At 42.3% G+C, this 144,179-nt stretch overlaps 1 protein-coding gene across 1 annotated transcript; it reads right to left on the bottom strand.

The window, feature by feature from the left end:
• Positions 1 to 13,677: 13,677 nt before the first annotated feature.
• On the bottom strand, positions 13,678 to 107,270 carry CEMIP2 (cell migration inducing hyaluronidase 2). The gene is made up of 24 exons (XM_083186091.1): positions 106,828 to 107,270; positions 71,933 to 72,285; positions 64,179 to 64,319; positions 60,040 to 60,610; positions 58,449 to 58,618; positions 57,550 to 57,738; positions 54,196 to 54,365; positions 52,308 to 52,517; positions 50,445 to 50,650; positions 49,032 to 49,101; positions 46,578 to 46,706; positions 44,863 to 44,951; positions 44,196 to 44,327; positions 43,572 to 43,607; positions 38,297 to 38,452; positions 36,284 to 36,461; positions 30,667 to 30,882; positions 30,102 to 30,310; positions 28,791 to 28,964; positions 27,164 to 27,383; positions 25,626 to 25,727; positions 17,708 to 17,856; positions 15,263 to 15,369; positions 13,678 to 14,269 (listed from the first exon to the last, which is right to left on the bottom strand). Exons 2-24 carry the CDS (start codon positions 72,261 to 72,263, stop codon positions 14,073 to 14,075), a joined length of 4,152 nt encoding a protein of 1,383 aa, XP_083042217.1. The 5' UTR covers positions 72,264 to 72,285; positions 106,828 to 107,270; the 3' UTR covers positions 13,678 to 14,072.
• Positions 107,271 to 144,179: the final 36,909 nt, after the last annotated feature.

The following is a 144,179-nucleotide window of genomic DNA, read 5'->3' on the forward strand; positions in this document are numbered from 1 at the left end:
TCTAGGGGCCTTTGAGCAGGGGTTTGCTGGTGTCTTCGGAGTTTCTTGTGAGGCTAGTAGAGATTGCCATCTGGCTGCCTTGATTGTGTATTATGCGAATTCAGAGCTGCTGGGAAACATTTCCTACCAACCTGCAGCCAAACAGTTAATGGCTGTAAACATGCTAATTGTTGGATGGAAATACACCACAGGAAGTTGTGATTTTTTTAAACTTACAGTAAGCAGGGGCCCCAGTGTTGGCAGAGTATATAGCGGTGCTTGTGGTGTTGTTAGACGACACACATTTCTGAAAGCTTAACCAGGAATGTAGTTTATTGTAGTAATATGCACAGAGTTAACAGGGTAGTCAAGGGTTAACTTGCAGATATGTAGAATAGCAGATATAATATCACAGGCAGGTGTACAGAGATATATTGGTACAGGTACTTATCGTTACTTGTAGCAGGGTTTTAGCAAAATATAGGTCTCGCTTTATAGTAGAAGTCTGCACAGCCATAGGAAACTTGTAGCTGGAGGTCTGCGAGGCAGTCAACGGAGCTATCACTGTGGTGCTATGCAGGGAACTGTTGGCACTGATTGACAGCTCTCCCCACTGGGTTAAAATGCAGGGCTCTCAGGATGCGCTGGTAGTAATGGTGCAGTCCCGTAACTATACTGCGGGGCTCTGACTGGAAGGCGCACTGGTAATGGACACACAGTGCGTGGGTACACTCTCACCATCCGGCGGGTATCGCTGCTGGGGCTGAAGATGTACTACGGGGGATCTCATGTCCCTCACTGCCAGGGAGCACAGCACGGGACACAGACTATGAAGGTTATTCTGATTCACTCAGAAAGGCACAATCACTCTCTAATGGACAAAACCATATGCACTGCAGGTGGGGCTGATGTAACATGTGCAGAGAAAGTTAGATTTGGGTGTTTTATGGTTTCTGTGCAGGGTAAATACTGGATGCTTTATTTTTACACTGCAATATAGATATCAGTTTGAAGTACACCCCCCCCCCCCACCCAAGTCTAACTATCTCTGCACGTTACATCAGCCCCACCTGCAGTGTATATGGTTTTGTCCATTAGAGTGATTGTGCCTTTCCGAGTGAATCAGAATAACTCCCTAGGAGGCGCACTGACAGTCTCCTCACAGAGAGCAGTCTCACTATCCTCACTAACAGGAAGACTCGATAATGGCTGACAAGGCACAGATACACTGGGGACGTGGAGCTCAAGGGACCACACATACCACCACCACTGCACAATGGAGATGGTTGCAGTGCACACCTCTCCAACACCCAGTGCGTTGCTTTGTTTAGGGTACACAAATTCCATTAAAATGGTCCAAAATGTCTTGTCTCGACAAGCACCACAACAGAAATATGTGGGCTATCACTGTTTTTTTATAAGCAGGTATGAAAGGAGAAACAAAATATGGTTTATTTTGTGCCAATATTCTATTGATAAAGGGATATTACAAATTAAACGTACTTTGAATTTATATATTTAAAAAAATATATATTTGTATTTATACAGTGCGTGTTCTCCAATCTGTAAATTAGTATTTTTTCACATTGTAGTATGGCGATATCTTTGAAAGAAAAATTAAACAGAAAAGGGAAAAGACCAGAGAATGGTTCTTCCATCTGGTTTTATACAAATATATTCTACACTCATTACAGAGACAGCTAGAGACAATCAGATAATTCAAATTACATTTTCTTATACCCTTGCCATAAATTAAACTCTTGTGTTTTTTAAAGAGGAAATCCCTCAACATAAAAATGTACAAGAGACAGTGGTTCTTCTTTGTTTCAGACCAGAGAGATAGTAAAAAATTTACCATGTGTAATAATAAAATTCCTTTACATAGCCTCATGGTAATAAACAAGATACATTCAGGAATGTACTCTCAATTTACTGGATCGATGTTGTGCAACACAATCAATAGGGACAGTAAGAATACTGTTAAAAAGACCTGTGTTCCCAGGTTTCCCCTCTTAATTATGGGTGTGGTATGGGGCTTCGACAGGTGGGATCCTGACGGTCAGAATTCTGACTGCTGGTGCTCCGTCATTGGGGCGAGTGCAAAGAAGCCCCTTGCGGGCTCATTGCGCTCGCCTCACTGCGGACACAGTGGCTCTCTACAGGTTCTATTCTCCCTCTATGTGGGTCGTGGACCCCCACAAGAGAATAGCACCGGTGAGTCGGGATTCCCACCTGTCGGTGCTCCAACAGTAGGGATTCCGATGTCGGGATACTGACTGTCAGGATCCCTCGTGTCGGAGCCTCATTCGGCACCCATTAATTATCTTTGCATACAGATCCCAATATGCCTTGTTGCTGTACTTCTCTGTGTCATATTTTCAAGGACTAGCCCAAGATGGACATCCAATTGCAAGAGCCAATGGGAGATTACAGAAGCAACAGAAAACCAAACTGGTAGCAGTTCCATGACATGGGTTGCAGCAGGGTTATGCCTGGGTAAAACCCATGTCAGTTGCAGTGTGAAAAGCAGACGTAAGTCATGCCTGGGAGAATGGCGATTGGCTGGCTCAGGAGCGCTTACAGGTGATTTCATTTTCAAGCATCCTGTGTGAGCAGCGGCGACATGGGTCCCCCAACTGCAGTGTTAAAGGGGTATAGCTGAAGTCCAGCTTCCAAATGTGTTTAGGATACCGGGTTGTACATGGGTCAGAACCGGGGCTTCAGTGTGAAATAGTTATGTCTGGGTAAATAATTTGTCCTGCTAAGTGAAGATGTTTAAGCTCAGGAAATTGCATTTTGTACAGCAGTAGACAACAATTTAAGAGACTTGTGGGTCTAATAACTAAGCCTTGCATGGAGATAAGATGGATGGAGATAAATGTACCAGCCAATATGCTTCTAAGTACCATTTCACAGGCTGTGTCTGAAAATGACAACAAGGGGCCGATTAGCTGGATCTATTTACTAAGAGTTGACAAGAGATAAAGTGATCTCTCCAAGGCTTAGTAAATAGACCCCAAAGTATGCCATCTTGATCAATGAGACCACCATTATTGTATCCCTTGGTTTGTGGTCGTCTCAAATGTCACAGATCTAGTGATAAATAAATTGGACCATATTAAGTGACAAAAGGCAGATTTTTATTTTGTTTAAAAACACATCTACACTGTCATACACTACTATGGCAGTTCCTTACTTGTATAGGCAAGTGGAGTTTGAGAATGGTCAAGAAAATCTTATTTCAAAGAGCATGTATTGGAGGTATAATGACTGTAATTTCATTCATAAGCAGATGGTATGTAGTTTACAGTGCAGTTGTGCCTATTTTCTGGAAACTTCCCAGGTTTCTTCCAAGACAGTTTACCGCTACCAGCTCTGACTGGCTCACCAATCTAGCTTCCAATTGCACAGTGTGACCTTGCAAATAAAGAGTAAGTTGTAACATTCCTCTTTCTCATCCTGTACCAATAACATATTCCCTAACCCCTTTAGCAATACATAATATCCATATATCAACATTATTACCATTATAATCCATAGGAAGCAAAACAGAGTAAAACAGCGGTTCTCAAACTGTGGGTCATAACCCCAAAGTGGGTCCCAACCTTCTCAGCATGGGGTCGCAACTCCATGTTGCTGACCATCAGGCTGATGACTTTTCTAATCTCAGTCAGTGATTCAAGGAGTCTGAAATATTTGTTGGATTGTGTTGTTAGACTCCTACCATCATTTTGTGCATCCACAATGCTGCCATGTCAGTGCCATCACATGTCATGTGATGACCTTCTGCAGGAATTTGCTGGGGTCCTGTCATTTTTATTGTCTGATGGGATCCCAGAGCTAAATAGTTTAAGGACCCCTGGAGCAAAAGAATGTCATATTATGGTTTTATCAAGTAACAGTATCATTGTTAACCAGATCTAGAACACAGAACATGCTCATACAATTTTTTGAGTTCCATATGCTTGGAAGAAATTTAATGTAATTAAATACTCATATACCAAATAACCATTGATGAATTTAATTAGAGGCATGTATATTGTCATAATGATCCTATAAAGAAATTCCAATAAACTACAGTTCCACAGTTCAACAAACAGGTTTGATAAACTATTTGTTGCCAGTTCAAGCCAATATTTTAGCCACATTACTTTGGGCTAACTTATAAATTGGTACTTAGTTTTCCCCAAGAATGCAATAAGTCTTCATAGCATAGAACATTCTTAGTACAGTGCCATGATAATAGTGGTACTGTATCTATACAAGTATTAACATTTTATTAAATATTCAGTCAAACCCAGTACTTTAAATACTAAGAAGTTCCATATTAGAACATCTTAGATTTTAGAAATTGGGAGACAAAAATCTCCATTTGACGGTCTAAGAAGGTTTTGTTGAGATAACTAATCTGTACAAGAAAAAGCAATAAAGTATAGAGTATAAAACAGTTTCACAGAATTCATCCTGCTGTGAGGCTCTAAAATCTTGACCTAAAATTTCTACTACCGTTACAAATAATGAGCAAAACAAATATACACCCCTACTGTGTACCTATGAGCAGATGGTACGAAAGCTCTAGGTACTCCCTGGGGTGCTTTACTCATTTAAAGGGCATGTGAAAGCCAGAACATTGAAATATTCAGTAGCCATAAAACAGGACCACAAACCATTTTAGATATCAAGGTTATGGTGATAAAGCTGCAGTTCAAAAAAAGGTCACATTGTATACTTAAGAAATTCCACTGCACTTACTAATATTTTAGCAATGGACTTGAATTACAAATAAATGTTTTGTTATATACATGTGATTCATAAAGAAACAAACCGCTTTCTAACATCACAGAAATTAGTTTAACATTTTCCATTTACTATAATAGTTAAAAACCATAAATAAAACACCACTTTTTTTTATTAGCGATGTACATTAGGATTACCACCTTAAGCAGTTACTTATAAACATCCCAATAAAATAAATAAAATAATTGGAACCCACACACACACATAAACCAATCTTACACTGCAATTAAAAATTAGAATGTATATATCTACTAAGGAAATGGCTTCTTTTAATTTAAAAAGTTTTGTATTGTATTGGGTTACATTGTGGGTGTTAATTTAAGAAAATGCAGACCAATTCATTGCTTACAGTTTACACTTACATACTGTATTTTGTGTGCAATGCAGCTATTTAAACAGATAGGTCACTCAAAATTATTGGATGAAATGGTGAAATGTTTTAGCAATACTGTTATATACACACCACAAGGTACAGATGGAGCTGGCCTCTTCCATCCGGGGGCTGGCGGTTGCTTGCCCAAACCTCCCCACTAACCCTGCCCGTCTCCCTGAAGCAGAGACGGGCAGGCTTCGTGTCCCCCGCCGCCCGGTAACTGGGACGCGTGTCCCAGTCAGATGGAGCGCCAGCAGGGGCAATCTGTCAAGCCCCGACGCGGGCTGAGAGGCGCTCCATTTGTAGTTCATATTCAATACTATACTGGTGTTTGCTCACAACTACAAGTCAACAAACATGATTTCAATTTGTAAGGTAAAATTACTAGTTCCTGTACTATACTCATTACCAAAGGTCCACATTACCAAAGGTCCACAAGGATGCTCTTCATCCTCCAGGACGACCTATTATAGCTGCCCGTGACTCTTTATACCAGCCTGTGGCCAAGCTACTGGACTTTTTACTACAACCGTTGTTACCGCTGAAAGATACTTTTCTAAAAGACACCACCAGTTTTCTTAAACTATTAGATGGTGTAGGACCGGTACCTGAGGGAACCCTCATGGTATGCTTGGACGTTTGCAGCCTGTATACCTCCATCCCTCATGATGGGGGTATCGAGGCTGTGAGGGCATTTATTTCTGAATACCTAGATCCATCTTTGCTGGACCATGACTTGTTCATGGAGTTAATTGTACTTACCCTTAAGCGCAATTATTTTTTATTTGATGGGGCATACTATCTACAACTTAGGGGTTGTGCCATGGGGTCCGCTGTGGCCCCTTCTTTTGCCAATATTTTTATGTTTTGTCAAGAACAAACCACTTTTTTTGATAGACCTGAAATCAGGCGTCATTTACGTCTATTCACCCGTTACATAGACGACATTTTCGTCTTATGGACGGGCGGAGAGGATCTACTAGCAGAGCTATTGCTTGAGATTAATGCGGGTGATCCTTCAATTAAATACACAGCGTTGTGGAGTGCCACCACAGCCCATTATTTAGACGTTAATGTGACGATCTGTGACCATAAGATCTGTACAGATGTATATCTTAAAGATGTGGAACGAAACAGTTTTTTGTTGGCATCTAGTCATCACCCCCCTGCCCTCAAGAGAGGGTTACCATTATCGCAAATGATTAGGGTTAAGAGAATCATTAGTGACCCTGACATTGTTGAAGAGAGATTAGATGCCCTGATCACTAAATTTTTAGCTAGAGGCTATGACCGTACGGTGTTGCTGAAGCAAAAACAGCAAGTTCTTAATATGCCCAGATCACAATTGCTAAAACCCAAGCAAAGAGATGAGAAAGCGGTATTACCATGGTCCAGTTCTTTTTCAGTAGCCAGTCCCATCATTAGGCATGCAACTAATGCTTTGTGGCCCATTGTGAAAACCGATCCTGACCTTCCTGCTCTAAGAAATATTAGACCTTTGGCAGCCTTTCGCAGAGGCCCCAACCTTAGGGACAGGTTGGTTAAAACTGATGTCACGGGTATTGGTGTCCCTAGGCCACCCAATACATATGTTAAACCCCCTGGCTGCTATAGTTGTTGGTCCTGTGAGACCTGTAAACACATGGTGAGTTGTAAAGACTTTAAACATCCTCATACGGAAAAGAGATTCAAAATTAGATCTGTCTTTACATGTAAAACCTCCCATGTTGTTTACATTATTTTTTGTCCGTGTGGCCTTTATTATATTGGTCAAACTATTCGCTGTTTTCGTGACAGAATGGCACTCCACCGGTCGGCAATCAACCTCTCCTTAAAGGGGAGGGAGATTGACCAGCCGGTGGCGCGCCACTTCAGAACCATGGGACATTCGATTGGTGATTTGAAACATTTCATCATCGATGGGGTTCCAGAGTCACTCAGAGGTGGCAATAGAGCTAAAAAATTATTGATTAAGGAATCAGAGTGGATATTCCGCCTCAACACCATTTCCCCCAAGGGATTAAATGAGAAAATTAATTGGAATTCCCTAATGTAGAATTGTTCTATAATGCCTTAAAATGCTTAAAATATTAATTATGCTGTGTTGTATCACATGCTTCATTTTTTGAAGTGAGATCTATTCTCTGTCAGTTTTGATTGTGGTTCTGTCTGGGAGTAACTGCGGGATGTGCGCCAGGGTCATATGTTACATGTGGCCGGCGCTCTCTCTGCATGCTCTCACCCAGTACCAGATCTAAATACTGTCAGCGTGATCTCATTTTTCTTGTTGTATATATTGTAATGTATGTTGTTTATTCATGTTTTTGTTTGATGTCTTCACAGCTCCGTGTACCCGTCGCGATGATGTCACAGAACGGCCTGGCACGCATTCTGAGCGGCAGCGTACTTCCTGGGTCCTGGCACGCAAGCTGTGCGTTGCCTAGCAACGTCAGCCGGGCGCCCTGGGACGGAAGTGCTGCGTGACGTCTTCCGGGCGGCGACTCCGTGAATCCAGCGGCGTGGACGGCACCGGAGGTCTGTGAGTATAAAAGTTTTTTTCTTTGTATGTATTCTGTGCTGTAGGAGTGGGCTGAGGAAGGGGCTTATACCCCGAAACGTCCCCATCTCAATACATTTTTATTTGCATCTGAACAACGTCTCCTGAGTGCCTGTTTTGTCCTTTGGGATTTGGATCAGTATATATATATATAGATATATATATATATATATATATCTATATATATATATCCAAGAGAATGGGGCGGCACTCAGAATAGTGCAAAACAACAAAACACGTTACTGGAAGCAATGTCCGGTGCCCTCCATATGCTTGCAGCTGGGTGTGCTGGGCATGTATGTATAGGATGTAGGACGGCGGCACTCGGTAATAACGACAGGAGGCTCCTTTGATGCCAACGTTTCCGAGCCACACAGGCTCCTTTATCAAGGTGCAGGAGATTCTCCTGCACCTTGATAAAGGAGCCTGTGTGGCTCGGAAACGTTGGCATCAAAGGAGCCTCCTGTCGTTATTACCGAGTGCCGCCGTCCTACATCCTATATATATATATATCTATATATATATATATCTATCAAGGTTGGATACTCCAATACGGACACTCACAAAAATTATGAAGAGTTTATTCAGGGTACATTACCAATCAGAAATTGTAGGTCTACGATTCGGCCACCAGGTGGCCTTTGTCAAGACAGGTCAGCATTGACGTCCTCACAGTACAAGAGTCAGGATACACTGACACTAGTTCAACTTGCTCCTTATAAAGCACTTCAATTCTAATTACATAGTGCACAGCTGTGTCAAGCAGTACGGATACCTAATGTGGTCATTATACAGCGTACCATGTGACCAAAACGGGTCATCCGATAGGCTGTTTCTTACTGCTCTCAGGGAATCAAAGATGGCCGTGCGTTCCACCGGCTCATCCGGTGTTTAAAGGCATGTAGCGCTAATATTATGCGGCGGTTTGGATATTTAGGCGTTAGTTAAGGCTCCTGTAAGGTGTATATCACCTCAGTTGCCCTCAAAACGTTACTATAAATTGTAACCCCACGTTTGGGTATGATTTCAAGATGGCCGTGCGTGTCACCTAGTTAAGGATGCGTTCCAATGGTGTTACATTTATTCCCTGTCAGTGTCTTACGCATAAGGAGTAATTATGCTAGTGTCAGTTCACAGTCGGATTAGTGCTATCAAATAAGTACCAATAGCATCATTCATAATCATGTTATATATAAAAAAAATCAAAAGATAAAGATAGAAAGAATAAGAAAAAGCATATTACAGAAATATGGACATGGGTATATCTATTCTCGATATTCACAACATATTCTATAAATTATATGTAGGCACAATATTTATATTCAAATTATATATGCACATCAATTAATCTCTCTCGTGTACCTCCATTTAAATCATTAATCAGGCTGGAGCCTATAGCCACCTTATAGAGAGTATTTGTCATATACCGAAACCAAAAGGTATGTGAGGATAGAATATATTATCCTCTATCGGATCAAAAAAAAAAAAATATTAAAGACGAGATGTACTTCAGGTTAGTGCCATCCTTTTCATCACATCACCACCGGTCACCAATACCACCACATGTTCAAAGAAAGCTATTTAGTGGATTATTTTCATTCAAGCCCCTAGGGGCCACAGTGTCCAGGTCAAAAATCCATTGGGCCTCTCGTTGTCTTAGAGTCTTCACACGATCGCCACCCCTCGGGGGTATAGGGACATGGTCTATTAACATTGATTTAATGGACGCCACCTGATGTCCAAATTCCATACAATGTTTGGCCACTGGCTTTTCGGTTTCGCCTGTGTCAAGGGCATTCAAGATTAAACATCGCCTAACATGTACGTCGGCATTCGTAATATATATCCTGATGTGCCCTTGTGGAGCCTACTACGTAGGCATGACGACACGATCCTTTCGAGAGCGGATGGTGAACCACCGCTACACCATTCGACTAGCCCTTGACACAGCGTGACTGATAAGCCAGTGGCCAAACATTGTATGGAATTTGGACATCATGTGGCGTCCATTAAATCAATGTTAATAGACCATATCCCTATACCCCCGAGGGGTGGCGATCGTGTGAAGACTCTAAGACAACGAGAGGCCCAATGGATTTTTGACCTGGACACTGTGGCCCCTAGGGGCTTGAATGAAAATAATCCACTAAATAGCTTTCTTTGAACATGTGGTGGTATTGGTGACCGGTGGTGATGTGATGAAAAGGATGGCACTAACCTGAAGTACATCTAGTCTTTAATTTTTTATTTTTTTTGATCCGATAGAGGATAATATATTCTATCCTCACATACCTTTTGGTTTCGGTATATGACAAATACTCTCTATAAGGTGGCTATAGGCTCCAGCCTGATTAATGATTTAAATGGAGGTACACGAGAGAGATTGATGTGCATATATAATTTGAATATAAATATTGTGCCTACATATAACCTATAGAATATGTTGTGAATATCGAGAATAGATATACCCATGTCCATATTTCTGTAATATGCTTTTTCTTATTCTTTCTATCTTTATCTTTTTTTTTTTTTTTTTTATATATAACATGATTATGAATGATGCTATTGGTACTTATTTGATAGCACTAATCCGACTGTGAACTGACACTAGCATAATTACTCCTTATGCGTAAGACACTGACAGGGAATAAATGTAACACCACTGGAACGCATCCTTAACTAGGTGACACGCACGGCCATCTTGAAATCATACCCAAACGTGGGGTTACACTTTATAGTAACGTTTTGAGGGCAACTGAGGTGATATACACCTTACAGGAGCCTTAACTAACACCTAAATATGCAAACCGCCGCATATTATTAGCGCTACATGCCTTTAAACACCGGATGAGCCGGTGGAACGCACCGCAAACCGTGTGGAACGCACGGCCATCTTTGATTCCCTGAGAGCAGTAAGAAACAGCCTATCGGATGACCCGTTTTGGTCACATGGTACGCTGTATAATGACCACATTAGGTATCCGTACTGCTTGACACAGCTGTGCACTATGTAATTAGAATTGAAGTGCTTTATAAGGAGCAAGTTTAACTAGTGTCAGTGTATCCTGACTCTTGTACTGTGAGGACGTCAATGCTGACCTGTCTTGACAAAGGCCACCTGGTGGCCGAAACGTAGACCTACAATTTCTGACTGGTAATGTACCCTGATATATATATTTATATAGACATTGTAGGGGCTCTGCACACACTAGATTAACTGATATTAATAAATAGTGTAGATTTAGTTCATGAATTGATCAATGAATTTAAGCCTGCAGCCCCCTTCACGGGACCCCACTTTTCTGCAGGTCCTAACACGATCACTCAAAATGGCTACAATACACATAGGTATGTGCATTGTAGCCATTTTGAGCGAGTGTTAGGACCTGCAGAAAAGTGGGGTCCCGTGAAGGGGGCTGCAGGCTTAAATTCATTGATCAATTCATGAACTAAATCTCCACTATTTATTAATATCAGTTAATTTAGTGTGTGCAGAGCCCCTACAATGTCTGTTTAAACAATGTGGTCACAAGCCATAGAGCACCCCAAAACTAGGATATATATATATATATATATATATATATGTCTAGTGTGTGTGTGCATGTGTGGGTATCACTGAAACACTGCCATCTGTTGGCAGCAAGTGAAACTACATAATTTCTCTCACAGGGGCATTCATGTACAATTACTGTAGTTGCCTTACTAGCTTTCAAAGCATTTTGCTTTGAGCAGGCTTACTAGTATTTCGATAAGCTAGAAGAGGAGTGGATATGTTGCAACTGAAAGGGTGGATATGTTGCCTTTATTTGGGTGGTGTTTAGATATAGCAGATGTCCCAATACTTTGTTTTTTTCTATAAAGACATTAAAAGCCAAAACAAAAACCCTTTATTTTTAAAAGATCACTTTCCAATTCACCTAAAAAAAAAAAAAATATGTCGAATGCAAAACTGTGAATCATGGGAAAAATCATGCTGATTCCTAGCATTGAATACACTCTCGGTGAATCCCAGTGAAAACCCCATTGAAATACTCCAGCGACTTGCAGCAAACATGAAATTGAGAACTGGCCGGCATTCACTGTTCGCTTTCGGTGAACAGTGAACATTGAATAGGGTGAATCAGATTTTCAGTGAAAAAGATTCACTGCAAGGAGTGAAAATAGCCAGATTCGCCAAAAAAAAAAAAAAGGTAAATCGGGAGCATGGAATACTGACCTATATTTAATGGATGTCATGCCTATCCTAGGTATATTTTAGGTACTCTTTACCTAGAACGGCGCCCACGATTGAAATCGCGGGCGTCGGGGGTAAAAATCGTGGTGATCGCGGTCATCGCGGGTAAATCGGGATGGCCGCGATGGCCGCGATTACCGCGATTTTCCCATAGGGAACAATGTTAAAACGGCAGATTGGCCGCGATTTTACTGTTAAATGCCTCAATGGACCCGATTTGGGGCCAAATAGGCCAAATTAACCCTTAAATGTCCCCCCAAATTTTTACCGCCAACCCACGATTAACGCCAACCCGAAGCGTGGCGAGCGCAGCGAGCCCGCGAGGGGCGGCGGTACGCGTCCTCCGACCTTTTCATGCCCTACTATCCACTACGGCGTGGTGTGAGAATATAATAGTGTGGCGAGCGCAGCGAGCCACCGAGCCCGAAGCGTGGCGAGGGGACGCGGATACCTTCACAGGTAGACGCGTCCCCTCGCGGGCTTCACAGGTGTCCGCGTCGCCACGGACACCTGTGAAGCCCGCGAGGGGTCGCGCATAACTGTGAAGGTATCCGCGTCCCCTCGCCACGCTTCGGGCTCGGTGGCTCGCTGCGCTCGCCACACTATTATATTCTCACACCACGCCGTAGTGGATAGTAGGGCATGAAAAGGTCGGAGGACGCGTACCGCCGCCCCTCGCGGGCTCGCTGCGCTCGCCACGCTTTGGGTTGGCGTGGATCGTGGGGTGGCGTTAAAAATTTGGGGGGACATTTAAGGGTTAATGGGCTCTGTGGCCCATTTAACATTGATTCCTATGGCCAAATCGGGTGGATTGAGGCATTTAACAGTAAAATCGGGTCCATCGCGCCTTTTAACATTGATTCCTATGGGAAATCGGGAGCATCGCGTCGCGGGCATCGCGGGTACATTTATGGCCGGCCGCGACGCGACCGACACGATTTCCATGTTTAACATTGGTTTCAATGGGAAATCGCGGGCATCGCGTCGGTCGCGTCCACACATAAATGTACCCGCGATGCCCGCGACGGGCGCCGTACTAGGTAAAGAGTACCATATTTTATACCATACAAACAAATGTGATAAAGCCATACAGTGTAAGTTCTGACCTCTGCTGATAATAAAGACAGCCCCCAGTATTCAGCTTCATAACATAAATGTGGGTCAGACAAGAAGGACTTGAATGAGGGCTCAATATTAAAGCAACATTTTTTTGAGATTTTTGTTTCCCCAGATTTGATAAGTGAACCAAAAATGTTTATTTAAAAACGATATGATATGTGAAATAAAAATGAATATCTTTAATACTTGGTGCAAAAATACATATTTAAAAAATAAGAGAAAATTATTATTTTTATGCACCTATGAATTACCCTGAGTACTTGTATATACCATAAAATATAGCTCATTTTGTGCACAGCATAAAATGAATAGTACAAATAAATAATGAAGTCAAACAATGTTTAATATTCTGCTTCTGACCTTAAAATGTAGCAATTTGTCATACAACAATTTATCTAAGACAGGTGGCATGACCAGTGCAAGCATAATGCTCCTCCTTTAATTAAAGTGGGCCTTCCACCTGCACATTGGGAGCATCCCATACCCTCTGCCTGTCAAATGATTGGCATATTCACCAAGCACTGGTTGCTAGCACATTAGAAAGGTGGAATTACCATATATGTTCATTCAAACCACAAAATGGCTGCTCCGCCCAAGTTCAGTGAGTAACACAACAAGTAATGTGTAGAAAGAATTTAATGATAAAATATCTTTCAAGTAACCCACGGGACAAAGAAACACACACTTAGAAACACTTCCAGTCAAATCCATAAAATAAAAACCATAAAATATCAGTTATATAAAAGTATAAAAATACAGTTTACACCACATACAAAACCACCAAATGAAAAAAATCATAACATCTGCAAAATCTATCTTTACAAAACCAGTCAAAAAATACTTAATGATTATATACAACTAGAAGGTGCATTGGCATTGGGGCTTAGATTTCAGGCCCACCGCTGTAATAATACAGTAAAATGATTTAGGCTGGATAACAGTGTACTTGCCATAAATTAAATAAGTTAGTTCACATTTTCTGTTTGACCTGCCCCTTAAGGCATATATTAAATTTAATGTGTCTTTAAAGCTTTCTTCAAAAGATCCACGTCTTTTCTTTTATTTGTGTTGGTTCTTCGACATTCGTATGCTTCTTGCTGTAAAGGGATATATCTCTCCAGTAGTCCTAAGCCCTGCCCAGCAGGACTTGTGAATAGTCTTGACCAGGATGGTTTAAACTTTCCATTGAATCCTATAAAGGCAATGCTACCTGAAAAAAAACAGAAAATATGCAGAAAAATACTTTATTAAACCACCTTAAAACCAGGTCAGCTGTATTTTGCATCACAGGGACTAGACTCTGTTTTACCATGTGCCAAACAGCCTGCTCACAGCGCACCAGGTCCTGCGAGACTTTGCGTATATCTGTATGCGACTGAGTCTTTGAATTTGTATAGCAAGTGCTAAGATGTAGAGGCTGCAGGATTTTTTTTTATGCCAAGTTCCATCGTGATATAGATAGGATAGAATCAGTCGCATATAGACATTAACATTCTGCATATCAAATGAATTTGCGCAGTCTCATAGTAACACAGTTTGTGAGGTTAAAAAAAAAGACACAAGTCCATTAAGTTCAACCTATTTATAAAATTATGCTGTAGGACATCCTTTCTCCAGCATTACGTGAGCCCTTGGCTGATATTTACCACAGGTATCTCCAGCCTCATGAACTCCAGTATCACGTCTACCTCATGTATCTCCAGTGGGAGATGGGGAAGGAGAGACTGCAAGTGTGTAAGGTGGGTCCACAGGTGCCATAAATTAAGGAAGCAAGTGTGCATGGGCTGTGGGTGTCAAAAATGGGTGGGTCCACCAGTGCTATATGCGGACAGGATACCCAGCCGGCAATGCTAGCGGTGTCTAATGGGTTAGGGCTGTATATCTGTATAGCTGCCAATGATAGGTCTGAGGAGGAGAGGAGGCCTCCTCTCATCTACGCTGCGCAACCATATAGACAAAATAGAGCCTGCTTATATTACAAGTCTACAAAACTTGATCATTTTATTTAAAAATCCTTATCCATGTGCTTAATGCCTTTCCATAGGGGTATATCTGTGTAGAAACAAGTGACACGAGACTTAAAGCTGGTGAAAAAATGCTTAGTGCTATAAGGCTCGTGTGTGCTGCCTGTTTCTACACACTGGTGCTTCAGACACACGGAAGGTTTTTAGTGACTGCAGGGGAGATTTACAGTAGTTCTTACCTTTGTTTTTAAGAGAGGCAGGTTTGGCTGTTCCAAGAGTGTGTAATGGCTGTGCAACGTTACCATAATCCACAATGTTTCCCCGTGACGCTAAGATGACTATTGATCTAGCAAGTGAAAGGAGCAGAAACAAAATGTTGAATGTCAAACAAAACCATCAAACATGATTACTATATAGCAGAATGTATGGTGTTCTATATGGTAATTATCACATTTATATGTACTATGGCCTGATTCCGAGATGTAGGCTAACAGTTGCAGCTGAGAATGTAGGAAAAATTATGCAAATGCCACAGATTTTTGGATTTGTATTGTGAAGCCAATGAGCAGCTTTAAGAGGGCACCCTGGGTCAACACCTAAAAATGGTCGACATACCACAAGTTGACACAGGCTTAAGGTTAACATTGACTTGGTGGACACGAGTTTTTCAGGTTTTTTTTGTTTAGACCTACTTGGTTCATACTTTAATAAGCATAGAGTTAGACTATAGTAATGTGCAGAGGGCAGTGAGGCACCGTGCTCGAAGCAGGACGAGCACAGCGAGCCCTGCAAGGGGACGCCGCACACTTATACGGTGTCGACGTAGACACAAAAAAGTGAAAAATGGGTGCCTACCATTTTGACATCCTGTAAGTTTCGACCTATGGCATGTCGACCCTTTTCAGGTGTCCATTAGTGGACGATCTAGTGACTGTCAACCTAGACATTGTCAACCCCCTATACCGTAACATTTGTGAGACCCATCTGCTGCGTACTAAACTGCAGGTTTTTGTGGTGATGAAGTTGAACTGAATGTCCTCCTGCGCACCCAGGATCTCTCAGGGTGTTCCCAACACCTGTTTGTGAATATGGAAAGAATAGATCGAGAGGACCCTTGGCACACTGGGTTGTATTACCGGATACTGGAAGTGACAGATCGATGCCTTCCGCCCGGACTACAATAATGGACATTGGGGGAACCATTTGCTATACACACAGGAAATACCGGTTTCTGGGGAGGTCCCCAGCTTTTGCCGCCCTTTTCTAGTATAAATAAGAGGAACTCACATGCAATCAGCAGCCTTGAAAAAGAGTCCTGGAGAGGTGAAATGCTTTGGCCTAGATTGCATCCAGAAGAACCCAACCCAGTGAAACTTTTGGAGCCTTGTAGGGTGTGTGTCCTGAGAACACTCTGCAATACCATCCCAGGCTCCATCATCACCACTGGGTAAGGGAGCATCCTGCTTCTCAACTTTGTTTGTACGCTGTTTTTATTCATGTGTTTTAAATTGATGTTTTTTAAGCAATAAGCCTTTACTGTGAAATACAACCCAGTGCGCCAAGGGTCCTCTCGCTCTATTCCTTCCATAAACAGCAGGATTGTCAAGGTCAGAAAAGTTCTGAGTAGCACTATGGTTGCTCAGCATGGCCACAGCAAATAATAAGTAGGAGCCAATGCAGCTGCATGTAGGGTCAGAGGCAAAAAACACACCCCAAAACATTTATGCCACATCTACGCTTTGTATCTGCTCCCCCAAACCACCCTGTCAATCACTTTGCAAGTAAATCCTTACAGTGCTACCATCACAAGTGGCACATGTGCAGTGCACCTCAGATGTATGCACGGTCCGTACATAATCGCTCTGCTGCATGAAAGTCTTATTTGCATACCTCATTGACGGGTAGATTTATTAAGCTCGGTGAAGTGATAAAGTGTCTGGTTTTTATCACCGGCCAATCAGCTCCTACCTGTCATTTTTCAAACCAAGCCTGTAACTTCACAGTTAGGAGCTGATTGGCCGGTTATAAAGTACTAGCCACATTATCACTTCACCAAGCTTAATAAATCTGCCCCTCAGTTAGGCCACACTTTTTTTTTTTTTCAAACAAGAAAACTAAACACCCACCCACACAGTATAGATCTATCTATCTGCATGCTTGCTTGCTTTAAGAAAACATCTTTAACCCAATAACATTTTTAGAAGTTTATTTTGTGGGATCAAGGTATATCATAAGAATTCATAAGTATTGTTTTTTTTGTAAATATGTCATATGTAAACTTGATGATCCGTTAATATTTGAATCATACTTCTGCTTCATAAAAATTAAGTTCACAATAAAGATCAGAATAAAAGCATAGTAATGTTTAAGTGCAAGTTTAAAATAGACAGGCTCAGTCTGCAGACAGCTTAACATCTTAGTTATGATGAACATCCACGTTTTTTCATATTTGTCACAGATCCGCTACTTTTCTACATATTAATATGATTTACTATAACTATAATGCCTACTCCATTTATGTATTGAAAATGTAGTTCTATATACAAAGTTCTGCAATATTTCCTAATGAGGAATAGTTTATAATTGTTTGACATTACTTTCATAAAGCTATTTTATCATTTTAATATTTACTATACAAAAAATAAAAAGTTTTAAAGAAAAAAAAATAAAGGGAAGAAAAATACCTTTGCGGAATCTTATTTTCTAAATACTTTTCCAGTCGCTTAAAGTCATCTTGTGGGTAGAACACATGTTCTTTTACTGCTCCAGTGCAAGAGTCAATGACAACAAGGAATAAACCAACTTCTTGGAATGAATACTTCTTGCCATTAACCTGAAAATACATAAGAGCAGTATAAAAGATTGCCAATGGTAACAAGGATTTGTCAGAACCATACAGGCCATTTTCATTAACAACCTGAATCTATGGCATTTCTTATAAGAAGATCATTTTAGTCTTTCTCTATAAGGATAAGAAAAACCCAGCATTAAAAACGCATTGAAATTTCTTCACCGGGAGAAGAGCCTAAAATAGACAAATTGCTAGACAGAATGACAGCCAAAAAGTTTAAGTCAACAAACAGCAGGTTCGCAAACATTTGACTTTAATCTGCTTAAAAGTAAAATATTGTACTACTATTGCAAGAATTTTTTTTACGTATTCTGCAAGGCTTCTTTCTCTGACTAACATTATTTCTTATTTTTAGGGGCGTATGCCTCCCGACAGCCATGAGCCAGGTCAGTTTGCGTTTTGGCTGAAAGCAATGTCATGTCTGCCGATCTCCGAAAAGTGGGCATGTCCGCATAAACGTCCGCGGACTGTCGATCTGCAGCCGGGATAGCGACAATCCCTATTTCCCCTGCCGGGAATAGTGTACCCCACCCGTAGTCTATAAATGAATGTAAAGTTACAGTACTTTTTGCAAACACCATGATTTTACATTTAGATTAGGATTGCTTGCATATATTATACACTGGAGATTATTCCTTCCGTAGAGGATCAGTTTAGCATTATACCACGTGTCTATGTTGTCAGTGGGATCTCAGGAAATGTATATATAAAAAATAATAATAAAGACTGTGCTGCATTAATGAAGGGGGCAGGGGGGGGGGATAAGTGTCTGCTACACTATCTTTGCTGGTAACCCAGGTTACTGTTTTTCTTTTAGGAAAGGCAATGTGTTACTACTGCCAGGGAGTATGAGTAAAAGCCAATAAAATGGACCTGCCAAACCCCAATACATGCTGGATCCCAAGTGAGTAAACATTTTCTGCAAATCTTGAAAAAAAAGTAGAATGAGTAAATAATATAAATGCTCAGTACTGCAAACAACTTTTGGTGAAATTGCACAAGGAGCTTCTATTCTACCTTTGGTTGCTTTAGATTTCACTTTTCAGAACCAGTGTTGTTCTTTAAGCATTTTCCTTATAAGTAAATTGAAAGTTATTTTATTCAAAATGATAAACATGCATTCCCCATCCTTGTACTATTTATATATTTATGAATATTGGGGTCAAAACGGAAGTGTGTGATGCTCCTGGGCATTGCTGTAACATTAGGAGAAGCATCAGGCTCATGTCACGGTGTAGAAGCCAGCACTGCAGTCTCTGGGGCAGTCCTCATCACCCAGTCCTCATCACCCAGAATCCCGGAGTGACAGAAATGGATGTCAGGATGCTTAGCAATGCCCCCTCCCATGAAGTCTTGTTTCTGTCCTACAAAGTCATGCCCCTTTCTTTTTTAATTATAGCACAACACATGAACTACGCTGTGTGCGAAATGGGCAAGTGGCGCAATGGTTTATGAACGTAGTTGACAAAGAAAATCAGCCCATAGTAGTCCATTATGATACTACAATCAGTATGTGGGTAGGGAATGCTACCACTAACAACTAACATGGTCCAACACAGAGAAGAATAGAAAGAAGTTTTGCCCAATGTGATGCACAAAGAGTGATCCCACCTATAGGTATCAGATAAAAAGGAATACGGAATGGACTTACATTGTGCGTTCGGCATGCACTTGAAAACAGACAACCAGCATTCCATTGTATGCATGTCAGGGACCCTTAACATTAGGGGGAGGGGGTTAGGTTGCATGGAGGGAGGGTTAGGCCTAAAACAGGGAGGGGGGAACGGACTACATGTTAGGCACTAACAGGGTGAGAGTTCGGTTACGTTGCAGTGGTTTAAGGGTTAGGGGGTAGGAGGAGAGTGTAAGTATACTTATCCAGCCCCTGTCAAGTTTACCCAAATCGGGAGACCGTTGCCAGTCTTCTGACTAACGGCATTCCAACTGCCCGCCATCCATAAATATTCCCATAGTGCAGTCATTTTCAATCACATCTCTTAACTATCTAACACACTTTACTTTATTTTATATTGAAAGTTTAACCAGATTTATATTACAGTAAATTTAAAAGTTGTATTTCATTCAAATTCATCTTTGTGAATCACGTTGGGCAAATCTTTTTTTCTATCCTTTCTCAGTGCATGGTTTCCTATCCTTTCCAGTATTTAAGACTCAGAAATTTTGGGAGAGCTTTCCTGGACTTCTAGAAACCATCTACTTTGCTAGTCAAGCCGGTCAATCTGTAGGCCTGATTGTGCAACATTATGGTGGCCCAACCCTCAATTAACACAATAATAAAAAATGTGGCATTGTATAGCAGAGCAGAAATTATTAAATACTCAGCTATATTACTTCTTATATAGAGCTCTGGTAGGTGCCAGAAGGGCAATGAAAAGTATCATAAATGTATAAGGTTTACAATACAACTATATTTATACAACGATTATTATTTGAAAATATTAGCATAACTAAGGGGCCAAACCCAGTCCTTGAGATATACCAACAGTTCGATTTTCCAGACCACCAAGCCTATGCACAGGTGTAGTCATTACTAAAGGCCCTTACACACTAGAAGATTTTCATTTCAAAAGACTTCGCCAAAATCTGTGATAGATTTATCTATCGCCAAAGTAGTGCATACACACTGAGCTATTTTCCCCAAAGAGCAAGAGATTTTCAGGAGGTGAAAGACTTTGCTGAAAATCTTTCATTATAAAAGGCTATTTACATAATGGGCTGGGTTTGAATTCCATTGGTTCCATATCTACATTACTGGCAGCAACACAGGGGGGGGATGCAGCCACCAGCGAGTCGCTCCACGGGGGTGGGGAAGGGGAGATGTGTGTGCAGCCACACCACTCCGGCAGCATGGCATGGTGCATGGTCCACGGGTGGGGGGGTGCGGGCGCTGGAGCAAGTCAGCGGTGGTGCAGTGTGGCTCAACTGGCTTTAGGGGGGATGGGGTGCGGGTGCCAGTCACCTTGCTCCACGCCACTGACCTGCTCCCAAGTGCCGCCCTCCAGTGGGCTGGCCCTGATTGCTTATTATATTTACATGCTCACTGCCACCAATGTATATTAATGCAAACGGTCTAATATATATATATATATATATATATATATATATATATATATATATATATATATATATATATATATATATATATATATATATATATATATATATATATATATATATATATATATATATATATATAGAAATGGAAGATCCGGCACTCCACTCGCATTAGCGATGCAGCTTGCTCCGGTGCCTTCCCTGAACCAATAAGGCACGACAGATAGAAGACAGGCCCTTCACAGCCTGCCCCACGTGACCGCCGGCCAGGCACCGCTCTGATGCGCCTGAGGGAACACACTGAGAGACGCGGTGACGTCATCACAGCGCGATCAGACCCGGAAGTCAGCCCAGCGGTCTCCGTGCGCGAGTGCAAGCTGCAGGAGGGGGTAAGTACTTGAGCCTATATATGTCACTGTTTCTGTACCACTTATTGTTACACCATTAACTTGTCCTGACGAAGGGGGAGACCCCGAAACGTAGGCGACTATTGACTGAATAAAACAGTCCACTTTTCACTGCTAACAAGTCCCTGAGTGCCCTTTCTTCGCATTGCTATCTACAAAGGGCTGAATAAGCCATTATCGCTGGCACCTGGGCACCATACCCTCTTTTGGCTACACTGAAGACCTGCTGTGCCGGTTCTCTCGTTTGGCTATATATATATATATATATATATATATATATATATATATATATATATATATATATATATATATATATATATATATATATATATATATATATATATATATATATATATATATTTCACTGCATTGGTGGCAGTGGGCATAAAATATAATAATAATATAAACATTGGTGGGCAGTGGTGCCAATAATATATACATTGCTGGTCTGTGCATTCTACTATCCTTCCTTGCAAGAGATAGAGGTCCCTGAGAGAGACTAACAGGCCGAGCTCTTTTCAGAACAAACTAATCTCTACCAGTGCAATTGGTTAGCCTCATAGGGCTTACAAGAGAAGGACAGGAGACATATCATATATTCTTTTTGGTGTAATAATTGTTCACCGACATCGCATCTCCTAGTCGTTTCAATAAGAAATTTAATATTCGGACTGTATACAATCCCCTGATGAAGTCTTAGGACGAAACGCGTTGGGATTCTGTTGTACGGCCAGACGGTCAATCAAACTTTGAAGATTTTAATAAATTGTTATCTTGGAGAAATGACGTATGGACTATCAATTGAGTAAAGGGCGCTGAACCACATTTGGGAAGTGTATGTATATATATATATATATATATATATGCAAAGAAGAGAAAAAATGAAGCGCACAAATCAGCAATAAATTTATAAATATTTACTTCTGTATATGCTGACATACATTGGGTTAAAATCTGAAAGCTTGCCGTATAAGCAGGGCCAAACAGCCGGACCAGGCGCCGATGTAACAGCCGCAGGCAGTGATCAATTGCAGGCGGAGCGCATCAAAGTCAGGCAGTCAGCTGGGAGCCTTCAGGATACAACACGGACCAGACCAGGACGTCACCACGTCGGGAACAGGTAACCACGCCCAACGCGTTTCGTCACAGCTACGGACTTCGTCAGGGGGTCGTCAAAGTCCGTAGCTGTGACGAAACGCGTTGGGCGTGGTTACCTGTTCCCGACGTGGTGACGTCCTGGTCTGGTCCGTGTTGTATCCTGAAGGCTCCCAGCTGACTGCCTGACTTTGATGCGCTCCGCCTGCAATTGATCACTGCCTGCGGCTGTTACATCGGCGCCTGGTCCGGCTGTTTGGCCCTGCTTATACGGCAAGCTTTCAGATTTTAACCCAATGTATGTCAGCATATACAGAAGTAAATATTTATAAATTTATTGCTGATTTGTGCGCTTCATTTTTTCTCTTCTTTGCAAGCATACCCCTGTTTGGATTCGTGGTTGGATCCTGCTAGTGAAGCTGCACACATTATATGGGACATTGGACCTACCCTATAACGAGACTGTGGACTTTTTTGCGCTGGGTATTTTCTTTCCATATATATATATATATATATATATATATATATATATATATTTCACTGCATTGGTGGCAGTGGGCATAAAATAATATAAACATTGGTGGGCAGTGGTGCCAATAATATATACATTGCTGGTCTGTGCCAGCAATGAATATATGTACTGGCTTAAATATATTACAATATATATATATATTGGTGCCCAGTGGAGTTTTATATGCTCCACACTATGGAGCAGAGCAGGCAGCCAGGGGAGGGGCATTCTGTTGGGGGCGGGCGCTCCGCCGGGCTGTGTGGCCTGGGCGGGGAGACGCAGCAGAGCAGATGAGTGGCAGCGGGGTGAGTATATGCACCGGTGGGGGCGACGGGGGGGGGGAAATGGGGGCGGTCAGCTGGGCTGAAAGTTTCTGATCTTTCAGCCCGGCTGCCATACACACCTGGCGATGATGGCTCAAATATGAGCCATCATCGCCAGACATGCTAGTAAAACCAGCAGACAGCCCTCTTTGCTAGCGATGATGCGGGAGCGCGCACCATACACACTTGCAGACTTTGAGCTGAAAACAGCTGTTTTGAGCGATTTTCAGCTCAAAGTCTGCAAGTGTGTATGGGCCTTAAGCCGCATTATGCTGCATTCATTCCTAGCGGACACAATCTAGAGCCACATGTGGCCTGGAAAACATGAATTGTTGGTAGACCTGGGAGGACCCCTGGCATAATTACAATATAAGATAAATTTATATAGCTACATGTTCAGTACTTAGTGCATCAAACCACCTACAAAAAAAAAAAACAGGTGAAAAAAAAAAATCATGAAAAACTTAAACTAATAGAATATCCCCCCGAGTGTACAAAATACATTAAAATGTTGTCTCTATGTCTACTTATAACATATCTAAAAAGCTTGCCGGCATGGAGGATGAAGCAATTGTTTTTCTTTTCCCATGTGTATATACTCGGTAAGAACTTAATTAGACCAGCACTTGTTACAAGATGTGACTAGCCGTTTTTCAGCAGTCATTGATCATCTGTAAATGATATAGTAGATTGTAGACAGCAGTAGAAAACTATAATATATTATTATAACAGCTGATCATAAAATCTATGCCAGTGTTTCTCAAATGTAGTCCTCAGGGGCAGTCGACAGTGTATGTTTCCTTGTAGAATCACAAACTAAATAATTAATACAACATGTGTCAGTAATTAATCTGGAATATCAGATTACAGAAACACTGATGTATGCTATGCCCTTTATAAAAGAGCAGATTTTGTGTTGTATTCATTGCTTTGAAAGATCACTTTCAGCTGGTGTAAATCCTTGTGGGTATAACAACTAACGCTCAGTTTTCTTTTTTAAAACAATTGGAAACAATTCCCTGTCTGCTGCTTATAGGATTTATTACAGAAGGCCAGTTTTTGTCACTGTGCAACTGTCAAAAACTCTGGCAGATCACAGTTTGGGGGAAAAAAATAGAAATGTATTCTTAAGTAAATAATTCAAAGACCTATCTGCAGTGGTTGCCTAAAATGTCTTTGGCCAAGCAATCTTTGATTATGGGAATTCCGCAGAAATCAGAACAATGGATGGTAGGGCTGTATGCTACTCCTTGTGAGCAGTAAGGTGTTTTTGTAACTTTATTAGTGTTAGTATTGGAAGATCATAGAAAACTCCTGTTACATTCATTTATATCTGTAGTTTTGTAAAGGTTTTTTGGACAGCCATACCGTATGTTATGTTTTTTTCCACTCCATATAACATACAGCTGTGGGCTGCTAAAACCCCTTTCACACTCGCAGAGCCAGGTCATACCCGGGAATGTGTTCCCAGGACTCTACCCTTTCACACTACACTCAGACCTGGGATCGACCCGGGACAGCCCCATTCACACTGATCCCGGGAAATCCCTGCAAATGCATATGCAGGTCATTAGAAATGGACTCCAGGGCTCTGAAAGATGACATCAGCATTTGTGAGCCCAAGAAAGCTCCAAATCAACAGCTTTTTTAAAGTCCTGTGTACGGGACCATTTACGCTGACCGCATCCCGGGTCGATTCCGGAATCTCCCCAGGTCAGGACCTGGGTAGAAATCCCGGGATTTTCATCCCAGTATATTCTTTAAAGACCCTTTCACACTGATCTAAATCCCAGGCTGATGAGCAAAAACCCGGGATATTTTTGCAAGTGTGAAAGAGGTATTAGTGTGTCACATTGTGATGCACTCCATAGGAGCATTATAATTCAGTAGACTGGCTCCCAGGGCAGTATCCAGGCATTATATGTACAGTTTTTAGGTAGACAATATAAATATCAACAACTATTGGTCGACATAAAAATGTCAACATGGGTTTAAAAAAAAAAAAAAAAGACTTCTTCAAAAACTTTACCATCTGCGTGGGCATAAACTTAGACTATAATAGTGTACTGAACACAGCAAGCCATGTGAGGGGACTTACACGGTGTCCATGCCAATTGCCAACCTATGTCAACATAGATACCATGAAAACCATGAAAAATTAATTTTGACCGAAACCCCCCCCCCCCATCAATCTCATGTGGACCATTTCGATGTCAACCTCTTGACTGTCAACGACCCCTTTGACCATTAGTTATAATTTTATTTATCTTTCAAACAAATATTTTCAAACAATAAACAACTTATGAAAGTGGTTCTATTAGGAGATAAGTTTTTACTTACTGAAATAAAAGATTCTACAGCCCTTTGTTTGATTTCTTCTTTGCTAAGCGACTGAATTTCCACATGGAGGTAGATATTATGAGGATCACTGGTATACACCACCTAATAAACAAAAACAATACAATTAAAATGCTAAATACACACACACACACACACACACACACAAACTATATCCCAAATGCAATACATATTTTGCTTATCTACAGAGCAATACAGCTTGTGAAATTGGCAAAAATAAACTTTCAAGTGTTTAATTTAATGAAGCTAAAATGGTAAATGAATTGTGTAATATTAACCTCTCTCTTCAGAGCAACATTTATAAAAAGTAAAACTTTATTGGGTATTTTTCTTTCTATTGCAAGGTGGCAGGCCAATACCTTCCCTACACATACCTCTTAAAAACAAAGCTGGAACATACTGTATTTGTGTATTTTGGAAAGCATTATGAATAAATCATAGAGAATTCTAAAAACAGGGAGCTTTTTAATTACCTATGCGGCCAGCAAGCCAAGCATGAATATGCTCACTGATGATCGGACACTTAAAGTTGCAAGAAAAAGAAGCACCACCATCTTAACAAAGTATGTGCACAGTACAAGCGGCAGGTAAGCTTAAGGCCAGTTGCATGCAGACAGGAGGTGCCAAACAGGATATCTGAGACAGAGGTATAGAATAGACCGTAAATCATCCAGGGCAAAATGTAATAGGGTGCAATTTTCTTAGATCGCAAAAAAAAAAAAATCGCACATCACATTTTCGATTTAACGCTGTTATTTGCAAACTTAATAGAGAGTGTTTAGACAAAATCTGAATTCGCTTGCAATTCCTGGCGATTTTTAGTAACAGCAGTGTGCGATTATTTTTCTATTATACAATTATACATATAAACTAAGAAGATCTCTTCCGAAAAATTCTGAGTAGAAATTGACATCTGTGAACTTTTTCTTTTTTTTCCCCCCTTTTACCGTGCAAATGTACAATTTTCCATTCAGTCTTTACAAGACATCCATTTCTAAGAAAACATCTGGAAGGTCAAACTTATAAAAGCCAAAGGTTAGAGCAGCAGGTTTTAATAAATGTTAGGATATGTCATTGCTCAAGTTTTGCTGAGAACCTCTGTTTGCGAAACATGGTTAGTGGTGTCTATGCTGCTATATCACAGCAACCAATGACATCCTGTTGGAAGATGCTAGAATTGCAGATAACCTCTATTTTGTTATTATGCCTTCCAATAATATAAGCAAATTAATGGTTAACCCTTTGAGTACCAAAGGATTTTGTCAAAATAGGTGCGAAAATTGGCAAGCAAACATTTGTATTCATCATAATGACCTGTAATGTTTACTTTATATAGGAAATCTTTTTTTACACAACATTTTTTAGTTGACTTGATATAACAAGTATAAGTGATATAAGTAGAAGTATATAAGTGAGTGACACAGGCATTTATAGCGGATATTTTGTGCATCTCTCACAGAGTTATTGGTACTCAAAGGGTTATATAAATAAATAATAAAAAAAGCCAACATTATCAGTACCTGGGATGCTCCACATGTGGTGCATGTGGCCGTAGATTTAATTGGCATTGGTTTTGTTGCGGCTGGTGCTTTGGTGTATTTGGGGTATGCCTTGGCCATACAGTTGCTTGTTGCTTTGGAGCGTAATGTAGCATTGATCATCACTCTTTCGCATCCCTGAGAAGAGCAATAGCTGTGACTGTCACGGTTGTCTTTTGCTTGGAGGTAGAGAAAGAGTAATCTAAAGTGTATAAGTAGAAGAACTAGAATTATAAATACAATATCAAACTTTCTATAGTGGTCTGATTTTATCATCAATACAAATATAGACATAGAAAGTAACAAAATTCTTATGTTACAAATGTCCGTAGAACGTCACTTTACTAGTAGGCCTGAAGGATAAGAATGACTAACCTGTATCTCACATAAAGAGTAAATAGTTATGAAAGCAAGACAATTTATACTGTATCATGATATATAAACAAAATGCAACATTTAAATTCCACTGGAATGTTTTATTAATCAATGTACTCAACCAATATCACTTATTGTAGGAGGTCCAAATTAAACATGACATTTAGCAAGATCCTCCGGTCTCCCTTGACATTATTCAGCATTAGTACCTTAAGTTTGTATTTGAGATTGCTCATTATGGAAGTACTGGTGTGGGGGTGGGCCTAGACCCGGCACGCTATGATATATGTATTTGTCTCTTCCCCTTTGATTTACTATGTCTTTTTGCTCAAAGACCTGTGCCCTATTATTGCATTGGTAGAATATTCTTTGGCCACCTACAGGAGAACTTGGGTTGAAGCTTGTAGACTTTAGCTTACCTACAGTTCATAAAGTCTTTAACAAATGTAGGTCATGTGATGCAAAGTAAGAATCCAGCATTATCTTCTATATAATTTTCATTTGAAAAGTTGTTTTTTTTTTAATCTCCCCTCTAAGAACACCCCAAAGTCATATCAGATGTGTGGGATCCACCTGGTTTAGCAGTTACTATTCCCCCCCCCCCCCCCCCCCATGACTTTTGTAAAGCGCAAAGCCCTGATAAAGGTAAATTCCAGTGCCTGGAAAGAATGGCAGGTTGATTATAGTGCTGTTGGCAAGGTGGTCCCATTTATAGGTCCCCGGTTATTCCATATAGGGAATAGGGGAAGGGCACAATATTTATACAACTTTTTTTCATGGACTTATAAAAAAGTGGTTCCCCATTTTATTTAAATCATGACGCCCTACAGTACAACAATTTTTTTCTCAGCACCCCTAAACCTAATTTTTATTGATAAATATAGGTTATGTTATGCGGTGATTGATCAGATTCGCTTCAGTTTGTCCACATATATATGACCAGTAGCCAGCAGCACTGGTTTTGCCTATTACATGGACCATACATAATGTGAATTGATCCTGGACAGCCAACTTAAAAGGTATCCTTGAAGTGCTTCAAGACACCCCGGGACACCACAGCACATCTGATCACTTTTTAAAGGTGGTTTTCAAACTATCAATAGCTGTTACAGAAAATCACTGCAAGCCTTTAAAAAGTAAAAGATTTTCCTGGAACTGTTTAACTTCGTCATGAATTGGATGGGTGTTGACAAATTGTATCCTGTTAGGAATGCATATGAGATATGATTATTACCCTGTGTCATTATCAAAGAAAAACTTCCTCTCTGATCTCTTCTTTTGCAGTTCCTCTATAGAGGACACCGGCTGATATTCTTCCACAGGAATTGTTAAGCTTTTAACAATCTGTGACATCACTTGAAAGCTAGTGTCCGGTGGGTAACAAAGACCAACTCTGATCCAATCATCTCTGCGATAAAGACAAATGCACAGCTTTAAAACATCAGGAAATGGAAGTACAGTAAATGTGACAAATCACTGTATAAACTAAATACAATGCTATGCTCATATACAAGTTCAATAGACCCCAAATGTCAATTACAGATTTGTTTTTATCCAGCCTTGTCACAATGTGAAGGTAACTGGTGACTTTCTCAGCTGTGTTTGTATGCAGCCTAGCAGGGCTTAATGTTGCAGCTAAGCATGGACCCAGGAATAGCCATCACAACAATGCTGGGAGAAGACAAATCTGTACAGACCAAATTTTTTTTTTTCATTCCATGCAAACATTTCTATAGGAGTCAAAAAAATCTTCAACAATAAAAAATGACATTTTCTTTAAAACACATTCATTATTTAAATGCAGTAGCGTTCTGCAGATAATACCACTTACACCTTTTCTAATTACCTGTAACAAAACACAAACCCTAAGCACCTGGTATACTAATAAAAATTGAGGAGAAAAAAAATGCAGGCAAAAGTAGAAAAAATAAATGGAGGAAAAAAAAGTAGTAGAAAATATACACAATCCCGGATCAAAACACAAAAAAAAAAACGGTCTGGTATAAGACGTGCTATCTTTATGCTTTATCCGAAAATGTATACGAACTCAACTGCTTCAAAAAGAATATTCCTTAAAACATAGTACACTATGAGGGGTATCCAATTACCCCTGATAAAGCATCAGGAGTGTACTGTAAATGTTTTATTTAAAAATCAGGCCATTCAATTAGATCGAATGATAAAAATAAAAATTCTTCCGAAATACACACAGGTTCAGTAAAACCTGTATGTTTTTTGACTGCTGCAGCACTGCTTTCAAGGATACACCGGCTAATTTGATAGCCCCCCACCCCAGCCTATTCATGAAATAAGCATATATGCAAAATTGAGAAATTAAAATACCAAAATTGTGTTTAAAATTGTACAGTACAGTAATCATGCATTGTGGCACAAAAATGAAAGGTATAGGAGCACACAGCTGTAGATTTGAAGAAAAAAAAAAGTTTTAGAAACAAGGCCTTCACACTGCATAAATTTTATTAGATATGCAGATGATAGAGGTACAGTAGATCACAGAGTTGATTCTACATAAAAGATGGCTTACTTGTCAAAGTTAATAAGATAAAGGTGAATGGTTTGTGGGGACTGTGCATTCCAGTGTATGGTGTATCCTTTCTGCAACATCACCACCGGCTGATATTGCTGGTAAGGTGCTTTCTGATTGATTCCCCGAAGAGACATGGGTTTTAAAGGGTATTCATCTCTTGCCATAGTCATGGTGAGATTCTGTGGATTTCGTGCTTGAATGTAGACCTTGGGGGAGAAGAAATGTGTTTAAATCAGAAGATTAACAAAAAATAAACAAAACCACACCTAAAATTAAATCTGGAATCACAAAATCGGTTCAAGATAATTGGTCCATACGAGTGTGTAGCCCACACACAGTTTACGACATGAGCAAAAAGGTCATAATGCACAAGGTCGACATTGACAAAATGTCAACACAAGCAAAATGCAGACAAATGACAAGGTCGAGCATAGCATTTATCATACACTGCATAAAATGATAGGTAAAAACTGAAGAACAGCTTTTAATAAACTTCTCTAAGCTTGAAACATCTCCGCCGACGTTGCTAAACAATAAATTAGAAAACCAATACGGTTCTGACCTGTGCATATGTTCCACTACATATGACTCCATTCCACTCTGTAACATTGACACACGAGGGGTGTCTAATCAAATAATTGTCCATCCGCGCCACATAGGTATTATTATAATTTGTTACAGATCCATCTACATCATGGAAAATACTATTTTTATCTCCATCCAAATCACCGGATTCAAACCATGGTCCAGGTTGACCAAAGAAAGCCCTCAACGATACCTGTGTGTGTAAAAAAAAAAAAAAAACACACAAGTTACATATTGTAATAATAATAATAGACAAAAAAAAATCATAATACAAAGGAATGGGAGGGGAGGGAGGGAAGCAATTGAAAGTGATATTTAAAACTGTCTTGATTTATTTTTTTAACCCATATAACTTACACATTACTGAAAACAAAAACATTAGTTCTAACATTAACATGGTTTTCATTTTAAGTGAAGACATATGTTATCAAGCCCCGTAGTATTTAATATGTGAAAGCTTGCCCAGATGGATACTTAAATACACAAAGGAAGCAACACAATAATCAAGAGACCCGTTTTTTCTTTAAAAAGGGCCATTTTCTATATGGGGAGTGTTCCATTTGTGTAAAAGAGCCTCTAGCTTCATCTGTACAGCCTACTCCTCCCCCACAATACAGTACAAGAACATTTGGTAGGAAGCCAGCACAGCACACTAATGTTACATTTCTGCTACTTTTAGCAATACAGAGAGGCAGGCATGTTTATATGTGTGTGTTTTTTTTTAACACAATGAACAGAGAAGTTAGGAACAGTTTACTGGAAACACATTCAAATATGAAAGCTAAAAGATCACTATGAAAAAGGCAGGTGGTCACAGATATATGGGGGATTTCATCTGTCGGCAGAGGGGGAGAGTTACTATTGCTCCAACACCGGCAACAGCTAACTTACTAGCACCCTTCACCCATCTGATTTGCTCCCCTATTCGTTTAAAAGTGCAGTAATGAAGTAATGAATCTTTGAGCAAGATCCTACAACCAGTTGTGTGGGTTTGGCTGATTGAATCCATACAGCATTAATTGAATTCCACCCTAATGTCTTAAACTTGTAGGTTTTTCTTCACTTGGATTGTCATCTACATAAAACTCCCTTACAAATCACCCCTATAAGAACTTCAAAACATAGGTTGTCAAAATGAGGGATTTTCCATATCATTCATTACATACATAAAAGCCAATTCAATTAGTAATTGTTCGCTATGCAATTAGAGATAAATTTCCCACGTGTTTCAATGGGAGCAATCATGACCTTAGTTTGCACATCCACCCTGGGGGTAGATATACAATGTGTAGGGCTCAAACTCAGTGCTTCCATTTGTACTTCTGCACAATATTTATAATATAAACTGAAATGCATTTATTAGTTGCACCTTAATAGTAAAAGCATTGCTCTTTAAAATTTTGGGCAAAATATTGGGATCAGAAGCATGGATTTTATAACACAACTCTTAATAAATAAATGCTGAAAATACCCCTATATGAATATAAAAATTCCAGCCACCGCGGGTCTCTCTCTTTGGGGCACTACTAGCTGCCGACTGTAGCACAGGAGGTTTGAGAGCGGGAGCACCAGCACGACAGTGCAAGCAGCGGCAAGGGTAAGATTTAATGTTAACTAGCTACTTCTATTTTCATCCCCACTGCTTTAATATCATTCATTAGGCTCCGCTCCATCTCACAGCCTCATCTGTACAGGGGGAAAACAGGGCTGAGGAGTCAGGACACCACAGGCTTCTCCCAGAGAACTTCTCTGAGAGAAGCCTGTGGTGTCCTGATTTCTCAGTCCTGTTTTTGTGCAGGGGAAGCAGGCTTTGGTGTCCAGTTATTGTGCAGGCGGAGCAGCCTGTGGTGTAGTTACTGTGCATGGGGAGCAGGCTTTGGAGTCCAGTTATTGTGCAGGGGGAGCAGCCTGTGGTGTTCTGTTATTGTGCAGGGGTGCAGCATGTGGTTTCCTGTTATTATACAGGGGAGCAGCCTGTGGGGTCCAGATTGTGTCATATTCTGTAATGTGCATGACGGTGTGTTCCATAATGTGTAATGACTCCGTTTTCTGATGCCACGCCTCCTTTCCACGAGACCATGCCCATTTCGCTGAGCGGCTTCGCCACGCAACGGTCCCACCTACTGCAGGTGGGCCTGTGTGCTCAAAATGCCAGGGCCGATTTCTGGTCTCAGTCCGGCCCTGCTTACTTAGTATTTAAAATGTAACCCCAAATACTGTAAACAATATATTTTGCTGAATACTGGTTATCATTTTTCACTCATTATTATAAAAACCTAAAAATCACCCCTGTGACCAATTTAACAGCCACTAACTTTCCTAGTTGCTGTCTTATTTGACACCTCTTGGGTGTAAAGGGAGATTTCTACTCTCTTATTTTTCACTTTTCATAGTGTGCGCACAGACACACACACACACAAGCCCTTATTCTGGTTCACTCGCAAAGGCTAATTCTTTCTCAAATGGACAAAACCATGTGAACTGCAGGGGGAGGGCAAATTTAACATGTGCAGAGATTTAGATTTCGTGAATTATTTTATTTTTGTGCAGGAAAAATACTGACTGCCTTATTTTTACACTGCAATATAGATCTCACTTTGAAGTAAAACCCCACTTAAATCTAATTCTCTCTGCACACGTTACATCTGCCCCACCTGTAGTGCACATGGTTTGGTCGATTTGAGAAGGAATTCGCCTTTGCGAATGAACCAGAATGAGGGCCATAGTACAATTAATGCAATACCTGCAACTTTAGATTTTTTATATGATTTGTACAAGCTGTATCAATTTTTTGAGGGTAAAAATGTCCTGGAATATGCACTAAACATTAACATGGTGTTTCACGGTATGGTATGGGACTGTTGGCTAATTGAATCTGCCTCATCGAATTTATAAAGCTTTTAAAAATATTTACATGAGTGTTAAGCAAAGTTTATAACTTTATAGGAAAGTAATTTTAGCATTTGAAGGCGGTTTGACATCTCACTTGGAACAAGTTAGTTTGGGGATTTCACGTTAAAGACTTTTTCCTACTGAATACAGGAATGGTTGGGCCAAAACAATTTTGAAATCTGAAGCAGTACAAAAAAAGAGACTCCTAACTCACTCATTCCAGTAGGCAAACAATAGTGAATAGTGATTGTAAAATGTAATTTTTTTGTACATAAAAATAAATAATAATAATAATAAATACATTAATAAATAAATAAATAATAATGCACAAGTCTTTATTTTGTTTAGGGGGGTGGGGGTGGAAGAATGTTCTGCCACCTCAAACCAGCCAAGTGGCAAACACGTGCTTCAGAAATGGCATGGCAGCTTATTAGTAATTTATTAACTGTGGAAAAACAGCATTTTATCCTGTGAAAAATGTCGAAAATTACTTCACTACCCATGCTTTGGTGAACTTAAATGGCTTAAATGGTTGTATGCAATTCCCCCCCCCCCCCCCCCAAAAAAAAAAACGTTAAAATATTGTTTTTGCAAAGCAAATGATCTCAAATGCATCCAAGAGTGTTACTGAATTGCCAGTTACAGTAGTATTCACAGCTAAACAAAGGTCTTAAACATTCACTACAAAATAGTATAATATACTGTATATTTTTAAGCTGAATATACAAAATCTTACACATCTATAACTGTGCGAAGTACTCATTAAATCTACCATGGCTTCCTCTAGCAGACATTAACTTCAGCGAGTATATGGCTAATCCCCTCTAGGTTTCAAACATTTGCAGATTCAATGTTTTAACTTATGGAAAGAATTACTAAACTTAAAACCAAAAGCTCTTTTCATGCTGATAAAGTCTGTTTTGCTAAATGAAGACCACTGCATTTTGGATACATTTAACGGTCAAGGAGTTAATGATGAGAAGTATGAAGATTGGAGACAAGTTTATGAAGCAGATTTGTTTTATAGCTTTCTGTTTTCTCAGAATGCGCATAGATGCAATCAACAAACAATAGTGCATTCATAGCTATGCAAAAAGCATGAAAATCGATACCACATTTTACACGTGTATCTCCTTACTGATTACTATGACAAGATGCAGAAAGGCCTCTGTAACCTGTGCAGCTGCTGCAGATGTGAACAAGTTTGTGAAAAAAAGAAGAAAAAAAATCTAAATAAAAATAGTATATTTACCTGTTTTTATCCCAGGCTTACTGAGATACAGGTCATAAGCACAAGTTAGTTGTTTTTGTATTTTTTTTTTTTTTTTGCATTTGCTTTACCTTCTTCTGCAAAAATGAAAGACTCTTTGAAATCTTGCTTCAAATATGTATATAATGGATAAAAACCTGCATATTGCTGGAAGAATCGCATCGAGAGACCAATCACCAATTAGTAATAGGATAATGGGTGACACTGGTATTGGGATGTCAGGTCAGTCACATCACTACTAGCAAATCCCCATACACACTATGGGCCAGATGTATCAAGCTTCAAAAAGTGATAAAGTGGAGAGTGATAAGCAGCCAGCCAATCAGCTCCTTCCTGTCATGTTACAGGCTGGGTTTAAAAAACAGGTAGGAGCCGATTGGCTGGTTGTTTATCACTCTCCACTTGATCACTGTTTGAAGCTTGATACATCTGGCTCTGAGTGATACAGGCAGACTATATGCACGATAATGACAGAATTAAAAATATCATGCATATATTTCAGTGTGTACAAATGAAGGGCTCGGGCAGCTCAAAGAGCATAGAGTGTGACTTCTCTGAGGTGAGAAGTCACCAGGACATACAGTTTGCTAAGTATTTCTTCTATGGATATAAATTGCAGAATGTTACCACATAACCTCTGCCACAAAGCAATAAGATACATTTAAGCACACAAGACAAGCAGAAATTGGGAAACTATGTGGTTTGTGAATGTGTTTAAGTAAATAATGGTCTAGAGTAGTGGAGGCACCCTCAAGGCTGTAACATTTGTGGGATAGTGCTTTTATATAAATTTCAAAATAATCTTTAAATATTTCATATTTTCATATGCTCATGTGCCGACACCGCGTGCGAATGGGAATGGCAAACTGCAAGTTTGCAGTCCCATTCGCACCCACCAGTGCAAATGGGTGTTCCCATGAACTAGCTGGGTGTTCCCATGGAAATGAGGCAGTGGGGGGGGGCGCAGTGGACATCACCGGATGTCAGCTGCCCGCCCTATTTCCGTACAGGGTACAGGCAAAGCTAAGGCCTCTGAGAGTGCCTTAGTTTTGCATGTGCACTCCAAATCATTCAATGGTCGGGCTGCATAGAAAGCTCATGCAGTGATGTGTGTGAACTAGACTAACCTTTCATACACACAGCAGTGAATATCAGATCATATGGGGATATCAGCTGAGACAGACACATGGGAGTGACATTTTACTCCCAACATACATAAAAGCTATAAGAAATCAGTCACATGGCTTTTTTCATGGAAGGGAGGATAATAGGGGAAAATTTAATTAAAAAGAAAAAAATCTTTTCAGTAATTTACAGTAGGTTGTGTCATTAACCAGCTATCTGCACAAATATTTTAAACATTTGCACATACTGATGACAATTGAAGAACAAAAAGCATAAAAAACAAAATATAAAAAATGTCAATACTTACATTAGCTCCAAATTTAAGAAATGAAACACTATTCCTTGGGGTAAGTTGCCAGGGGTTTTTCATTAGAAAGCCAATGGCACTTGTGAACCGATCAGGTGTTGGCACAAAGTTTTTAAAAGTGCTTTTTGTAAGACGAACTGGCCCATCATAAATCTGAAAACCTCTGATTGGAAAAGTCCTGAGACAAAAAATATTAAAATAACAAATTTACAGTCTATTTACACACAGCATACCTCCCAACTATCCTGATGTTAGCAACAGTTTAGGGACTATCCCACTGTCCATCCACAGGGTAGCAGTGTTCTACAGTGGGGGAGGGTGGGGGAGGGTGGGGGTGGGTGGGTGGGTGTGTGACTAATGGGCAAATCATGCCACAAAGCCATGCCCCATTTTCAGGAGTGTGCAACTTTTCCGGGTTATGGGGTCCCAAATGAGACGCTTTGGATGTTGGGAGGTATGCATTCAGGCAGTAGAACTAATGTAAATATTTACCATACAAACATAACATTTTACACGTTCTCTGTGTGTGTATTTTAGGTCAAAATCACCTTATATCTTTGCCCAAGAAGCAAAAAAAAACAACAACTTTAAAGCAACACATAGAATAAGGGCCCCCTCATACATTGATGCATTGACATAATTTCCAGTACCCTGATGCCTGAACAAAAAGTCAGGAATGTTAAAAAAGTTTAAAAATCTTGATTCCCTGACTCTGAATAAGAATCAGTCAGGATCAGCAGATCAGAGATTTTTTACCTTAGAAATTTCCCCAATGGATCGCTAACCATTGATAGCTGCCGGTCAGGGAAACAGCAGGAAGGTATAGGATGGCCTTAAGTTAGTGATTTCAGCCTAAAATAGGACAATTATTTGGACCCACTAATAATGCTAGCCATGTGCTTATTAAGCAAACATATTAAAACATCCCCACCCCATAGACAGCCATCAAAGAATGGATTTCAATGTAACCACAATGTTTTCTAATCTATTCACAATGTACTTCAAATAAAATGAAACTTCAAAAGCATTGAAGTCAATATTTAACAAATAAAAGTATTCAGTTTTCTTCTTTTTTTTTTTTTTAATGGTTCGATACTGAAAAATACTTTGCAATTAAAAAAAAAACCTTTCAAATGATGGCAATAAGCAACAATATTATTCACACGGTGAAATATAAGGAATTAGAAGTAAAATAGGTGAGTATTACAAAATAACTTTTATCATTTATTTAGATACAGTAAGCAATTAAAAGCACATGGACACAGGTATGGGTTGACCAACCCAAGGTCGCTATGCATTGAGTCGACATGGATGGAAGGTCGTAACAAGAATTAGGTTGACAATGGCTAAAATCGCCAGTCAAAAGGACGACATGGGTTTTTTTTTCACTTTTTTTGTCCTGAATGCTGTCATGGATGCCGTATCAGTGCACCGCTGCACTCGCCATGCTATTCTATTCTCCCTCCACGCCGTAGTGGATGGTAGGGCATGAAATACTGCCTGTCTGTGCAAAAAAAAAGTGAAAAAGCCATGTGGACCTTTTGACCGTCGACCTCCCATGTAGATCGTCAGTGGTCAACCCAATGCATGTCGACCTTAGGTGTGTCAGCCTAACGACCGTATACCATGGACACAACCCTAGAGCATCAGAGTGCCACAGGGGCAGCCACCTTACCTTACTTTTCTGACATTTTAACTGACACTAGCCTTTTAATATGAATATATATTAGACTGGGAATGATGGGTAGAAGATGGGGATGCCCAATCTGCCCAGAATATATGGTCTCCTTGAAGGTTATAGGGATACCCACCAGGACTTATCTGATTCATTGTAAAAACCTTTAATGCTACAAAATTAAACAAACCCTTAGAATTAAAATGGACACTTACATATATATGTATGCTATTCTAAAAAACAATTAACAAATACAAGCACAGTAAATGGTAAACATTTGGTTTTGACACCATATAAATTATTAACATGTATATATATATTCATGCTGCTGGATGTACCTGTTTCTAGGAAGTGTGCGATTTTTATTATAAACTCCTCCTGTCCCCCAGTATTTGTTTTGGCCTCCTTGAAATCCAAAATTTCTACTTTCCCCAATAAACAGAGATTCAGAGACTTCCTGACTGGAACCTTCATCTTTAGGAAAACTGCCGTCACTGGAAAATGGGAAAGTAAGAATTTTTGCCTGAAAAGTTTGACTTCTTCCTGGCTCACTTTACTAACAAGAACAGCAATGCTTACTATGAACCAATAAAAAAAAAAAAATTATGCATTTTAAGAAATATGGTGAAGGTGGGGGAAAAAACTGTATACAAAAATTTAAAAAAGGACATAATAATTGGTTTCAATTGGGTTTATATTAAAATACATTGGCAAGAGAAGATAAAATCGAGAAAGTACTAAACAGCTTCTTATTTAAATTTTACAGGCGGCGTTAGAAAAATAAAAGTTGATTGCTTAGCACTTTATCTCTCACAATTGTATCTCTTTACAAGGTTTGATAAATGCCTTTAAATGTTTACAAATAAACAATTTATATGGTAGCTTTAAAAATGTGTATAATTTCATTGGTACTTGTTTCCTAGCACGGCGCCAGCGCTAAAGATTGTATCCATCGGGACCCCAAAAATCGCGTCGATTGCATCGCATGCAACCAAATCGCATGCGATGGATGCAATCAACACGATTTTTACATTGGAATCAATGTAAAATGGTCCCTGAGACCCGATTTTACATTGGCCCCAATGTTAAATGCCCCCCAGACCCCAATTTTTATTGTTTCCCAACCCTGATGGTTCAAATGCCCCCCCCCATTGTTAACGCCACCCCGAAGCGTTGCGAGCGCAGCAAGCCCGCGAGGGGCGGTAGTACGCGTCCTCCAACCTTTCATACCCCCACTATCCACGTCGGCGTGGAGTTGATTTTATATAGTGTGGCGAGCGCAGCGAGCCACAGAGCCCAAAGCGTGGCGAGCCCTGCGAAGGGACGCACACTACTTCACAGATATTACGCGTCTGCTCGCCACACTATATAAAATCAACTCCCCGCCGACGTGGATAGTGGGGGTATGAAAAGGTCGGAGGACGCGTACCGCCACCCCTCGAGGGCTCACTGCGCTCGCCACGCTTCGGGTTGGCGTTCATCGTGGGGTGGCGTTAACAATGGGGGGGGGGGGCATTTGTCATGTAAAATACCCATAAGGGTGGGTATACAATGAAAAATCGGGTCCATTGACCAATTTAACATTGTTCCCTATGTGAAACCGTGTCCATCGCATCGCATGCCTTAACTTAAGGCATGCGATGGACACGATTTTTTCATTGTCGGGGAAAAGGCTAAAAATAGCCCTAAAATCGCGTCGGTCGCGTCCATCGCATACCTTAACTTAAGGTATGCGATCACCTACGACGGGCACCGTGCTAGGAAACAAGTACCATTTCATTACTTACAGAATTAAATAATTGTTACATTAAAAAAATAGTATTTGCAGATACATATATTTACATCTGTGGAAATATTTACTCTTCTGGGTAGGCATTGAGCAATGCGCTCAGCTGTGTAATAACTTATGACATAAGAGCAAAACTCTATGCAGAAATCATTGGTTATTCCACTGTAGGAGGTGATGAAGGAAGAGCAGGCTAATCACAAACCTACAGCCAAGTTTCCACAGGTTGTAAACAAGCCCAGGACACCCGGTTGCAAAAATTTGCTTCCTAATGAGACTTGTCAAATGCAGAGCTGTGGCCAAGGCTGTAAAAGCTTAAGCTTAGTGCAGTATTTCGGAATGCCAAAATACCACAGGGTTCATTGAGGACATAGAAGTACAGATATAGATTTAATGCATTATATATATATAGATGTATGTTTATTCTTTAACCCCACAAAATATTAGCTATTTTTCTTCCTATATAGTTACAACTAGTATAGTACACACCAAAGCTGCACTGGTACTGTCACATTACACTCAGAGTATGTAATTTAATATTAAACTGAAAGGGTGTGATGTAAATGGGAATCAGTAAATCATCTGTCAATGTTATTTGAACCATTTCCAGAATGTACATTAAATGGAATTACACCACATACAAGAACACAACATTAAAGTAATTGGCACAGAAGACTTACATATAAAAATATAAATAAAAACAAGAACTTTCAAATCCCAGTACCAAATCCACTTTTACTAAAGCAGACCATAAGGATTCCATAGTACATTTTATATCTGAAGGCATCCCTCTTCTAGATTACTGGCATAATGAATGAAAAGTTGTTTATAGGACATTAACCTCCTTTATTGTATGTGCTAAAGCTGGATGTTAGTTACACACATTCAACCTGGTAAAATTTAGGAGACATCTATTCATACTTCTACAATAAGATGAACAAACAGCATCTATTCTTATAATAGGCTTCTCCTGTAATTTGGATCATTCATGGACAAATAGCGGAGTAACTACCCATACCCAACATAATATTTATATCAGTTATTGTGGATTCACACAACCATTGGCTCCAAAAATGACTTGTTTCTAACAATCATATTCTATATTCTTGCCAAAACAGGTATAGATAATATTGACAACAATTTTGTAATAAAGCACGAGAATAAACTCACAAGTTGGTTCTCATTTTCAAGTGGACTCTGAATGCAAATCACTCTTGACATGAATGAGACTTGTAGAGCTCTGAATTCTCCCAGTAATACACAAACTCCTCATTTTTGATGGTGCTCATGAGAAGGCACCATAAGACTATTAGACTATATGCAAAAAACAGATATAGGATAAGACCTTTCTATGGCGCAGTGCTGCCTTCAGTTCCTACTAATCTCCGGTTATCACCCAATAACCAAAAACACAGAGAAATACAAGAAGTGGATTTTCCAAACTTTCTATGGCGCAACCAGTCCAGAAGTTCTCCGACCGTCAAGAATTTTTGTTCAATCTTTCTATCCGATGGTTTCTCAAAAATAAATCAAAGAAAGCCACTGATTAGATGCAAACTTAAAAAAGTGATTCAGTTTCTACTGTTTGGAGTGAAGCTGGAGGGTATAGATGAGCGTACCCTACTCACAGTGTGGCTGGCAACGTATGTACACGTAGCGGGTACTTGTTCTGCTTGTAGGTCCTCGATAGCCTCCCTCTTGATGTCTTGATAAAGGTGTCTACACCGAAACGCGTCGACAGTCAGTGTGGAGAGTGAGCAGCCATCACATCTTTATACCCAACATTGGATGTACGTATTAGATTCTTCAATTTTTAACCTTTTTAAGGAATTTTTTTGTCGTTGTTCTGGATTTGTTTATATTCCGTGTTTGACCATTGTGGGTCTTGGGAACTGTTTTTATTGTGGTATTCGACCATCATGGGGATGGAAGATTTTTATAAGTGTCAATAAAATTTTTATGGAGAAGAAAAAGTCTATATTGGAATTGTTGAGAAAACTTCAGGTTACGGGACATTTTTTTGAGACCCATTTTCTTTTCACTCTGTATGTGCCGGTTATACATCTGGGAGAAAAAAACCTTAAACAGATGACCAGCAATACAGAGCCAAAGAAACCGTTATAGGAGTATAAAGATTTGCCTAACCGTAAGTCCGGGTACGCCATCTTTCTAACCCAAGATTATTCCATCACCTCGGGGCACAAACTTCCCACCAGGGACCCACAAAAAAATTGGGAGCACCTAAAACGATACCTTTACGCACCTATAACAACACCACTTAGTGTGAGTCTCGGTACGAAAATACACTAAGCCCACTGCTATTTCTCTTACCGAGAAATTATTCCCCTATGAGTCTATAACAGACACATGGGATCTTATCTGTTATAAGACTACACATTGTTGTTTTTTATTTATTTTGTATATATACACTCTGGACGGAGAAATTTTGGAAAATCACGAATATTTGAATATAAATCCTAAAGGCAAAAGAAACCACTACGGGCTTAGAGTTCTTCATACCAACCGTGAGTGGGGTACGCCTACTTTTTCTCTTCACTATCACAGCACCAAGGAAAAGAAACCTTTATATATGTGCCTCACCCTTGATATAATATTTTTCACGGTATACATCACACCGGGAGTCAAGTGGGGGACCATAGAGGATCCATCAGTAGAACAAGTACCCGCTACGTGCTTTTACGTCGCCAGTTATACTGTGAGTAGGGTACGCTCATCTATGCCCTCCTACTTCACTCCAAACATACTGTGAGATCTGATTATCAGTAAAGAAGTCACACACTGCTATTTATTTTTATTTTCACGGTATATATGATACCTGGGAGTCAAGAGGAGGGCCATTGAGAACCTGTTGGCAGGACAAGTACCCGCTACGTGCATATACGCCGCCAGCCACATTGTGAGTAGGGTACGCTCATTTATGCCCTCCACTTTACCTCCAAGTACACCTTAAAGATTTGGTCACCAGTAAAGAGTCACACATTGCCGTTTAACTTTATTTTTCACGGTTTTCACTATACTGGGAGTCAAGAGGGAGGCTATCGAGGACCTACAAGCATAACAAGTACCCGCTACGTGTACATACGTTGCCAGCCACACTGTGAGTAGGGTACGCTCATCTATACCCTCCAGCTTCACTCCAAACAGTAGAAACTGAATCACTTTTTTAAGTTTGCATCTAATCAGTGGCTTTCTTTGATTTATTTTTGAGAAACCATCGGATAGAAAGATTGAACAAAAATTCTTGACGGTCGGAGAACTACTGGACTGGTTGCGCCATAGAAAGTTATGTATTAGACTGTCTAGTGCAGGACAGACCAAATCGGTCTTAAGGTGCCCACACACGCACCGATCCCGGCGGTGCGATGCTATACGATGGGGTGTGTGCTCCCATCGCACAGTACAAAAAGTATGTGCTGCACATACTTTTTGTACTAGCTTTTTCTAGCATAGCATCGCATCGCATGCACATCGTATGCACAAGGCATACGATGCGATGCTATGTGTGCTAGTTAAGCCCATAACGCACGCCGGGATCGGTGCGTGTGTGGGCACCTTTAGAGATCTACCAACAGTTCACATTTTCCAGACCGCCTACTTGGTGCACAAGTGAAGTCATTACTAATTAACTATCACATTTTCAAACATGTGCTGCATTTGTCTCTAACTGACACATTCTACAGATCCATGGGTGGTCTGGAAAACATGAACTGTAAGTAAATTTCATGGACTTATTTGATCACTCCTGGTTAAAATATTTTAATTTATCTACATAAAGTGGAAAATAAATACGTTAAACATGTACTAACCTTGCAAATGTGAGTCCAATTCCATTATCAGAAAACCTAGGAAGATATAAAAATAAATGCAATGAGAAAGCTACAATTAAATTCCATGAACACAATCAAAAACATGCAACAACTTCCAAAATATGTTTGGAATTTTTTTTATCTGAAATAAATTACTGTACTACATAAAAATTTCTGTTGCAGAGTAATCTGCAGCTTATCATAGACATTACATTAATAACTTGATTTCTCCTACACGTAAAAGATGCCAGAGAATCACTTCCAAGCAGAACTATTCAAAAAGCTACAACAAAAGACAAACGGATCATATTTTTATTAATATAGGTATTAGAATCTTCATCAATTTGCAGTGTGCATCAAAAATCTACAACACCACGAACTGGGGAGGTAGAGCATGTCAACATTCTATTACTATAAAAATAATAAATGCAAGAATAATAGAAAATTGTGTACAATGCTTTAATAATGGGTAAGGTACATAACAAATAGAGCGATAATACAAGGTGGTCTAAGTTAGGATAAGCAAAGTCAGGAGAAGAGAAGGAACTGCCTGTTAGACAATTTAGAATTTAACAGATAAATGTATGAGTATGGTATTCCTGCTGTGAATAATGACATACCTACCCAGAATTCTGTATAATAATGTCTCCTCCTCTCACCCAAGCTCCATGGTCATTATTTTTAAAAGCAACAAGGCCATCAATTACTGCTGCAACCCTGGGTTTTAATGGATCAGCATCAACATGAGGTCGAAATCTAGATAGAAAGTAAAGAAAACTTATAGCCGAATGCAATTACTATAAAACGTACAGTCCACATTTCAGCAAATTTCTTTAGCGCTATTTAAGTACATTTCTCACATTTATTTATAACCAACTACTTAAGCCTTATACACAATAGAGGATATGGTTTACGAACTATACAGTCAACTATTTCCCTTGATATCCAAGGCGAAATATATAGTGCATACACACTAAATATAGTTAATTATAGCATTCAGTATCTTCTTTGGGTCCCAGCTCTGTACATGTAGTCGTTGACGGTATTGTCAAAATTGAGCTGCAAATACAGACAGATGACGGAGGACTTTGTTACCGAGGCACACTCCCATGGAATGTTACTATGTTTAGTACTACTTGGACGATATTATGAATGCTGTCGTTAAAGTCCAAAATAAGGAGAATAATTTGTAATATCATTTGGTGTGTATGGGGCTTCATATTCCATATACATTATTATTCTAAAACTTTGAACATGGTTTGGTTTACGGTTATTCCATAATAAACTCTACCTGGCATTATTGTCCAAACAGAGATACTCTCTTGGGTCTTCAGCACTTGCATTTGTCGTCTTCACACCTTTATCGATAAATAATCCAGCCTACATAAACAAGAGGGTTATGAAATTAACACAAATTAAATTACCAATTTTTGAGGCCTATATAATTAAAAATAAAAGTAAAAACAACAAAATAGAATGTATGACAATATTACAATTAGGCCTAGAATGAAGTAAATAAAATGCCACACATTATATAGAATATATATACGCCTCATTACCCAGAGATAATATAATGCATTCCTTTCTCAATATAAAAAGCAAATACAAAAAATATAAATACAAAAAATGTATGTCATTGTAATACCACCAGGAATGCCATATGTTGGGGAGCTTCAATGCTTGCAGCTAGGAGGTATCCATCAGCTAAATGTACAAAATTGTTTGGGGGGGGCACAATTGGTGGCGCAAAGATACCAGATGCTGGCGCCACAACTCTCACCCTGAACTACTCAGAATTTGCACAATTTTGTATGATCATTATGAGACTGTGAACAAATATGTGCAAGTTTAAGCTGCTGCAAACTGGGGCTATTGGCACAATAAATCATGTGGGCAGAAATCTAGTTTGCATTTGGTTTGACCAGAGTTCAATCATAAAGTGGCAGATGAACATGCATCCCGTTTTTGAGCCTGTCATGCCTGGCTATATAAAATTTAATTGAAGACTCTCCTACAGGCATGTCCAAACTGTGGCCCTCCGGCTGTTGTGAAACTACACATTCCGGCAAGCCTTGCCCTAGTTTTAGCATTCCCTAATAGCAAAACTGTGGCAAACAATGATGGGACTTGTAGTTTCACAACAGCTGGAGGGTCATAGTTTGGACATGCCTGCTGTACTATCGAGTAGGTTATAAATCGACTTGATAGTAGAAACATGCAAACATGCTCTGTTTACATGTTTATGTTTGTCTGTCTCATAAAGACCTCAAATCCAGGCATACCAAATATTAGTCCAAGATTGAGACTAAACGTGATTTTTGTGTGATTACAGAATCAGTCGCATGATTCTGTACTCATAAAACAATTATATAATGGATTCTATGATGCATTTTTAGTTGAAACCACATCGCTTGTAATTCAAATAGCACCTTGTTTCTTTTGGCTTGTGATGCTCCCGCATAGTTCATAATGCAAGCCAAAAAAAAGTATGTGCAGGCAGTGCTTTATGTACTAGATCGCAGTTAAGGTGCCCACACACACACACACCGATCCCGGCGTGCGTTGTGGGCTTAACTAGCACACATAGCATCGCATCGTATGCCTTGTGCATACGATGTGCAGGCGATGCGATGCTATGCTAGAAAAAGCTAGTACAAAAAGTATGTGCAGCACATACTTTTTGTACTGTGCGAGGAGATGCCGCGGGAGCGCGCACCCCATCGTACAGCATTGCACCGCCGGGATCGGTGCGTGTGTGGGCACCATTAGTTTAAATTGCCATCCATGCTATTTAAACTAAATGCAATGTGATCTAGTACAAAGTTCATCTAGCACAAATAGCACCGTGTGTGGGCACCTTAAGAGAAACAAGAAACTAAAGCTTGGCTATGACTCCCCTAATAACAATAAAAATACCATGTGCTGTTGAATTTGGTCATCTACATTTCTAAAAAGAATAAAATAAATAACAATCAATAGTAATTTATGCTGTGACGTGAGAGTTACCTTAAAATTGGAATGGACTCTGTTGTTGTAGAATATGCCGAGGGGTGTAAGCTCAGATTTGGTATCTGGAAAGAGCCCACTGGATTCGCCAGTTGAAGATTTATGGAACACATACCAGATGCCCGCATCCTTTAAAGAAAGAAAAAAGTTATAGTGTTAAGATTTATCCAGCACTGATTTCAGGTATTGTGGGTAGACATCAGGTTGCAATGCAGCACAAAAAGTTGTCCACTCACAATAAAAAAACAGTACCTAAGAATTTACTCAAGCAGCCAGGAAGATCAGAGCAATATTGAGAAAGGTGGGAGCTTGCAAGAGCAATTCAACTTTTTTTTTAAAGAAATGTAATGGAAGTCTACAATGTGTTTAAAAAAAACAATATTTTGAATTGCAATTATGGGTTTTGTTATTGTGTTGATCAACATTATGACTTAAAACATTGCAATAACAAACAGAAAGCTCAACACAGCATTTTAAAAAATGTGCAATTTTATACATTTTAATAGGTTTTAGCATAAAAAATATTTTGAATTTGAAGGAAACAGGCAATATAAGGGAAAGGCAATTTGTCCAGTCAATATTTGCCATATAATGCTTCTTTCTGCACTCATAATGGATTACCACATTTTAAGGGGGCAATTCGTAGGGAAAATATTCCACACTTATGGTAGATCCATACTTGCTGATTTTAGAGGGGAGGTGCCGTTATCGGCATACCACACCATTTCAATGGCAATTCGCCCCCTCACAACTAATTGAACTAATCCCTTAGACTCCTATTCTTACCAATTTTGTCCATTTATAGTAGGTGTAACATGATGGATATAAATATTTGTGAAAAGGCTATTTTTAATTATTATCATAAATTTACTACTCACTATTTTGGATTTCCATTTTTAGGATACACATTTTAGAAGATAAAAATTACAAGTAAATATGAAAAGCAAAATATAGCAATGAACCTAATTTTAAAGCCAACATTGACATTTATCAGTACTACATTTAAAATACTACTATTATTAGGAATAGCTTTGTTACAAATGTAAAAGATAAAAAATTACGCACGCAATGACTGATGTATACAGAATAGTGACTGACATTCTTAAAATTGTATTTATCAGACTGACATTCCTAAGCTATTTTGGACATAAAACTACTATTGAATTTACAATGGCCTCTTTATGTCTATGCTGTACATTTAAAGTCTTTACTGTCCAGTGTAAGATAAAAGCTCTTTCAAGTCATCGAGTGAAGCACAATAAGATTGCAAAGAAGCTATTTTGTGCTTAATACTCTTAATGAATAGCTGAAAACCTATACAGTAAATATAATATGAAAGGCATTGTGGGAAGCTGCATAAAGCCGTTGTTTCTGGTCTCTACAATAAAAATACAAAAAAAAAAACACACTATTGACTACAGTATTTTACCTATATATGAATTTCAATTATAACAAAGGTCAAAATGTCCAACTTAATAGCATAATGGAAAAATATGCTACTATAATAAAATAACCAAACTTACTAATACAAGTTAAACAATATAAAAAAAAACAAAAAAACAAAAAAAAAACAAAGACACAACAACATCAATCATGCACTCTTCTATGTATCCTAGGCTCAGTCAACTGGCCATTGACCAGACAGGCAATTAGGTAAGTTATACACACTTGCCAATCAGCCAGATATCACAACTGAAGGGCATTTAAATGTTCCTGCCCAGTTGTGATGTCAGTGTCAGCCGTCCCTGCAGACAGCATATGGGTGCTTGGTGAGTTGCCCATACAGATGCAGATGTATAACCATAACAGCTGTGTGGCAGGGCTGATTCTAATACATCTGTGAACGACATTGTTCACAGGTATAGAGTATACGCCCTCCAATAAATTGCTCACCGCTCAAACGAATGACCTATGTTTGTAGTGTGTACCCAGCATAACAGAAGCTAATCCTTGGGCACAAACCAAATTCTTAATCTGGAAACAAATCACTATAAGCCAACATGTGCAAACAATAATAAAATAACCTTTTAACACCTGTTTATAAAAGTACAAAAAATAAAAGTGCATAGCAATATTAAAGATTAACTCAGGCACCCAAAATATAGTCCCCGATACCCTACGGATCCACAATAACACGAGTGCGGGAAATAATGATCTGAAAACTGGACTTTTTCACCTAAAAAAAGTCTCTAATTTGATAGCCCAGTAATGAGCGGTCATACTGTATATCAGCTCTTCTTTTTTTTCCTGGAAAGCATATACCTATAAGAGTTAGGTATAGTGCCTAAAAGGTTCATCTTCTGTTTTTTCTTACCAAGTGCTGTCAAGTGCCCTATTCCAAAGCTACAGCAGATGACACTTCCGCAAACTCTGAAACTTGCATCCATTTAAAAAAAGGAAGGGAGAAGTGGGACCAGGGGGTGGGGGGGGGGGTGAACATTTCCTATAACTTACCTGAGAACCAGCCGCTGCATTGCTTATAAGATTATTGTTGGGATTTGCGATCCAGAAGGTTGATGCAGCCCTAAAATGTAGGACACATTAAAATAACCATACACAAAATGATCTAAACCAAATAAAATTAGCTACTTGTTTCCAGATCTAACCCGATTGTGCATTAAACTGTAAAACTCTTGATAGACATGGGGAGGATTCTAGACAAGTAACTAGGCTATAGAATAGTAAAAAGGGAGAAGTAGTAGAGACCACACAGATAATGGAAAGCAGTAAATTACTCATGGCTTGCATCCTTTACTTCACAATGGAAAGTGGTCTAGACTAAAGAGACCAGAGCACAGCTTCAGGACCCCACACAAGGCATTTTTTGCAGGTCTCCTGACAGAATCACAAGCTAAATAATTAGCGCCACCTGTGGATCTTTTTTTTTTTCATTTTGCTCGACCGCATATCACCAGGAGGGATTCAATGTACCACCTGGTGATCACCGGAAAGGGGGCGTATCCGCGTAAACGGCCGTGACTACCAGCTTGCTAAAAGTCTTCATCTGCAGGCTCAACTGCCTTTCTGTTTTAGGTTGTGATCCCAGTCCCTTATTTTCTACTTTATGACCCACTGACATTTACACGTGGCCCCTAAGTGTGTGGGTGGATATAATGTTTGGGGAAGTAGTACAACAGATAGCCTTTATGGAGTAATGTCGAATCAGGCCATTTTTAGCCACTGGGGGCTGTCACATACTTTTTTGTTGATTAAACGTGTTACTATACTACGTGTGTCCCTCCACTGATCCCCATAACCCAAGGGCATGCACTGGTTACCACTGCATGCCAAATACAATTTCTAGATTGTCAGTTAGTAGCCATTTGTAGGGCTTCTACTCCTTACAACCAAAACAATAGTAGCAAGCTATAAGAGAAAGTGACACACATGAAGTCTTTAAGCCTGTTTATAATATGGTTTGGACACACCTCTAGAAGGGATATGCAAGTTGCATAATAATCACAACCATGGGGGGGGGGGGGGGGGAATGAAACTTTCTATAGTAAGAAATACAAACAAATAATTGACCGTTTTTAATTAAAACCTAAAAAGATAAAAAAACTATAGAATGTTGCAGTGTGTTTAAGCTTTTCTGTATTATAACTGTACTAGATTTAGGCAGTATCATCCAACATTGGGGGAGGGCGAGGAGTTAAAGCAGAATTCCAAGTATAACATACAGTAAGCTTTCATCTGAACATACAGTTCTAATTATCATCAGTAAAAGAACCATTCATACATTAATCTAGTAACTGAATAGAAATTTACAATGTAATTCAATCATTATTTTATTATACAATGGCTACTCCTGCCCTAAACTTTTACACATCCAGAAAATATTCTCTTGTAGCACTGCCAAATACTCACATGCAGTCAGTGGCTGGATTAGGGACGTAACTTCCATAAACTTTATCCCGCATGGTCATACATATACTGTTATTTCGGTCTGTGGGTAATAAAGTGCCTGGCTTAGTCACAAGCCCCAGGTTGTGAAACAGAGTGTTTCTTTGTTCTATGCCATCCTCTAGGAAGAAACAATGCCCCAGTGTGTCGTAGCCAATTGTGTCCTTTATCTGTGGAAAATAGAAAATGTGACCACAGTGGCAATTACAGATAATTATTTAGCGTTTAAGCCATGTTAGCGGCACGCGGAGGCTTTACTCACCATTATAAAAAAAATAAAAAAAACGACAGTCACGCAGCCTAATCTATCAAGAAAACAAATGCACCTATATAAATTACACCTCAGAAAGGGAAAGACCGCAACGCTCATGCTGTGACATCAGATTAAAAATGTTCCAACATACATATATGTGGTAACCACAAATAAATCTAATTTTAAACAGCTGTCTAAGAAGTTGTGCTGGCAAAGGAACACTATGAGCTCTGTTTATTGCACTTTAAATATTGCAACCGTATGGCCATAATAGGTTGGTTTCAACAATCAACTCCTGGCACTGACAATACTGCCTCACTGCCAACCAATTGGCCGGCCTGTAAGATCTATAGCGCTCAAACTAGTATGTCAACACCATTTGATTTATTATTTTAAAATATCAAGCAATTTTCATATTTAGATGACTAACAGAGATGGGAAAGTTATTCTACTTGAAGCTACTATGTACACAGCTATGCTTTTGGGACTGTAATATTTTTATTTCCTCTATAGGGGTCAAAAAGTAGTAAAGTGGAGAGTGATGAACAACCAGCTACTAACTGTCATTTTTCAAACCCAGCCTATAGCACGATTGGCTGGTGGTTTATTACTCTCCACTTTATCATTTTATGAAACCGTACACCTGGCCCTAGGTATTATATCTTTTTGTTTATAAATTTTGGTGTCAGCACAAGTTGTCCGTAGACTATGAATATAGAATTTTTTTCATGGCTCATCACCTCTGATGGAAAAATATGTAAAATATGTAAAAACTAGCGCTGGGAAACTTCCCCATCTATTTTGTATCATCCCTTTACTTATGACTATTATTTTTGGCAATCCTTTATACCACTTCCTGCCTTGTGAAACAATTGTGTGCCTTCCTAATACAGAGCATGACATGCTGATTATGCTAATATATGTAAATTGAGTAAAAAGACATCCACTGCATTTTTTGTGACTGCTTTCGACGTCATCAATCATTTAAGTTATCAGGTTACTCAGGGTGGTCATGTAATTCACACTTCTGAAGTCAGTGAAATTGGGCCGACACACTCCTTTATTCTGCAACACTGTCTGGGTGTGGATTAATAGACAATGTCTAGAGAGTCAATATATGTCGTCCACAAAAGGTCAAAATGCAATAGGGTCGACAGGGTCAAAGGTAGATACATGAAGAGGTCTGCATGGACCCCCAATTAGTGTGACAGGTCTGCAGTCTGACAGGCCGTCAATCACCAGAGACGTATGGCTTTGTGTACTTCCCTGAATTAGGCCATATATCATTATCTTTATCTTTTTTAAAGATTCCCATGTCAAATAAGTGGTTTAAAAATGTAAGTTGTTTGGGTCACTCTCCTGGTATGTCTTCCTATGTTCTCTTGAGATTAGATAGATGTGCAGTGCTTTTCCCTGGACTTGCAAACTTTATTACGTCAATAGGGTGAAAAAAAACGCATGTACAGCCAAGTGAGGGTAGGTGCGCAAATCTGTTACTCTAACACTGAGGTAATGTTATATGCAATCCCTTAACAATAAAGAGAAAGGAGACCCCAGAGACACACTATACATACCAATAAGCCATTTGTTGCATGGACAGTGACACATCTGGAAAAGCTGTGATGAATAGCTAGGCCTTCCACATAAGTGCCTGCACGGTAGCCACCCACTTCATCAACATCACCACACAGGTGAAAGTGGACAGGGTAACTTCCCATTAACTGTTGCCCCATGTGTTTCATTTCAACATTGGACAGATGTACAGATGAGAAATTCCGGAGTATCTACCAAACAAAGCATATATTGTTTAGTTCATCAAACATAAGAGTATACATCAAAGCAGCTTCTACTGCCAAGGAAGAATAATTTTAAGCTGAAAAAAATGTGAATTTCTATATATAGAATTTTTCATTATGACTTCAGATCCTCCAATTATATTCACAAAGCATTTATGGCCGCTGCTCTTTTCTGTGGGACCCTACATCGCACGCATTTTACCTGACGTAATACACTGCATAGAAAAGAGCACTGTGATCCATCTTCCAGAGGTAGGAAATGTAAGCGCAAAGTAGAAAAAAAAATATTTCTGGTAAATTAATAAGTACATATATTGCCCTCAGCAATTATTTAATGTGCTGCAGAGTACAGTAACATATAAAAATAACTATAGGAAAACCAGCATTTGGGTTTTTAACTCTTTCATAGACAACCAAGAAGCTATCCTCGATTAGCTTGGCATCATGAGAAACTGCTTCTGACTGGCTGCCCAGCTATTTTCTAGTTAACTTCACCCCATTCATTCTAGTCAGCATTACAAAGTGGTTTGCTTTCTATTTACAGAGAAGTTGGGTTTTTTTCTTTCGTTTGTGGCAACTGTGGAATCTCCAACTGGTGACTAGGTGCACACTGGTGTATGAGTCAAAAGTTTTAGAATTTTTTTTTTTTTTACAGTTTTGAATTTTGGGGGCAGATGTATTAAGCCGTAACAAGAGATAAATGCAAGAGTGATAAGGAGAGATAAATGTCCAGCCAATCAGCTCCTTACTGACTTTTTTCAAACACTGCCTGTAATATGGCAGTTAGAATGTGATTGGCTGGCCATTTATCTCTCTTTATCACCCTTGCATTTATCTCTTGTTAAGGCTTAATACATTTGCCCCTTGGTGCCTAAGGAGCATTAGCATCTGACAGGGATCCATGCATTTCAGTTTTGGGATGCCACACTGTATGTGCGAGGTCTCATCATTTATACCATGACACTGCTTGATGACAGTCCAGCCTGTTTCCCTCTGCCATCAGTAAAGATTCCAGAAGGCTGTTGGTCCACCTGTTTCAGTGGCAAGCTGCATATGAATGTCACTGTTAGAGGAGTTAGTGTAACAGGGGCATACTTAAGGTACCCATACACTGCTGCGACGTCTCGCAGCAGTGTTCAGACACTCAATACCCTTCCCGGCGGCAGGGACGCATGCAATCCGTTGTGATGGATCCCATGCGTTCCTGCTTCCCGCCCGCCTCACCGCCTGGAGGGAGATCCCAGAACGGGTGGTCGGACGGCCAGCCAATCCGCGCACCGGCCCCGACTGCATGTCAGGGAGAGGCGATTTGGTCTGATTTAACGGGCAGATTGGAAACCAGTAGTAACATCACAGGATTTCCAGTTTGTGAAACATTGTACAGAGATCATGAGCCAAGAGCCACACATGGCAGGACAAGTCTCACTGATAGTAAGAGTAAGTGCATGGCCTCCATGTTTACAAATGTCTGGTTTCTATTATGCACTTCAGACAGATGGGATTAATAAAAAAATTGAAGTGTAAGACATAAATTACTAGCAGAGAACCAAGCCTAGTAAATGTTATGCATATTTGTACTCATGTGATGCCTCAATATACAATAGCATTGTGCAGTTTTATAAGCAAACCATCCTGTTTTGCCAACAAGGTGAAAAATTATAAAAACCTTAATATGTCCTCCAAAGGTGTCATAGCTGAAGAACTGGCACTGGTTGTCCCCATAACAGGTCTTCTCCATTTCTCCTTGGATTACAATGTTCCTTGTAAGGTCTCCCACTTCTGCTCGCATGTCCAAACCATCTGAGATTTCTCCCATATGGAAATAGGTGGGTGTTTCTAAAATCAGAGGGGAAAAAAAGGTACTTCAGATGATCCAAAAATGTAAATAAAAAGATAATAGTAAGCTGGTACAGGCATGTGTACATGCAGGTACTACCTAGCTTAGGGCTGGGCAACACCGGCCCTCCAGATGTTGATGAACTATACATCCCAGGATGCTTTGCATTAGTTTTGCTATGTGGCCATGCTGAAACTGATGCAAGGCATGCTGGGATGTGTAGTTCATCAACATCTGGAGGGCCGGTGTTGCCCAGCCCTGACCTAGCTAATGGGGGAACTCAGGTGATAAAATTTTATTTTTGCAGTGTTAACTTATCGCCCATTAATTTCATTCATCATCTGTTAGAGCAGGGGTGTCAAACTCAAATTCACCGGGGGCCGCATCAGCAGTTTGGTCACCCTCAAAGGGCCAGTTGTATCTGTAGGACTATGTGTCCACACTTTATTATCATAAATTATTGTCACTGCATTCAATTATTACTGTTTTTTGTAATAATGTAAGTAATAACTAGCAGGGAGATTGGCTGGGGGCCTGGGACAGGGCACAGTGACGTGACGTCAGATCACCCAGCAGGTGACCTGGGCCTCTGGGTTCTCAGGACTCTCGCTAGAGTTCTGGACTGGTGGTGACAGTGGGACAGATAATGAAAATGACCCTGGACACAGGCAGCCGCACTGCAGATTTGTGGGCTCAGGCTGCGGCTGTGTGCTGCTGGCCTGGCTCTCTGCCTGCCCGGCCACGGACTCTGGACTGGACAGACTGGTCTGGACAACAAGAGACAACACAACTGTGCCCACCCCACTGCCGAACTTACAGTAAATATACTGAACCAACTGATGCCACTGCTGTGCAGCGTGGCACCACAGGCAGGAGGCAGCTCACCGCCGGGCCGGCGTCCAAGTCCGACAGGCAGCCACAGCAACATGCAGGTCACGGTGTCACTGGCACTGCTGTCAGGCGGGCGCGTGTCACACATGGCTGCGCCGTAGCCGCTGCCCGCAGGAGGAGCCGGGGAGGAGTCGGGCACGTCACACAGTGACACTAACAAGTCTGTGTCCACTGTCCTGCCTCCCTCCTCCTCCCAGCGAGCGCTGCGGCGGAGTGACTGTCACCCGGCTTCCTCACGTTGTTATGTTTGTCTCTCAGTCTCGAGTCGTCATGTGAGTGTCAATGAATGTGATGTGACACTCACACTGTGATGGCTTCCCGCAGTAATGTAATCTGCGCCAGGCGGGGGTGGGTGGCGGCGGCTGCGCGGGCCACATGACGAGGTCTGGCGGGCCGGATTTGGCCCGCGGGCCTTGTGTTTGACACCCGTGTGTTAGAGGGTGTTAAATTATTGTGCAAACCAAATGAAAGTAGGTGTTAAGTTTTTAACCCGATAAATCTTGCTGGGTTTTTCACATGTTAAGCATAGGTGAAAAAAACTGTATGTTAAGGGATACTCAACCTGTACTCAAAAAGAGAAACTAAGATGATAATAGGAGTCTATTAGTGGCTATAGCTGGTATGTTCATTGTCATCTTCCTGCATTGTTGCATTTGTGGTTTTGGGTATAGTGTTAGTCCCAGGTTCTATCTGTGCATTGTTGCACCCATAGGGTCTATAACCCCATATAGGTAGATTGTGTGTTCGCATTATTGCCCTCTTCTTGCAGTGTTTCCAAACTCCTGCGGGCAGCCTTTTCCCCCTTAAAGTTCTGGCGGCACTGGTCTGAGGCCGGAACTAATCTTACCTCACAAACGTGGCTGTCATAGGCGAAGCCTTAAGCTGCCCATACACGCTGCTAAGCGTGCTGTCCCGATGTGTGCTTTGAGGTGCGCGCTCCCGCGCACCTCATCGCACAGTACAAAAAGTATGTGCTTGCACATACTTTTTATACTTAGGTTTCATCACATTGAATCGCATTGCATGCACAACGGATGCACATGCAATGCAATGCAATGCAATGCAATGTGATCCGTGCTAGTACAGCATGGAAAGCACGCCCACAAAGCAGCATGTATTGCTGCCCATACACGCTGCTTTGTCAGCGTGCGTTCCGTGCTGTACTAGCACGGATCAAATCGCATTGCATTGTATGTGCACACGTTGTGCATGCAATGCGATGCGATTTGATGAGAACTAGGTACAAAAAGTATGTGCAAGCACATACGTTTTGTACTGTGCGATGAGGTGCGCGGGAGCGCGCACCTCAAAGCACACATCGGGTCAGCCCTTACAGCAGCGTGTATGGGCTGCTTATGGGCTGCTTTAGTCCGCAGGAGGCAAGCAAGACTGTTGGATAACTGCAATGGGTACCGCAGACTCAGTATGTCCTAACAACACTCAATACCCGAACCATATCAATTAACACATTTTCTTGCATTTGGAACATTTTCACCATACAAATGACGTCATTACTGGTCATGTTAAGAAGAAAATGTGTTAAAACCTATGGAGAATTATATGGTTTTAACTTTACCTAAAATGGAATTGGGTGCAAACCACTTTTCAACAGAAAAACAGGTGATCACCTATAATTGAATTCCCTACTAAAAAGGCTCATTTAACATTAAAGCTCTTCAGCTTCTACAAGTTTCAAACCATGTAAAGAAGTAGAGAATTTGCCCATAGAACCTAAGCAGCTTTTAGCCAACATTTGTCAAGTACGTTTTATACAATGATAGTTTGAAGCTGCGTGGTTGTCATAGGCAGCGTCTCTACTTGAATGCTTTAGAAGGATTCATACATCTCCGCATTAGTCAATTAAATCAACTATAGCATTCACTATGGAATGCATAATTTCTTAAAATCAGACTGTTACACCTGGATTAACAGGAGGATTATGGGAATAGATTAAGGCAATTGCTTAACAGGACTCCGCCGAGAGAAATAGCAGCCGCTGCCTATTCAATGCTGCCCTATCAGACAGCATTGAAGGCAGATTCCGACAAAACAGATCAAACTTTAAAAAAAGTCGGATCTGTTTTGTCAGTTTTCACAGACACGCCCACTTTCTAACAAACGACAACCTTAACATTGAATTACAGCTGTCGAGTGGAGCGAAAAGCAGCCTGGGATTTTGACTGTCGGGACGTTCCCACAGTCAGAATCACGGATTGAATACATTTCCCCCTAAATCTGAAAAGGATTTATGATCTACAAGTGATCCATAAATGTAATGTTAATTTGATTTACCTTTTACTTTAACCTGAAATTCATTACATTCTGGACAAGGGAGCAGAGTAAACTCTTCAGCTTGATACATGGAATAATCAGTGCTTGAAACAACAATTTGGTCCCCAGGCTGCCAACTACGAGCATTGTCCATGAGATCTAACACAACACCATCAACAGCCTCCACCCTGAAGCCAGAAAAGGATTTACCTGAATAAAATAAATAACTACATGAGAAAAAGAGAAAGCGTTGAAAACAAAAAAAAAAAAAGGCAAAAATGACACATTGGAAAATCGTATTATAAAGATAAGTAAAAAGCCCTGAAGGGTTCAATTACTTAAGAAAAGGGATGTTGCTGCAGACTAGAAAATGTCATAAAGAGTGATAGTACTCTAAGCTAGTCATATATCCTTATCTACATCTGGACACGTGTTTTATCATAGAACACAATACATGACAGCTGAAGGGGTTACATTTCAAAGTAATGTAAATAGAAGGAAACTGCTCTTAAGAAATGACAGAAGTACACTGGATTATTTATGTGCAATCTGGGCCTCTGTACAAAAGGAAGCGGCCTATTGACTTCCTGTATAACTTACATTAAGGAACACACTATTAAATTAGTAACTTGAACACTGTATATATATATATATATATATATATATATAAAATAAAATGCAATCTGGAATAAATAAGAGTTCCTGAGCGCAGTGACCATGTTTGTGCTTTCATCATAAAAGAAGTCGATATTAAAAACAAGCATCTTGCAAAATATGACCACCACAAGACTATGTCCTTAATGTGTAGCTTAGGCAAGCAGAACTTAAAGTTGACATCACCATTATTGGTCTGTTCTGATGCTCATAATTACTTTCAGATGGACATTAGTCTACAATGCTGGCACAGCGAATATACTTGCCATCTTTCCATTCACTATATGCAACTACAGCAAATCTCTGTCCGTCCAAAGTGGAGAAAATTTTGACAGCTTCTGCCTTCCCTCCAGTGCTGTGGTTTTCATAGACTCTAATATTCTCAGCACATGACGAATTACCCCCACCAATAACACTGACAAGGGCCCAGGCATCTCTGTACAAAGAAAGAAACAAAATGTCAGCCAAACAAACATGCAGAAGCAAGGTCATTTCTAAATACTTCTAGGCAACCCAACCTTTTCGCTTTATATACACATAGCTCTACATTATATCCCATCTGGCTAAGATTATCTGAAACCAGTCTCGGGGCCAGATGCAATAAGCTTTAAAAGTGATAAAATTATAAACAGCCAGCCAATCAGCTCCTGTCTGAAATTTTTAAAACACAGTCTGTGACATGGCAGGTTGTCTGGCTGTTTATCACTCTCCATTTTATCACTTTTGAAGCTTAGTGCATCTGGCCCTCTGTATACAAATTAGGGGGAAAGTTACTAAGATGGGAGTTTATTTCACATGGGATGTTGCTATGGGCAACCAATCGGATATTATTTAATAGGTGGTAAAAAAATAAGAAGCAGATTCTGATTGGTTGCCCATAGCAACATCCTATGTGATATAGAACTCCCATATTAGTAAATTTCCTCCTTAGAGGGTCTAATGGACTTCAATCTGCAGAAACAACTATTCTAAATTTGGCAGGTTTTTAGAAATTAAGTATATATTAATATACTGTGGCTTAATGGTTTGCATCACTTCCTCACAGCGCTCTGTCACAAGTTCAATCCCCAGCCATGGCCACATCTGTGTGACATTTCACAATATTCTGTGTATAGTGCTGTATAAATTGGTGTTGCTAGATAAATAAAATATTAATACTATACTACAATGTAAGGTAGAGACACTAAGCTGGGCATCGCTAGGGTGACTTTTCCCCTCTGAGAAGTCACCCATGAACCCCCCCTTATATTGCATGTGATCCCAGCCAAGTCTGCTCGGAAGCAATCCCAACAGATTAGGGACCAGATGCACTAAACTTCATAAGTGATAAAATGGAGAGTGATAAACAGCCAGCCAATCAGCTCCTATCTGGTATGTCACATACTGTGTTTGAAAAATATCAGGCAGGAGCTGATTGGCTGGCTGTTTATCACTGTCCATTTTATCACTTTTGAAGCTTAGTGCATCTGGCCCTGTTTCTGCAGCTGGTGTGACTCACAGGCTCCGGTCCGATACACAAAGGACCATGAATCTCATCGGACCTGCTGTCAAATCACATGCAATTTACACACTTCATGTGACGGATCGCTGCAATCATATCAAAACAGCCCAAATTGCATGTGAAATGCCTTAGTGTATGGTGGTTTAAGGTAATCTCCCAGATTAGCAGAGGATTGCTAGAAAGACGTAAATGTGAACACACTTGCAAGGGAGTTTGAGCTCTTCTTTACAGACGGACCCTAAAAATAACTATTGTCTATATGATTACTTTATGAAAAACCACAGTTGCCGAAATCTGAATACCATAGAAATAAAATGTGAACATTTTCAATAATATCAGGAATATATGAGTATTACCTATAGCCCAAGTCGTTGATACGGCTGCTACCGAGAAGTTGCTGAATAGCTTGCCGAGTGTTAGAGAGCAGGCTTTTATCTGCCGAGTCACCAGCTGCCATGGCAACGATAGAGCCAGGCAACGATCGAGACAGCGTAATGAGGAATTCCTGAAGCCGCTTACTTTCATCTTCAGAATGAAAAGTGTCAAACTTTTCGGTTACTAAAACTTGAGCAGTTTCTTGATCCACAACTCTTAAGTTCAGACCTCTGTAGTAAACCCGTTCAAAGCTGTAAGACCCAGGCACAAGACCTGACGATGTCAGGGATTTTGTCAACAGGGTCCAAGATAATTTTGGAGATCCGTGCAATTCCAGTGTTCCACCGGCTGACACGCCAATGAACTTCTTCCCAAATATTGGTACACTGTCTCCTTCAACTGATTTGCCATAAAGGATAATATTTGCTTTGGATTTATAGCGGCATTTCTCTGCTCCAATATGAAGCGCTCCACCATCCTTTATCAGGATGAAACGAGTCCTCAGTGTAATATTTTTAGAACCATTTGCATTGTCTTCAAAGACCAGTTTACCTGAAGAACATAAAAAGAAGACTTTTATGTTTTCACTGAACTTAATAAGGCATTAAAATAAATAAATAATATGGGAAAGCACAAAGTAATTAAAAGTTTTGCAGCAACACAAAAGTATCTAAAACATGACAACTTATTTTGGCTAATTGATTGATAAAGCCCTAAATTTGTTTTAGTGTCCTTAATGCTAATTGGTGGATCTCTGTTGCAAACAAAGTTATACATGGATTCTCTTGCTGAGAGCGATGCTGCCATTTTTTAACGGATATTTTGAGGATCGGTCACACGAACATTGACACTAAAAAAAGGTATCCATGCATGCGTATTTCATTGATAGTAGAAAAGAAGCTAACATTATGAGCCTGACACAGCTGAAGTGAAGAAGAGCCACTAAGTGAACCAGGCTATGTGCATGCTGAAGACAAGATGAGAGGAGTATGTTTTTTTGTATCTAGGTCACACTTTCACACATTTATTTTTTTACTTTATTGAACGCTTCTAAACACTAAAGCCGCCATTTTCACTTACTTAACCCTCGCATACTATTATTCCCTTATTTATTTTTTTACCAACACTCCACCCTCACTGCCTTCTCTCTTTTCTTTAATACGAACACTCTGATACTTGAAGTCATCTTTTTATTTGTGTGGTGACCTGGAGTGTTTTGGATGGGTGGTTAGGGGGTGCCCTGCATGGCGGAGGCGAACCCCTACAATGTCAGCGACCTGTTTGATGAGGTTACCTTGACGAGTGGTGCTGAGGCTCAATTATTGGACAAAACTATGCCAAAAAGCATATTATTATTATTATTATTTTTTATATCAATTTTTAATGGTGTATGGTGTTTCTGTGTATCCGTACAAAGTCTCAGCTATGTAACACATCCCATTATAAAAGTAGCTAGGGTGTGCAGTCCAGGCCCCCTCCCTTTGACATAGAGAATATTTATAAAGTTATAGCCTTTTCCACAGATTTGAAAGTCTAGTGTTATTACACATGAACGCACAACAACCTGCGATTTTTGGCAGTGGAAATATCTCCTGGGTTGGGTGACCTGGGTCCAGAGAAGGGTTTTACATGGGAAGTACCTGAGTTAGTTGCAGTGTTAACGGGTAACCCAACACAGGTCCCCTTTAAAATGAGGGTAGAATTGTATTGTTGCACAAAGAGGAAATGTTTTCTCCATCGCCGGTACCTGCAGTGTAAAAGGCTCAGGTTTGGGAATAGCCTGGATTGGCGCTGTGGTGAAAAAGGTCTCTAAGAACGGTGCTCCAAATGCCAGGTCAGACTCGAGACTTTGGTTAAAAAGGAGTTTTACTTAAAGAGCCAGTTTACCTTCTCATATGCTAGATCAGGGCTGGGCAACACCGGCCCTCCAGATGTTGATGAACTACACATCCCAGCATGCCTTGCATCAGTTTCAGCATGGCCACATAGCAAAACTAATGCAAAGCATCCTGGGATGTGTAGTTCACTAACATCTGGAGGGCTGGTGTTGCCCAGCCCTGTGCTATATTGTGCAACTTTGTAAGGTCAAAAATCTGTGTTTTACTTAACAGCACAAAATGTATTACGAGATTACAAAGTTATACGCAACTTCTTCATAGTTAGCTTTCTGCTAAACTGTAAAAAAACAAAGATAAAAATTCTGAGTTTGCTTAGAAGAGTATAATGCCTCAAAGAGCAAGGTGAAGCTTAAAAAGGACAATGGTAATACAGGTTGAGTATCCTGTATCCGGACATCCCTTATCCGAATTATTCCAAAAACCGTGGTTTTTGGAATCATTCGAATATTTTTTATTTATTTTTTTTAACCCCCCTAACCCTCTTTTCATACTTACCAAGTCCCCGGGTGTTCCACAGCAGGCCTCCGGCATCTTCTCCAGCGGTCCCAGGAATGCATTGCGCGAGTGTGCGCGCGCGCCGGTGACGTCACCGGTGCGCGCGCGCACTCGCGCAATGCATTCCTGGGACCGCTGGAGACCTGGAGAAGATGCCTAAGGCCTGCTGTGGACGCCCGGGGACTGCGTGGACCCTGAGGGACCACCGGACACCATCAGGGGACAGGTAAGTATGCTTTAAAAAAAATATTCCAAAAACCGAAAAATTCCCCTATCTGGAATGCTCGTGGTCCCGAGCATTTCAGATAGGGAATACTCAACCTGTATACAATACACAGAATACTGTACGAGAGCAGCACTGAAATGATTAGCAGCACTGCTCCAGAATCTCAATGAGAAGAGGAGGTGAGGCTTCCTCACTCAGAGCCCCTGTCCCCTGACAGCCCTGCAGTCCGTCCAGCTCTTCAACCCCCCCCCGATCTTCTGGCTTACACTATGGATGGATGCCTCTTTTATAGGTGAGAGGGGGGCAGTTGTAGTGTTTGTTAAACTGAATGTAATATATATATATATATAGTAGCAGTTTCTCCTAACACTGTGAGCCAAGGCTGGCTGGTTGTGATGGGAAAAAAATGAGGCAGCACTCTGCGGTCTTTGTCAATCACAATCAAAGTGTATTAAAGCATAAGAAAACGGACAACGTTTCAAAACCCGAAGGTTTTTTCCTCAGGTCCTCAAATAACAATAGTAACAGGTTTGTCAACCTGTTACTATTGTTATTTGAGGACCTGAGGAAAAAACCTTCGGGTTTTGAAACGTTGTCCGTTTTCTTATGCTTTAATACACTTTGATTGTGATTGACAAAGACCGCAGAGTGCTGCCTCATTTTTTTCCCATCACAACCAGCCAGCCTTGGCTCACAGTGTTAGGAGAAACTGCTACTATATTATCTGATTGGAAGGCACCGCGGCAATCAACCTTTTCCTGTCATCCAGAGTGCCAATCCTTTGCACTATATATATATATATACACACACACACACACACACATACACATACATACATGCATATACACATACACACACACACGTGTTGCTTTGTGTGCATATATATGCTGATTGTGCATATGTGGCTGTGGGTATACAGAGGTGTATGTGTGCGTGCTTATGTAACTGTGTATACATGTGTTTGTTGTGTGTATACTTGTGGGTGTATGTGCATATGTAGCTACTGTATGTGTATACATGTTAGTGTGTGTGTGTGTGTCTTTGTAGACGTGTGGGTATATGTGCATACTGTATGTACCTGTGTGTATACGTGTGTGTGTGGCCGTGTGTATAATTGTGGGTGTATGTGCATATGGAGCTACTGCATGTGTATACATATGTGCGTATGTGGCTGTGTATATATCTATGTGCCTGTGTGTGTGTGTGTTGTGTGTATGTAGCTGTGTGTAGACATGTGTTTGTTGTGTGTATCTGGCAGTGTGTATACTTGTGGGTGTATGTGCATATGTAAGCTACTGTATGTGTATACATATGTGGCTATATATACTTTCCCCTCCAGGCCTCTGCTATAAACTTATGCCACTGATACAATATATAGAAAATTGTTACTGTATGTGTAAAGAGGAAGTATATGATACTTCACATGCTTCTGCAACAAATTTGTAACAAAGATAATGTATAAATAACCACAGAATGTGACAGATAAGAGATTTGCACACACCTCCATCCTGTATGGTTATAGAATGGACAGTGGCATCCGACTGCAAACGGAAAAGGTCTCCTTTCTTAATGACAACTCTCTTCAAAGTATCAAATCCAGGATTCCAGTTACTTAGAAAGTAATTCTGATCTGGACAGTTTTCTGTCAGATGTAAAGAGAAAAATGATTACTACATTATTACATTTTATTTATATAAAAGGCACCACAAGTGGTTTGCTCTGCCATACATAGGGCATATATTAGAACAATACAATAGTTTTCATTCTAGTACCCGCCATCTTTGAAAACCCATGCAGTTCCTCTTCCCTGCCTGGGGTGTCGCCGTCTGCTGTAGTGCTTCTAACACAGTGTGGTCTGTATATCAGCTCTGATATGCAAACCAGACCTGTGCTAGAAACACCACAGCAGGCAGCGACACCCCAGGCAGGGAAGAGGAACTGCATGGGTTTTTAAAGATGGCTGGTGCTAGAATGAACACTAATACAGGGTACACAGGACTAAATAGAACAGTAACTGAAGAACAAAAACAGCACAGGTATGTAAGGAAGAAGAGGAGCAGTCTGCATGTTACTAGGGACATCCCGCAGCATCCACAGGTTGGGCAGGGGGTGTACAAAGCCTCCGCTGCTGTCTGCTGTACTCTGCAGACAGCAGCAGAGGCAGAGGGTGGAGGTGAATGGATGCCTGTGTGCGGTTGAGTGTCATCTCCAAGCGGTGGCTTAGGAACCGCTTGGAGTCGCATCCGGGTTGAAGCTAGGTCTAAAAACCTGGGTGCGACCCGGAGTTTTGGTGTAAAAGGGGAATAACCTAAACAGTTTTACAGTGAGGACTCTGAGATATTTCTGGCACTCATATGCCAGAAAAACAATGTAGCAAAAAATATAAAACGTGATCTAGGGCATAATATTAAGAAGAAACTTTTCTTCATTTTTGCTACAGAGTGAATAATTAACTTTAGCATCAAAGAAACACAATGTTAGCTTAGATTAGGGCAGAGCTTTTGTGCTCATCATTTCCAAACATTACTGGTGGTTTGTGATGATCCAATGGCCTGTGCAGTAATAGCAGGGGCCAGATGCACCAAGCTTCAAAAAGAGAAAGAGGCCAGTGATAAAGCACCAACCAAATCAGCTGCTGACATTTTTCAAACCTAGCCTGAAACATGACAGTTAGGAACTGTTTTGGCTGGTTGTTTATCACCTTTTGAAACTTTTTGCATCTTGCCCCTTATCTTCTGTGGGGTCAGGGGCCATGCAGTCCAATTATGTCGTCATTTCATTGGTTAACATGATAAATGCTGACTTGCATAATAAAACACGGAAAGTAACAGCAAATTGGTCAATACAAGCTAAATATTTATTAAAAGCACAACAAAAAATTACACTTGGTTCCCATAGATTGCGTTCAAAAAGAGCAAGGGCTGCATAGCGAGAAGTGATAATAAATGCCCCTAGTGTATGGTTTTTACATTTCCTTTTACTGAAGGATGTCATTGACAGGTACATTTTTTGTTGATGTTTTTAAGGTTTAGGGTCAGATACTAGGTATTTACTTATAGGTAGATACTTATATTGGCTCTGACAGGAAGGGATCATCTTTCCAGGCAGGAATCCCTCACCCAGCCACCCTTCGTCTTGTCAATGGCAAGAAGGGCATAAGAGTGACTTACAAGGTTTTATACTTTGAGATTGCTGAGAATGTTATTAGATGAGGGATGGGGCCAGTACTTGCCAAGTAGGGGTGAAATGGTACAAGGATGGTCCAGGTTGTGTTGGGGGTGGAAATTTGACAGGTCCTGTTTAGTAACTCATTAATTATATCCTGGCTGTTGCCAGCAGGCTTGGCTTATTGCCACACTGCAATTGAAGAATTTAATTAGGTTATAAATAAAAGTTGTAACCGGATTCATTACAAAAAATTGATGCCTGGTATGTTATTTAAGTGGTCTAATTGGGAACTCAGTTTCTGCTATTTTAAATACTCCAATATAGGAGTGTTACTGGCATTCTACTGTACTTTGTTTTAAAAGCTACTGAACCAGCTCGTTTAGAATAACAAAAAAAGCAAGATTTGGAGGCTTGGGCTCATTTTCTACACTCATTCGAGCATGCGTTACGAATTACTTGTGACCTACATTTCTGTGGATTGACAGCTGCAGATTCTGGAATAAAGTCTGTATTTTCTAATGTTAAACAAATACATAGCTAAACCATGATTTTTTTTTTATACCTAACTATAGGTGTATTATATGATGTTCAACATTTAGAATGTACAGATGGTTGTACAGCCCGCCAGAGCCATTTGTCTTGGCGCGCCGCACCTCCATGTTCACGCGCTTGTACGTCAATTGCCATGAATGGGGTGCAGGAGCTTCTGCGAACGGCATGGCGAGATGAGACATAGGCGAGCTGGATAAGCACAGCTCCATCTGTATACATGACATAGCAAGATGTGGCTGACCATTTAACTTTTAAGCATTAATGCAGTAAAGGAACATACAATGCAATGTCACCATGTTTACTGTATTACAGTAGTAACATGTACGAACAAACATCTGATTATTGTAATAAATCTTCCCAGCTCGATAACACTGCCCCTGCCTTGTGAGCACGCAGGAAGCAGAGGAACTGTGTCAGGGAAGCTGATCAGGAGTACAGCACATCATATCATGTGGTCCGACCTCTGGAGCCATGTCAGGTCATTTGGGGGCCAAAGTAGAGATGAATGTACTGTATGCTTGTTTCCAGAGTGAATTTTTAATGTTTTTGCACAAGAGCACAGGAATACAGGCTATGGGGAGTTTCGTGAACATTGTGAAAAGTGCGCACAACTTTAATGGGAGAGTTTAGCTTCATGCTCGGAACGTCGAAAGCAATTACAGTCAACTTGAATTCAACTCTCCATCACCCAGGATTGAGGATCAGAAGCTGAAAATGTTCCAATGGCCCACTGCAGAAGCATAGGAGCTGTGGACAGTGCTGTGTGAGTGGAACCAGTCATGTGGTTATGAAACAGCTCCAGCTTCCCATTACAACCCACACAGGCTTAGAGGTCAGCCGTGGCACTCCAAAATAACAAGACAGCTATGAAATAAGTCACGGAAAGTAGAACGCTAATTGCGTAAATCTCGTAATCTGATTGATTTCCTCACATATACTGTAAGATATCTACCATTCCTACTGCAATGCTTTGGACACTGCCAAAGAAACATACTTCCAATCTCTTATCTCTTCTCATGCCACCAACCCCAAGTGACTATTTAAACACATTTAAATCTCTTCTGTACCCTCCCCCTCCTCCCTCACTGGCTACCATCAGTGCACAAGAATTTGCATTATACTTTAAGGACTAGAGTTTGAGAACAGATGAAATGGTATGCTCTTCTGCAGCCTCTAATGCCCCTTTCAGACCGCACTTTTAAAACGGTAAATTGCCGTTTTTTTACCGTTTTAAAACGGTAATGTGTGCGGTCTGAAAGGTCCAGTCCCACTTAACCGGTTAGAAAATGCCGTTTTTTCTAACCGGTTAAAATGCAGGGTCCTACCCGTTTCTGAACCGGTATTTTAGCGCAAAAATCGGCTCAGAAACGGTATTTAGGACCCAGCCAATGAGCTGGGTCCTAAATTCAGCACAGTGAATACTTAATGAGCGCTCATTAAGTATTCACAGCACTGGAGCCCCCCCCGCGCGTGTCGACACCCCCCGTGCGCGTGTCGACGCCCCCCCGCGCGTGTCGACGGCCCCCCCGCGTGTCGACCCCCCCCCCGCGCGTGTCGGCGCCCCCCCGTGTCGACTTACCCCGTGCCGGTATCTCCGTTGTGGTTCCCGGCACTGCAGCTCAGTATGCTCGGAAAGCACTTATGAAAAAAGTGTCTTTCAGAAAATGGCTGCCCCCCATACGGAAGACAGTTTTTAAACAGGGTTTCCTATGGGGCAGCCATTTTCTGGAAGACACTTTTTTCATAAGTGCTTTCCGAGCATACTGAGCTGCAGTCCACAACGGAGGTACCGGCACGGGGTAAGTCGACACGGGGGGGGGGCGCCGACACGCGGGGTGGGGTGGGGGGGGCGTCGACACGCGCGGGGGGCGTCGACATGCGCGGGGGGCGTCGACATGCTCTCGGTCGACACGCGAGGGGGGGGGGGGGGAGCTGCATGGAGGGCTGAAGGCTGCACTGGCTTTGACCCTGTATTTGGAAAGTTTCCAAAAACGGGTCTGCCAGTGTCAAAAAATCGGCACTTAAACGGTAATATACCGTTTAAGTGCTGCGGTGTGAAAGGGGTTTTATCTGGCAGACCCGTTTTTGGAAACGTTTCCAAATACAGGGTCAAAGCCAGTTATGCGGTCTGAAAGCAGCATAACCTACTTACTTCCCCACCTGAACCCTCTGGCACTTTCTCTTCATTTGTGCCTGCAACTAAAAAATAAGTATCCACACTCTTCTTATCCTCCTACTCTACTACCTCTCCCCTTGATCCTATACCTGCACAAGTCATTAAAAAACTCTATATCCTGTACTTATACCAACCTTAACTAAAATCTGCAATTTCTCTCTTGTTACTGGCACTTTTCCTTCTCTGTTCAAACATGCAGTGATTACTCCCATTATGAAAAAAATAAAAATAAAAAACACAATTCTGACCCTAAGTCTAACTACTGTCCTATCTCTCAGATTCTATGCCTCTCCAAGCTACTCGAGAGACATGTCTACTAACGCCTCACACACTCTCTAATAGAGACAGCACTGACTAAATGAATGAATGAATGAATGAATGAATGAATGAATGATCTGGTCACTGCCAAGTCTAAAGGCCATTACTCATTAATTATTCTTCTAGATCTTTCTGCCGCATTTGACACTGTTGATCACACTCTTCTCATACAAACACTACACTCCCTAGGTCTTAATGATACAGCACTTACCTGGTTCGCATCATACCTATCTGATCGCTCTTTCAGTATTCGTTCTCTGATCCCACCTCCTCTTAACTACCTGTCAGTCTGAGTTCCGCAAGACTCAGTTTTAGGTCCTCTGCTTTTCTCAATCTACACCTCATCTCTTGGCAAACTAATCAGCTCTTTCGGATTTCAGTATCGCTTGTATGCAGACAATACTCAAATCTACCGATCAACACCAGAGTTGTCACCAGTGGTTTTGGGCAGAGTTTCTGAATGTCTCTCATCTTGGATGTCTTCTCGCCACTTCAAACTCAATATTTCCAAAATGGAAATTAAATAATTATATTCCTACCAGCCACCCAAAAACAGCTACAATCCTGATATCTCCATAACGGTTGAGAACTTGACAATCTATCCTACACGACAAGCTTGTTGCCTAGAGGTTATCCTTGATTCTGAGCTGTCCTTTGTTCTCCACATTCAATCAGTCTTCAAATCATGTTTCATGCATCTAAAAAACATATCCAAAATACAATCCTATCTTACATAAGACACTACTAAATCTGTTATATATGCACTCATTATATCCCGCATTGACTAATGCAACAGTCTCGTAACTTGTCTTCCCAAGAGCAGACTCTTGCCACTGCAGTCCATTGTAAATGCTGCTGCTGCTAAGCTGATCTTCGTAGCAAGGCGATCTTTATCTGCTGATCCGCTTATTCTATATAATATACTTCTACTCACATATAAAGCTGTTAACAATACTACACCACCATATATCTCTTTACTTATCTCAAAATATCTCCCAACTCGACCATGGATTACTAGCTCCCATTCACTATTACAGGACTTTCATAGGGCGGCTCCTACCCTATGGAATGCCCTTCCATGCACCATAAGACTACCACTAGTCTCCAAACCTTCGAGCGTTCCTTGAAAACTCACCTCTTCAGGCAAGCCTATCATACTTAAGTTCGACATTCATAACCCACTAAAGCACATATGTTTTATATAGCTTTTCTTCTTGACTTGCAACTTGGTGGGACTGCTATGCTATTACTGGTACCTGTCCTTGTATTTCCCTCCTATGTCCCTATAATTGTAAGCTTGCAGCAGGGCCCTCTTATCTCAAAGTCTATCTGTTGTTACCCAGTTTGTTTTATCACGGTCTACAATTGTAAAGCGCAACGGAATCCGCGGCGCTATATAAGAAACTGTAAATAAATAGTAAGTAACTCTCCTTACCCCCTACACCATCAGTTCCACTGCTACCCCAAGTACATACAAAAGTTACATATTTTTTTTAGAAAAACAGAACAATATAATCCTTATAGCTGACTGCTACCAGATGGGTGGCTGATCATAATCATGCTGTCAGAATAATGGGCCCATTTTTATATGGATGCCTGGAGCCATAGCTCCATCCATGTCCCTATGTGTGCATCAATGTGTTATGCTCTGAGGAGGAAAACACGAAGATTGCATAATTCCTTGTATGAACAATGCATAGTGCATAAGGTCCATTTAAAATAAAATAAAAATCACTTGCAATTAATGGTTTTAGGGAGAAACCATTAGTCCCTGACCCCCCCCCTCCCCCTTGGTGTGACATCATGATGTCATGTACTTAAGAGGCGAGGCAGGGCAAAGCGACCCCCCCCCCCGTTATGGCACTGGCTGTACTGTGGAGTCATATGATACAGATAAAGCCTGATCAGATAAGGCTGACAATCTAATAACTCCACATGTGTAGAAGCACTTACATTGGGTTTTAATTAGAACAAAGCTAAAAATGTTGATTCCCATAGAATACCTACATTTATACTTTTAGAGGTTATGTAAATGCATCATTTCCAAACTTGTATTACTTATCTTATGTAACATTGCAGACAATGTATAGTGTATGTAAAAATTAACTGTATATTATGTGTTCCTACCTATGCAGTATGCCCATTACTCAGCGAGCAGCCCCGACCCCCCCCCCCCCCCCCCCCCCCCCCAAAAAAAAAAAATTGCGCACACGGTGGCTGCACAGAACAGCAGCTTCTGGAGAAAGTAAAGTCACAGTGGTCATGAAAGTCCTAATGTTCTGATGGGGGTGGTTTCAATGGTCTGATGTTTGAAAAAGCAATATTTTACAGCAAATATTAAAATTTTAAATTGCCATTTAAGTGGTAAAAAAAAAAAAAGAAAAGGTCACCAGCAGGACTTATAGTCATCAGTATATGTGCAATCAACAGCTGGCAATAAGGTTTAAATACCTACATGATTTTTGTTTTTTTTCCTCCACAACAATTTTTGTTTTGTAAGTTTATCACTCATACATAAAGCATGCATTGTTAAGGTCTTGTACAAAAGTTTAATTGTTCATTCAAAAAAAATATTTCACAAAGAAATCATGTATTTGGTAATCTCAAGAGTGTTATCCTTAGATACCATGTTGACCTGATGCTGTATAATCCCCTAAAGGTGCCCATACACTAGGACATAAAAGTGCCCAAATCGCATGTTGTTGACATCAGGTCCAATGTGATGCACGGTCCCATGCACATTCCATTGGAGCCTGAGGGTTGCACTGGCTGCATGTTTAAGAAGTTACATCTCCAAGTATTTAGACAGGCATGGCTGGTATTGTATGCAAAATGACTGCATATGGTGTATTGTATGTAGTCCTGCTGGAGGTGCCCGGGCGGCTCAAGAAGGGATTGCAGGTAACGTGTTCCCTCTGTGAAGTCACCCTAATGTATGGTCACCTTTATACTGTCAACAGAAAGTCTCCACAATCAGATGAACAGATTATTAAGGTACAAAATATATTTAGAAAAACATTAAAATAAAAAACATTACTTACCATCTGGAGAATACTTTGATGATATTCCTAGAACAATTGCTAGTATAATAAAAAAGGACAGGCTGGAAATGGCAAAGCATATTAACGTGTTTTTGTGTCTTCTCCTGTGAATGATGTGTGTGTCATTGTGTTGTCCATCTCCTGAAAACCCAAATGCTGCATTTGCTTCCTGTCCTGCAGAATTGAATTTGGCTGATGCTTGAGTCTTTGGAGGCGGTGGTGGGCGTAGCGGAACAATTCTACCAGGCACATAGCCTGGCGACCGCATCTTGCTGCCGTTCTGGGGTTGGAGGAACAGCCGCGATGCCCCTCGGTAGTCATTTGACTGCATGATTATGTGAGGCTAAAAATCCCTGAAAAATAGGATCAGAAAAAGGAAGATAATGGTTAAACCTAGGAGGGACTGTCAAACAATGTAAGATCAGCACACTAATCGTTTTGAGATATTTATCAGTAAGAAATTCTTCCATTTCAAAGTTTATACAATCGGGAGCAGCACAATTTCCTACTGTATATCTGGCAGACACACATGTAAAGATGATTGATTTGGAATGCTTTGAGATAAAGGGGCAATCCATGAAAAACAAGCCTCGGCATTTGAATTGCCGAACTTCTCCACACAGACCATTCCAACGTGAACATTTCTTACAGAGGGTAATTATGGTTGGCCTATGGAAATCCTAGTGGTATAGGTGTAAAGAACATGAACCAATAAGAATGTTTCTTCTAACAACAACTAACAAGCAGCAGCACGTAAAAGTACAATAATGCTCATTGTGGAGTACAGAGGAAACACCACTGGAAAAAGGTTATCTACAGCATTTCCTCCATTAAAGGGAAATACGGCAAAGGAATATGGCCTAGATGACCAAGAGATAAAAAAAAAACACATGAAAATGACACAGGAAGGGTGGTACAAATCATCTGCTCTACATACATGTAAAAATAATAAATATATCCCTCTCTCTTATGCAATATATATGAGAACACAAGATTCAGAGCATGTCAAGTGTAGGCAGAAAGTCACAATGTCTAGGATGATCATTATTATTTCGACACCAATAGGTTAAAATTAGTCTATTGTGGATTTTTGTCATTTTTTTTTTTTTTTTTTAACTTTCATACATTAACATCCCCAGTTGGCTGAAAGCAGGACACTAATGGGGGCCTGCATGCTCTGGTGTTGATATAGACATGAAAAAGTGAAAGAAAAAAAAACACATAACTGTTTCATGCAACAACACTTTCTATGTCGACATTTTGACAATGACAACCTAATCAAGTTAATCCACAGCAATATAATATTATATATATATATATATATATATATATATATATATATATATATATATATAATATATGCATGTATAATATATATATATATATATATATATATATATATATATATATATATATATATATATATATATATATATATATATATATATATATATATATATATATATATATATATATACAAATATAGGTTTCCACACCAGGAGGTATGGAAGCAGAGCACTCTCCTTAAATCACAGATCAGCAATGTGATAAAATGAAAAGAAGTATTTAATTCCAGCTGGGTCAACACAGCGTATGGTAATCAAAGTATACAAGCCCCGACGTTTCGGTCCCAGTATGGACCTTTATCAAGGAGCCTACAAGTATACAGAAACAATACAGATAGTCAGTAACATGTACTGCTGAATCACATAACAAGTACATAATACATAGACAAAAGCATAGTTACGTTTTTCAATAAAGCATCATGTAATCAGCGGCGCAGGAACAGCCTGGGTATGGACAGGGTCAGCCAGCTGATCTGACTGCCCCCCCGTCCGGCTATTTATACCTTATGAGGGGTATGGAGCTGGGCGGCGCAACAGACTCACGTCTGACAAGCGCTATCGTACTTCCTGTATAGGAGGAAGTGCGTCGGCCGGTGGCCGGCGCTGGACCGCAGCTCTGGAGCGCACAGCTTCCGGATTAGAGCCGGGGCTGTGCGTAACTAGGGCAACGATTTGTTTACAAGCACGGAGTGTACGGAGTATCAGGCGGTACATGGGCTGTAACTAATGACATCACTGTAGTAATGCGTATATCGGTAAAACCGTGCTGTTGGCATTAAAGCTAGGTATAAAGCCGGGGTTTTTTTTTTGTAGAGACCAGGATAGGTGACAGGAGTGTATCGCAAGTAGTTGCTGGTGAGTGCGCTAGAGTTGGAGTGCTACAGTATGTCACCAGAGGGTGTGCTAAGGTTGGAGAGAAGCAGTATGTCACCAGAGAGTGCGCTAAGGTTGGAGAGAAATAGTATGTCACCAAAGTGATTATTTAGAGAAGCACCACGCGACGTGAGTAGTGGTATAGTGCTTGCAGGAAATTATAGACTACCCATCCCGGGGTAGTAGATCACAGTGTCTAGTCCGTGTAAGGGGAAGCATAAACCATGGGTGAAGAGATGATCAGAGGTAAAGGTGATTTAGGGGAAAGGAAGGTGTGGATAACTAGGATTCGTACAGGATTTTTGAAGTTAGTGCTAATTGTGTGTAAGGGTACACCGGATAGTATAGGAGAACAGTTTATGATAGGGATTAGCCATTGGTGCAGCAAAGTGCTAGACATGAAAACAGGGAGTTGCATATAGACATATCACAGGAACAATGTACATAGTAGGACTGTGTGGAGGGAACAAGGTTATGAGCCATCAGTCATGGTGCTTTCACTGGTATCCAAACACGAAATACATCAATCACAATCAATTTGTACAGAAAATAATTTAAACATGGACAAAGAGCTTTATGTAGTGAGTCTTATAGGGTTCACTTCAAAAAGATAGAGAGGGGATTGTTCTCGTTGAGACCTTTGGGGGCAAGTGTGTCCAACCGATAGATCCACCTGCTCTCTAGTTTTCTGAGGGCAAGTCCACGGTCACCTCCGCGGGGGGGTGGGGGTACCCAGTCGATAATACGACATCGGAGGCTGGAGTTCTGGTGTCCCGCAGCCAGTAAGTGGCGGGGGACAGGCAGTTCTGCTTTGTTAGTCTCGATTGCAGCTCTGATAGAGTTGCGGTGATTAGCCATCCTTTCTCTGAATTTGCGTGTCGTCATGCCGACATAGGCCAGTCCACAGGGGCAATGGAGGAGGTAGATCACATGATCCATCTGGCAATGTAGCCGGTACCTGATTTTTATGGGTTTCCCTGTATGGGGGTGTGGGAAAGTGGGTCCTGGGGTGATGCTATTGCAAGTTGTGCAGCCGGCACAACGGAAGCAACCTGGTCTTTTTGAATGGAGCCATGTTGTGTTCGTGTCAACCTGCGGACAGGTAGTCGGTCGCATGAGAAGTTCCTTGAGGTTTGGTCCTTTCTTGTAGGCCACCATGGGTGGACCATATTGTTGTAGTTTAAGCGACTGATCAGAGGCCAAGATGGGCCAGTGTTTCCTAAGGCTGGTCTGGACTTCAGAGGAAGTGTGATCATATTTGTTGACAAAGACCATCCTAGGGGGTTTATTTGTCGTCTTGGTCCCAGTGTCGGAGGGATTCATCTTTTTCTTGGCCTTTGTTAGGCAACGTTTGAGGGTAGATTCGGAGTATCCCCGCTGTTTGAAACGGTCCGTCATTTCGTCCAACTGGAGGTCCATTGTTACATCATCAGTGTTATTACGCATAACTCTCATATACTGTGAGATAGGCAGGTGTTCTTTCAGGGATGGTGGATGCTGGCTTGAAGTGAGGAGGAGGGTGTTCCTGTCGGTGGATTTACGGTAGAGGCTGGTCTGGAGTTTACCATCCTTTATGTGGACGTTGATATCCAGGAAGTTTATCGAGTCATCTTTGATGAGGTGTGTAAACTTGATTGGGTGATCTTTGGCATTGAGAGTCCCCACCATCTCGGAGAATTCTTCTGACGATCCTGCCCAAATAAGGAACACATCGTCGATGTACCTCTTGTAGAATTTAATTTTGTCCTTGTAGAGTGGGAGGATATACCTATGCTCATAGTCGAGCATGTAGGTGCACGCATAGGAGGGTGCCAGGTTTGACCCCATTGCGGTCCCTGACACCTGAACATAATATTTCTTCTGGTACATAAAATGATTGTAGCGAAGTATTACCTCTGCCAATTCCACCAAGAAGTCTGTGGGTGGGGTCAGTGTAGGACGTTCATCGAGTCTTTTACGGAGTGTCCGTAGGCCATCGGAATGGGGAATTACCGTGTATAATGAGTTCACGTCCATTGTGGCCAGTAGCACTTGTTGTGAGGAGATGTCCACTTCTTTTAGTTGATCGATAAAGTCTGCCGTGTCTCTGATATAGGTATCACTGGAGGTGACAAGAGGCTGGAGGTGGTTGTCGACATAGATGGCCAAAGGCTGTAGTAGAGACCCACGGGCCGAGATGATAGGCCTGCCAGGTGGGTGAGAGTGGGATTTATGGACCTTGGGCAAGGTATATATGATGGGGCAAATTGGGAATTCCACCGTGAGGAATTCTAATGTATCCTTGGAGATACAGTTATTGGTAAATCCTGTATGTAGGATCTTATCAATAGTACGCTTAAATTCAGGTATGGGGTTGTGCTGTACGGGTTTATAGGTCTTGGTGTCTTCTAACTGTCGGACAATTTCTGAGTGATAGTCGGTCCAGTTTTGCACCACCACCGCACCCCCTTTATCAGCAGGTCTGATCACTAGGTTACGGTTCCCTTTTAACTCTCTGAGTGCCTCCCGCTCAGTCTTGGTAAGATTGTCAAATCTAGGTTTGGCGGGTGATTGTCGGGTGTCTCTTTCAATGAGTCTGGTAAACGTTTTGATGCTGGGATTGTTAGACATGGGGTCATACATTGAGGGTTTATGGAATTTGGGTCTGGGGGTTCCTGGGTTGCTGTCAGCAAATTGTTCTTGGAGTCTCAGTTTACGCCCAAATTTGTAGATGTCGATAGAGGTATCGAAGCCGTCATGAGGGTGGGTGGGGACGAATGACAGTCCTTTAGAGAGTAGTGAGGTCATGGCAGGTGTCAGTTCGGAGTCAGAAAGGTTGAACACTAGTTCTGAACCTGCTTGCGTATTCTTTTGCCGGAGACGACCGCAGCGGGGGTGTGGGCGCCGCCCCTGCCTCTGGGGGGTTTTCCCGTTTTTACTGAGCTGCTTGGGCCTACGTCTAAAAAATCAGACTGGGGTTCAGACTGTTCGGTTTCAGACGCTGAAGTCGAGGAACCGGTATTGAATTGGTATGGGTTTCTTTGTCGTCTCTGGCGGAATGGGCGCTGTGGGCGGGTCGAGCCTGATTCGCCCACTAACCACCTATATACGGTATGATTACGGTAGTCTGAGGTGACAACAGCTAGTTTGTTGTGCTTAAAGGACAGGAGGTCCTGTTTATAGGCTTCAATCTGAGTTTTGATTTTCTCAACCAAGTTGGTGTTTTTATCAGTTTTAATGGTAGCCAGATGGGCGTTACCAAATTCCTCTATGTCCTGTCTGACTTTCTTAAGCTCAACCCCTACTTCTTCGACCACAAGGAGCATAAGGTCAAAAGAGCACTTATTGAGAACCCCACACCAGCGGCTGCAGAATGTGGGGTTCCGTCTCCCAATAGTGGGTACGTTAGAGACCCTGAAGCCCCTGGGTATGAATTTTTTGCGATAATATTCCGACAGAAAGTGTCCGTGTAGGGACAGGTCAACTTCTCGTTTTTTAATTTTTAGAAGCCTCTGGTAGAGGTCAGTCGGTGACTCATTAGGTAGTGCTTCAAAGTCAGTGGCGTCGAATAAGACTTTGTCGGCGTCATCGTCGGTTAGTGATACTATGCCTTGTTCGGCCTGTGACTGTCACAGGCCGAACAAGGCATAGTATCACTAACCGACGATGACGCCGACAAAGTCTTATTCGACGCCACTGACTTTGAAGCACTACCTAATGAGTCACCGACTGACCTCTACCAGAGGCTTCTAAAAATTAAAAAACGAGAAGTTGACCTGTCCCTACACGGACACTTTCTGTCGGAATATTATCGCAAAAAATTCATACCCAGGGGCTTCAGGGTCTCTAACGTACCCACTATTGGGAGACGGAACCCCACATTCTGCAGCCGCTGGTGTGGGGTTCTCAATAAGTGCTCTTTTGACCTTATGCTCCTTGTGGTCGAAGAAGTAGGGGTTGAGCTTAAGAAAGTCAGACAGGACATAGAGGAATTTGGTAACGCCCATCTGGCTACCATTAAAACTGATAAAAACACCAACTTGGTTGAGAAAATCAAAACTCAGATTGAAGCCTATAAACAGGACCTCCTGTCCTTTAAGCACAACAAACTAGCTGTTGTCACCTCAGACTACCGTAATCATACCGTATATAGGTGGTTAGTGGGCGAATCAGGCTCGACCCGCCCACAGCGCCCATTCCGCCAGAGACGACAAAGAAACCCATACCAATTCAATACCGGTTCCTCGACTTCAGCGTCTGAAACCGAACAGTCTGAACCCCAGTCTGATTTTTTAGACGTAGGCCCAAGCAGCTCAGTAAAAACGGGAAAACCCCCCAGAGGCAGGGGCGGCGCCCACACCCCCGCTGCGGTCGTCTCCGGCAAAAGAATACGCAAGCAGGTTCAGAACTAGTGTTCAACCTTTCTGACTCCGAACTGACACCTGCCATGACCTCACTACTCTCTAAAGGACTGTCATTCGTCCCCACCCACCCTCATGACGGCTTCGATACCTCTATCGACATCTACAAATTTGGGCGTAAACTGAGACTCCAAGAACAATTTGCTGACAGCAACCCAGGAACCCCCAGACCCAAATTCCATAAACCCTCAATGTATGACCCCATGTCTAACAATCCCAGCATCAAAACGTTTACCAGACTCATTGAAAGAGACACCCGACAATCACCCGCCAAACCTAGATTTGACAATCTTACCAAGACTGAGCGGGAGGCACTCAGAGAGTTAAAAGGGAACCGTAACCTAGTGATCAGACCTGCTGATAAAGGGGGTGCGGTGGTGGTGCAAAACTGGACCGACTATCACTCAGAAATTGTCCGACAGTTAGAAGACACCAAGACCTATAAACCCGTACAGCACAACCCCATACCTGAATTTAAGCGTACTATTGATAAGATCCTACATACAGGATTTACCAATAACTGTATCTCCAAGGATACATTAGAATTCCTCACGGTGGAATTCCCAATTTGCCCCATCATATATACCTTGCCCAAGGTCCATAAATCCCACTCTCACCCACCTGGCAGGCCTATCATCTCGGCCCGTGGGTCTCTACTACAGCCTTTGGCCATCTATGTCGACAACCACCTCCAGCCTCTTGTCACCTCCAGTGATACCTATATCAGAGACACGGCAGACTTTATCGATCAACTAAAAGAAGTGGACATCTCCTCACAACAAGTGCTACTGGCCACAATGGACGTGAACTCATTATACACGGTAATTCCCCATTCCGATGGCCTACGGACACTCCGTAAAAGACTCGATGAACGTCCTACACTGACCCCACCCACAGACTTCTTGGTGGAATTGGCAGAGGTAATACTTCGCTACAATCATTTTATGTACCAGAAGAAATATTATGTTCAGGTGTCAGGGACCGCAATGGGGTCAAACCTGGCACCCTCCTATGCGTGCACCTACATGCTCGACTATGAGCATAGGTATATCCTCCCACTCTACAAGGACAAAATTAAATTCTACAAGAGGTACATCGACGATGTGTTCCTTATTTGGGCAGGATCGTCAGAAGAATTCTCCGAGATGGTGGGGACTCTCAATGCCAAAGATCACCCAATCAAGTTTACACACCTCATCAAAGATGACTCGATAAACTTCCTGGATATCAACGTCCACATAAAGGATGGTAAACTCCAGACCAGCCTCTACCGTAAATCCACCGACAGGAACACCCTCCTCCTCACTTCAAGCCAGCATCCACCATCCCTGAAAGAACACCTGCCTATCTCACAGTATATGAGAGTTATGCGTAATAACACTGATGATGTAACAATGGACCTCCAGTTGGACGAAATGACGGACCGTTTCAAACAGCGGGGATACTCCGAATCTACCCTCAAACGTTGCCTAACAAAGGCCAAGAAAAAGATGAATCCCTCCGACACTGGGACCAAGACGACAAATAAACCCCCTAGGATGGTCTTTGTCAACAAATATGATCACACTTCCTCTGAAGTCCAGACCAGCCTTAGGAAACACTGGCCCATCTTGGCCTCTGATCAGTCGCTTAAACTACAACAATATGGTCCACCCATGGTGGCCTACAAGAAAGGACCAAACCTCAAGGAACTTCTCATGCGACCGACTACCTGTCCGCAGGTTGACACGAACACAACATGGCTCCATTCAAAAAGACCAGGTTGCTTCCGTTGTGCCGGCTGCACAACTTGCAATAGCATCACCCCAGGACCCACTTTCCCACACCCCCATACAGGGAAACCCATAAAAATCAGGTACCGGCTACATTGCCAGATGGATCATGTGATCTACCTCCTCCATTGCCCCTGTGGACTGGCCTATGTCGGCATGACGACACGCAAATTCAGAGAAAGGATGGCTAATCACCGCAACTCTATCAGAGCTGCAATCGAGACTAACAAAGCAGAACTGCCTGTCCCCCGCCACTTCCTGGCTGCGGGACACCAGAACTCCAGCCTCCGATGTCGTATTATCGACTGGGTACCCCCACCCCCCCGCGGAGGTGACCGTGGACTTGCCCTCAGAAAACTAGAGAGCAGGTGGATCTATCGGTTGGACACACTTGCCCCCAAAGGTCTCAACGAGAACAATCCCCTCTCTATCTTTTTGAAGTGAACCCTATAAGACTCACTACATAAAGCTCTTTGTCCATGTTTAAATTATTTTCTGTACAAATTGATTGTGATTGATGTATTTCGTGTTTGGATACCAGTGAAAGCACCATGACTGATGGCTCATAACCTTGTTCCCTCCACACAGTCCTACTATGTACATTGTTCCTGTGATATGTCTATATGCAACTCCCTGTTTTCATGTCTAGCACTTTGCTGCACCAATGGCTAATCCCTATCATAAACTGTTCTCCTATACTATCCGGTGTACCCTTACACACAATTAGCACTAACTTCAAAAATCCTGTACGAATCCTAGTTATCCACACCTTCCTTTCCCCTAAATCACCTTTACCTCTGATCATCTCTTCACCCATGGTTTATGCTTCCCCTTACACGGACTAGACACTGTGATCTACTACCCCGGGATGGGTAGCCTATAATTTCCTGCAAGCACTATACCACTACTCACGTCGCGTGGTGCTTCTCTAAATAATCACTTTGGTGACATACTATTTCTCTCCAACCTTAGCGCACTCTCTGGTGACATACTGCTTCTCTCCAACCTTAGCACACCCTCTGGTGACATACTGTAGCACTCCAACTCTAGCGCACTCACCAGCAACTACTTGCGATACACTCCTGTCACCTATCCTGGTCTCTACAAAAAAAAACCCCCGGCTTTATACCTAGCTTTAATGCCAACAGCACGGTTTTACCGATATACGCATTACTACAGTGATGTCATTAGTTACAGCCCATGTACCGCCTGATACTCCGTACACTCCGTGCTTGTAAACAAATCGTTGCCCTAGTTACGCACAGCCCCGGCTCTAATCCGGAAGCTGTGCGCTCCAGAGCTGCGGTCCAGCGCCGGCCACCGGCCGACGCACTTCCTCCTATACAGGAAGTACGATAGCGCTTGTCAGACGTGAGTCTGTTGCGCCGCCCAGCTCCATACCCCTCATAAGGTATAAATAGCCGGACGGGGGGGCAGTCAGATCAGCTGGCTGACCCTGTCCATACCCAGGCTGTTCCTGCGCCGCTGATTACATGATGCTTTATTGAAAAACGTAACTATGCTTTTGTCTATGTATTATGTACTTGTTATGTGATTCAGCAGTACATGTTACTGACTATCTGTATTGTTTCTGTATACTTGTAGGCTCCTTGATAAAGGTCCATACTGGGACCGAAACGTCGGGGCTTGTATACTTTGATTACCATACGCTGTGTTGACCCAGCTGGAATTAAATACTTCTTTTCATTTTATCACATTGCTGATCTGTGATTTAAGGAGAGTGCTCTGCTTCCATACCTCCTGGTGTGGAAACCTATATTTGTCTATTAGGGGCGTGCTTCTGCATGTTCCCTTGCCGGGCACCCCTCTGTTGTCTCCATTTGGGTGAGAGTGCGGTCATTCCACTGTTTATATATATATATATATTATACATGCATGCATAAATTAAAAGGACATGGCTAGTGCTGGTACAGGTCTTGGATGTAAGCCTGGAAGTAGTACACAGAAGTGATTCATCACTACTAAAGGTTTTAAATTAGAAACAGCAGAGATGTGATGACTGGTAAATCGGACACATACCTAATTTGTAATTCACCTAATTGATTGCATTGCTAAAGCTTTGCTGACCAAAACAGAAGTTAAACTGGGTACACACTACACTGTATGTATCCATTGTGGTCTATGGTAACTGGACCCAAGGTCGGCAACAATGAGTGGACACAAAGAGCATGTGCCACATTGCTAACATTATAGAGAACACACTATTTTTAAATCCTTCACAATAATAATTTTTGTTTCATCCTCTACTAAATAGTCAGAACTCTGCTCCTATGTAGTTCCAGCTGTCTGGTAGAATGATGTTGAAAGAGTTCACAACTAAAAACAGACAGATATTTACAATTTCATGTCCAAAAACACAGTTTTAGTTACACAACTTTTTTCAGTTTAAGCAACATGTTGTCGTATCTAGACTGGACAACATCTCATGCTTTTAGATGCCCAACACAAAGTAAAGAGGGGAAAAAATTCAATTAGCCACAGTAACTTTTTCTGCAAAAACTTTTCCCCAATTGTTTCTTCTGGCAATTCACTTTTTTTGTGGACAAAATGTATCAGTTTCCTTGCGGGGGGGGGGGGGGGAGCCTTCTGCAGAGAGAAGTGTGCAAAGTGGAGACGCTGCCATCTGTAACATATTAGCTTTGAGATAGCATTAATCAAGTAATTTGATAAAAATTAAAAAAAAAGGCAGAAGTGGATTGGTTGTGATCAGTAACATATCTATAATGGGCGCATTGTGCGGGGATAACACATGCCCGAGTCCCACGGGAGCCCACACTACATCCATTTTCAAAATGCTTATCTTCTGTAGTAAAAGAGGCAGCAAAGCTGCAGAAATCACCGGAAAATGGTGCAGGGACCATTTATCCAGCGATCTGCGCATGTGCAGTGGAGTCTGAGCTCTCTAATGCAAAGATTTTACAGCGCAGTGGAGGTTCGCACATGCACAGTAGGGTCTGAGCACTAGAGCGTTCAGACCCTATTGCTCCCAGTGCTGCTTCCGGCAGAGAATGAGGGGGCCTGGCCGAAGAGGCTGCACCTGGGTCTCCTCTTCTCTAAAGATGCCCCTGGTTGCGATTAAGAACTTCTCCACTTGTCTACGCTTTAGAAGGCTTGAAAACATTTCACTAACACTACTGCGCAAACGGTTTTAGAGCTCCATTAAGGAGGCTTTCATCTTTACCCAACAGGGTCACGCTCTGTAGTTCTGCAAATGTGCAGCACAAATACTGCCCCCAACTGCTGTCCACACCTTATCTTAGTCCCCCCATACCCAGCATAAAACCCAATTTCTCCCTGCCTCTAAACAATCTGCTAATTGCCATTAACCACCTCTAGCCCAACTGCTACCTGCCCCTAGCACTGTCCCAACTGCTGCTTAACCTCTACCCCCACAAATGGTGATGCAATACTGAAACCATTTCTTTTAAATGATGGGTCACTGGGATCCGCATTCTTTTTGCCCTGCAGGATCGCGGTGTACAGCGATATATATAACGATCCCAAAGTAACCTTTCTTTTAATTCAACGTAGCAAATCATGGTATGCAGTCATTAGGTCGTCAGTCAAAAGGTTGGTATGAGTTTTTTATGATTCCTTATTTAAACTGACTTGTTCATACTTGACCAGTCAAGAGGGCATAGAGGTATAATAAATGTGTGCCGAGTGCAGCGAGTACACTATAAAAACTCAGGTCTGCATTTTGCTTAAGTCAACATAATGCATGTCCAACTTTTTAATGCTTCGACCTTTTGATCCACACCATCAAATTCTAGAGCAAATGCATGGGTTTGTTTGGGGTTTTTTTTGTTCTTACCGCTAAAGCTCGTGCATTTCAAATTTTTTATGTGATTATTTGCCTGGATGCACCGAGTACAGGGTTAGGTGTGGTATGTGCAGCTCTATCTTAAAGAATCAAAATGTATAGGTCATTTTTCATACATTAAAGTCCCTTTTCTTTAACATGTAGTGACATTGATCTGAATTTAATGCAAACTTATTTTGGTATAGGTCCAGAATCTAACGTCTCTATATAAAATGCGAGAGCGTGAATATGGTTAAAAAGGTCGTTGCCAATAACACAAGTATAGCAAAACAGGTTCAGGGCATCTTTGTTTATTTCTTCAAGAATGTACATTAGCCCTAAATGTGATTAAATCCTCCAGTTCATGTACAAGGTTTTTAACGATGTACAAAATATGTAAGATGCTCATTCTGAAGCAGCTGGTGAGTTGAAATAGAAGACGTCATGGTTATGCAGAGATGAGCAAATTAAAATGAAATGGCCGCCACCCTGTGATGGCCAATCCTATGGAATAAGTCCAGCAATAGCACTTACCTCTATCTGCATTATTCTAGTCTTCGTTAAGTCTACCAAACCCACTCCCTGATTGGTCGTAACTTTGTACTGACAAATTCTATATAATATTTTAATAAGAAAAAAAAAAAGCAACAGCATTAAGTCATACTGTCTGGAATGGTGTCAGATATGGCAAGTACAATTACCACACCCTTTCATAGTTGCCTCAATATCTGACGCTTGCAGTCTGATTGATAGATTGACATTAATGACAGGATGATCATTTTCCACTATACTGGATTTTGCTGCTTTTGTTAGAATTAGGACATCCAATTATTATGCCAACCTACAGTAGGAAGGTATTCGTCCTGGTGTTTAACCAGCACTTACTTAACATCAGTGATCACCCCTAATAATGTTACAGGGATATTTCAAATAACGAAATGTGTATCAATGTTGAACTCCCTAGACCGTGGCATTGAATACCATTATTTATCTTGAGTTTGCAGGTATTAAACAAATATGAGCATTATGTCGGATTAGAGCATCAATGTAGAAACAGTGTTTATTGCCCAAGTAGCCATTGAAAGTGCTGTTACACACAAGTACAGAATGATTTACTCTCCTAAAATGTGAACTAGACTTTATTCTTCTCCACTGTATTCAGTTGTTAGAGCTGTCCATGTCCTGGCATTGTAAGGAGATGACTCAGCCTATTTTCCATAAAGTCTGGGAAAGGCGATTCCCATCTCTCAGAAAAAAGTAAACTTCCAGAATACCTTCTTTATGGCACCCCTACAAGCAAAAATAGTTCAGAAGCCTCCAGAGCTCCTGAGCATCTCTTTGCCCCACATTAAACACATTTGGGGCAGTTGTACTATGCATTGATAAAGAGAAGGATGAAGTACCAACCACTCAGATCCTGTCATATTTCAAACACAGCCTATAACATGACAGTTAGGGGCTGGCTGGCTGGTACTGTATCTCTCTACAAGGCTTAGTACATCTGCCTCCCCTGGATCCAGGAGGTACTATTGTTAGGCTACTGGAAGAAGGGGTTCAGCTACACTTAATAAATTCTCATATACCTTCTACTAAATGCTATTTATTGAGTGCATTTGAAGAGTATTATGAGCCTGCATCTATGCCAACATTCTTAAAAAGACAAAATGTACTTGTCCAGTGATGGGAATGCAGATTATTGGTTAGTCCTCCTGTGGTAAAAAAAAAAAAAGGGACAAAGGATGTTCAGGTATAGCATACCTGCCTACCTCTCTAGCTCCAGTCCCTTGCTACTGGGTAGTATGGAAAGAAGGAGTGTGGCTTGATGAGGTAATTTGCATGAAAGTGATAAACGGGCTGGGTTTGAAAAACGACAGATAAAGCGGATTGGCTGGTTGTTTTTCACTCTCCAGGTTATCTCTTTATGAAGCTTGCTACATCTTGCCCTTAAGGGGTGTACAAATGGCCTGAAGCAGGTCGATTTTGACCAAGCAATTTTTGCTTAGTCAAAATCACCCAGTCGTTCCCGGATATAAGCCGGCGGTCATGCCCAGCAGCAGCCAAAAAAAATGTAATTGTAAGCCCTCTTCTGAGAGGACCGCTATCCTCCCAGTAGGTCTAACCCTAAGATGGAGAGATTGCAATGATCATGCAAAAATGAGAGGTAGGGTGGGCAGTATAATGTACAAGAGGTTGAACTGCTTTGGGTGCCCAGTATAGTAGAGGCATACTGTAAAAACACTTCCTTAGTTATGCAGCTACTGCTAAGGACACAGGGAAAAAGATGGCCAATTGATCATACCAAATTCTATTACTCATTCCTAACTGATCTGTTGGCAGCCCTGATAAATTCTAATCAATGCTCATCTTAAAATATACAGACTATAAATTCCAAACAATATTTATGTTTTGCATATTAGGGCTAAATTAAAATAAACTGATGTAAAACAAACTTGCCATGATAGCTGCATAAAAATATGCAGAAAATTACAAATCCTAATTATGAGCGGTTAAGGCTCCCATCCACTAGTGCAATATGGCCACTTTTTATGCAATTCCGACACTTTGCTGCAAAAGGATTGCATAAAAATGGACACATTGTATGGCATTTACCTGAAACAGCAATGTAAGGCACACTTTCGTGCGCCTCGCATTGCAGTAGCAGATCCTACGAGCTGTCTTGAATATTTGTTGCAGCCCGAAGCCCCGGCTAGGATCCCATAAGATACATTGTATGCGAAATGACTGCATACAATGTATCTTAAGCGATTCTGCCTCCCGGCAGCTGCCGGCTGAGTTCGCGGGTCGCATGCGATACCTCACCCTAGTGGATGGGGGCCTTTAGAGACAAAGCATAAATGTAGGGGAAGAAACATATAGATATATTTACCAAACGTAGATGCAAAGTTTAAAAATACATACAAAAATCAGAAATATCAAAAAAGCTTCTGAACAGATGTTTAAAATGAAACTAAACTAGTTTTGTTCAAGTGTATCTGAATAAAATATACAAACAGTATGCAACATGACACAAACAGAATGGAATAAATCCTACAACAATAGCCGCACAGAAATACTGGTGAATACAATTTATAGTTCAAGTCCAAAAACAATCTGCATAGATCAGCCTGCAAAATAGTAGGGTTGTTATTACCACCATAAGACAGTCTGCACAAACATTGATGTGATCAGGCATTGTTCCCTCTTTGTTAACATAGGTGTGTCTGGAATGGACAGAGGTGGGTCATCTGCATCCTGCCCTGAAAATCTATATACTACATCTAATATATCTAACTGCACTAATGATCCTGGAATATGAGCAACCACTCTGTAGGGGTCCAGACTAAATACTTCACCATTTCCATACATCATGTGTACATTTCTTTGAAGTGCAAAATTTATTGCTGCAAATAATTTATAAGAATGGTTTACATTGACGTAGATTGTAAGAGAAAAAAAAACTAATCTGGACATACTGAAAAAAAAAAATCCTATTTATTACAGTGCAATCAAGAAACAATAGTCACTACAGGAAAATTCATGACAAATGCAGGGATGTGGTCTCTTAAAGCTGTGCACACACAGGGTGATATTAAGCACATATTGCTGGCAATATGGTCGCTCAGCCAGTGATTTGTATGTGCTGTGGGCGATAAATCGCCAGGTACTCGCTTCCGTGTTCAGCCCCTAATGACAATGGCCGCAGGAACCATTTCCTCTTGCAGCTCCCCCGGCAGAGTCTCCTTTTCATCAGTGGCCATCTCTGGTCGCTGATGAAAACGGGACAGTGAGCAATATATTGCACCGTGTGTACACAGCTTTGAGGTCCCCTGTACATTTATGCCCAATTTCGGTGAATTGGGCCGAGAAATCGAGTAAAATCGTATGTGCATGACATCCAATTGGAGCCAGAGATCAGCACGTATGATCTCTAGATCGGATTTGATGTGCAAAGGACCACGCATTGGATCCAGAGATCACTCTAGCTCGGATTAGATGCGCACAGGACCACGCATCGGATTGGAGCCAGAGATATGTGCTGTACATATGTGCAGCCATCAGCGGTACATCGCGGGTACTTTATAGCACCCGCAATGTATCGCATCCGACGCGAGGGGGAGAAAAACAAAAACAAATGAATAGGCGGGTGCTGATTGGCTGAGAGCTCTCAGCCAATCAGTGGCTACCCACTCATCTGTATATGATTTTTTGTATGCTGCAGCAAGGCTCCCTCTACATGCAATTTATCACAGGTAAAAAATGCCACATCAAGTGCCAAATCATATAGGACAAGTCGGCCAAGTGTATGGTGAAATAGGCAGGTGAAATCAAATCCCAGATAAGCTGCTGCATGTGTCAGTTTATCAGGGCTAATTGGATAGCTCCATAGGAAAACAATTACCAGAAGCCGTAAAGGTCTGGCAAAGCACAACAAAGGAGGACACTCAGCATGGCCATGGGTTTCAGACTTCAGATCATTGGAGCTAATTCACCATGGCTAGCTACATAGAAAAAATGCAGTGGACTGCGAGCAAATAGCTACCACACAAAAGGAAAGAATAAATGGCCACTGCAAAATGACAAATGCATCGCTAATCGACATGCATTTGGAACTCCATTTGAAATTTCCAAACAAAATGCACTTGCCATCTATTTTACAGGCTGGAAGTGGTCAGCACTGATGTCACAGACCTACCCCCAAAATGACCAGGAATGCCTGCATTTGTTCATTGCCCCCAAACGCCAGCTTCCTGTCAGTCAAACTTTGACTGAATTGGGAAGGGTTTGCATTTTTATACAGGTTTGAGGTCGCACACCAGCAAGTAAACGCTGCATATGTGCAGTTGGCCAATAACCGCTCAATTTGCATTTTATCAAATTATCATTTTATATACAACGATCTTAAATTTGTCCTATTAAATTTGAGCCCCTGAAATAAAAAAAATTTCAAACCACAAATTTGATGAATATCTTAAATTGAAGCTTAAAGTATGTACTTCAATTGAACGGGAGGGAGAGAGGGAGAAGGAGATCATAACTATTAAATGCATATGCTACCCAACCGCTCTGCCGTCAGTTAAAAATGTTTTCAACCAGAAAAACATACTTAAAACACTGTGGGGGGTATCCAATTACTCTTGGTCACCGATGCCCGATTAGGTTTTGCATGCCTCAGGCACATCTCCCTATATCTAAACTAATTGCAAGGATAGCATATTGTACTATAACCCCTATACATGCTCCACATTGAGAATATTACATGCTACATGCCAGCTTTTAAGTTAGTTATGGGATATAAAAACCAGGACTATTACCATTTATTTCATTTGGGCAACAAAGGTTTTGCCAAACTTGTATTTCATTATTGTGTATCATATAAAATAGCATAATCATTTTTATATACAATCTGCAAGAGTTATTGTTTCGATAGATGTTCATAAACAGATGTAGCAAGTGAAACACATGTATCCTAGATCCTTCCCCCCGGGGCTCACATTACCAGGCTGCATCAACAGCAACATTGGCAGCTGGGAGAGACGAGAGCTTGTATTGCCACAGGGCCAACCCCATTACAGCTTTCTAGGAAGAAAGAAAGATATCAGCTGCTTCCAGAGCTACATTTAGGCCCTTATTCTGGTCCGTTCGCACAGACCAAAATATTTGCAAGGGCATCGATGGTTGTGTATGCATATGCGCTTTTGAGACAAACCTATTCCCAATGCTATATTAAATAGCGTGGAAATATATGCAATTACTATAACATAGTAAAAAGACATAGAAAGGGACTGTACAGATGTAGCCAAGCTCATCTGTCCTACCTATGGTGGTTGGCCAACGGACATGGAATCTCTCAGCATTGCGCAACCTTGTTAGTATGGTGCAGCCAGTGTTATGCTCATGTTCATGCACCAGATGTCACTTTTGAAAATAACTAATGCGCATGCGTGAGCTGTCCAATGAAATACAGTCTCTGGGGCTGGATAATTACTGTACAACGCGGTGGTGTGCCAAGACTATAAGCCACAAGGGAGCCCACTCTTATGAAGCTACAGTAAGCTCTGCATACTGTAAACTACTGTTAACATTGAAGCAAAGGCAGACAGTAAATGGCTATGGAGCTTCACATATCCATCCAAGGCACTGTACTGCAGTTTTCATTATTGGAGTAGTCGCCACCCAGCTGCAAAGCAGTGCAATTACATAGTACACCATAACAGAATATTTCTCAACAAAGTCATGATGGCGTGCCAACAGGATAGAGAAGCGTGGCTACATCTGTATTAACAGTTAAGGCAGAGGTGTGGGGCAGTATTTACGGTAAATGTTCTAAAAGGTGGCCATACACTACTCTGATTTTGTCCGATTTCACCTGATTCAGAGACATTAAGCTGATAGGATCGCATGTGATCCTGACTCCCAGGAATATCCCGGGCACTTCAAGGGGGATCTCGTGCATTCTTTCCCCTCAGGAAAAGTCGAACAAGTGTATTGGGGCCATAACCCATTTTGCTTCCTTCACTAATTGCAGCACCTGCGTATGAAATCATTAATGAACCTTTTATTCATTGAGTAACTGCAAATTGTAAATGCACTGTTCAATTATATATAATCTTCCTGCCATTGCTTACTGGATACCACAAGGGGACAGTATCATTGCAGATGTTTAATGATAACATGAAGTAGCTTTATTAACGTGGGGTTTGTCAGCACCACCAATCAGCTGCAGCTTTAACTGACAAGGTACGTACATACTAGACAAGGGGCAGACAAGATGGGCCAAGTGGTTCTTATCTGCTGTCAAATTATGTTTCTATGTAACTATATACAAGATAACAAAGTTAATGTTTTTTTCATGCGTATCGTCTAATGCAGGGGTAGCCAACTCCAGTCCTTAGAGAGCTACAAACAGTTCAAGTTTTCCTGCTCACCTCACAGCTACACAATTGCATTAATTACACATTTTAAAATATCCACAGGTGGAGCTAAATTCTTCACTTGTGATTCTGTGAGGAGACATGGAAAACATGTTGGTAGCTCTGGGGGGACTGGAGTTGGCTACCCCTGGTCTAGTGTGTATGCACTAGATCATTAACGATGCACGCTCCCGTGGGTCATTAGCAATGTCCTTTGTCAACTATACAAACAGGACGACAGAGGATATCACTAGAGAGCCAAACTGCAGAATGCACCTGGTCCACCCCACCATCATCATTAAGTTTGTATGCACTGTCACTGCGGACATCGTTTGGTACACTTATTGTGTAATATATACCCAGCTAGTGTCTAAAAAAAAAAAAAAAACAGTATGTATTGGTCAAAGCCACCAAAGATTAGCAGCTTAAACCTGTTTAAACTGACTTGTGATTAAAACAATTGGTCTGGTGGCCACAGATCAACATTGTGTTGGGAACCATTCCTCTAAGGCAAATTGACCACCTTGTCACTAACTATTTTTCCTACTACAGTAGAATATTTTCCTTACTAAAAGTTAGTCACTTTGGCTAGGAAATGTACTGAACATAAATAGATTTTAAAGCAACTTAGGCATTGAAAATGCTGAAACTGGATACACTTTACTATGATTACTCACTACTATTTCTGCAAAGTTTTTATCTTACTTATTTGCCTGTTGAAACTTCCGCCAACATTAGGAAAGTGTTTGGAAATTCCACAAGGCCTGGGATCCTATTAGCCCAGTTCATTTTATGGTCAATGAAAAAAATTTAAAATATGCACTAATCGCAATTTTAGCCCGACGATGAGGATCAGGTTACTCTATTAAAGCCCCTTTCGTCTGCAAAAAAGGTCTTGTTTTGAGGGCAATAACACATGGGATCCAGGAAAAAAGTTCTCAGACCCATGTGTTGTCATGGGCACGCAAAGCATAATCCCTTATAACTGCCAGCATGGGGGGGGGGGGGGGGGGGGGGGGAGAGAATCAGCACACTACTGCTGCTTTCACATCGCAAAATGAAGGGTTACACCGGTACTTTGAAACGGGACAGTCGGGACAATCCCGTCGCGAACCTTCATCTTGAGATGGTCACATCCCCACAGCGAACCGGTTCGCTGATGTCATCAGGAGGGGCACGGTGGGAGTTGACGCGTCATTGGGGGTGGGGGAGGAGGCAGCCCCTAGAGCTGGTGCTGCTCCAAGTGCTGTGTCCTCCATAGCGTGAACTGGTAACTGGTCAGTCGACCCGTTTAACTCTTTCACACCGCCAAGCAACACTGCAATGAACAGGTAAGAACTCTGATTTTTTTTACCAGTTTGATTTGCCGTGTTGCTACTCTTTTTCAGGAAACGGTAACCCCTTTCACATTGCACTAATTACGGGGTCAAAACGGGTTGTATCCGGTAATTAGGTTCTGAAAGGGGTATACATCAGGACAGCCCCTGGGGAATTGATGAACAGTGTTAAAATAGTATATGGCCCATGGCCCGGATTTATTAAGCCTGAACGATTGATAAAGTGGAGGGTGATAAAGACTGATAATCAGATCACAACTTGTAACAGCCTTTGTTCGAAAAAATTACATTTAGAAGCTGGTCCTTTATTGCTCATCACCCTCCACTTTATCACTTGTTAAGGCTTAATACATCTGGCCCATGGTCTTTAGTCACCTAGCTATTACACAACACCCAACAATTATGTTCTTTTGACAAACATGACAGTTTAAGGAATTTGATTTGTGACAGATATATGTATTATAAATACTTCCGGTTCTTTTATATGTACTTCTGTAATCATTTATTTTGTTTATTTTTGGCAAATGCATTTGTTACTTTGGATACTTTTCTGAAAACAGGCTTGTATGCAATTAAAAAAATATATCTGGACTAGCTAATAAACCCTATCAGTGATGCTCATGCTCTCCAAGTAAAAAATGTGGAAGAGGTTACACATTTTCCATAAAAATCTAAGGAAAACAACCTACTGGCAGCTGTAGATGGAAACAACTCTGAGCAACATAAATGAAACGAGAGATCAGAATAAATAAATATCTACTGTATTGCTTGCTATCCCACAATCATAACATATATTCGAATTACACTGTACTCTGCAAGCTATTTCATATTAAAACCAATGTTCATTCCCATTGCAAGTACTGTAGACATCTGGCAATGTACTCATGTACTCTGTTTAAAGCAGTGAGCCCTCTTACCAGATTTACACACTATATACATTAAACACATGGCAAGCCACATATGCGCCCTTCCCCAACAACTGTAACCAGTTATACAGGGGAAAAGAAATGCTCAGCACTATCAAAATATTTCATTCTCTAGTCCAGGGATGGGGAACCTTCAGCCCTCCAGCTGTTGTTGAACTACACATCCCAGAATGCTTTGCTACAGTTTAAAGGCCCCCATACATTAGGTCGACTTGTCCTTAGGACAAGTCGGACCCAATACTCCTGTGAGCCGCCCGGGAGGCTCACATACAATTTGGCACTTGATGAGCCAAATTTTACATGTGATAAATCGCTTGCAATTTATCACATGTACGGGGAGCTGCATCGGGCGGTGAGGGGCAGGGGGCCGGTGGTGATCAGGGGCAGCAGTGGGGCGGGCAGTGGGGGTACTGAGTGCTGACCTGGGGGCGGTGTGGTCAGCAGCAGGGCTCAGCAGGGCTCATCAGGGGGACGCCGGAGCGGGCAGCGGGTCCTGACGCTGTAACTAGCCGGTGGCGCCTGTGTGTGATGATCTGGCCGGGCGCTGTAATCATTCACATATATCATTCAGCAGCGCTGCGGGACGGACGGGGCCGGGCAGTGGCGGGTATTATATTTTTAAAACACCTGTCAAATGACTAGCCGTTCTCTGATTGGCTGAGGGGTATTATATTTTTAAAACACCTGTCAAATGACTAGCCGTTCTCTGATTGGCTGAGAGCTCTCAGCCAATCAGAGAACGGCTAGTCATTTGACAGGTGTTTTAAAAATATAATACCCGCCACTGCCCGGCCCCGTCCGTCCCGCACGCAGCGCTGCTGAATGATATATGTGAATGATCACAGGCGCCGCCGGCTAGTTACAGCGTCAGGACCCGCTGCCCGCTCCGGCGTCCCCCTGATGAGCCCTGCTGCTGACCACACCGCCCCCAGGTCAGCACTCACCGGTGCCGCCAGCTAACAGGGAGGTCGGACGTGATCGTATGTACTGACCGTCCGACCTCCCTGATCCGATCCGATGCGCACGGGACCGCGCATCGGATCAGATGTCACAGTCCTGCGATTTTGGGCCGATTTCACCCGGTTTTCGGCACAAAGTGCCGAAATCGGATGAAATCGGCCAAAAATCGCATAGTGTATGGGGGCCTTAAGCATGGTCAAATAGCAAAACTGTAGCAGTGCATGCTGGGATGTGTAGTTCAGCAACAGCTGGAGTGCCAAAGGTTCCCCATCCCTGTTCTAGTCCAAGCCAGGCTAACCTGTGGCTTTTCTGTATGCCAAAACTCATACAGGGCATGCTGGGATTTGTAGTTTTACAGCAGCTGGGGAGCCACATGTTGGCCGGGCAGGCCTGCTCTACTCAAAGATCTAATCTCCATCTATTACTAGAACACATTTATTATAAGGCAAGTGTCCAAAGATTATTTATAGGATACATGATACATTTTCCAACTGCATAGAAAATGAAAATAATTGATCAATAATGCAAACTTTTAAATTATGTAGGTATAATGAAGAAATGAGACCTCATTCCACTGACTTTTAAATAGGTATATTAATATATACTGAAAGTGACTGTCGTTTCAAGCCCTCTTGTCTTTTGCAGGTTCTTCGGCAGGTACTGCAGAGCTTGATAGACCTAGCTGGAAGTGTTTTTTTAATTTAAGTTGCCTGGTTCTGTCACCTATGACTTGGTTAGTATGTATCATACAGCAAGAAAAGATGTTGGCAACTGCTTCTTCCAGTATATACCGGCATACAGATCTTATGTTGCATTGTTTGGTATACTTACATCATGCTACAGATACTGGATCGTGCTGTACAGCTGAAGCAGAGGCACGTACACACTCAAGTCTCACACCAGTGGCTACATTTCATGATTAGAAAAGAACATTCGCTGGTTTTTCCTGCATTCATCTAAGCAGCAAGACAACCCCTATCCATTTGCTTGAGAATGATGCTTCATCAGTATCAGGGATGCAATCAGCATTTTGCTGTGTTGATGACATGGTTAACATTCAGAATGTCAAAACAGTTTTGGTGTTGACAGATAACATGATGACAACTGCAAAATATCAACATCAAACGTTGATAAGTGAAATGCTAACAAATGTAGCTGTCTCCTACCTAGAATAGCTACAATATAAAATCATTGCTCTATGAGAAACATTTCCAGTTTAGTAAATTTAGGTGTATATTTCAATGCCTGAAAAACCATCTCGGACCTCTATAAAGACCCACCCAATACACAACCCTGTATAGAACAAACATCAGGGGTGAAATGTAATAGGATGAGAGATTCAGAAAGTGAGAGATTTGGTAAGAAATCTCCAGGTTTTCTTAAAGCGGCAATCATTTACACTGCAACACCAAACTGGTTTTACATTTCACCCCAGGTATCAGTAGAGGATTGGGAAGTTATATATTTTTGTAAAACACAAATTGCATAAAATATCTAGATATACGAAACAATGTATTTGACTTCACGGGTCACATGAGAAAACTTCAATTTTGGGGTTTAGTAATCGCTTTATTAACCGGCACATGGCTGTAGACATATTAATCAACATTATAGAAATGAAGCATTACAGAAGAGCTGTGGAAAGAGTTAGCATGAGGAGAGTATAGCCACTAGACAGGAATGTACAATGTGGTTGTAACATACACCAGCACTGGCCTTCCAAGTAACAACTAATATTTCACCATCATTTTGATTGTGCTTGTATTTCCATGTCATTATTACACGGAGCTCAATGTGGTTGAGTCAGGGCAGCAGTAGTTTGTACTAATCTTTCAATGTAATAACCTGTTGAGTGCCTGAGAGGACATCAAAGTCTCACAGAGAAACAATTGCGTATAGTGGGCAAAGCAGGTTTCCACCTCGGATTGTAACCAGAAGTGATACTTTCAACACACCTCACACACCGCAGACACACAACATCAGGAGATGCTGCTTAGGAAAACCTGTCCATTTGAAATGTTTTCAATTGAAGATCATTTGCTTACCAAGCCGGCTCAAGCCACTACTCATCTATCACAGTGACTAGTACGGAGTTGATGCAAAATGTATCATTTCTAGCAGTTCAGAGGGAACAGCGAAATCGAGGCCTCAGTTGCACAAGTGAGAAACCAAAAAGTCAAGTTGTGTGTAACAGGAAACTGTAGATTTCATATTTCATTCACTTGCAAAAAGTTTGTGGAAAAGGCTTTAAAATGCATCACTTAACTTAAGTGGCTAAAACCCATGTTTATTTCCATGAATTTTACCAGTACGTATATTGTAACAATCTAAATTAAAAAAATAAGTAAAATAAGCAATTTTCAGGTGCTCGTCTCCAGCATAGTGAACTATGGCCTAATTCAGAGATTTCCTTAGAAGATATTTACATACATCTCCGATGTTTGTAGAAGCTACATTCTACTTTGCAATGTCTCCTGCAGTGCCTTAAATGCTGCATCATACTGTAAATGACATTAGGGATCTGGTGGGATCCTGGGATTTTGGCCTAAAGATAAGAACCAAGGAGGAAGCGGAAGGGAGAGATAAGGATCGAGGGGGGGGGGGGGGGTGGATGAAGAGATGAGGACTGAGAGGGGATTGTCAAAGTATAGCATTAATATACGCTGTATATCAAAGTAATTACTAATGGAGGTGAAAATATACATACAACAATAGTTTAAAAAAAAAGTGCTTGTGTAGCATCGCCAAATTGCAAAACTGTAGCAGTGCAAGATGGGATGTGTAGTTCAGCAACAGCTGGGGTACCAAAGGTTGGGTGTGGATCGTATTGTCGACCCGACTTAGGTCAACACCGTTGGGTCGACAAGCAACTAGGTCGACATGGGTTTTTTTCACTGTTTTTTTTTACCCGAATTTCAACACAGTTGGAAGTCAACCGTGCCGCTCGCTATGCTCCGGGCACAGTGCCTCGTTGCACTCGTCACACTATTTTATTCTCCCACCACGCCCTAGTGGATGGTAGGGCATGAAATACCGCCTGTCGGCACAGGTCAGCTCGAAAAAAAAAAAAAAAAAACATGTCGACCTCGCGACCTGTCATCTCTCAGTGGAAGAGGGTCCCAGAAAAATAACCAGGGACCTGTTAACCTGCATGGGTGCAGTGTGCAATGTGAATGGGTTCCAAGCCACTTTGATATGAATTGCAACCCATGTCCAAGGGTTTTAGGTGAAAAATGGCTATTACTTGCTTATCTCCAACCTCACAAACAGGCCCTATTTCTTTTATATGTTTATACATTGAAGTCTTACACCCTTTGACCGGCCGATGCATTTTGCTCACTCTAGCATCCTTCACCTGTCACAACATGTGCGGTTCAGGTACAAACTATAGTGGGCGCCCAACTTACATATAAGTACCGCGGTTCCTCTTTCCTGTCTGTGGTGTCGCTCTTTGCTCTGGTGCTTCTAGAACACTCTGACACTATCGACCACTCAGGCAGGAAAGAGGAACTGCATGGGCTGCAGTAGGTGCAGGGTGCAAGAACACACACTAACTTGCATCTTGGTTCACAACAAAGTGCTTTGTAGCAAAAATGTGTGCAAGATCCCATTGCAATGTACAGCACAGCTTCAGCAAGGTGAACAATTCGCTGCCAATTAAATTCATTGTATGTATCCTTATATCCTGTTAAGTTGACATTTACAAAATTTGTATAAATAAAACAATTATATTTCAAAATAGATAGGACTTGTATGTTCAAATGTGAAACATGTGAATATGTAACTTTATTCTGTAACAAATGTAAATCTAAAAATGATTCTAGAAAGATTTTGTTAAAAGTTAGGGTTACTGGAATTGCAAGCAACATATCTTATTTGGGGTACACAATTGTCAAATGCAAAAAGTACCCTGAGGAAAAAGAACAAAATAGCATCATAAAAGAAATTGTACAATAAATGATGCATACTTTCATATCCTCCATGCTAATCTGAGCCAATAGTTCCATGTGTGCAGTGTAACTGTCTAGTTCTAGTTAGTTGTAAGTTAGATTTGCAGCAGGGTATCAGATGTGACTTCAGTATTGGTCTTAGACCAATCTCAATTTACTGCCAAGATACACTTGCTACTAAAATGAGTTATACAGCTATCACTTTACACTGCACTTCCTTCATTTCCACAGGAAACTGAGAGGAGCAGTTACGCAGGCTTTAAAAACAAAATATGCACCCTGAACTGCAGATACAGCACGAGGCAGTAGGATTTATATTATATGCATCTCATGGTGCAAAGCTTTAGAAGACAAATAACTAAACTAAAGCATTCTGCCTTTTTTTCTAATTAAAAATGTGGTATACAAGAAGAACCTGGCCTTAATGTGGTGGTTCCCAAACTGTGCGCCTAGGCACCCTGGGGTGCCGCAAGACTCTTCCAGGGGTGCCCTGGGTTGGTGGTCTAAGACCAATTTGAATTATTTAGGGTTAAAGTGATGAGCAAAACACATTCTAGTGGCTTCTAATCATAAGACATGTGGATAATCAGAAGCATAAATATGTACACCAGCACATAACTGAACCCAAAGATGACAGAAAAGGCACAGCTCACTTCATTTAAAAATGTATTTGAAATGTATCAATAAATAATTTTATGCTAGGGGCGCCCTGATAACATCTGATATGCTAGGGTGCCGCAAATCAAAAATGTTTGGGAACCACTGCCTTAATGAATGTTAACAGGCTCCAAATATCGACATCAACATTAAGTCAGCAATCAATATTTCAACATTCACAAATGCCAGAATTTAATGTCAGCAGGGGTTGTTGTTTTTTTTTTTGTTGTTTTTTTTAAGATTTTAGCCAAATCCTTAATATATCACAAAAATTGTACTGTAAACTTTGTCAACATAGGAGTGTCAGCAAATTACATTCTGACAAGATCGCAAGTATGGAACCAATAAGGTCTGCCGCATCCAGGAGTCCATCCCTCCTCAACCTTTCCGGTGGGGCCGGGGATGGTCGCATGCAGGAGAGCTCCGGGGTGAAATGTAATAGGATGAGAGATTCAGAAAGTGAGAGATTTGGTAAGAAATCTCCAGGTTTTTTTTAAACCGGCAATCATTTACTCTGCACAGCCAGTTTGATTTTGAAGTGTAATCATTTACACTTCAAAATCAAACTGGCTGTGCAGAGTAAATGATTGCCGCTTTAAAAAACACCTGGAGATTTCTTACCAAATCTCTCACTTTCTGAATATCTCACCCTATTACATTTCACCCCCGATGTTCCATCCTCTGAGCTCCCATCCCCAGCCCCCGGAGAAAGCGTGGATGGCGAGGGGGAATGGCGGGGGGACGGAAAGAGATTGAGAGCGCAGAGGAGCGATGTGTTCCCCCAGCGCTGGTCACGGCGTCCCCAGGCTGGAGAGTATGGAGGGGGAGACAGGCAGCACCACAGCCGCGGTACCCGGGATGACCCTCTGATGCAGCGATACCACCAGCTTGAGGACCCGCTGCCGGTCCCTGGGAACACCTCGTGCCAGCAGGACCCCAGGCCGCTACACCGTCGAAGCAGAGAGGAGAATCCTGGCCTACAGTGCATGATCCCAGCCCAGCACTACAGTAGAGACTCCCGGCATCCAGGCTCTGGCTGAAAGCCCTAACATGGACTGGAAAGCCCGATCTCTGGGTGAACTCAGCTGCTCGGAAGGACCCCCATGGAGAAGGTATGGCTCCAGAAAGCTGGCTAACTTCAGCCACAGGACTCATTGACTCTCCCAACCCCCCAGCCTCATTGATTCTCCCTCCCTTGCCCAAACCCCGCTTGCTCTCTCTACAGGAGAATGGCCTGGTCAGGCCTTCAAGATGGCACCACAACTGGCTGTCTAGGAAGTGTGCACTCAGCCATATGTATCCCGCGTCTCCTGTGTGATAACTGTACTGTCTCTACTACAACTGTGCTGTCTTTGCTCATCGTGTTACCTACCTGGCTGCAACAACCAGTGACACCATGGGTATGTGTTCTCTGTGTGATAACTGTACTGTCCCTGCTTATATTGCTACCTACCTGGCTGCTGCAACGACCAGTGGTGCCTCTGATGCTGCCTAGGCTCTGTGCAGCTCACGGGCATGTGTTCCCCACATTTAATGTTTGTCTTAATGCTCTCAATGTAATTTCTTAATGAAATGTATGTAATGTCTGTGCTCTTAATGTAATGTCTTCTTTCCCCCCACCCCCCCTTCATCCCTGCTTGATGCTGCACTGTAATCCACAAAAAAAATTCCTAGTGTGAGCAAGCATACATGGCCAATAAAGTTGATTATATTCTATTTATGCACTAAAATTCAGTCATCAATGCACCTTATCATTACTAGAAGTCCCACCATAAAATCAGTCTCCGCCTACTATTGAGTTTTTCTAGGTCCTGTGTGAAGTGCATACAATAGACTTTAGGAACACTCATTTCTATTAACATAGCAACTTTTTCATTAAAAAGCATGGCACTGTTGACCAAAGCATTAACTACTCAATTGTGACTAGAAGATGGTGTACCAGATTTCCTTATTGTCCCAAAACAGCTCTATTTTTTAACTAAACATTGCTTGTCCACTATATGTGAAAATATATAAAAACATAAAGATTCTGCCTGAATGTAAAATGCCCCAATCTGCACTCTTTCGCCCCACTAATACCCCTTTCACACATACATACATATCCTGGTTCCATGATCCTGCTCCAGATCAGTGTCACAGAGCTGAGACCCAGGAATTTTTTGGATTCTAGACCCGGCAAATTCCCGGGTCACAGGTCTGAAAGCAGAATAATAGGCCTGGGAAATGGGAAGGGGAAGCTGTTGTTGAGGTTCACATTTGGGCGTAATCTCATTCAGACACCATGCGCAAATCATTTGCAAGTAGTGTCTGTTGCCTATAAAACCCCTAACTAGCATTTATAAAGCCAGTCTCAGAATTAAATAAGTTGCAGGTGTGGCACCAATAATAATAATAATACTTGGCTATGTAAGGGAAATAAAGTCTCTGCAATACCTGGAGCAGGGGCTGATTAAGTCATAAGGGTGGCTCTTGGCACTACAAAAAAAAAAGAACACACAGCAATTTATACACGGGTACCCCTTACATTAGGCAGGAGAGTAGGTGATCTAAATGTTCACATTAGGGGGATGGGTCCTAAAAGAAAATTAAAAATACCAAGCAGTCCAGTCTGGTTTATGTTTCATAGTCAGTAAGGATGCACAGTCAGTATCTTTCATATTCAACAAAATCCCTTGGTGCTATTTTCATTTCACTTTCCCTTTAAAATATGCTGTCATAGAATGCGTATATATCATTAACTCAGTAATAGTGCATACTAGTATAGTGGAATGGAAAATTCCCAACTACAGGGAATGGTACAAACTCTGCTGACTAAGGCATGTTAATGGTTGTTTTGATGCTATTATGCCTGATGCCTTCTACTTGCAGCGAGTGCCTCAGTAATTCCCAAATTACTACTTTACGCCCTAAACTAAAACATTGAATTATTAAGGGAAATGGAAAGAATTCCTTTTTCTGAGATATGTAATATTCCAAATCACAAATGTATTTTCATTCTATTCATCAGTGCTTTATATAGAACAGGGGTGGGGAACCTCAGGCCCAGGGGCCGTATGCGGCCCCCGTAGCCGTCTGAGTGGCCCTCCCACCCACCCGCCCAGCGGCTTTGCTGGGAGTCAACTACAGGGGAATTCTCACGAGAGGTCAGTAGTTCTCGCGAGATTCCTCTTAATCAACAGCAGCCGGAGACTGTCAGTCATATTCAGCGGCAGCCGCCGGAGCGTGGGACGGCTGCAGCAGGACAATTTGAAAGAGAAATTTTTACATATGGCCCCCGAAGGATTTTTTCCCCATCCAAATGGCCCTTGGCACAAAAAAGGCTCCCCACCCCTGATATAGAAAATATACATGTACATGGGGCATAGCAACTGACTGGCATACATTAGATCATTATAATGCTATTTCCTTAGGACAATAGCTATTACAAAGCTCAAATATCAATGCGATGTTGACGTTCACATAATTTAGTAAATTTTTTTTCCCCAACCATATGTTGACGCATGTGTCCCTTGGTGTCCGTTTACTGGGTCACACTTATTGTTCCAGAGCAGTGGCTAAACAGATGCACAAAGATATTCCCTCCGGTGGGTGTAGCAGGCGTTTCACAGGAGTGTTTGGGAACTCCGATGCTTAATCGCATTCACTGGAGGCCATACTATATCTGAGGTTATGCACCTAGCATGGGACCTCCGATAGTGGAGACTGCAGCTGCTCAATGTGGGCATCCCGGTGCCTGAACATTCAGACAAACGCTTGTAGACCAGGGTTAAGGCTTATACAGTACTTGCATTTGCAATAGGTGCCAGTCGTGACTATCAACAAAGAAGCTAATGCAGCTGCAGCAGTTTCTGACTCAAGAACCAGCCCAAATGAATACTAAATAGAAAGTATACACTATGGGGCAGATGTACTAAGTGGAAAGAGAGATAAACTTCCAACTGAACACTACTACAGCAAGCCTGGCCAATCATGGTTTTTCCAAATAGCGCAAAACTGGCATCATTATTGTATAGACATTATTAATAATTTTCTTTTGATTACTACTTTAACAAGCACGGAACATGCATACATATTTGAATTTCATTATAAACCTGTTCTAATAATTTGTTCACTCGATTTTTGTATGCTACACAACTGGGGAATTGTATGCACTTAAGATTCCTTGCACTGACAGGTGGAATTCAGTTTGGAGGGATTGGGTAAATAAAGGAAAGAATTAGGTATCATGTTGATAAAAACAAAGACGCACGTGTGCCCCAGGAGATGGACCACTTGCAGCTGCTCGATCCAAGGTGGAAAGGGATGTTGACTTTTAGAACTATTCCTGACATGCTGAGTATAACTAGTGCTATTAAATGTATTCCTGTGGTCTACTAGTATTATTACACTGAAATCTGCAAGTAATCCACAGCAAGGAAACAAATTCCAAATTGTTCTTTAAAATTTGAAGTCAATGGATAATTATTATTATTTTTTTTTTTTTATAACGGTGTCCGTTTTAATTGGCCTTTCCATGGTAACTGCAAATGTATGGTTGACCAATAACATTGTCCATGCATAGACAGACTATGTAAGACATATGCCAGGCGTGTATACCAATGTTGTCTGCAGGAGTAAAGCAGCATTATATTTTATTTCATTTATTAACAGATTCTTATGTAGCGCACACATATTACACAGCGCTTTACAGAAAATATTTGACATTCACATCAGTCCCTGCCCCAGTGGAGGAGAAAGGAGAAGAAAGTATGTCCTTGATGTGGTGCACCTAAATAATTAAAATGTAACTTTTATTAAGTAATTGTTAAGATGGCTGCGAAATATAACACAACACAAATATTAACACAAAGTGATAAGAAGATGCAACAAAGACAATTGAGTGTTTAAAAGAAGGTGGCGAGCAGGTGGCGTCCAGTGGTCGCACACCTTCATAATATAGACAAATATTATTTGTCATATTCAAATAGAGGGTCCTGTTTGTTTCGTTTCAATTCTTTGTCCTGTGCGATTGGCACACCACCCTTTGTTTCTTTTGCCCCAGTGGAGCTTACAATCTATATTCCATACCACATGTACGCGCACACATAGATATTCTAGGTTTAAAATGTTGAAAGCCTATTAGCCTACCAGTATATTTTTGGATTGTGGGAGGAAACTAGAGTACCCAGAGGAAACCCACGCAAGTACAGGGAGAATATACAAACTCTACACAGTTAGAGCCATGGTGGGAATCGAACTCATGACCTCAGTGCTGTGAGGCATTAAGGATAACCATTACACCATCCGTACTGCTCCTATCCTTTTGAGCTGGATGTAGTTTGAATACTTTTCAGGCTCTACAAACAAAGTAATTTGCTTTTGGAAGGGTGGCATATGTTGAACCTGCGATTTTGATGCACATTCTGTTCAACTGTACATGAGACCCTGAGAGTAGATTTCCCTACAATGCAGGCACGTACCATATACTATTAAAACTACTGTGCCAGTTACCACATTACAATAACTACTTTGCCAGTTACTACACTGCGGCCCTGGGATGGGCATCTCATGTAGGGATGCCCATCCCAGGGCATTTTTTTTCAATCCCAGGATTGGCCTCCCTAATATTTAGTTACTCAGGTGGAGTGTCGGGAGCAGGGCGGGTGCAGCGAGAGGGTCCAGGAATCGGCAATGTGCCGGGAGTAGAGAGTGGTGGTGCGGGGCATGGCAGACGGGCTGCAACGTGTGACCCCTGACCGTGTCACGCTTGTGCAGAGCTGTACAGCCGGGACAGGCGCAGCCAAGCAGTGTTTGAGCGCTCAGATGCTGTCCTGTATTAGACTGCACATGCACATTCTGATCCCAAACTCCCGGTATTGTTCAAATCCAGCAATTTTGGAGCCAAATCGCCCACCATAACTTAATGGAAGGGTGGCACAACATTAACATGCAACTCTAGAATAAGAACAAGTCTTCAGCATTCCTGGTTTACTTTAAAAGGCGACCTCTTTTTAAGTCACTCATTTAACAGATTCTTATATACTGTACGCTTTACAGAGAATATTTGAACATTCACATCAGTCCCTTCCCCAGTGGAGCTTACAATCTATATTCCCTAACATATGCACACACACACATTTATTCTAGGGATAATTTGTATTGGGAGCCAGTAAACCACCAGCATATTTTTGAAGAGTGGAACATGACACTGAAGTACCCATAGGAAACACATGGGGAGAATATACAAACTCTACACAGTTAGGGCAATGGTGGGAATTGTGGCCTCTTTTACACTGTCCCCTAACAAAAATACTTCTATTAAAAAAAATGTCAGTGGTTGCACCACCTCTATAGCCGTGTACACACGGCAGCGATATGGGCTGAAATCACTGGCGACCATATTGCCAGTGATGGGAGTGTGCCCCAGCGATAAATCGCCGGGTGCGCACTCCCGTTTTCAGCCCCGTTATAATTGCTGTTCGCAGGAGCTTGCTCCCGCGACCAGCTGATTACCTCTGCAGCACCGCCGGCAGAGGTTCCCTTTCATCAGCGACCATCTCTGGTCGCCGATGAAAAGGAGACATTGAGCGATATATCACCCCGTGTGTACACACCTTTAGACAGACCAAAAAAAAAAAAAAAAAGCCGATCCCTGTGAGCAACATTTACATTTTTAGCGGATATTTGAGGATCTTTCACAGTAACGTTGGCACTCAAAGGGTTAAATGCCTTCATAACAACATAAGAAACCAGGAATGTTTGTAGAGAGAAATGAAGGTAATACTTTTTCTTTAGCAATATTTGCTCTTAGGATTTGTCCAATTTTTTATTAATCATGAACAAACACACACATCTGCAAATCATTTTGTATAAAGCGTTCCATTGCAGATGGCATCGCTGTAATACTTGTGGTAAGTTAACCAGAGCCTGCACTGCCAAATATTGAGAACAGGAAGAGATACATTCTATGTGTGGCATATTACACATAGCCTACTGCTTACGGAAATCAATTGGCAGATCAGTAGAGAAATTATAGTGAGGGTTCAAAAAATAAATCAATAAAACAGTATAATATACTGTAAGCATCATAAAGAAAGAATATAAGAAACTGTTGAAACTGGCTTTATGTAAAAAGGTACATATAACCAATAAATATAAAAAGCATGCACACAACAAAAATATACAGGCCATGAAACAAGTAATGAATGAGTGACAGGAAGAGTCACTGCCATGCTAGGCTCATGGTGGACATGACAGACAGCAAATGGTTAAGAACAGGGAACACAATGAGCCGACTCCCAGCTGCTACCTCTATCACAGGCATCATAGCCCAGCATCAGCCACTGTGTACTGTACTTCCATGTGTCTACCTCTACCACAGGCATCCACTGTATAGTCCCATGTGTCTACCTCTACCACAGGCATTATAGCCCAGCAGCAGGCACTGTATACATGCTATATACTCCCATGTGTCTACCTTTACCACAGGCATCAAAGCCCAGCAGCAGCAGCCACTGTATACATGCTATATACTCTCATGTGTCTACCTCTACCAAAGGCATCAAAGCCCAACAGCAGCCACTGTATACATGCTATATAGTCCCATGTGTCTACCTCTACCACAGGCATCATAGCCCAGCAGCAGCCACTGTATACATGCTATATAGTCCCATGTGTCTACCTCTACCACAGGCATCAAAGCCCAGCAGCAGCCACTGTATACATGCTATTTAGTCCTATGTGACTACCTACACACAATGCAGGCAGACCACATTGAATCAGAGCCCAGGGACAGAAGCCACAGCGGAAGTAAGTGCTGACAGCAGACACACAGAAGAGGCAGAGCTGCTGTTGCTGATTAGTTTAGACTTTAGAACCACTAGAATGAAGAAGCAGAATGTTCTCCTTAGCCCAGTGAGGACTGCCTTCACTACAAGACCACATAAGGGGATGGTACTTACCGGGTGTGGGGGGTAGCCGGCTACACGTGCAGAGAGTCCCTGCCCATGGCACATACAGAGGCCACTGCTCTCCCTCTCTGCCGCTGCTGCTGCTGCTACTGCACAGGGCACCGGTTGCTTAATAGGTGGAAGAAGTTTTCCTCCCAGAAATGACGTCCCCTCTGTATTCTCCACCCCAGCCCGGAGCTTGATTCAGGCACAACAAAGGAGGTGCTGCTGGCAGCCCGTGGTCATTCCTCTTTGTCTTATTAGCGGAGTTTATGCTGTGTGTATGTGGCTGTGATTTCTCCTGTGCATGATCCACCCACCAGTCTGCGATCGCGGCTGCGGCTGATACAAAGTATCAGTCCCGACAGTAGGAAGTGAGAGAGACAGTGAGAGGGCTGCAGGCTGGGGGGTTCTGCTCCCTATCCGGCACTCTGCATTCACTGAGGAGGACTTTTCACTTTAGCAGGCACTTACCATATATATGTCTGAGCACACAGGGAGGAGTCTGTACCGATCCACACTAGCGCTGCTCTAGGGCGCACCCTGCTGGGATCACAGGCGTTTTACACCGGATTACACTACTTGTATCATATTTATATGTTACCTTTCTGATAATGATATATTGCCCAGTAAAATAAAAGTAAATTATCCTGTGTATATGCCAAGCCTGGCCAACCTGTGTCTCGCCAGCCGTTGTAAAACTACACGTATCAGCATGCCGTGCCACATTTTTATTATTTGGGAATGTCACAACTGTATCAGGGGGGTGTGAATTATTACATAGGCAATAACTAGGTAACTATTGGTCGACAGTGAAAATGTTAACACTGCAAAAAAGGTCAACATGGACGAATGTCAACACAAAAGAACAACAGGGAAATGTTGAACACATGAAAAGGTTGATACGAGTTTTCCAGGATATGTAACGTGTACCTTCGCAAGGCTTGCTGCGGGCCAGCACAAACAGTACAATTTACCATTCCTAATTGTAGTCCACATGGATTAAAAAAGTATGAGCAAGTTATCTGAGTGAAAAAAATTGTGAAAAACGCATATCAACATTTTCTGGTGTTGACCATTGTCATGTCAGACTTTTTGTCAATGTCGACCTAATGTATGTTGACCTTTTGACAATGTCGACATGTTGCCTGTCGACCAATAGTAGTCAACCTATTGACTGTCGACCTCATTACCATCAACCTATCAACATGAACCAGTATGGGGACATGATTGGATGTGCAGTTTCACAACAGCTGGGGACCCACAGGTTGGCCAGGCCTGATAAATGCCATATAAGTGCATGGGCTGGCAAAGGACTTTCTGAAGCCAAGGTAAGCTACATGTGTGCTCTCTGAAACAGTGTTATGTACATGACTCTTTAGCTCCCCATCCCAGGCCATTATTATTATTATTATCAATATTATTCCAAATACTGATACAATGAGGTTTATTTTCAAACTTCAAACTTTTCAAATTTCATTTAAGTCTATTAAAACATATCAACAAATCAGAAATTTTCTTTCATTTTCTAATTTGTACTAAAAAGATGACAGATAATTACTGATTGGTTGCTATATTACATGTATACACTAAACTAAGTGGACATGCCGGCCCCATTTTCATAACATGCTAAGGCACAGCTTTATTAGCCCTGGCTGCAGAAAAATAAACACCAGCCATCCTGAGGTACTCAGATGGCTCATGGTCACACAGAGTGATCCAATGCTTCTTCAGATGAAGCGCAAATGACACAAAACGGCAATACCCCCCGCGTTTGCCAGTGACAGAGATAGCATCTATCTTTGAACCAGGCCACAGTTCTCTGCTAGTTTTGCCTATCTGGATCCTGGAATATGCATATGCACTGTTGACAATTTCTGTAGTTACACAACATTTCTCTTCATCTAAGGAAAGTATTATGACCGACATCAATGTAAAAATTGTATAGTTCCATTACTATATAGGTTGCCTTTGTTTTCCATTGTATATATGTTAAAACATAATTAAAGATCTGCAAAACAAGGCCTGGTTTGCCGTGTACCTTATAATGTAGAGGCAGCAGATCAGATCATGCAAGTGAGTCACTGGAGCACTGAGTGCTTTCAAATAAACATTCCCTAATAATCAGGCATTAGTCACAGTGTATGTAGATGCCACATGGAGTTCATAAATCATTTCATGAAATATCAGGATAATGCTGCCTCCTCACTTTACTATGAGCTATGTCACATTGTGCAAATCAATACTTTTATTCGTTTGCATTATACTTTAAAATGTATTGCAGAGAACTTAAGCAAGAACATAACAGAATAAATAACTTTATCTTCCCTTAGTTTCTTAAAACCATGTTTTTAGTGTTTTTTTAAAACAACTTTATTAATAAAAACATTACCGTAAAGCATTAGCCTCCTTTTTCATAGGCCAATATAGGATATGATAATTCCAGCCCAGAATAATTTCTTTCAAGCATCCCTCTGCACCAGCAAGCAGAACTGTTGTTTTGTAATGTTACCAACCAGGAGCAAAAATGAAGATTTCATAATGAACTTCACAGCCTCCACACATAAATATTACTGAGTATCCATGGGGAGTTCAGAGCACTCAGCGCATCCGAGAAGGTCTAAGAATAGTTCTGAGATAGAAGAGTGCTGTTGGAAGAGTGGAAAATATTCCAAAAGCTTGAATACAAAGACCCATAGCTGGGTAGCTTTTGTGCGTAGATTCTGCGGGAGGGTACACAGCTGGGGTGGGGGGGGGGGGCTACCTTGTCTGTACTGAATTGACAAGGGAGGGGGTCATCTATTGAGTGTACACACTAGACGAGAAAGTAAAATATATCATTTCTGAGTGATATCTTTTACTTTATCTTCTAGTGTGTATGGATTTTTAGAGAATCACTGAAACAGGATTTAAAGAGATGTTCATTTAGTGCTGGCAAGCAGAGCAGTAGTAACCAGATGGGACATGTACATGCCAAAGGTGCCACTTATCATATAAGGAGGATGAGAGACAGATAACAGGCAGTCTATGGCTTTTCAGCCATAAGTACGCTGCTGCACATGTTATGGCCACAACGCCTGCATGATGCAGAGATGCCTTCTCCATGAAGTGGCTACACCCCTTGTGAGGGCCGGTGCAAGGTTTTTCGGCACCCTAGTCGAAACTTCAGCTTACTGCTCCCACCAACACCCACACACCAATACCAACTTTACAAAACCTCAGATGAAGGCTTGGAGGTGGCGTCTTAGAAGTTCAACACCTGCCATTTGCATTAGGTTCAGCAAGGATGCCTCTCTCAAAGACATACTTAATTTGTGACTCCAGATTCTGGGGCCTGTAGGTAGCTGAATAAAGCTGCCAAGTAGTCAAGGGCGTAGCTACCATAGGTGCAAGGGGTGCAGCTGCTATGGGGCCCAGAGTTTGAAAAAATTCCGCCGTGCGGGAAGTGCCCCTCCCCCAGCTGTGCCTGCAGTGTCTGTTATGTGAACCGGCGCTGGGGATCAAGTGCCGAGCACCCAGCACTGGAAAGAGGCAGCTCTGTCATGTCAGTGACATGACAGAAGCGTAACGCTTCCGGCGCTGGGGAGTGAGTGCTGCTGCTGAACACCTGGCGCCGCGAAGATGCTGCAGAGGGGGCTGAACACCCGGGAACTGCAGCCCTGCGCTGCTGAAGGTATCTCTCTCTCTCGCTCTCTTTCTTTTTCTCTCTCGTTTGGTGGGGGGGCGGCAAAAAATTTGGTGCCTATGGGTGGTATGGCACTGAAATATGGCCCTGGTTACGCCCCTGCAAGAAGTAGAGCTGGCCTTGCTGTTTGCCCTGATCTACTCATCTCCAATGTTGGATGTACTTGAAAACAAGACCTAATCTAATATAAATGTTAGTAAATGACTGGTCAATATGCAGATTATTTGTCCATTATAGTCAAAGATATATAGGGTAAGTAGAGCTTAATGTTGTATTTGATTTGTCAGAAGCAAGACAAATATTTTCTAATTGCACAATCCAAACAATAACTCCTAACTCATGACACATGTTCAGATTATGTTTTTTTATGTTGATCTTTACAAAATACTGTCTTTATTCTGTAATTTAACAAAAACATATGGCATAACGGCTCTTTACGGTTTATTTTTCACTCAAAGAATTTTCATGTTATCCAAGCAGCACATATGTTAATATTCCTGAGTAAAAAGAACCAAGTGTAACCACTCCTATTAAATAAATACTAAGTGTTATAGTATACTGAAAGAAAAGAGATATGGAAAAAATATATAGATTCCAGTTCAATAGTGTGATATTCTTAAAACTTACAAAGTAGGGCCATCAACAGGGAAAAAATGTAATGGCCAACCATTAAACATTGTTTAATGACATACATAGTCGATATATTTTCATACCTCCAAAGTGCCTTATGCAGAGTAGACATTACTTATTTGAGGGCTCAGTCCCACAGTCTTATCCCATGCCATGCTCTTGACTGTATCTCTACCAATGCCATGCTCTTGACTGTATCTCTACCAATACGTCCCTGCCAGTAGCTTTTACCATGTTGCAATGTCCAGGGGAGCTGGGGCCATAGTGTCGTACTGCACTACACAGCTCATACTACTGTTCCTTGATCTAAGTCAGGGGTGTCAAACTCAAATTCATCGGGGGCCGCATCAGCAGTTTTGTCACCCTCAAAGGGCCGGTTGTATCTGTAGGACTATGTGTCCACTCTTTAGTATCATAAATTATTGTCACTGCATTCAATTATTGTATACTCAGCAGTAGCATTTCCCTCCTGCTATTGCTGTGAACTGCAGTGCATTAGGGCTCATGCTGCCTGCACAGGGGGGCAGCACTCAGTCTTAGGGCATATGTCCTGCTTATTATCATGGGACACAGCAATTAATGATGGGCTGCAATGTGCCAGTGCACACACACACACACACATAGGCAGAGAGTTTGACACTTACCCGCTCTGATGCGTCCACTCCAGTCTGAGCTGCTCCACCACCAAGGACACAGCTGCACTCTCACACAGGCGCATCCCCCTCCCTCCTGTGAGTAGCGCTCCTCGCACTATCTATCCAGGAGTGGGGGGCAGCGTGCTCCCGGTCACTGTGCAGTGCACACTCAGCAGTAAGTGACCTGGAGCGCACAGCAGCAGCAGCACCATTCACCACGACGGAACTGCTCTATCCTCTCTCTGGCTCCTATACAGCAGGTGGGAGTGGAGGAGGGGTTGACGACCGGCGGCACTGCGCTAGAGGGCAGACGGTCTCTGGCTTGTAGGCTGCCGCGCATGCGCTGAAGAGGCGGCTTTCTTGTTTAAAAAAAAATCGAGAAAAAAAGGTGAAGGCTGGTGGCGGCTGCGCGGGCCACATGAAGAGGTTTGGTGGGCCGGATTTGGCCCGCGGGCCTTGTGTTTGACACCCCTGATCTAAGTGATTTGTACATATGGAGAAGTAGTGGTGGAAAGTGTAATAGAAAAGAGCTCACCTCTGGTGTAATCACAGTTGGCAGGAGTCTATGATATGTGTTTTTGGGACTCAAGTGACAAGGGGACAGGGGCGCTGGAACGTTTTTAGGTTGGGGGGGGGCAAGATATAATCTCATTTTGGCGCCCCCTAAATTTCTATATGTTACCCCCTGATAGTTAATACATACTTATATATTACACATATACTTCTTTAAAATGTATTTATATCATTGCAAGTCAAAACACACCTCTGCTTTTACAATGCTGCTGCCTGAATTTCTGGGTCGACTGTCTGGGACACTGCAACTGCAAGGCAACCTGCCTCCCTCCCTGCTCAGCTTCCCGGGCTCCTCTGTCTGGCCGCGGCGTGGCCTCTCCGGCGTGTGACGTCATCACGTCACACACATAGGAGAAGCTGAGGCAGAGTAACCAGCAGTCACTGCTGCTTACCCTGTCACTCAGACTCCCAGGCCACTCCCCCGCCCGCCCTCTCATTCCCCAGCCAATTCCCCAGCCGCGCACGGCGCAACCATCCCTCATTGGACAGCCTCCCGCCCCGCAATGTGACTGACTGACAGCAGCCAGTCTGTCATGGCTGCTCCCGTGCTGCCCACGGCCGACTCGCCTGTGCGGCAGCGGCAGGCGGTGCGCCAGCAGGCGCACGCAGCAGTGCACTGACTGCGGAATGTAAGTTTTAAAAAAAAAATACTGCCCGTTTTTGACACATAGTGCGCCGGCCGGGAGCAGGCGCATACCCTCCAACATTTGAAGGGCAGAAATCGGTACACATTTAGGAAGGGGCGTGGCCATGGGTAAAGTGGGTGTGTCCTTGAGTAAATGTGGGCGTGGTCATGTCCCCAGCCACCCTGGCACAGCACCTGATGCAGCTCATGTCACATGTGGTTTGGTGGGCTGCTGGCATATTAAATAAGTATACTTATTTATTAACTAAGTATATTAAATAAAATATACTGAGCTAATAAATAAGTATACTTATTTAATATGCCAGCAGCCCACCAAACCACATGTGACATGAGCTGCAGGCCTGGATAGACGAGACTGGAGTGATTTTCAAAGTGCAGCCTGCTGAGCAGAGCCACCTACTTGCTCTGCGCTGTAGGTGATGTGTGGCACCGGCTGAGGCTTTGGACGGTCCGCTGTGAAGTCGGATCTGTGGGATGGATACCCCCTCATGCGTGCCGCGGCTCAGCTGCCCACCGCAGCCCTCTCCCCCACAGAGATTAGCGTCCAGACAAACAGTGAGGGCAGAGACGGCCTGCCGCCTTTCCCCTGACTCTGAGTGCGCGGTGCCGGCGCGTGACGTCATGACGCACGGCCCGGCCCGCAATGCACTCATGGGAACGGGAGGGGGAGAGCCGGCGGACCAAGCAGCACACGCCGGAGCGGGGCCCGGGAGCTCCAGGAATGATTTCACGGCGCCCACGCAGCCCCTGTTTAGCGCCTCAGTAATTTTGGGGGGGGCAAGCTGCCCCCTCGCCCCCCCCGTTCCGGCGCCACTGCAAGGGGATAATGGTTGGGAAGCATGTGCAACCAGGAGAATGTTCCCCAACTATTCTTTATACATACTGTAGAGGGTAGGTACAAGCACACAGCCCACTAAATTTATTAAGTGCACATGTGTATGACTACAAATCCACTCGCATCTGAGCGAATATGTACAAAATCATAACAGGCTCACCATCTAATGATTTTTACACTGGCCACAACTCATCGCAGGTGTCGGGTAGTAATGGATTTACTCAGCGACTGCGATGAAAACATATATCCAGCATTTTTTCCAGCGCTCCTGCGTTTTTCTTTGCACTCCCATTAAACGTCAGGTTTCCACCCCAGGTGCCTACTTCCTGTCAATCACCTTGCGAATGGCGTGCATATCAGAGGCGTAGCTACCGTAAGGCAGCCACCGCGGCTGCTTGGGGGAGCAAGGCACTCTGGTCAGACCCCCCCTTACCCCTCCGCATGCCGCCGCCACCGCATTCAGTCCGGCACCGCAGATAGCCTCCGGGCTCCGTCTCCTGCAGTAATGAAAAATGACACGACAAAATGGCTGCCCCCTAAAAGCAGACAGTTTTTAAGGATGCTAGAGGAGGCCGCCGCCTCCTCTAACATCCCTAAAAAAACTGTCTGCTGTACGGGGGCAGCCATTTTGTCGTGTAATTTTTCATTACTGTAGGAGACGGAGCCCGGAGGCTATCTGCTGCGGTGCCGGACTGAATGCGGGGGCGGCGGCGGCGGCATGCGGAGGGGTAAGGTAATTTTTTGGCGGGGGGGCGCCACAATATTAGTTACGCCTCTGGTGCATATAGAAATAGTAGCAGAATTTCGTTGCAGGATGGCCGCACACATAGGTACATGGATCAGCTTCTGTTTGTCCACATATTTTATTTTGGAAGCCATAAACAATGTATTTGCCAATTACAATAAATATAAATATTTTTAATTAGTTCTGAAACACGAAAACCAGCGCACTCTGCAATGGCCCAAGGCACCCAGTGGCTGATTCAGACCTGTCTCAGGTCTCAATTCATCCCCGATGGTGGGGACTGCAAATGCTCATAGGCATTAATTCACATGTGCAGACCCCTGCAGTGAGCACCTTCAGCAAAAATTTCATTTGCCGGGGGACTCACTGTTTGATTGACAGGGCCGGGGTGGACACCCAGTATTTCAATGGTGGGCGTGCCCATAGAAATGCTGGGTGGGCCCCTGCGAATGCAGGCATGCCCGTGCCTGCTCGTGGTGGGCACATGACCTCACATGACATCAGCACCCACCCCCAATTTGCAGAAGACCGGTCAACTGAAAGTATGTCCTGTCTTACTTTCAGCAGCGAACAGAGGAAAGATCATTCGATGGAGAGTAACCATCTAATAATTTTTTCTTCAGTGCGAGTGCATGCGAGCAGATGTAAAGCACAACGGAATCTGCTGCGCTATATAAGAAACTGTAAATAAATAAATAAATAGATGTGTCAGCGTACAGCAGCATGGGAATTCGAGAGGTGGGTTGGCCCCCAGTTTGCCATATATAAAATATGAACTGTATGAAATTTTTATTTAAAGTTTTATTCACTTCCTTTGAATCTATAGAAATTTGTGTAATTTAAAAAAAATATGAATAAAAATAACAAAAACATTACTAAGGTTACCATTTATATAAATCTAGCTTTTAAAGACTGTGAAAATGAAATACTTCAGTCCTCCACTAGATGGTGATATGACACTTGTGTATTTGTATGTATCTATGACTTTGTTTTCTTCATACTAGGAAATATTTAAGAATTATGTTACTTTTCTTAAGTGGATAACATAACTAGAATGACATATTATACTGTATAAAAATATACTGGTTGGTCAATTGTCTTCCAACAAAATTAACCCTAGAATGTAGGTTTGCGTGTACATGTGGTAGGGAATATAGATTGTAAGCTCCACTGTGGCAGGGACTGATGTGAATGTCCAACTATACTCTGTAAAGCGCTGTGGAATATGTGTGCGCTATATAAGAAACTGTTAATAAAATTAAATAAATAAATATCTGTGTGCAGTGTTCCATGGATTCATTGTTCGTACATGTGTATATAGAGCCTGATTCAGACCTTAACGCTATATTAAGTTGCAGATGTCTGAGAGTAGATAGCTGCTGACAGAAAGAAAACACGCCGTGTAGATTTGCGAGAGATATGCTAAATTATTGCAGATCACTATCCACTCGCAGAGCCATACTTAATTAGCAATGGTTTTTGCAGTCTGTGCAAAACAAATGTGAGTAGCTCAACAACTCTATGGCTTCTATTAAGCTTCAAAAAGTGATCAAATGCAGAGTGATAAACCACCAGCCAATCAGCTCCGACCTGACATGTTTCAAACACAGTCTGTGACATGGCAGGCAGGAGCTGATTGGGTGGTGGTTATCACTCTCCATTTTATCACTTTTTAAAGTTTGATACATCTGGCCCGAAGACTGAGACAGGCTCATCTAGGCCGGCGCTGATGTCACCGACCACAACCTCCCATAAAAGGCCTGGCCACTCCCAGAAACAGTAGGTTTTCAGCCCCAAATGCTGGCTTCCTGTCAGTCAAACCCCAGTCACATTGCGTTTACGATCATACACATTTTCTATTGCTATTTGGGCTCACACATGTGCAATGTGTATGGTATGCATATACAATTATTCCATAATCGCTTCATTTGTAAGTTAGCTGATGAGCGATCAACTCTGAATCAGGCCCATAGGTTTCTATAGGGCGTTATTTGTACCTGATCAGTTCTCTGCTCATTTGCAGAGCCCTTTGATCAGGCATGTGAAGCTTGTGAAAATTAGCTGGATCGGCAATTCGATGCAAATCCATTCGCAAGCAGCTCACCATCTAATGATATTTCCAGTGTGTGCAGTCTGTGCCTAGCTCAGGACTTACTCAGCGGCTGCGATAGAAGCAGTCTGATCGGGGCCGGAGCTGGTGTCACACGCTTATCCTCGTACGTCTGAGTATTCCCTGATATTCCCAGAAAATGTCCGGTTACCATCCCAATATGCCAGCTTCCTGTCAGTAAACGCATCCCCATACATGTGTCTATTGATAATTGCCAATTTGCAGCTGTGCAATCAGATATTAATAATCCTCATAGTTCCTTTCACAAAATGGACCTATTTTCATGTGTACTATATAAATATAAAGATAACACATTTTGAGGAAGTATGAAAGTACAGGTTGAGTATCCCCTATCCGAAATGCTCGGGACCACGAGCATTCCGGATAGGGGAATATTCCGGTTTTTAGAATAAATTGTTTTAGCCATACTTACCTGTCCCCTGATGGTGTCCGGTGGTCCCTCGGCGTCCACGCAGTCCCCGGGCGTCCACAGCAGGCCTCCGGCATCTTCTCCGGGTCTCCAGCGGTCCCAGGAATGCATTGCGCGAGTGTGCGCGCGCAACGGTGACGTCACCGGCGCGCGCGCACACTCGTGCAAGGCATTCCTGGGACCGCTGGAGACCCTGGAGAAGATGCCGGAGGCCTGCTGTGGACGCCCTGGGACTTGGTAAGTATAAAAAGAGGGTTAGGGAGGGTAAAAAAAAAAAAAAAAAAAAATTCGAATGATTCCAAAAACCACGGTTTTTGGAATAATTCGGATAATAGATATACGGATACGGGATACTCAACCTGTATACATTTCCCATAATATCTAGACAGACTCTGTGAAACTACTGCCTTCTTCCTCTCCTTTACCTTTGCGACAAAACTACTTTAGCAGCTTCTGTTCCCCTGACTAACTGCTTTCCAGACTCTCAGCAACCGATTTTGCTGCAATATTTTATTGAAAGTTTTGTGTTGTATTAAACTATCCCCTTTGTAAAGCGCAACGGAATATGCTGCGCTATATAAGAAACTGTTAATAAATAAATAAAATAAATTTTGCAGTGATGGTCAGCCGCCGTAATGCAATTATTGAGTTCTGCCTTTTCTGTTTTGCACAGTATAATCAGGCACTGTATTTGGGAATTCAGCTTTTTAGCAATTTGTAGGGTACTTTCTTTTTTCTGGGCACCCACTAAGCTATTTGCTTAGTTGGATAATCTGCGTAGAGAAATCACATCGCATGCCACATTTTTGTGCCGTGCGATGGGATGGGATGCGATGCAATCTCACTAGTTAATTTATTCACTGCATCCTGGAGGCGGATCGCATTGCATGTCACGCAAAATTGCATGCGATCACATGCGATTTTGTGTGCATAGCGATTTAGAACAACACCTCCAGTGTACATGTCTATGTCATGTAATGGGATATAGCACACCTCCACTATCCACGTCACCCCGAAGCATGTTGATCACAGCGAGCCCCACGAGGGTACGCATTACGCGTCCTCCCAACCTTTTCATACCCCCACTATCCACGTCGGCGTGAAGTTGATTTTATAAAATAGTGGCGAGCGCAGCGAGCCTCCGAGCCCGAAGAAAGGGGACACGGAACACATGTAAAGTAATCCGCGTCCACTCACCACGCTTCGGGCTCGGTGGCTCGCTGCGCTCGCCACACTTTATAAAATTAACTCCACGCCGACGTGGATAGTGGGGGTATGTCAAGGTTGGGGGGACGAGTAATGCGTACCCTGGCGGGGCTCGCTGCGCTCGCCACGCTTCGGGGTGACGTGGATAGTGGGGGTGTTTCAGGAACACATTCACACCTACCATATCATACATCTGAGACAGTAATGATGACATGTGTTAACTGGATTTTAGTTAATAATAAAGGAAAAAAGATCACATTAACAAATAACAAATATTGTTAACAAATAACAATTATATCAATTAATCATGACAAAAGAAAATAATAAAGCAGTCATTCTTCTGATTCTGCATCAGCCTTTGGTAGAAGAGAAAGTGCATGCAGATTACGCTCAAAAGCGTTTTAAATAATTTAAATAATTTAAATAATTGTTTCACATATGTTATCAGACCCTCAACTTTTGTCAGGCAATTCCCCCACATTCTATAGAAAATAGTCCTAGAATTTTAGTTTTTCAGTGTCTGGCACTGTGGCCTGTAACTACACTCAAAGTACCACAAAGACAAGCAGACAATGGTAATTTTCCAACCGCATTTACCAAAGTTCTCAATAATAAACATATGTACTGCTCAATTTGTGGTCAAACATATGATCATGTCCGGGCAAATGGCAGACATAAGCTTCCACATCAAGGTGCTGGTTGCCATCATTATTATATAGCTGGTGGTGGCAACAGTCCAGCAACCGAGATGGAATAAATTTACTCCCTGTGCTGCCTAAGCCAGTGTCCGAAATGGCACTTTTCAAGTATTTCACACTAATTAATGTGAATGTTTATATTAATCTAGTCTACACTATAAAATAGCTATTTTAGTATTTAAATCAGTCTGTTATGTTAGCATAATAAAAATGTAAACAATAATTCCATTATACAAACTAATTCCGTCCAGTCAGTTGATTTCAGTAACCCAACTCAGACCGCACATTTAAGTTATTTCTGACCTGTCTAGGTCATAAAATTAAAGCGACAGGGTAACAAAGGTCTCTTCAAAATTGTGAAATTATTTTTTTCTTTTTGTATATAAACTGTATGTTTTCTTGGGAATTTTTATTAGTTTAGAAAAATTCTGTGTAATGTCAAATAAAGCTCACAGCAACACACCAGATTTATACATACTGTATAAAAAAATGATTGGAATAATACAAAGATGTAAGTATAATAAAGAACTAACTGATGTGACCGGTTCTAACCAGGCAAGGGTTTGCTGGGCAGAACATTTTACCCCTTTTCACCCCCCCTAGAAGCCGATATCACAGAGTATCCCTGATTAGTGGGGTTTTGCAACTGTGATAGTTTGAAGACCATCCGGGAGGTCACATGATCCAGGTGACCCAGGAATGGTGCACAGGTGGAGTGGGAAGGTGCACAGGTGGAGTTGACCAACTGTCATAGTTTCAGAGCTCAATAATGATGCACTGAGATTGACTGTCGGGCGTTGGATGTCATTTTCTATATAATGTGTCCTGCTCATGCAACGGTAAGTCACTCATAAAAATCACCCTAAACCACCACACACACTAAGCAATATTAAAAATGATATTGCTCATTTTGGCCCTACTGAGTGACATTGTTTGTAATGTCATCCAGTGTGTATGCTCAATTTCACCACATACTGCATGTGCGCTCCCATAGTTTGTTAGCGATGTCCTCCGTTGTCTGTACATGCAGCTCAGCTTTGACTATATTATCAATGACTGCATTGTACAGAGCGGGGAACGGAGGACATCAATAAACGATATCGTTACCTACACCTCAATGACTTCATAAGCTTATATGCAATCAGCAATTACAACAGAATGGATTCTTATGGTACAATGTTTGATGTGTGAATAACTAGATTCCAGGGTACGGTAATGTTAAGCAAAAGCTTTGATTTAAGAAAGGAGTACATAAATTTACATCTCTATAAATCCTTGTCCAAGCCAATTTGTAACTAGAAATTTGGGCATTATTCCATAGACGGACATTAGGGAGTTGGAAAGAGTATATTTTAGGAAAGAGAAGCGGTAAAAGGTATGGAAAATGACAGTTATAACTTATGAGCAAAGGTTACAAGGATTGATTGCATTCAAATATTTAACCCTTTGCAGTCCATTTTTTATTTTTTTTTTGCAATTCAAACAATTTGGTTTAATTGTTTAAACTAATTTTAAAAAATGTAATTTATTTCTTTATCCAAAAATGGTCTACATTAAATGTTGAACAATGTTAATGTTCTTATTTTAAAGTGGCTCACCATTGGATCTGCTGTTAGCGCTAGGGCTGTTGAGCTTGACTAGACGTTGGACCTGAAAAGGGGTAAATCTATGTAAGGCATTACTGTCTCATACTTTATTTTATACAGAAGATGAATAAACGTATTAAACATACTAGTGCCTTCTTTATATTAGATGCCCTTTGTGTGATTATTCAATGTTTATTCTTTACTGTGTTCACTGTGTTTTTACAGTAAATTCATTAAGCTATCATTTTTTAGTAGACAAAAATTGTGTTAAAACTTTCTGCTTGTAAAATCAGTTAATCATTACATTTAGAATTCCTTAACAAAACAATTGTCAACAAGTATCAAGAAGGAGTTCCATTGATGTATGTATCTCTGTAGCACTGTGGCTAGCATTGCTGCTACTCAGCATTGGAGTCATAACCTAAATTCTGTGGAGTGTGGAGGTTTCTTAAAATCACCATAGCATGTGTCTGTGTGCAAGGGCAGGGGCGTAACTATAGCACCGCAGCCCCCGCCACCGCGGGGGGGCGCTGTGCATGTGGGGGCGCCGGGGGCTGCGGTGCTATAGTTACCCCCCCCCCCCCCAATCCCCCGCAGACTTACGTAACTCGCTGGTCCCGGCGGCTCCGTTCTTCTGATGAGGACCACCACAAAATGTCCGCCCCTATATAGCACACTGTTCTCTGAAACTGTTTGCTGTATGGGGGCGGCCATTTTGTGGTGGTCCTCAGCAGAAGAACGGAGCCGCCGGGACCAGCGCGATAGGTAAGACTGTGCGGGGGAGGGGGTTAGCATGGGCGGCGGGGCGGCGCGGGTGTGCTTGACGGGGCGGCAGCGGGGGTGGGTATGGGCGCCCCCCCCTAACGGCGGGGGGGCGCCCAAAACGTAGCTTCGCCACTGTGCAAGGGAATTACATTGTAAACCACCCTTGGCACCAGAGGCGGATTTAGACCTCATGGGGACCCTAGGCAAAATATTGGTTTGGGGCCCTCCTCCCTCTGACGATCCATAGCACTAGATTTTTGCTGCTGATTGCAGGTGGCATTGATACAGTACCTTGGCCCGTGCACAGTAAACCAATAAGTGCTCAGCTGGGTGAACATCAGCATTGTGTACATATCTGAATCAGGGTCTATGGGGGCGATTCTCTAACACAGAAATGCGGTAAAAACCCCATTATCAGGGTTTTTACCGCATTTCTGTATGTTCTGTCCCCCTCCGCAGTGTCACCGCACCGCAGGGCTTCTTACCGCAGACCCGGAAGTCCAGCACTGGCGCCGCATCGCAAGGGACATGTCTTATCGCAAGAGCTGCCCCTTGCGTTAATGACCGCATATGTTAGAGAATTTGCGGTCATTAAGAATGTGGTGGCCGGCAGATACAGGGCTGCAGATGTTAGAACATCCTGCCCTAAGTCTTTTGGAAATAAACTTAATAGCTTTATCACATTTAAAGTAAACTGCCTGCCCACATACAGTGGATTAGACCATTTTGTGTGTTCACATTTTTTTTTATCCTATTAAAGAACATAAAGGAGTTTCAGAGTGTGGGCAGGTCTGTGTGAGGTCATAACATCACGTGGTAGTCTTACAATGCTCCACTGGGAATGTTTTGGATATCTTTATGGGGAGCCTTGGAACCTCCTGGGCCCTAGGCAGACGCCTAGGTCGCCTTGTGGAAAATCAACATCTTCTTGACACTATAGCTTCTGGTCAGATATTACTTGTATACCATTGAAAGTTGTTATGTTTATAATTATCGGTATAAGAGGTAAAGAGTCATAGGACCTTATTCTAATCGCTTCGGTCCCCCATGTGTTCGCACGGGCGACCGATGCGCAGATGCATTTCAGCAACTTATTCATAGGTCTCTGGAAGGTTGCTGAGGCGGATTCAGTATTGAATCCCGGCGGTCGGGATCCCGGCGTTCAGAATCCCGACGCCGGAATCCCGACAGCCGAAATGCCGACAAGGGGGGGACGTGGATCGCCCCCCCTTGCGGGCTCGCTGCGCTCGCCACGCAGCGGGCCCGGTGCCTCGCTACGCTCGGCACGCTATTTTATTCTCCCTCCAGGGGTGTCGTGGACACCCCAGGAGGGAGAAAGTGTCGGCATTTCGGCGGTCGGGATTCCGGCGTCGGGATTCTGAACGCCGGGATCCCGACCGCCGGGATCTTAACTGCATCCCGCTGAGGCACCATGTAAACCAAATGTCAGCACTTTATACTGGAATAAGTCCTCTGGCGTAGAGAAGGCTGTTTTTCCATTAACAGCTTCAGTCAGCAGAATCTGCCTATAACCTTTTGTCAAATCAAGTGTAGTCAGATACTGACTATTGGCTAAATTTTCTACCAACTCATCAACCCAGACCATAGGGTAAGAATCAAACCAGGACATTTGATTTAGTTTATGGAAGTCATTGCAGAACCTTAAAGCACCTGAAGGCTTAGGACAATAGGATTATTCCACTCACTGGTGGATTCCTCTATAACCCCTAGGCGTAATATCTCTTCCACCTCCTGCTTTACCGCTGCCCGGCTTTGCTTCAGGTATGTGATATGGCCTTTGTTTAATGACCACCCCGGGTGGAGTCACAACATCATGTTGGATGATCTGTGTATTTCCCGGAATGGCAGAAAACACATTTGGTAGCGCTTCACCTAGTTCACTCCTTGCTGTTTCTGTTCAGGAGTAAGCATGACTTCAATGGGCACCTGGAATTCTGGAACCTTTTTAGCTACCAAAGAGGGCTGACTGGCAGTTTCTTTCCAGGTTTTTAACAGGTTTACACATAGCATCTATTCACTGCTGCTATGCAAAGTAGCACATGACAGGGGGTCTCACAACTGCCCTGCCCTCCCACCATATGACACTGTTACCCGGGTGGTACAGCAAGACAGTCCCAAAAAATTTAGACTCTCCTGTCAAAATCCAGAGTTGGGTGGTATAATATTTGTTCCTTAAAACATGGTTACTTCCATAACTACCGTTTACCCACCTAACATTGCTTTAAACAATTTCCACGCATCTTAAAGAATTTAAATAAAAATATTGACATAATTGTTAATGGTCTACAACCATTTTTAGCTTCCTCACGTGCGATCTATGCAGGCAATTATACTGGCATAATAACTTATGAAGCAATCAATACTAATCATCAACATATGCTTACATATAGTTATAAATCAGTGTTACACTTATGGCAAAGCACTGAGCCTGTGTTTACTTGGATGATATTAAGGCACAGATTGCCTCTGGCATAGAAGGGAGTTTAAAATGGTTGAATAAGCAACATTGCTTACATTTCTGGCATGATGTATTTTGATAACCAATTTACTTGCATGCCATAACAAATTAGATCCGTACAAGTCTAAAGAGAAATTGAGCTGTGCATGTTTATTAAGTCATGGTGAAATCTAGGTCTGCGGATTAAGGACTAATGCCCCCATACATTCTGTACTTTATCTGCTATTCCATAGAGATTTCACCAGCACATTTACAACTGTGTAATAAATAACAAACATACACAACAACTAGGATTCCTTCCAGCTTTGTTGCAAAATGGATTTCTGTGCCAGATATATGGAAAGACTATTTTAATTTTCCAATCTTTTAGAGTGGGTCATAAATCAAAGGCAAGAAATGTGATTTGGTCTGCCATTAAATTGTAATGGACTTTAACAAGGCAATCTCTCTTACCGGGCCCAGATTGAGGCTTTTGAGCAATGTATATGTTTGTCCCCTTAAAACAACAGGATTGACAAGGATTTACAATGCATATTTGAAAACAAACCTAAAATACTGTATCTAAAGGAGAGTACACAGAGTGTGATATTTTGCAAGTGGGCGATTTTGACCAAGTGATTTTAATTATATGCACTGGAGATTTTGTCTATGTTCACTATGATAGTCTAAGAACAAACTGTCAAAACAAACTTGCCTGCACAGTCTTTTTTGCTATGCGATACTGACTTAGCAGGCTGCACATTGATATCGACTGCATGTTTAACATCGTGCAATTTAAGCTTACCTTACACATTATGACTAGCTAGTTAAAATCACCTGCCAAAATTGCAATGTACAGTATGTGTATTGCTACATTTCCTCCCACTAGGGACCCAAATTCATTGATGATCTATCTTCTACATTGACTACTTTTTTAACAATCAGTGGCGTAACTAGTCATTCTGCGCCCCCCTGCCGAAAATGCAGAGGGGCGCCCCCAACCCCCCCCCCCCCCTGCCGGCTTCTAAAGAAGAAGTAATAAGGGGAGCGTGTACTCAGTGCTGCAAGCTCCTCACACTCCCTGGCAGTAAAGAGCAGTCAGAGCCCGGTCCCAGCGCCGTACACACTCCCTGTAGACAGGCAGCATAGGGCATTGCAAGCCCTCAGCAGGCATCGCACAGCCCTCCGGCTACTGCTGCAGCGCTGCTAATCAAAAAAGGGACACTCGGAAAACGGCTGTCCCCCATACAGCAGTATGGGGGCAGCCATTTTCCGAGTGTCACTTTTTTGTATTAGCAGCGCTGCAGCAGTAGCCAGAGGGCTGTGCGATGCCTGCTGAGGCCGTGAGAGCTGGGACCCGGCACAGATAGAAGCACCGGCGCCAGAAGACAGTGAGTAACAATAGTCCCGCAGCCCCCTGGCGCACACACCCCTTCAGCACCTCCCCGCCACCGCGGGGGCTGCGGGCCTATAGTTACGCCACTGCCATCAATGATGTATCATAGGCGAATGCTGGGGGTGGGGGTGGGTGGGTTCTGGTTACCTGGCAACCCCCCTCCTCTTGGCAAGTGCCTTAAATGATGACATTTAATGTATGTGAGGATTTGAGCCCTGAATCTTTGCACTGGACCAGATACCATGAGGAATAGACAGGAGCCTTACCGTAAAGTGGGAGACTGTGAGCATAGAAAGTGCAGTGCTGTTTCTATTATGTTTGTGTATTAAGGAATTATGTTTAACCTTGTCCTCAGTAGCGCACGGAGGGGGGGTTTCCGAGTACCCAGAAACCCCCCCAGGAATCTAAGGGCCATTGTCTGAAAGCTGAGGATCCCCTCTTTCCAAGAGTACAAGAATTTTTAAAATCGGACCTTGGGAACCGGAGATATCTGACTTCAAAGCAGTGGTCCCCATCCAAGCCTGTTAATTGCTGTTCCCAGTCAGATATTTCAGGTTCTGTCTGACTTAGAGATTTTCTGAGGATATATTCCAAAATCTGTGACTCTCCCCCTTTGAAAAACACTAGAAGCTTGTCTCTACTGTTCCCAGAACCAGAGATATCAGCCTTCAAGCAGCTGGTTACTGCTCAAGCTCCACACACCTGGTATGTAGTTTTATATACTCCTTGGCAGATTGCTCTGCCTCCTGAACTCTGATCCCCTCGTCCCCAGTACCATTTGGTAGGTGGGATTCTCTAGTTTTTAATTCCATTAAAATCTAAGAAATCTATTTCCGGAAACTGGAGATATTTGCAGTCAAGCAAGTTGTCCTCCCACCAGAAAATTATGAATAATAAGCCCACTCCACTATACACCCCTCCTCTGCATATTAAACATTCCCTACCACCCTGGAAGTTATGTATCAGGGCCCCTGCATTCAGCCCAATGCCCCCTTCTCCCACCTCATCTCCCACCATCAGTGCAGTAAAGGGGTAATTAGTGGAAATTACTGATCCAGGCCCTACATGCTGAGCGGTTGATATAATACCCCCTACCACCCGCGGAACATCAAAACATATACTGGGTCACCTAAGTGTCCATCTCCGTACTTTGCTCCGCACCTCTGGAAACCCCCTTCTGAAAATCCTGCGTTTGCCCCCGCTTGTCCTGACCAATTACTTAAACGTTTGAAACAGCCTATACTATAGACCATCTGTACTGTTAAATATTAATACTGTATTTCATACAGTATAAAGTGTATAAAAAGACAGATATTCAGGGCTTTTACGACTCCTCCAGACCCCCGTAGTTACTCCAATGCGCTGCAGAGTGGCAGATTTTGGATTACATGTGGAAACCCCCCTCTAAAAATCCTGAATTTGCCACTGTGTATAACCAGATAGTAACATGCTATCTATGGTAACTGTATACTGGGTTTTTTTCCGTTTGTTTGGGTGGGTTTTGCCACTGTTGTGTTCAAGGCTGCTGTTGCTACATAAGGCTGCTAGGCTGTCAGTACTGCTTTCTCCTACATCACTTTGGTAAAGAGGCAAAGCAGGAAGTGCTATAGTGGCACAATGCGTGCTGCTATAACACATCTGCACCAAAGTATACAACTTGTGTGCAGTTCTGCAGTATTCTTTCTAATGTGCATACACAGATCTCTAAGCAAATGATGCAGGTGCCATGTCTGTGCACACCAGTGGAGCAGTAAGCAAAATCTATGGGTGCAGGGTGTGCAGTGGTTACCCTTCTGGACACAGGGGCCCATGTGCACTGCAACATCTTAATCCAATTATAGATACAGCCATGCTGCTGCTATATACAGTTACAGTAGGTCCAAATATATTTGGCCACTAACACAATGGGCCAGATTCTCTAAACTTCAAAAGTGATAAAATGGAGAGTGATAAACAGCCAGCCAATCAGCTCCTGTCTGACATTTTTCAAACACAGTCTGTGACATGGCAGGTAGGAGCTGATTGGCTGGCTGTTTATCACTCTCCATTTTTCCACTTTTGAAGCTTAGAGAATCTGGCCCTTAATCTGTTATTTTGGCTATTTACTAAACCATTCAAGTTATAGTTATATAATTCATATTGTATTAATGTGCAGGCTATCAGCTTTAATTTAAAGGTGTATTCACATATAAGTTAGAGGAAGGGTTTAGGAATGATGGGTATGATTTAATATGCCTATGTAGCCACCTCTTTTTCAAGAGATCAAAATTAAATTACATTTGACGCAAAAGCTGTGTTACGGTAAGGTCCTGGCTATGGTATGCAGTCACTGGTTCTACAATGTCTAGGTCAACAGTCAAAAGGTTAACAACTATTGGTCAACAGTCAAAAGGTCCACATAGTCAAAAGGTTGACATGGTCAAAAAGTCAACATGGTCAAAAGGTCGACATTCAGAATGTCAACATGGTCAAACGGTCGTCATTGAAAAGGTCTACATGAAATAGGTCAAAATGAGATTTAAACATTTTTTTGAGCGACAGGTGGTATTTCATACCCTACCATCCACTATGGCGTGGTGGGAGAATATAATAATGTGCCGAGCGCAGAGAGGCACCGTGCCCAAAGCATGGCGAGCGTAGCGAGGGGACACGGTACACTTGGATGGTGTCCATACTCCATACCTACCAATGTTGACATGCTGTAGACACCAAAAAACATTAAAAGCTCATGTCGACTTGTTTCATGTCGACATTGTGACCATGTCTAAATTTGAATGCCGACATTGTGACCATGTCGACCTTATGACTGTTGACCTTTTGAACACAAGTATGCATTACTTTATTGGGGCTATGATATGAGATTATTATGGACGTAGTTGGATTCAGAAAGCTCCATTAAGGTCCATAGAGCACAAAGAACTGGCCGGCAGCCTTCCCTATGTGCACAGCTAAGCACAGAACATTCTTAGCTTAGCCTAGGTCCCATTATGTGCTGTGCATTGGTCCCGGTGATCACTACTGAAATATTGCAGACCTTAAATAGTCAATGACCAAAGGTAGTAGCAGTGAAATACACACAGACTCCCAGGAGAGGTTAAAACAAAACACTGACTTCAATGAATGAAGTACTGTGTAAATGGCGGCTTCACAATCCATTAACTCAAAGCTTGGTAAACATATATCAGTAATTAGTTTTGACATCAGACAGTTTCCACAAGACTTAGCTCCCCATCACTGTACAGAGAATGTCAAACATTGTTACAAACTGACACTACTACATAAAAGAACATCTATATGGTTTGGAAAATGTGATACAGCTGGTTTATTCTACACATTACCATTAGCGAAGTATCACTAGAACAATTTGAACGTTTTCTTTATTTATAGGAGAGGTCATTTACAAAATGCAAAGATCCTCTGCAAAATGCAAAAGCAACATTGGTCAAGCAATGTACTTCTTTATGCACAGGTGTTATAAAATGATAGGTAGACCCGTAGAAGCTTATTGGTTACTGTGGTAAACCTCAATTTTTCCACTTCTCCAATCTGTAGAAGACTTTAGCATCCCCCTATAAGACAGCAATGCTCATTGGAGAAAAACGTAGAGATTTATTTTCTATTGGTTTGATTTTTTTGGCTATGACATGTGACAGCGAAACAGTCAATGAACTCCACTTCATACAGTGTTATTAGTTTGCACAGTCCTAAGTTCCTAACCACCAACAGAAAAGTGATTTGAGGTGATAAATATAAAAGTAAAATATAGTCATAGCTAATTACTGTGCACTATCATTTTTTTTGTTTGTTTTTTTCAAAACAATTTATTGAGTTTTTTCAAAACATAAATTTCACATTGATTTCACAATAAGTTGTCTCTTGGGATACAGAAATCAGAATACACAAACCAGTGCACACAGGCATTAGAAAACTATCACATCGGACCTATGTCAAATCTTTGTCTAATCTCAATCTTCCCTGCCTTTAATAAACTAAGAGTACCCAGCGCCGCATCCAGTGCGGACAGCCAAGAAACCCTGTCCTAATTTTCCCGTACCCAGGGAACCAGTCTGAGAAACATTACAAAACTGAACATTATACACATGAGCATATAAACAAACAATCATTCACCTCATCACATGCATACGAAAAGGGTATCACATAAACACACAGAGGGGGGAGGGAGGGGGAAGGGAGGAGGGGGGGGGGTTGCCCCAGATCTGTCACCATATATTATATACATATGACTATAAATGCATTTCTCCTTCGCATATTCGTCTCAGAGGACGTTGGCACACAAGGAATACACCATTTCCTAAAACATAACTAGAAATATAACAATCCTATGCAGTTCTACCATCAGATATTCTCCTATACAGATACCATGTAGTGTTATCAAACAGCTTCAGAATATGATCTTTCGTACTTTCATCCAATTGATCTATGTACAGGCCCCATTTTTTATAAAAACGAAGAACACCTTTCTCCACGTCTGGTAGTGTCGCTCTCCTTTCCATATATATCATTTTAAGAATAACACTTTTGAGTTCCGTGATCGATGGGGTGGATTTTTTTATCCAGTGGTTCAATATCAATCTACTAGCAGTACATAGGATAACCGATAGGATTGGAGTGATCAATTTCTTTGAGATTCCCAGATCCCATTCCTTGAAGTTTAGCATTAGACAGGCTATTGGAGACCTTGACACTCTAATCTTAAAAACTGAATTCACAAAATTTACCACCTTATTCCAAAAATTCGCCACTCTACCACATTCCCATAGGTTGTGAAACAGGGTTGCTTTTGTTCTGTTGCATTTTACGCATCTATCAGATGCGTCTGGTACTATATGCGCCCTTTGTATCGGTGCCAAGTAAGCTCTAGAGATTATTTTAAAGAACACCTCTTGCAGTAAAGCTGAGAACAAATACTTAAACGTTGATAGGGGGTGTACCATAATATCATCAACCTCTCTTATGCTGGGGATGTCTTTTTGCCAGTTGATTAGGGATTTCTCCCATAACTTATCTTTTGTCAAGTTAGTTAAGTGAGTATAGTATAGCTTAAGTCTATATGTAGAGGTGCGGGTGATTGTAAGAAGGGTGAGAATCGGGTCATTTACCATTTGTCCTTCATTTGCCTTGGGTTGGGTCTGTATAAAGTGTCTCACTTGTAAGTACATATAGAAGTGGGTATGTAATAGCTGGTATTTTTCTTTCAGAGCCGAGAAAGAGAGCATCCCGCCACCAGGATCATACACATCCCTTATCGCCGAGATGCCCCTCTCCCGCCAGTTCAGATATGTGGCATTATCCAACCCCGGGACAAACAATGGGTTGCCCCAGAACGTTGTGAATGTCGACACCTGAGGACACCTGGATAATTTTTTATTCGTGGTCACCCACGTTTTGTATGTGTCTTTAAATAAAACATTTTCCATAATATCTCTTGGAATCTTATTTTTAGGGGAGTGTAGGAGAGCCCCTGGCGAGTAAGGATGCATAAGTGCGGTCTCTAAATCATAATTGGTAAACATGGAGCGCCCCCATAGCCAGTTGGTTATGTATCTAAAGCCCACAGCTTTACTAAACAATTCCCCATTAGGTAGATTTAGGCCCCCTTCCTCTCTGGGTAATTGTAATTTGGCACAAGAGATCCTGGCCTTTTTTCCTGCCCACAAGAAGGCGGAGAGAGTGGATTGGAGGGATCTGCTATCTGACTTTAACAGGGACAATGGTAACATCTGGAGAATGTATGCAATCTTAGGGAAAGCTATGCTTTTAATAACTGCAGCCCTGCCCATTAGTGACAGGGGAAGATTCATCCATCCTTTAAGCTGCTTTGAGATTTTCGCCAGGGTGGGTTTGAAGTTTAAATCATAAATTTGATCAATGCGTTTTGGGATATGTATTCCGAGGTATTTGAATGAGGACGCAGCCAGCGGGAATTGACTTATGTCTGGGTGGTGTTTGAACAGCTCCGGGTCGCCAGACAGCACCAACAGCTCAGATTTGGTATAATTGACTTTGTACCCTGCAAATGAGCTAAAATCATTTATTAGTTGGACTATAGCTGGGATGGATATTAAGGGATTTGAAGCAAACAGCAGCATATCATCTGCAAACATCGCAAGTTTGGTCTCCATAGAGCCCACCCTGATCCCCTCGTATTGGGTCGATGCTCTCAGGGCTATGGCCAGAGGTTCCAGTGCCAAGTCAAACAACAGTGGGGACAGCGGGCATCCCTGTCTTGTGCCTCTCTGAATATAAAAAGGTGGGGACAGGTACCCATTGCCCAACACTTGGGTAGAGGGGGAGTGGTAAAGGTTTTGTATACATTTGATGAACTGTTCTGGCAACCCAAACCTGTCCAAAGATCCAAACAAATGGTCCCAACTCACCATATCGAAAGCTTTTTCAGCATCTAGCGTGAGGATTACATTAGGACCATCTGTGGGATGACTTTTTATCCATTCCATTACTGCAAGCACTTTTCGAATATTCACCACCGACTGACGTCCCCACACAAACCCCGTCTGGTCTGGGTGTATGACAGAGGGCATGACTTTTTTTAATCTTTCTGCTAGGATCTTAGTTAGCATCTTGTAATCAGAGTTAAGTAGGGATATTGGTCTATAAGATCCCGGTTTTTCTAGGTCCCTTCCTGGTTTTGGAAGAACTCTAAGGGTAGCCGAATTGAAATATAATGGCACTTGTGATCCTGACAGGATGGAATTAAATACTTTGACTAGGGGGGAACCAATTTTTGGGGCTAAGATCTTGTAAAATTCATTAGTGAGCCCGTCAGGGCCTGGGGATTTTCCTGATTTAAGAGATTTTATGGCCCCCATTATTTCCTCTATTGTTATTGGTAGGGATAAGGCTTCTGCCTGGTCCTTTGAGATTTTGGGGGTGTTCAATTTGGCCCAGAAGGACTCTTGTTTTTCCCTATTCACCTCCGGAGCGCGGTATAATTGAGAGTAGAAGTCGCTAAAGACTTGGGTTATTCCTGCCGCTTGTCTTATTAGTTTCTCATCAGGGGACCTAATTGACTGAATTACGGGAGTCGGTTTCTGACCTTTCAATAAATTTGACAAAAGTCTACCAGGTTTATTTCCAAATCTGTGAATGGCTGCATCTCTGCGAAAGGAGTACTTAGCCTCCATGGTGGACAGGATATTATCAAAATTCTGTTTGGCATTCAGGTATTCTACCTTATTTGTTTGGGATGGTACCTGTTTATAGGTCTGGAAGGCATTAGTCAGTGCTAGTTGGGTTTCTAAGTATTTTGAACTCAGGTTTTTTTCTCTCAGCTTACAATAGGAGACAATGTGGCCCCTTATTACTGGTTTAAACGCCTGCCAAAATAGCATGGGGTTTTCCAGTTCCATTTCTGCATTGTTAGACACGTATTCAGACCACACTGTCTCCAACATGTTCCTGAAAGGAGGTAAGTTCGAGAGGTGGGAGGGAAACCTCCATTGCCTAATTTTGCCCTTATCTACCCTTGTGGCTAAAGTGACCCAGCATAGAGCGTGGTCCGAAATACATATAGGTTCTATGTTTGCGTCAATGACCCTTGAAAACAAACCCGTCGTGGTCAACACGTAGTCTATCCTGGATAGAGTACCGTGCGCCGCTGATAGGCATGAGTATTCACGTTCTGTCGGGTAACAAGCCCTCCAAGCATCAACCAGGTGTAATTGCTGCAATAGTTGGGTAAAGACCGGGTTGACCACTGGACTCCTATCACCCGGTGTTACATTTCTGTCTAACAATGCTGAGGCAGCGATATTTAGATCCCCTCCCAGAATCAAATCTGCTGTGGAAAACTCCTGGATCTTATTTGATAAGATATCAAAAAATTCTCTAGATTTTGAGTTAGGCCCATATGCATTACACAGTGCTAGATTCTGCCCCTGAATCAGTACCTCCAACAGCACATAACGCCCCTGCGGGTCTGCTTCCACCCTCTTGACATCAACTTCTAATCCCTTTCTGGCTAATACCACAACACCTCTAGCTTTAGAATTGAAATGGGCAGACGCTAAAACCTTCCATTGTGTCCCGTTTAACTTCAAAATCTCAGGGGGGAGGAGATGGGTTTCCTGTAAAAACATTAAATCCATTTTCAACCGATTCAGGTATATCAAAAAAATTTTCCTTTTAGCTGGCGTATTGATCCCACCCACATTTAGAGTGCCAACTTTTAAACTAGACATTTTTCAAACATTTGAGAAGTAGAAATTAGGAATTCAGATCTGGAATGGGGGGCGTGGGAGGAAACACAAGGATACACATGGACAGACATGGGGACATACATACCGGACAAATAAATGTCATAACCAAATCGTATGACGTTTTGAGTTAGAAATATAATAGAACTTCCGGGCCTACTATAGGAGGCCACAATACCAACCATAGAATTATCAGGTATTTTCAGGGTCGCGCCTAGCCGACACCTTTGCACCTGTACCTAAATGTACATATGTAAATCTTGAAACATTTAGAACACGAGAGTTAGTCATCACAGTCTTTAAACATTGACGTCTTGAAACAATCATAGCAACTAATGGCTCCATCCTGGATTGGACTCGGAGGGGGAGGGTGGCTGAGATCCATATCGAGAGCTGTGCCATGATTCCCACACCTCCTGACCCCCACCCCTATGGGCATCACTTTCCGCTTTTGCTGCTATAACCTCTTTTGTGGAGAGGCGACGCTGGAACAAGTCTATGTAAGAATAAGGGATTTAACATACGAAGTACTCCCCGTCTCCCCCATCAACCATTGCGGATTCTGTCTCTCTAGTTAAAGAAGCCGAGCCCATTTTGATCAATTAAGCAGCAGTCCTGCAAGAGTTTCTGGTATTAACTTGGGGGCTATAAACCAACAATGTCAATACTCAAGTAAGGGTACTCCCTGCGGGTCAGGGCTTGCGTTTTTCTCCGCCAAGTAACCTGCTGCGTCTGCAGCCGTCATAAAGTCCTTGAAGGAGTCTCCCTCATGGATCCTTAGCCTGGCCGGGTAGAGTAGAGCAAACTTTATGTTTGCTGCGAATAGTTTTGCGCAGACCGGAGTGAACTCCCTACGGGCCCTTGTAACCTCCGCAGAGTAGTCCTGAAAAATTATAAACTTCGACCCCTTCCAATTAAGATCTTTTTGCCTCCTGGAGGCCGACCAAATCGCCTCCTTGTGCAAGAAATTAAGGCAGCGAAAAATCACTACCCTGGGTCTGCTGTCAGGAACCTTTCTGGGGGGGCCCAGGCGATGGGCTCTCTCTATTACCATGCCCGTGCAGTCAGATTTAATTTGGAGCATATCTGGTAGCGAGTCTGTTAGGAAGCTGAAAAGTTCAGGCCCCTTAAGAGATTCATCCAATCCCACTATTCGCAGATTGTTTCTTCTGGACCTGTTTTCCAACATGTCCAGTTTATTCTGAAGCTGGTAAACATTCTGTTGCAGATCACTGTTAATCACCTTCATGTCTGAGACGTCCTTAAACATTTCACCCACCCTGCTGTCTGTTTCCCTCTGCCCTCTGGTTATATCCTTCAGCTGCTGTTTGATGTCATGTATGGCTGCTGTAAATTTCTCAGCCTGAGCCTCCATCAGAGGAGCCATAGTAGCCTGAATGGCTTTGACCACAGTGGCATACAATTCTGGGGAATCATTGTCCTCTGCAGCGCTGTGCTGCTGGGGCAGCAGGGGTGTTAGTGAGGATTTTACCTGTGAGCCCTGCATAGCCTCGAGTGCGGCGGCCATCTTGGATTCGGCTGCTTTCTTTTCAGCCTTTTGTTTGGCGGTTTTAGACGCCATCAGAGGGTCGAGAAGCGTGTCCACCTCCTGGAGTGCCTGGCAGGGCTTCTGGGTGGGTGATCTGTCCTGTCTCCCGTTTCTAACGCTGTGCTGTTAGGTGCAGCAACGGAGCTCCCCTGAAGTGCGACCGCTCACATCGGGGGGCGGAGCCGGAAGTCTCCTGTGCACTATCATTAAATATTATTTTCTTAATATATCCTATACAAATCTATTATTTTCTAAATGAACCCAGAAGGATAAAGGAGAGAGAGTAGTGGGTACATAACAAAAATTAAATCAAATAAGGACCAATGGGGCCTACACCTGAGGCAATTACAGGGCATTCTAGTTAGATCGCTTAGAAAATGCTCCTACATTGCTCCATGTGTAGGGGCCATAGTGATGCACGACCCTGCCCATCGCTATTGCCCGGTGAGTACTATCCAGCATGCTGGATAAATCTAGTTAATTGCTGGCCAGGGCCAGTGTTCTTACGGGAGAACACTGGCCCTGACAGATAGCCCAGCACACAGCGCTGGCCACATTGCTGTGTGCTGAGCGAATGAGCATCGCTCACAATGCTCAGCAAATCTCCCCATGTGTAGGCCGCTTTACCATGTGGTCAAAGAGCTGCTACAACTCCCAGGTTTTATCAAAATACTTCACAATTATCTATTGGAAACAGGGCCGGTGCTACCCGGTCAACAGAGAATGCAGGGCAGGCAGGCACCAGGCAGAATAGGTGCACTCCCAGCCCTGCATCCTCTGCTGATCTCTGTGGCTGCTGGCTGCTGCTGTGCCTGTCATGAGCATGAGCGTGACAGGTAGCGGAGCTGGCAGCACAGAGGGATCTCTATCTCGGTTCCTAACCCCCTGTCAGTGGCCGGGACCAAAAAGGGGCGGGGCTACACAGACGAGGAGGCAGGGCTACAACGAACAAAAGGGGCAGAGCTACATGGAGAGCAAGACTCTGATGAAAAAAGGAAGCTGCCAGCCTGGACTAGGTGAGTACTACTGTGTCAGCAACTTTTGTGGACATACAGTATGGAAAGGCAGCACTACTACTGTCGGAAACTGGTGTAGGCACATGTATAGGCAGCACTACGACTGTCGGCAACTGGCGTAGACATATGTATAGGCAGCGCTACTACTGTTGGCAACTGGCAAAGACATGTATCAGCAGCGCTACTACTGCTGGCAACTGGCGTGGGCATATGTATCGGCAATGCTACTACTGTCGGCAACTGGCATGGGCATATGTATCGGCAGCACTACTATTGTCGGCAACTGGCGTGGACATATGTATAGGCAGCGCTACTACTGTCGGCAACTGGCGTAGACATGAATCGGCAGCACTACTATTGCCAGCAACTGGCGTGGGTATATGTATAGGCAGAGCTACGATTGTCAGCCACTGGCATGTGCATATGTATAGGCAGCGCTACTATTGTCAGCAACTGGCATGGGCATATGTTTAGGGAGCACTACTACTGCCGGCAGCTGGCATTGGCATACAGTATATATAGGCAGCGCTACTACTGTCGGAAACTGGTGTAGGCATATACATAGGCAGCGCTACCACTGTCGGCAACTGGCGTGGGCATATATATAGGCAGCGCTACTACTGTCAGTAACTGGTGTGGGCCATATATGTAAGCAGCACTACTACTGTCATCAACTAGTGTGGGCGTTTTATATATATATATATTTATATATGAAGCGCTACTAATGTTGGTTACTGTGGAAATTATTTATAAACAGTGCTACTACTGTCACCAACTGGTGTGTCCTTATGTATAAGCAGCGCTACTACTTTTGGTAACTGGTGTGGCCATTATGTATAAGCAGCGCTACTACTGTCAGTAATTGTGGACATTATCTTTATATAAGCAGCGCTGCTACTGTAGCCAACTGTGGGTGTTATGTATAAGCAGCGATAACAATGTGGGCATATGCAGGAGTACTCGGGGCATTACGTGTAGTATAATGTGTGTCATACTGTCATATGCGCATTATGGTGTGTGACATATTGTGTAAGAGGCATTTTGATGTGTGGCATAAGGTGTAATGGGCATTACTGTGTGTGGTATAATGTATAATGGGCATTACAGTGGGTGTAGCATAATGTGTAATGGGCATTACGGTGTTATTGGTACTTTTATATGGTCACGCCCCTTCCCCATGAGGCCACGCTGCTATATTTTTGCTGCATGCCTTCAGCGCACACTCTCGCTGTTTTGACTGTGGTGGTCAGGCAGTCTCCAATTCCCTTTCTGGCACAGGGCACCCACATGTCTAGTTATGGCACTGGTGCTGTGTAATGTGAATATGCTTGTGCTACTGTGTGGGGTAATTTGAAATGGGAGTTTTATTGTGTGGCCACGCCCCTTCCTTGTGAGATCACTTTGTAAAGTATGGAAGGGCGCAAATTTATAGATTGCAGGAGGGTGCCTAACACCCTAGCACCGGCCCTGATTGGAAATACAACATTGTAAATGCTTTTTTTTTTTTTTTTTTACTTTATCCTATAAAATTCATATGCCTGATACAGCTGAATAATGAACAGGTTGATGTATATTTTAATATCCTTTATAAAAATAAAAAAAAACCCTCCACAGACAGATATTATGGTCTGAAGACACTGTGAGATTTAATAGGATGAGAGATTCAGAAAGTGAGAGATTTGGGAAGAAATCTCCAGTATTTTTAAAGCGGCAATCATTTACACTGCAAAATCGAACTGGTTTTGCAGTGTAAATGATTGCCACTTTAAAAAAACTGGAGATTTCTTCCCAAATCTCTCACTTTCTGAATCTCTCATCCTATTAAATCTCACCATAGGCGAATCTAGAATTATGGTAATGGGTGGTCCCAGAACTAGACATAATAGTAGGGGGACCCTTGCGCGGCGTAGCCGCGCGACAAAAAGGGGCGTGGCCTCATGGGAAGGAGGCGTGGCATCACAAAAAGGGGTGTGGTATTACACTTTAGACCATACACAGTAATGCCCATTACACATTTTAGCAAACTCCGTAATACCCATTACACATAAAGCCACACGCCGTAATGCCAATTACACATAAGGCCACACACCATAATGCCCATTACACATTGTGCCACATATCATGATGCCCATTACATACTATATAACAAACCGTAATGCCCATTACATATTTGCCACATAAGTGCTGCTTACCTACGTGCTCATTGCTAGGGGGTTCTTGCTTGATGGCACCATAGTACCCATTACACATGATGCCGCACACCATAGTACCCATTACACATGATGCCGCACACCATAGTACCCATTACACATGATGCCGTACACCATAGTACCCATTACACATGATGCCGTGCACCATAGTACCCATTACACATGATGCTGCACACATAATGTCCCTTACACATGATGCTGCACACATAATGCCACTTACACATCATGCTGCACACATAATGCCGCTTACACATGATGCTGCACACCGTAATGCCCCTTTGAAATAATACCCCTTTCACAACATTAAATGCAGGGATTTACCCGGGAATATGGTCCCAGGATCATGCAGGGCCATTCCCAGGTTGACCCTTTATACACCAGCCTAGTCCCTGCATTTTCTGGTGTGAGGGGGAGAGACAACCACTCTCCTCTCCCTACCCCCCTTTAACAAACCAGCTATATCTTTGGAACCAACTGACCCATTTACATGAGACCAGTATCATATTGAAGAACTTTTGAGTTGGCTTCGAATGATTTTGGTCCCGTGAAACTGGGCTGTTTGGTTCCAGAGAAATCTGCCCTCAAAGAACATAAACAGTCATGAAATTACATTTAAAAAAAAAAAAAACGGTTTAACCTCAATATCCCTGGAACCAATTAACCCATATAGATCCAGCCTGGTATCAGATTGAAGGTCCAGTGATTTGGGTTCGACTGAGATCAACCTTGAGCTTCAGTGATGCCGAAGGGGGAACTGGCAGCCGTTGAACTGGGTGGGGGTCCCATGTTATCCTATAGGGAAAACGTTCCAGCTTTGCCTGGCCGTATCTCCGGTTCCCAGAGGGCTAGAGACACGGGGCTGGGCTCGTTGGAAAGCCCCATCCCTCAGCTACAAAATGTGCTAATGGGTGGTCCTGTGCACCCCCGGACCACCCCCTAGATTCGCCTATGAATCTCACCCACTGGGGGAAATTTACCAATATGAAAAACCTAGTTTTTCGTATTGGTATTTTCCCTACGACTGCATACGACTGTTTAAGTCGTATGCAAAGTCGTGTTCCGGAGGATCAGTTACAAAGCAGTCATATACGACTGCTTTGTAACCCTCCGATGGTGTAATGATTCGTATTAGCGGCCGTATATACGGCCGCTAATACGAATTATTTCTAGCAGTCTGCACGGATCAGTCAGATCCGTGCAGGCTGCAAGGTGTAAAAAAAAATAGAAAAAATAAATAAATAAAAAAAACAACGGCGTGGGGTCCCCCCCACAGCCGAAACCAGCACCAGGCTGAAGGAGCCGGGGCCGGTAATTAAAAATCAGGGAACCCGACAAATAGGGGTTCCCCGATTTTTAACAACCAGCCCCAGGCTCCAGGTCCGGGGCTGGTTCCCAAAATACGGGGGACAAAATGAGTAGGGGTCCCCCGTATTTTAAGAACCAGCCCCAGGCACAACCAGCCGGCAGGGTAATGTCACAGCCGGGGGACACTTATAATATAAGGTCCCGCGGCCAAAACATTCTCCCTACCGACCAGTCAGCCTGGCCAGGGGCCCTGGGGGAGTGGGGACCCCCCCAATGAAGGGGTCCCCCCCCTCCAGGACTTACCTGACCAGGCTGAAGCCTGGTGCTGTCCTCGATGCCCCTGGGCGGTGGGCATCGAGCTGATAAATGGTGTAAAAAAAAGATGAACCTATTGTTTTTTACTGTGGCACTACAAGTGCCAGCAAGCCTCCCCAGCAAGCTGGGACTTGGAGAACCACAAGTCCCAGCCTGCTGGGCATTAAAGGGCCCGCTGGCACTTGTAGTTCTACAGTTAAAAAAATAGTGCACAAAACACACTGACACACTTTTAAAATAAAACTTTATTACACACAAAGCCCACACATACTAATACTTACCTATCTTCTTCCCATAGGTCGCCCTGGTCCTGTGTCGGCATCTTCTGGTCCTGTGTCGCCTTCTTCCTCCATGTCGACCGTCGCTGTCGCCGTCCGGATCCGACGAAATCCATTTGGGAAGCTGTGGAAGGAAACCATACTCACCTGTCCCAGCGCGACGTAGTCCAGGTAAGTGTCTTGGCAAAAAAACAAACCGACACCCCGAAACCAGACCGGACTGACGGAGACGCACGGTGTTTACATCGTGCGGCTCCGCCTCCCGAATGCCGCTATTGGCCGCCTTGCGGCCTAGCGGCCAATCAGGAGCCGCTAGGCCGCAAGGCGGCCAATAGCGGCATTCGGGAGGCGGAGCCGCACGATGTAAACAAACACACGTGCGTCTCCGTCAGTCCGGTCTGGTTTCGGGGTGTCGGTTTGTTTTTTTGCCAAGACCCTTACCTGGACTACGTCGCGCTGGGACAGGTGAGTATGGTTTCCTTCCACAGCTTCCCAAATGGATTTCGTCGGATCCGGACGGCGACAGCGACGGTCGACATGGAGGAAGAAGACGACACAGGACCAGAAGACGCCGACACAGGACCAGGGCGACCTATGGGAAGAAGATAGGTAAGTATTAGTATGAGTGGGCTTTGTGTGTAATAAAGTTTTATTTTAAAAGTGTGTCAGTGTGTTTTGTGCACTATTTTTTTAACTGTAGAACTACAAGTGCCAGCGGGCCCTTTAATGCCCAGCAGGCTGGGACTTGTGGTTCTCCAAGTCCCAGCTTGCTGGGGAGGCTTGCTGGCACTTGTAGTGCCACAGTAAAAAACAATAGGTTCATCTTTTTTTTACACCATTTATCAGCTCGATGCCCACCGCCCTGGGGCATCGAGGACAGCACCAGGCTTCAGCCTGGTCAGGTAAGTCCTGGAGGGGGGGGACCCCTTCATTGGGGGGGTCCCCACTCCCCCAGGGCCCCTGGCCAGGCTGACTGGTCGGTAGGGAGAATGTTTTGGCCGCGGGACCTTATATTATAAGTGTCCCCCGGCTGTGACATTACCCTGCCGGCTGGTTGTGCCTGGGGCTGGTTCTTAAAATACGGGGGACCCCTACTCATTTTGTCCCCCGTATTTTGGGAACCAGCCCCGGACCTGGAGCCTGGGGCTGGTTGTTAAAAATCGGGGAACCCCTATTTGTCGGGTTCCCTGATTTTTAATTACCGGCCCCGGCTCCTTCAGCCTGGTGCTTGTTATGGCTGTGGGGGGGACCCCACGCCGTTTTTTTTTAAATTTATTTATTTTTCTATTTTTTTACACTGTAGCCTGCACGGATCTGACTGATCCGTGCAGGCTAAAACGCAAATAGAACAGGAAAATGGTGTTCTATTTTCCTGTCGTATTTGCGTGGGTGTTTCACACCACTAAGCAGCCGTATTGTCAGTACGGCTGCTTAGTAAATCAGAAACCACCATTCTTTTGAATGGTGATTTCTGTCGTATCCTATCGATGGTGTAGGGCATTCGTATTTGTAACTACAAATACGAATGTTCCATCTTTAGGACTACGAATTGTTGTATTTTTGGGATTGTAAATCCCGAAAATACAAATTCGTAAAAAAAAGGTGTATTTCTCCCTACGAATACACCTTTTTTCTACGAATCCATTTTGGTAAATTTCCCCCACTGTGTCTAGAGGTGTCCTAGATTTCTATTTAAACATTGAATCCAGCTATATTTTGCACTATTTTTTATTCTATATAGGCAACTCCGCTTATATTGTGTATGCTGGAAGAAATTCTCCATATGTATTTTATTGTTGTGAATCCTCAGATAATGAAAACGCTTACTGATGGAAATCTGGAAAGTTTGTGTACTGTATATAAATTGTCACTCAACAGTGTGGGTGGTGTAATAGTGTGTCAGGAATTAAGTAGATCATGTGTGTTGTCAACATCATAATTATATGTTTAGCAATCAATGTTCCTTCTTTTGATAAAACTCAATATATAAACAAAAATAAACATATATTTGTATAAAAATATATCAGGAATTGTTGTATTCTCACAGGTTATAATGGGTTATTGTGTTATATTTTCTATGTGACAATAGTTGGAAATAAATTATCTGTGTGTTAGATCATTGTCTGTGTACACTCTGGTTGTGTATCTATGGTCTGACCTTTGTTCTAAATTATTCTGCTTGTCCCTCTGTACCTTACTCTGTAGGAGACCTGACATGCTCAACGCTACCTGTGATTAAAAACCCTCCCATGACGAGGCTGCTGCTGCTGCTGTCCTCCGTGGGCCTGAGAAGCATGTGATGAGCTCTACCAAGCAGAGCTCAGCACAAGCCGCTCAGCCTCTGACCTCTTGTGCAAAATCTCATGAGACTTAGTCAACTCCCAGTAATGCACTGCACACTTGTGCAGTTAGTGTACCTTGACTCCCGATGCTCAGCACCATTAATCATTGTCACATTAGCAGATAGGTGAAGCTGCAGCACTACCCCACTTCCATGCAAAAATATCGGATTATACTCACCGATAATTCCTTTTCTTCTTAGAGACCATGGCAGCCTTAACATTGGGATTTCATCCCTCCTCCTCGTAATTAGACAGGTTACTTTTTTCCCAGGGACCTCCCCTTCCTGTATAAATCCCTGCTCCTCCCAGACCCTGGTGTCTTTTCGAGTGTCTCCTTCCATTCCTGGGAAAAAAGAACACAAAGGGAGGGCAAACCATGGCTGCCATGGTCTCTAAGAAGAAAAGGAATTATCGGTGAGTATAATCCGATAATTTCTTCTACGATCCCATGGCAGCCTTAACATTGGGAAAAATACCAAAGCCAATAAGAAAGGGAGGGACACAATAGCATGTTCTATAGATTTTTACTTTTTAAACACACTCTGCAAAACTTGACCCCCAAATTGAGTTCTTGATACATCTAGCTCATAATGCCTTGAAAAGGTATGAACTGAGGACCAAGTAGCAGCGTCGCACAGATCCTTGACTGATGCATTCGCCTTCAGAGCCCAGGACGTCGCCGTAGCCCTCGTGGAGTGTGCCGAAATGATTGCCGGAACTTCTCTTCCTTCCAATTTATATGCAAATGAGATAACTTCTCTCAACCATCTAGCGATGGTCTGCTTGGTAGGTGTAAGCCCCTTTCTGGCTCCCTCCGGGATGATGAACAGGCTTCTTGATTGCCTAACTTCCTCCATTCTTTGTAGGTAAATGGTAATACATCTTACCACGTCCAGTTTGTGTAACAATTCTTCTTCTTCACTCTGTGGGTCAGGATAGAATGAAGGTAGTGAGATTTCCTGATTGAGGTGAAATTCAGAAATCACCTTTGGAACGAAATGTGTATTTGTCTTTAAAACAATTCTTCCTGGAAGTATCTTTAAATAAGGTTCTTCAGCCCAAAGGGCTTGTAGTTCACTGACTCTTCTTGCCGATGTTATGGCAACTAAGAATACTGTCTTCCATGTTAAATATCTCAACGAAGTCTCGGACAAGGGTTCAAATGGAGGTTTCATTAAGGTCGTCAAAACTAAATTCAGATCCCATGATGCTACTAGCGCTCTAATTGGAGGTCTCATCCTTTTAATTGCGTTACAGAATCTTATAATCAACTGTTCTTCTGCTAACCTCCTCTCCACCAGAATGCTCAAGGCTGAGATCTGCACTTTTAATGTAGAGTTGGCCAGACCCTCGGAGAACCCTCTACACAGGAACTGTAGAACCTCTGCTGTGGATGTCTCTTGGATTGGTAAAGTTACCCCTCTCCAGTTGATAAAGGTACGCCATACCCTATAGTAGATATTCGAAGAAACTTTCTTCCTTGCTTGTAGCAGGATCGCCACCACTTGATCTGAGAGACCTTTCTGCTTCAAGGAGTTCCTCTCAATCTCCAAGCCGTCAAAGCTAGAGTAGCTGGATCCGGGTGAAGCACTTGATCCTGTCTTAACAAATCTGGTCTCAGTGGGAGGGTCCATGGACCTAGAATCGCCAATCTCTGTACTGTTGCGAACCAGGATCTCCGAGGCCAGAAAGGAAGGATTATTATCACCTCTACCTG

Source organism: Crinia signifera, chromosome 1 (assembly GCF_055691185.1).
Source record: "Crinia signifera chromosome 1, ASM5569118v1, whole genome shotgun sequence".
Lineage (NCBI taxonomy): Eukaryota > Metazoa > Chordata > Amphibia > Anura > Myobatrachidae > Crinia > Crinia signifera.

Coding starts and splice junctions, on each gene's coding strand:
- CEMIP2 (XM_083186091.1), bottom strand. CDS start 72,263: ATGCAGTCAAATGACTACCGAGGGGCATCGCGGCTGTTCCTCCAACCC. Junction 44,328..44,862: donor TGTTTGGACAATAATGCCAG/GTAGAGTTTATT, acceptor CTTTCTATCTAG/ATTTCGACCTCATGTTGATG. Junction 43,608..44,195: donor ATTATTATACAGAATTCTGG/GTAGGTATGTCA, acceptor ATATCTTCCTAG/GTTTTCTGATAATGGAATTG.